The following is a 144,179-nucleotide window of genomic DNA, read 5'->3' on the forward strand; positions in this document are numbered from 1 at the left end:
AGGCAAAAATCCCTATCCCCTTTTACCTTTATTCTTTCATGAATAAGAATATTAATGAGTATCAAGAAAAGAAAACTAGGAACCCAATGCTCCATGAGGGGTTGTTGTTGTTAATCTATCAATACTTCAAAAAGAGGGCAAGAAAATCAAAGGGGACTCTAATGAGTCAAAGGAGATGTACTCACCTTTGAATATAGAGGAAAGTTTGGATATGTATTCAGACTCAGAGGACTTGGAGATTCTGCTAAGGGGCTTAGGAAGAAAAACTCTCATTGATAGTAAGAAGAAAAATGTGCTCCCCAAACCCACTTAGGATATTGACACCTCTTCAAATAGGGGCTACAATGAATGGGATAAAGGGATGGATATGGGAGGTGAAAGTGTTGAGGCAAAGGAGAAGAACAGGGAGGGGAAAGGTAAGGAATGAAGAAAAAGCAAGAGAACCATAACCATTAAAGTGTTTGCTAGCAAATAGAAGGAGGCCACAGGGACTAGAAAGTGCAAAAGGAATACCTCAGAGGACAACAAGGAGAAATAGGGGGAGGAAAGTGAGAACGTGGAGGAAGACCCAATTGATAGGGTGGAATTAGAACAAGGCTATGAAGAGGTGGGTACTACCACTTATAGATGTTTAGTTACTGGGAAGGATAGGCAAGTGGTGTGGAGGAACTTTGACCATGGCTAATTTGGGTATCAAAAGGGAACTCATCAAAACCCCGATAAGAGAAAATGAGGAGGGTAGAATACGGGTGGAGGAGTTAATCAATCTGGCTCTGGTTATCCTTAGTGACATTACCAAGGAGAAACTAGAAATCGATGTTCTTAACAATGAAAAAAATAGTGTAGTGGATAGTTACTGGACCACTAAATGGCTTTTCCATGAAATCCTTGACCTTAAACATAGATTGAACACTCTAGAAAGGGAGACCTATAGCCTAAAGAATAGGGTCAGTGAAGATGAAAAAAGTATGGACAGAAGAGTGGATGAGATGCGTACCAGAATCCTTGAGATGGACAGGAAAATGCAAGACATAGTTGAGTAGAGTACTAACATCCTCAAGGACAATGAGAACATCAAAAAGTTCATTCACTTTGTGGATGACCAGAACATCTATAGGAAGCAAGATCCTAACACCAGCCTTAGGGATAGGACTCTTGATGAAGGAGCAAGGAAATGCACCAGATCAAGCACTAGGAAAAAAGATACCTTGACCCCTAATCAGGAGCTTGCTGAGATGAAGGAGGCGGCAAGCAAGTTGACTGAGCTTGAGATCAACGCAACTGAGGTTATGACAGACATTGTCAGAGCACCCTGGCCTTTTGTGGGCTACACTGGTTTTTTGGTGTCTCTCTTTGGCTTTTTCCTAATTATGTCTTTTTTAGGGAGTTGTTTGTTCTTTTGTGCTCAGGCTCTCTGTAGCCTTCTTCATTGTACTGTTTGACTGTACTTTCTATGATTGGGTTTCAAGGCCCTTTTAAAGCTTGTTTTACATACTCAAAATCATAAATGTATATTATTAGATTTAATACCAATATCAATTTCATTTCTAAAATATTAAATTGACTTGTATTTAAGTTCACTATTAACATTTACTTTTTCTTTAATTCATAATGCAACTAGAGATAAAATTATTAATTTAATTTAATTACTTATAATTTCTCTCATAAAGTCAAATAGTTATTAACTAAATAATTAAAATGTGAACTCTACCACAACTTCTCTTAAAATATAATAAAATACTAAATATTTATTTATTAAGCTCCCTCTTGCATTAATAAATATAAAATCATTTATACGCAACTAAGAGTTCAATTAGACTTAAATAATCACTAATACTAATATTCACTTTATAAATAAATGGATAATATTTATTTAATCTTACAAATTAATAAATTATTATTTTTATTATTTTTAAATAAATAAATCTAAAAATAAAAATAATTATGCAATTAGTATTTTCACATGTCTTTGATCTCTCAAATCATGCAAACATTCTATACTTAGTTTTCTATTTTTAGCATATTTGTTTTCACATGCATGTAACCATACTATACTTAGCTTTCTATTTTTAGCATAGTTAGTTTCACATGCATGTAACTATACTATACCTAGCTTTCTATTTTTAGCATATTTGTTTTCACATGCATGCATAAGTTCAATTACAACATACTTTCCTCTCAATTAATCTTTTTTTCTTTTTCTAATAAATTTTGCAATTAAATTATTTTAGACATAAGAATAATATTTATCTATATTTAAAAAATTCATGATAATCACATAGTTCTAATGACAAATTTAAAGTTGAAACCCTAACTATTCAATTTATTATTTTCTTCCAATTTTCAATAATCAAATTTTCATGATATTAGAAAGGGGTTTATAAGAATACAATTATAATAATTTTCTATAGTTTTTCTATAATTTTCCTCAGTCAAGTTATCTTGATTAATAAGTTTTAATTTTTTAAAATCTACAACATAATTCTTTATTCAGCAATCAATATAGTAAATTAATAAGAAATATGCAAACACCGAGGAAGACACAAAGTAGACAGATCTTTCAATAAAATTCTACAATGTGTTTTCAAACCCTACCTCAAAACCACAGCTAAAATCTAAGACAATTTGTGAATGCATGCAAATCCAAACCCTTTAAAACTTTCAACAATTCTTTGGATCCAATTATGAATTTTCACTCCTAAAACCTCAAAACCACAACTAAAATCTGAGACAATCTACGAATGCATGCAAATCCCAAACCCTCTGAAACTCTCAATAATTCTTTTGATCTGATTCTAAATTTTGCTCCCCAAAACCTGTGTAATTGTAAAATGAGCTATTGGTCTCTAATAAAGAGTTATTCCCTAAATTGGGGTTCTAATTGTGGAATCACGAGAGGGAACGTACTGATCAATTACTATTTATTACTTTATTATCTTTTAAATTTTCATGCACAACTCTTTTAGATATTTAATTACAAAATATGTTAATTTAAATAATTAGCTTTCTCTCTTTAATTAATTTTTGAAGCATTTTTAATAATATATTTATTAATTTAACTAATAACATTATTTAGAGTTTATTTTAAAATAAAACTCCTAAATAATTATCATTAAATTAAATAAATATAACTATGCCACAATTAGAACTATAACTTTATCTTTAAATTTTATTCTTTTATATTTTATTTTTCTTGAGTTTATTAATTAGTGCAAGCACTAATTAAAGCATAGTTAATTATTTAAATTAATAATAATAATCAAAGCTCATTTTTTTAATGCAACCATAATTTAATTATTATTAAATAAATAATTATAATAAAGCAATATTAAATATTAAATATTTTAATATTTTAATTCTCTTTTTGTCCAACTTCTTAAATTAAACGTTTAAATTAAATCTTTTAAATTGAAGTACATATTTAATTAATTTATAATTAATTAAATATCATCATATTATACTTTCTCTTTAACCAATTTTCTAAATTTAGACTTTTAAATTTAGACTTTTAAATTAAAGCACATATTTAATTAGTTTTTAATTAATTAAACATTCTCATACTTTAATATTGTCTTTTTAATCAAATAATACTTAAATATATGATTAACCCAAATATTACAATTAAATCATTTACCAAATAAATCGAATAGCGAAATTCACATAAAAGCAACTTTACCAAAATAAACCAAAACTCAAAATCAAACAACACAAACAAAGATAAACTCATGGGTTTAAAAAGGGTGGAATCTCAAATACATGTCCTCCTTCTCAGGACAAGTAATTAGGCTATGGCTAGGATTGGACCTTATTATTATCTCCCCATTCTTACCATTGAGTTACTGTGATAGGGCACGCTCATCCTGGCAATTCAGGGAAGCCAATGCTTGGTACCTACATTTTGCATAAAAGATGAGCATGTACATGTATATAAATATATCTAAACTAAACAAGCAATGGCAGGGAGTGGTACATTATGTGGATCTCGACTAGCAGGTGACTATGACTCACTCTCTTAACCACATCAAACATGACAAATAGAAAAGTAAAACAAACACACACACCATACACATGCAAGTATGGGGTAAGTACTATAATAAATCTTGGGTATAAATCATCACATATTCAACCATGAAAACTCATCATTTGACATCATCCTAAAAGCAACCACATTTATTAACTAAGAACCATTAAAGCATTATTAATGCACTAGTAATCATAATCAACAATCAACATGTGAAATATAATAAACTAAGTAATTCTTTGTTGCTATACATGTAATCCATGTCACGAAATAATGTCATAATTATAAATTCAATCTCCTTGAAACTAACACATGTAGGCATAAATGAGTTTGGTAAATATAACAGAAAAGAAAACTATGGGTGGGCATTACTCTCTCTCTCTCTCTCTCTCTCTCTCTCTCACACACACACACACACACACACACACACATCAATACCAATTTTTTTTACCTCTTTCTCTCTCTTCTCTCTTCATCTTATATTATCTTTCCAATTATTTCTTCTTCCTCTTCTTCCCCACCAATATTCCATCTTCCCTAGACTTATATGTGTAGAGTTGTCTATAAGCTATCTATTACTGTATCTCTATTTATCCTTACTACCTCTTCCATATACTTATGCAGTTCTTGAACAACTTAAGAGGTATAGAGGAACTTTCTTAGTATAAGTAGAAATCCTTACTGTATAATGAAATAATATTATAAGGAAAAGTGGAAGAACATTGGTAAGATATTGACTATTCCAAATCATTGTGCTATTGAAGCTTTAAATTGTTTTTAGAAAGTATGTGATATTATAGAATAAATTTTCAATAAAAAAAATATGTTTTATCTTTTTATCAATGACTTAATTAAAATAATTTATTTGATTGGGTTTTAAATTTATTTTGAAAGAGTTGAGTAATTAGATAGTGATGGAATTATGTAATTTTAGAAATGATATTAGCAAGTAGAAGAGGTGTAGGTGAAATTAGTTCAAGTTTCTTTTTAAAAATGATTTGGTGAAAGATAACATTGTTTGATTAAATTAATATATTTAATTGTATGTTAAATGTTACATTCAATTTATATTTATTTAATCTACATTTAAAAATCCTTTCATTTAATGAAATATTTGGATTATATAAATAAATGACATAATAAATGGATGTTGTGGTTAAATTTTTATCATCTACACAATTTTTTTTAGACTTTTAGGCTTGTTCCCTAATTTTTCATGGATTTCAACTATTTATTTGGTCATTGCTCTCTTATATTGACTTCCAGGATCTATAAGTGCATATCTATTTGTGTATCTATCTTTATTTATGTTATGTGAACTTCAAATATTTTTTCAAAAATAGTTCAATAGTCCAAAAATGAGTGGATGAAGGAACCTTAATGAAAGATAAGATTTTGCATCTTAATAAAATAAATTCACAATAATGTTTTTCTTACTTTTAGTTTTGATTACTAAGTTTACTTTTAATATTATTATTAAATTATAGCATATAGTTCAAATAAAAAGAGTGAAATTATGATTAAGAGTGCTAAAACTACATCTATTATATTATTTTTATTTTAGAATCAAAACTTAACAAATAAGAAAGAAAATATTTAATAATAAAGTATAAATATTACTTTAAAAATTACAATCTAAGTTAACTAAAATAATAATAAAATTAATAATAAAAAAATTTCATATAATCAAATGAAAATTATTAAAATTCTAATACATTAATCTCATACCTAAAAATTTGCAACCACTTTCATCTACTTTTTCTTAGAATGTAAAATAATTTTTATATGTTATCTAGTTTCATTTAAATTGATCTCAAATATTAAAAAAAACATAATTTACTAATTTTACCAAAAGTTATAAAAATGAATAGTTTTACATCTAAACTACCTTGAGAAATTGAAATAGGTATAATAATGTGTAATTAATAATTCTCTATGTTGGAAATGTGCTTGAAAGATTTTAATAATAAAATATATTTTCCTAGTTAAGAAGAAACATTTGCATATGATATTATGAATTCATTTACCCAATTGGTTGAAATTGAATTTTTCCCTATTGGTTGAAAATGAATTTATATAAATTCTCTTAGCTATTCATAACTTGGATTTCTCAATCTCTTCCATGACAAGCTTCATCTCATTTGTTGTTGTGTTGAAGCATAGATAAAGAACAAATGTCTTGGCACCTCTACTTTTCCTTATGTCTTAATTGTAAAATGTCTTGAAGCAGATGTTAAAGTCATAGAGACCAATGAAAATGAGCAATAATTAAAAATTGTTTCCTATCTCGGTTTCTAAGCACTTTCTTTAGGATCACGCAAGTTAAATTTTTAACAAAACTACTCTTGCATTAATTTTTGCATTTTATTTTCTAAACCTGAATCACTCTTGTTTTGATTATTAACAAGGAAGAACTAAAATTCCCTATCTCATAGCTTTGATGGATCTAATACATATTGCAAGGTTGTCATTTCTTTTTCCTAGATGTGTAATATATAAATAAATAAGTAAAAAAAATGTATCTTGAGTTTTAATTTTTGGATTTGATTGTGTGTACTTTTTTACCATCAACATTTCATATCATACTACATGATCCATCATCAGGATGCCAGAGCACAAGAAGAACAAAAAAAAAATTGTTCTTCTTGTTCTCTGGCATCTTGATGATGGATCATGTAGTATGATCTGAAATGTTGATGATAAAAAACTACACACAATCAAATCTAGAAACTAAAACCCATATTCATGGATTGTGGAAATCTCATAGATCTAATATGTATCTCTCACTTTAGAAGGTTTTTATTAAAGCAATGAACAATTGGCAAGCTACAAACAACGTGGCATACAATTTTGTAAAAAAAATAAATGTCAAATGATTCATTTTCAAGATTCCTTTTATAGGGATGTATTTTCCATGGAAAAAGAAATTTGATCATTTTCCTTTCAATGACATCTGACAATGCTGAATTGTTGTAACAATCTGGTGGCAAATCCCATAGAAATAAGCTTATCGTCTTAAATATTAAATATTAAATAAGTAAAAGTATTGTCTATAGTTATATAAGATTAATTATGTTTATCTTATTATTTTATTTATGTTTGATATTGGAAGGATTTTTCTAACAAATTAGTAATTTATAGTTTGATATTATTTATATAATATATATTTCTATTTTATTTTCTTATTTCTATATTCCAATATGTTTTGTGTAAATGTTGTTTATTTGTTTTCAGTATTTAATTTTACCTTTTTAGATTACTTAATGACTTAAAGTTCTTAGATTGTAAATATACAAATATAAATGAAAGGATAGTATATTAGATATCTCTTGGCTCTATAACAATTAGTCTTCGATTTGTATATGTTTAATCTTCATCTTTCTCAACCAAAAAATTGCATTCTTAACTGGTTACATATAACTTTGAACTTATTTTAATCAGTCAACATTTTAAATTTAGATTTTAACAATTAGGCCTTTAAAGTAGGTGAAGAAGATATTATGATTTAAACAAAATAGTTAAATATGGAATGTATTAATTTTCTTCATAAAGCTAAAGTATATCTCAAGCTTCAAAACAACATTAAAATTAGGATAAGAAAGATTATGTTTTGTTTTTTTTTCAATCTCCCTATTTTATTTCTAGCTTCTCGTGTGTTTATCTTTGTCTACTATCAATGTTGGCCTAGTAGGTTCTTTATAAGAATTTGATTCTTGAGTCCAAGTTTTTTTCATTTCAAATTATTGTGTTAATAAGTTACTAATATTGATTAGACTTTCTCGCAATGGGAGACAGCTTGTTGAAAAATTAATATAAGGTTTATTCAATATTATATCCAAAATTCTATTAGAATAAAAAATGAATAGAAAGATAACAAAAAAAATACAAAAGATTTGGATACTTTAAAATAGGAGTTGCTCCCCTCAATCTTCAAAATATTCAAAATTTGAATTCAATGGGCTATATATCCCATGTGGCATAAATACATAATGGATGGTAGAAATTAAATTCAATCATCATGATTGTCTCTAATCATTTCAAAGGCAAATCAAAACTTTTTCAAATAAGCCAACTCAGTAACTTGAGAATATATCCTAAACACAAAGAACAATTGAAATATGAGTTGAATTAAATACCAAGAAAAAGAGAACAAGTAAACAAAAATTGGAACTTTACAATAGTTAACTATGCAACAAGAAAAAAATACTCTTGAAAGATACAAAGAGTAAAAATAAAGATAATATACACTATAGCGAACTTAGATATAAATGAAGAATCATAATATTTTGAAATCTGTTCTTTTGAAACAACTTAACTAATAATTAAAATGAAGGAATATTTGATGTTTCTTTGATCATTTAAATAAATTAAGATTTTCTCACAAAATAGTGTTTCATTAGATTTAGTCATTAACATATTGAATTATAAGTGGACTAACATCGATCTTGGCCAAGTGGTCGAGTTATGTAGGAAAAGAACAAATGAAATGAAGATATTATAGAATGAGGTGTCTATATAAGGATAGAAGCTCCAATTCAAGAAAGGATAATTACTTAATGAAAAAAAACATAAAAGAAGGAATGGATAATAGAAAATTTATTAAAGAAAAAGAATTATTATCAAAACAAGAATCTATATCAGCAAAAGAAGAAATCTTCTGGAAAAAAAATTGAGTGAAACATGGTTAACAAATATCCTTAAAATTTGTCATTCCTCATATTACATTGAGGTAATATTTGTTCATGTTCTTATCCTCCCTAACTAAGAGGGTGTGTTAATTTTTTTATAATTGTACTTGGCTAAAGGACACTATATATATATATATATATATATATATATATATATATATATATATCACCCAGTCTATTAATATTTCCATGTTTATTAACCATGCATTGCCACCTACACAAGTAGCCACGGTTCCGATAAAGGCATCTCCATCTTCTTTCTCAAACTTTCAATCAAAATTTTGCTTCCTTTTCTTTTTCTTCTTCTTCTTCGCCTTCTCTTTCTTCTTTTCTTCTTTTATTCTTTTTAGTCATTTTGAAAGTTATTGGGTTTTCAACAATTCCATCAAATCACCTTGGACTTACTAAGGGATTTTGATCTCCCCTTAATCTTGAACTTATAATGGACATGTTTCCTATTTTTCTTGCCCCTTTCTCCTAATCTTCCTCAATCATTCAAATAATCTTTGGAATTCAACGAGACCTTCCTTCTCATATCCTTAGAAAGTAGAGAATTGACAACATCCCTTGTCTTCAAGATAATTGTAGTATTCTCTATGACCATGACAAGGTTATCTCACATGTCTAGCAGTAGACAGAAATATTTGGTAGCTTTCTCCTTCATCCATTGGAACCCCTACTAAGGTGAAGTAAGTCACCAAAATATAATCAAAGCTTTTCAAATGCTCCAGTATTCATCAACCTTCTTGCATTCTCAAGGAATACAATTTCTTTCTCAATAAAATCTTATTCAAAAAATATGATTTTTCTTCATATATCACTCTTAGCTTCTTTCACATCTTCTTTGAAGTATATTATTCATGGACATTTAATAGAAGTAAATTTGTGAGATACAATCTTATGAGATGATTATTGTTTCTATCTATTATGTCATATAGCGCAACTAAAGTATGATTTTGTGGGTCTTGGGACATTTTCATCCTCCACTTCCCATAGATCTTGATCAATCAAAAAATGTTCCTTCTTCAACTTCTACATTTTATTTATGCAAAAATAATTCTACACATCAATCCTCCCTAACATACTGGCCATCTTTACTATCCTACAATATATAAAAAGAAATACTTTGCATAAACTCAAACTCAAACCTTAATTAGCTCATAAAACCCTGAACCCAAAAAATAGAACAAAAACTTGCCAGGCTCTAATATCACTTGTAAGGAAAAAAAAGATATGTGGAATCACTTCCTATGCTAATCTTGAGAGGATTATTATGAAATTTTCAACTTAAGTATTGTTAAGATTTTAAGACACAAACAAGATCATTAATGAAACAATGATGAGCACAAAGCACAATGATTATTGTGGGGAAACCCTTATGGGAGAAAAAACCTACATTGTAAGATGTGAGTAATGTATTATTGAGTCTATAGAGATCACAAAATACTTCAAATACAAGTTATTACAAGAGTATCACCTCAACCCTACAATGTAAGATGTGCATAATGTATTATCGAGTCAATGGATATTAAAAACACTTCAAATGCAAGTTCTTACAAGAGTATCACCTCAACACAAACTTGGAGAAACTTCACAAGCACTCTTCTAGCACATGATCTTGGAAACAAAAATGTTCAAACTCCTCCCCAAGTCCTCCTTTTATATTTTTCTCACAACCTAGAAACCACATGGGGTTTTATAATACCATGTGCAATAACCTCATTGACACATGTTACACATCCTTGACTTGTATTTCCTAAGATAGCCATGAACCAAGTTAAAAATAGTGTCTCACATTCAAATTATTTTTCCCTATTTTTTTTCTCACAATTGTCACACCATGTGTCATATAGCTCGTAAAAATAACCACCTATATTTTACTATGGAAAGGGCATCTTTTTAAAACTAAATTTACCTTTTCCAAGGAACCAACATCTAAAAAACTTCCTAACTACTTTGTGTAGACACCTAAAATCCTTTAGAAAATAAAGTATTTTTATTTTTTGAAAAAATCTCTGATGACATCATCATTTATTAATTAATTAATTATTTAATTTATTTATTTATTTTTATGCCATTAAATCCCTTTATCTTAATTAAAAATATTTAACTAAACAATCCCTCCCAAAAAATGTTTAACTCTTATTTAAACATTATTTCCTTATTTATTAATTATTTAATTAATAAATTGACCAAAAATCTCAAAAAAAATAATTTATTTATTTTTTGCCCAAAACTTGGCCAATTTCCTTAAGACCACTAACCTCTTCCAAAATCTTCTAATCCTTCTTTAATTTCGATTAAAGGCTAATCTCATCATTTCCTACCCCTAATCCCAACTCAAAATATTTAATTAAAATTAAATATTAATCCTCATGTTTATTAAAAATATTTTAATAAATATCTCCTCAACCCAAACCCTTGAAATAAATAAAACTTTATTTATTTCATAAAAACCTTATTTATCCTCATCCAAAGCCTAGACTCTTCTAGAAGATGTCAATCCTTATCTTTGACCCTAATCCTAATCCCCCCCCTAACCTTGTCACATTCCCTAAACATGGGTTAAGACTTGCTAACCCAAGCCAAAGTCAACAAATATCTCCTCCTTCACCCACCCTCATTAAATGCCATCCACTTGCCCATCTCTAACAAGCCTAATCTAATCTTAACCCAAGCCTAATCCAAGCTTTAATAATTTGCACATTCCTAAGTCAAGCTTAAGACTTTTTTAATCCAACCCAAGTCAAAATATCTCAACTCACTCACAAATATCCCAACTATAAAACTTTATGACTCTTACAAAGCCATAAATGACTCTTACAATCCATTATGAGGGTTTTTATGAGCTTTGAGCCTCCTTTATTGACCCCTCAACCCCTCTTGCTCTAACCAATGACCCTATGACATGTGTCACTCCTTGATTGGCTATAAGGAAGCCCAATCCATGTGCTCTCCTCTCATTTAATCTAAACCTTCCATAAGCTTTCTCCCATCCTTGCATCCTAGCCCTTGATCCCTCAAGGCCTTTGCCTATTTAAGGAATCCTCTTCCAAACCATTTTAACACAATCACCTATAGTAACAAAGTAATGTCATTTTGATCATGAAGTAAAGCCATAATGCCATTTTTGAGAAGCCATTTTTACATAAAATCCATTCACCCAAGCCAAAATCCATCAAGAACACCATTGAAGCCTTTGGAGAATCAAGCATACATCCTATCTAATTAGACAAAGCTACTCAACAAGAGAGCTTCTCATTGAGAGAGCCCATTAATGGCTCATATTCTCAATTGAAAGCTCATCTTAGTCTATCTTGAAGTTACATTTATTTAGTTTTGTGAATACTTTTTGATTTGATATTTAGTGTTCTTTGCATTACTAATCTTCATATACATTTTGGCACGCCCAATGGGACCCCGCATGGGTCATCTTCATTAGCTTTTTTAGTCAAATTTTGTATGTCATTTGCTGATTTTGGCTAATTTTGCTTGTTTTTGTGATTGGTAGGATTGTATAAATTGGTTTTGTAAGTCTACATGAGCATGAAGAAGACAAAGGAACTCATAGTCTATCTCATAGTGTTTGCAGATTTTTCAAGCTTATAGGTGGACGAAGCACTTGGAATTCTTCTTCTATTCCGTCTACTACTTCTTCTTCTTCTTAAGGGATCTTGGCCGTTTTTTTTTTAAGGAAACAAAATCATACATACTTTTTTTTAAGTGCTTAAAATGAACCCCCAAATCATATTTAAATCCATTAAAAACTAAAAATTTGCAAAAAAAAAAAAAATCTTTTAACAAGTGAAATTAAACCAATCAAATCATTTGCATCCTTGCAACATCAAGGTTTTAAATGCATTCATGCAAAGTTAGGAACACTTCATTTTTGGAAATTTAAAAAGAACTTTAAGTTTCCATTTCAAAAGCTTCAAAATCAACACTAAGTGCACACCAAAATCTAAATCAAACGCAAAGCATCAATCAAGGATAAAATGAACCTCATTTGTAAATATTTTAAAGTTCTTTTAAAAATCTCATGAAAACTAAGAGTCCTAAATAGTTGCCAAAATTTTCCTAAAAGCTTTGTTATTTTTTCCAAAAAAATGTCTTGTTGCAAAATCTTTAATGTTTCTTAAGTTTTTCATGCATCAAAACAATCTAGGAATATCATTTTTGGCCTTAAAACATGCAAACTAGAACACAAAATATTGAATGAAAACCAAAGTCCAAAGAGTCATTTTCACTTTTGAGTCCAAAACAATCTTGAATGGTCTAAGGTTAAAACAAAGCACTTCAAAGTTTTTAAAACAGCACGCAAAATCTCAATCTTGAATGCTCAAAGGAAAAAACTTGAATGTTTAATCACTTGTCTTTGAATGCATGTTGCTAAAATCACTCTTGAGTGCCATGGATTAAAATCAAGTTTTTTTTTTTTTATGAATGCATGATTAAAACAAAAAATCCAATCTTGAATACCATAGATCAAATAATCATCTTTTGGGGCATAAAAAGAATCCACATTGTAGAAATTTTCTAAGTTATAAAAACAAATAAAGACACTTTGATTGAATTTGTTGTTGGACTCACCCTCTTTAATCACCCATCATTCTAACCATTGGTTTCAATATCAGCACCATATATGGGGATGGGTCTACCTAAGAAGGTGTTAAGTGCTCCACAAAAATCAAATTCCACTCACTTGAGTTTTTATTGATTTTTCTAAGGTAGAAAATTTCTTGAATGCACATTACTCTCGCTAACACTTCATTTGGGCATAAAAATTGAACAAATCTTGACGTGGAGGGCCTCCAAGCACGCACTTGAAATCGAGATTTACACACATCTTTGTTTTGGGCTTAAAACAAAATCACACTCAATCTTGAATGCCTTAAAGAAAATCAATCGATACTTGACGTGGAGGGCCTCCAGGCACGCGAGTTTACTTTTTGTTGACCCTAAATCTTCTTGGTGTATTCATTCTTTGATCACTTCTCTTTTGTTGGTGCATTTCAAATTGGAATTGAACCTTTGCATCTTAAATCATGTGTGTTTTCAAAAGGTCTAGATCAGAAAACTTAAAGTGTCAGTTGGAAAAGAACTCTATCTTTTAGCCCAAGATCATCCAAGTCTTCTCTCCCCTTGTCGTCTTTCGAGGCCATCTTGGGTGCATAAGATTAGGATCCAAAATCTTGTCTTAGTTTTTAGGAGGCCTGCTCGGGGATTTCATCACCCCTTGGGATGACCTCAACTCCAGCATTCTGGCAAAGTATAAAGATCGGGAGGTGAATCCAAAGACACCTCTCTTGGGATCAAAATTCTGTCACTCGGGCTAAACCTCAAGGAACTTTGTACCCTTGAGAAGTGAAAGAGGAGAAGTGGGTTACCGCTCCTCTCGGCTGTGTGACATTTTTTTGGTTTCATCTACAGATTTTGGCCTCACGTACTTTGCATATATCGAGGACTCCCTAGCTAAACCAAATTCCATCCTTGTAGAAAGCTTCCTAGGATGTTGGTGTGTTTGACGTGCTTGCTCCAAACTTTTCTCTGCTTGTTTGTTCATATCTTTTGAATGAATGTTTGCCAACTTTGGTCAAAATCCCAGAAAAGCAGAAATCTCCTAGCTCAAGGCATACTTAGTGTAGTCACTGCCTCATCAGAAAATCATCCAAGCTCCCCCGCCATAACTGAATCTATCTAGTTCTTTGCTTTAGAACAATCCCAAATCCAAAGTCCATCCAAATCATCCCCCCAACTAGCTAGCAACCCAATCCAAAATCACCCAAGCCTTTAAGGAATTTTTGTTACTCTACCAAAGTTTGCTATCCAATCAATCTATCCAAATCCCTCAATCTCCCCAAAGTTATCCCTTTGACAGAGCTTTGTCTAGGGTAATCTGGCCTTGTCACTTGTCATCCCTCATCACCTTAAGCTAAAGGTTGGGATCCACAAGTGGTCAATCTCATGTCATGCCTATAGGATCATTTGTCTATCCTCAAGTTTACACCAAAAGCCACTAATCCTACACATAGGAAAGCAAAACTCTCACTTTTTGATAGCATACCCTTGAAGTCTTCCATCCACAGGAAAGCCAAAAATCTCCAGCCAATCCTCCTTAGGTCTATCATGCAGCTTTGACTCTCCCTAGGAAATCTTTCATTAGCTAATCCAAAATCTATGCTTAATCCAAATCTAACCATGAGCTTTCATGTTCATCCATATTCAAGACTCCATCCCCATCCAACTCATCATCAAAACATGAAATCCCAACCCTATCATGATGAGTTTGGTCGCATTGTCCTTTCTCCCACTACATCCTATTCCAATGATGATGAAAATCTTGTTGACTATGACAGGTATCTTAAGAGCCTTAGATACCTTTCACCAACCATCCCCCAAAATCCAAGCATTCCTCCAAACTATCTAGTCATTCCGTCTCATATCCCAGATTCTCCTCCATCACCCAATCAACCAAGCTTCCAATCTTCCACCCCCATCACACCAACTATTCCTGTCAATCCACCATCTCCACCTGTGACACACGAGTCTCCCAAGAATCTCCTACAGGAAATACAAGAAAAGCCACCTCCAATGGTTGATAAGCCATGTCATCTAATGCAAACATGTGAAGCAGTCAGTGATGAAGCTTCCCCATCTATAATATCACCTCCATCTCCCATAGCTATCATCCACATACCATCCATCAAATTTTTTAAAATCCCACCACCTATCAAATCCCTCCAAATCCTATCCACATCACCTCCAAGCATTTCCCAAATCTCTTGTAATGACCCTTATGCATCCATATTCTACTCACCCATCTCCACTACCGAATCTCCCATCTATCCATCCACTGCCTTTGAAGAATCCATCCCTTCACCTCCTATTTCACCATCTACTCCAATCCAATCCTATCAAGATCATGCTCAAAAGCATGTTGACATCCCCCAAAACATAAAAGAAGATATCATCATACCATTTCTTCCATCCATAGTGCAGTCACCATCCCCTCCATCTCCAAAACCTCAAGCCATACCTCCTCTACTGCAGGATATCTTTTCATCCCATCAGCTAAATCAAGATCCTATCCTACCATCTCCTCCGCTCCATGCTTCCATCTTACCACCTATCCAAGATATTCCACCATCTATAATCTACCCTCTTGGTTCACTTACATTCATCCATGGTGGCCCCCTCTTAGCAGAAGAATTAAGAATGGTATCTCCCTGTTGCAGTACATCTAATAAAGCACTTCTACCATTTTCTACAAGAAAAAAGTTTCCTCAGCTCATTCAAATGCTTAATCGATGGCATTATCAAGGTCAAGGTTTAGGACCACAAGAGCAAGGAATCAGAAAGCCTATTATTGCACAAAAGAATTTAGGATTTCATGGTCTTGGATATGTATCCAAAGGCTCACCATCTAAAAGTGTTGGTACACACCATCCCCAAACCAAGCCTATCTCCAGGGCCACCATGCCAGCCTCCCATCACTCCTTCAAGAAATCTTATGTCATCCCCACTCCACCATCTTTGCAACCCAAAACAACCTACCATATCCGTCCTTCATTCGCTAAATCCATTTTGGGTCCCTATGTCCCAAAATCTACCATCCTCCATCCTCCTATCATTCATCATAAAAATCCTATTCCATCCATTCCTACGCAAGGTCAACAAAGGCACATATCAAGGCACATCATCCATCATCATCCCCCTACACACTCTTCCATATCCTCTCCATCTCATAAATCTTCTCCTAACTATCTTCCCAAAGCTTAGCGCAGCAATGTGAATCCCAGCTTCAAAATGCATAAAGCTAACAATCCACATCCTAGGAAATCATATGTCTATTCTAAAAGACATACTCCAAAAAGGAAAAATCCAATCAAAGAATGCAAAACAATACAAAAGCCTATGAAAAGAAAATCCAAAACCATGTGGATCCCAAAGAAAAAAGTTGAAACCCAATGCATAATGGCATCCACCATTGCTAATCCCCGATCCAGTGACTCATGTCCCCCATCTCCTAAGTCCATCTTGGGTGCCTATATCCCCAAGCGCGCTTTCACAAATCCTCCATCAAGCTCGCATCTACCATCTATCCCCCATATGCTCTTTTCACACCTGTCCCAACATGTGCCAATGTTGATCCTACAAGCATCCCCATCTCATGCTCCTTTCCAGCCTTTTCATCCCTCCACCTCCTACCATCAATCCCATCTAATCTGATCTATTGCATAAATCACACATCTAGTGTACCAATAGCTAGCAACAAAATTGAACATTCCAACAGACAGTGAAAAATCCCAAAAAAGCCAAAAATAGCTGAAGAAAGCCAAAATCATTCTAGCTAAATCCAAAGTCAAAAAGTCAAAAAATAAAAAATAAAAAAATTAAGCATCCACTAGTGAAAACTTAGCAATTCAAGTGCCTTGGACAAGTACCATGATGAAAAACAAGCGTCATGCGTAATCTAGCCATCCCCAGCTTAGCCTATCATCCTCATGCTTTTGGTCACATCTTGCCATCCAGCTCCATCTTCCAATTTATCCACCTATCTTTCATCCTCTAGCTTTTATCTATCACCATCCACTTATCTTCTGCAACCTCACCCCATCATCCCAGCTATCATCCATCTCCCTAGCGCCTTCAGCTTTTCCATCCTAGCTTCAATCCTATCACATCCATCGTAAGACCTCCTTCTGCATGTCATCTTCTGACTGGGGGCACTGTATTCCTTGGAGATCTTGTCTTGTCCATTCGCCCTTGTCATTGGTATCTCGCTTTAGGCTATCCTCGTGCAAATCCAATGTCATCCTCTCATTAGCCATTCACTCTAGTGCCATCTATCAGCTCAGCTACCACCAACCTTAGCATTGTCCCCATCCTTGGTCGCGCATCTATCATCATCATTGGATGCATCCTGCCAAATCCATATCTTCCACTATCACCTCATCCTTAACTTCTGCATCTTGCACCAACTTGAGCCATCCCACTATTTTATCATTCGGAGCTCCTGTACAGCTTGTAAATAATCTTGTATCAGACCTTGTATCATAGCTTGTATATCCAATGTTGTCCAAAACAACTTGTACATTTGTATCATATCTTCGTCAGTCTGCTTGTACATCCTCTTTAGCTTAGTACCATTGTATCTATCTAGCTTTTGTGTCAGTTCATCCTTGATCAACATCTTGCACACATCGCAAAAATCTTGGTTAGTTATTCCAATGCATCCTTTAGCTAGATCTCATGTCATCAAAGTGTTATCCTTCTTAGTTCAGCTTTCCAGATGCATCACTCATCCAAATCCACTAGCTTAGGTGCTCTCTGATAGATCCTTGCAAGATATAGCTTTCCTCATGTCTGATCTTAGTCCGTTAGTACCTTTTCCTACCCATCTCATTGGCAAACGGTTCTCTTTTGGATTTCTGCTTTCTTTTGATTTGGAATCTTCCCTTTTGGGTCTTGAAGTATCTTTTCCAAGCAATCTTTTTGTTCCCTCCTCAAGGTTACCACGATCTTCCATATCATGGTATGCTGCGAATGGGGCAATCTGAGCATAAGGTATTGATCAGGTCTTTCATTTTTTTTTCTTTTCTTCTTGTGGGTTACCCAATGTTGGTTCCATGATGTTTCCTCCAGAGTTTCATGTGTGATGCTAGAGCAATCCTTGTGTGTTTATTTCGAGTTAGTCTTTTAGTCCTTTGGATGGTTGGTGACACGGTCTTGATGTTCTTGGTAACCATGGCAATTAACCAATAGTCCTATAGCAAATCTAGTGCTCAACTACATGGTGGTACTTCTCTTTGAAGTATCCTCCTACTCAAAAAGCTTCAATGGATTCCCTTCATCTCCATTATCCCCCATCCATATCTAGCATCTGTCTCTCCTACCCTAGCTTATGCATCAGTATCTCTTTGAATCAATCTTCACTTTTAGCTTTAGGGATCCACAATCCTAGTCTTAGGGATCCACCAATCCAATCAATCCACCAAGCCTCATCTTTCGAGATCCACAATCCTAGTCCTAGGGATCTCTGAAACCCATCTTCCGCCAATCTAGCTCTTTGAAATCTTGTTGCATCAGCTTTATCATCCCCTCATCCTTCTCCCTATCCTAGATTTCTTTTTATAGTGCTCTGCTCCTTCATCCTCCACCTTCCCTAAAGTCTTAAGCTTGCTTCCTCTTGTGCATCTGATTCTCCTTTATCATTCTCCCATAGTGAGAGTTTGAGCTAATTCAACCCCTTCTCTTTTCCAATCTGAGTCTCCTTGCTCATCCCGAATTCTTGTATTTTTCAAGAAACTGTCGAGCCTCATTTTCTCTCCCCACCACCTTCTTGAGGGAGCATGGTGCACTCCATTCTCTCTCTTCTACCCGAGACTGGGGCAATTGTGTTGCTCCATAAAGTCATCTCCATGTCGTTTATATCTGAACTTCTTTGAAATAGTGTTGTTTCAACACTATGTCAAAGAGTGGCAAAATGTAGACACCTAAAACCCTTTAAAAAATAAAGTATTTTTATTTTTTGAAAAAATTCCTGATGACATTATCATTTATTAATTAATTAATTATTTAATTAATTTATTTATTTTTATGCGATTAAATCATTTTATCTTAATTAAAATTATTTAATTAAAGAATCCCTCCCAAAAATGTTTAAATCTTATTTAAACATTATTTCCTTATTTATTAATTATTTAATTAATAAATTGACCAAAAATCCCAAAAAAAAATTTATTTATTTATTTTTTGCCCAAAACTTGGCCAATTTCCTTAAGACCACTAACCTCTTCCAAAATCTTATAATCCTTCTTTAATTTTGATTAAAGTCTAATATCATCATTTCCTACCCCTAATCCCAACTCAAAAGATTTAATTAAAATTAAATATTAATCCTCACGTTTATTAAAAATATTTTAATAAATATCTCCTCAACCCAAACCTTTGAAATAAATAAAACTTTATTTATTTCCTAAAAATCTTATTTATCCTCATCCAAAGCCTAGACTCTTCTAAAAGATGTCAATCCTTATCTTTGACCCTAATCCTAATCCCCTCCCTAACCTTGTCACATTCCCTAAACATGGGTTAAGACTTGCTAATCCAAGCCAAAGACAAAAAATATCTCCTCCTTCACCCACCCTCATTAAATGCCATCCACTTGACCATCTCTAACAAGCCTAATCTAATCTTAACCCAAGCCTAATCCAAGCCTTAATCATTTGCACATTCCTAAGTCAAGCTTAAGACCTTTTTAATCCAACCCAAGTCAAAATATCTGGACTCTCACAAATATCCCAACCATAAAACTTTATGACTCTTACAAAGCCATAAATTACTCTTACAAGCCCATTCATTGCTCGTACAAGCCATTATGAGGGTTTTTATGAGCTTTGAGCCTCTTTTATTGACCCCTCAACCCCTCTTGCTCTAACCAATGACCCCGTGACATGTGTCACTCCTTGATTGGCTGTAAGGAAGCACAATCCATGTGCTCTCCTCTCATTCAATCTAAACCTTCCATAAGCTTTCTCTCATCCTTGCATCCTAGCCCTTGATCCCTCAAGCCCTTTGCCTATTTAAGGAATCCTCTCCTAAGCCATTTTAACACAATCACCCATAGTAACAAAGTAATGCCATTTTGATCATGAAGTAAAGCCATAATGCCATTTTTGAGAAGCCATTTTTACATCAAATCCATTCAGCCAAGCCAAAATCCATCAATAACACCATTGAAGCCTTTGGAGAATCAAGCATACATCCTATCTAATTAGACAAAGCTACTCGACAAGAGAGCTTCTCATTGAGAGAGCCCATTAATGGCTCATATTCTCAATTGAGAGCTCATCTTAGTCTATCTTGAAGTTGTGTTTATTTAGTTTTGTGAATACTTTTTTATTTGATATTTAGTGTTCTTTGCATTACTAATCCTCATATATACTTTGTAAAATTATCTAGAAAATATTGCAAGGTTGAGACACATATTTTCTCAATACTATACATTTGACAAACACATCTATCAACCCATTAGAAATAACATCTAACCTAAAATACTAAATACTCTTTAAATTTTAAAATGATGGATACAATACCCTATTTCAAAGCTCGTAGTTTGCAGTTGATTAGGGCGATGTTGGAAAAGGTGAGTTGATTGGCTTATATGAAACATTTTTTAATCCTTCATGAGGAAAACTATGTCTTTTGTAGGTAGCATTGATAGAAATCCATGATATCATGGATCTCAAGATGTTTGTATTTTTTATGATACAATTATTTACATCGTATTGATTCTCACCATCAATAAGGAGGTCTCATACAAGCTCATAATGCATTAGATGGTAAAAAATAGAAGACTCTTAATTTAATTTTATTATTTTAGACTCCAAATACACATCATTTGACATAGGAAGTGCTATAATTCCATGCATATATTATATACACATTGCCACAACTAATGCGAATGAAATCACAATTCTAAAGCAATCCTAATAGACTTGGGAGGAATGCCTATCCCATCTCTCATACCAATATAGTTCTTCAAATAGTGATGCATTTAAATAAAATGTAACAATTATGTGGTTTATTCAAATTGACTTTTAGAACTTTATAGATCAGCTCATATCTTAAGTCTTTGTCAATATTTCTTTTGAGCATGCAAGGAAGCTTGGCAAAGAAAATATTACTAGCAATTGCACCTTTGGTGCAATGGGTACACCAAAGAAGTGTGGAAGATCAACTAATCCAAAAGTTGGTTTTATTTCTTGATAAATTTGTGTAGTGCATTTAGACAATTAATAGACATAACAAATAATATTGTTTATGTAGGCAATGTCTTAATAGAGCATTACACAAATTTTGGTTGAAAAATGTTGAAGATTCATAACCATTGTGATGCACCAAAAAGCAATTTTATGGCACATATAAAAAAACACACTTAGTGACACTTTTCCAAACCAAATGCGTTTGAGAACCACTTGAGTTGGGTATATATAAGTGGAAATGAGAAAATAATGAAAAAAACTTTGAAGAGTATTGACTAATTAAATTATAATGATAGTGACAAACTAAATATGATAAAATAATTTTATTTTGTTTAGCGTGTGTCACAAACATATCAAACATATCAAGTAAAATACTACTAGTTTTTAGTATTGATATTTTTATATCCATTCTATAAGTGTATTATAATTTTATTTGTAGTGTAATATTGTAATTATATATTTCATATTTATATATGTATAATAACTACTGATCTTATGTTATATATAATATAATTTTAAACAATTCTTAGATGCAATGAATAAGTGTTTCATTCACAATTTAAATTATAGTAATAATATCACAATTTAACTTGTAGTAAAATATCTCTACCTAAACTTTTTTAAAAGACTGACCTATGTCTACAACTAAATTTGTTGTGATGAAGCATGAGCTGAAGTAGAAAAATTAGAAAAGCTAGACCAGGCTAAAATATTCGAAATCTCATTATGGATATCAAGCAAGTCTTGAACAGAATGGAAAGTGTCCACCTGTAGCACATTTATAGTGAAGGCAATAAGGTGGCAGATGTGGCGGCAACCATGGGGTTCAATGCAATGGCACTCACGTGCTGGAGGAATTAGGTTGATCTCAATGAAGATATTAAGTCATTGATAATCAAGGAAAGAGGCAAGAATATTATATGATGTCGACTATAAATTCTAAAAGTAGGGCCAAATTTGGCAACATGTTAATCATGTTCACTAAATTTAACAATGGCATTTTGGAAATAATGGAAAGATGTGGCCGTACAAACAATAATAGCAGTGATTATGAATCAAGAAAGATGTCATTTCATAATTATGGTAACCCATGATGAGTTTTAAATTACTTTCCAATTGGAAGTACGAAAGATATCATTAATCAAGTTGTCAGAAAATGTTGGGGGTGAAAATTATGATTTTATACATTCACGAATCTCATCATAATCTCGCATGGGATTTGGAAGTGCATCAAGCACGAGTTTGAAAATTATATTTTGTTGTTAAAGGATTTAAGGCGGAGAGTAGTTGCAAAAAAATTGCAATTGAGAAAGTTCATATGCGTATTACTGCAGAAGGGGAATCGAAAATTGGTGAAATTGTGATGGGGGGGGACTTGAATATATAGGCTGAAACCCACGAAAATTGAGAATTTTAAAGATAGGATGGACACCTGGTTTCTTCTAAAGGAAGGGGGTTTTTTTCCCTACATGCAGTCGATGGCAGGGTACGACGAGAACTATGCACTCTAGTTTGTTTATGGTTGGAATGATAGAGAGGTCACCATTAATGGAATCACATTCCAAGTCACTGAGAAAGTGATTGCCATGGTGACTAGCCTCTCAATGAAGGGGGAAAAATGGAGAAAGGTAACCAAAGTCACTGATGAGGCCGGTATGAATAGCTTCTTTGTCGATGATGAGGAGTTCATTCGTTACAGAGGAGGGTTTAAAAGAGACAAGCTACCTGCCCCATGGGATGATGTGTGTCTGGTCCTTATGAGGTATCTGACGCTGGAGGGTAGGAGGATTTCCAAGAGCAGAATCCTAAGGAGGAAGCTATAAAGGTGGAAGTGAAGACTAAAGAAGGGACTGAGAGGTTGTAGGAATGATATACCAAATTGGAAAGGAGGGTTTAAACTTTTGAGGAAGGGCTTTTTACCTTCTCCAAATTCAACCTCAAAGTTACACATGCTGCTGCCCCCACTCTCCAGTTGCTGGCACAGGAAAAGGAGGACACGGGTATGGACATGGAAGACCACAAGTTGCTCTTCAAGTTCCTTGCAGATGATTGGGCATGAATCCTGTTGGATGCGAAGAGTAAGGGGAAAAAAGAAAATTAAGTTGTTTAAGTTTATTAGGATCCTTGGATCCAAGACATTTTATGTTTTACTGTTGGCTAAGGTTTTGCTAGTTTACAGCTGTTATTAGGACTCAAGTTGGCCGATGTTGCCAATTTTGGTTATGATAAATTTTCATAGTTTTCTAGCTTTCTCTGGTTGGTGTTAGCTTAGTTGTTCTATTTCGCTGTTGGTTCTTGCAGACTACTGGTTCTTGATATTTAGTTAATTTTTCTGCTGGTGGTTCTACTGGAAATGTGTTGGTTACCAGCTTTTTGCTTGTATGAGCCAACCCCTTGTTTTGGTTGCTTTTAATTTTAAAAACAATAGCTTTTATTAGAACACCCTCTTAGTGTTTCTGCTTGAATAAAGCCGACTTCTATAAAAACTGGATAATGTAATCCATTCAAGACAACCTGGATAATGTAATTGGTGTTTCAACATCAAAAAAAACTTTAAAAATTTAAAATAAAAATTTGTGCATGCTCTGTTTTCTGAGTTTTCTTTCCTCCCCTTTTCAAATCATCGTATGGTATGAGAGCTTCAAGGAAAGATTGAGGACATGAGTGTCAGATCGGGGCAATGGTGTTTGCTCGGGGTTGTAAATAGCAATAGTGAAGCATAGAGATGTCAATAAAATACTTTTTGATCAGAGATGGTCTAAGTTTTAAAGCTACAGTATTACAAATTGAAGAAAGAAAGTAGTTGCATAAAGTCTAGCCCTGTTTTAGAGTTCCACCGAATATTACTTGTAGCCCAGATCAACATATGGTATGATATTAGGCTATGCTAAAGTTATCAATTGACAGAAAGGGATGAAGATTTAAAGTTATCTGGGTGCAATCTTGCAGATTATCTTTTCTACGGAGCCCATGTTCAGGCGATCTGTGACTATGAGTTTGGAAGACGGCATGGGATTGGACGGTTAGCTTAAGACCTTCCAATGTAGAATAAAAATGCTTTGAAATATAAGTGCTTTGAGGGATGATCAATTCATTCAAATTATATATTTACAGTTATAGATATGTCAAGATGACAATTGGCATAAAAAGTGAATGTGACTAAAAACAGAAAATGTTGAGAATGTAGCTATCAGTAAATCAAAAAATAAACAAATGAATGAGATAAACCCCCTTTTACACTGGGAACGGTTGATTAGAAAAGTCAGGGTAACCTTTTCATATATAAAACACCTTTGCTATAAAAATGAAAATAAATATAGAATAATCTTTGCAAAATATAAAGTGGATTACTTAGATATACATTAAGATATAAACTTGGTATCAAATTTATTAGCTGAGACAACTTTCGAGAATAAGATGTAACATGTTAAAAATCATTTAATTCTTTACAGTCTAATTCTTTACGAATTAATAAAACTATTTGAAACACCTAGTGATGTCGGTTAGACATATTGCCTACTTGTGTTGATATGATTTAATTCCATTCCTACCCTTCATAAGTCCCCAACAGATAGGAAATGTTTTCCTGGCTCTTCTATAGGCAATTAATAATAGAGTACCAAATGTTGAATGTCTAGTGTTTAAGGACAATTAGGATCCCCGCTATGAACAACATGACAAAAACTGAGTAGAAAAGTAATGCAAATAGCCATCTTATACTAATCCCACAACTAGAAAGTGGAGGAGGCTGGGACTACCCTATCAACAATGTAGTCATCAAGCAATTGCAAGGCAAGATATGAGATTATTTATTATATCTTCGATACCTCTCTTCCCCACTTTGATAAGGGCTAAATTTTTGTAGTGCCCACTCACACCAAATATCATCATTTGATCCTACACAACAGAGCCTAAATTTCTAACAATAAAAATAGTTGTAAAGATGTTAATTGATCAATTAAGATTTGGATTTTATATCATTTTAAATGATATTATAATAAAATCTAGTAAATAAACCTTTTAATAACTCTTGCAAATCTAGATTTTAACGTCCATCTAAAATGATATATCTAATCACAATAAACTTAATGATGAGTTTAGAATGTTTCAAAGAAATTTAAAATATTTACAATAGACAATTTTATATTTTAAAAAAAAAGTCATCTAAAAACTTAGAGAAACAACAGACTTTGATTCTTTTCCCGAGATCATTCAGAAACTGTTTTAAAAGATATATTTAAAATGTAGGAAAAAATCTAGACTTTCAAATTTCTTATATAATATTAACCTTCATTAACTTTTCAAATAAGATAGAGGAAATTCAGAACAAAAAAAATAGAGTTACAAGAATAAACTATACTATACATATAATGTAAAATAAAAAGCATATCAAAATTATATATTCTTACGGAACATTAGCAGATGGCTTAAATGTCACTTAATCCATTAATGAGATGAATATTAAGAACAAGAAGTTAAAAGATCATTAATCCTTTAGATTCTACTATTAATAATTTAAGCATAATAATATTTAAAACACTAGAACTATTGGTCTAATTATTGGAAAAATAAAACAGTAGAAACAAAACAGAGAAAGAAGGAACTTCTAGTTTAATTTTATTGAATAATAGATGAAAATTTATACAATAGCATGGCCCAACAACATTTATAAATAACTATTAATTAGATTGACAACAAACTACTTCATGATTGACAACACACAAACTTGACAGCGAACTCAAACACATCTACAATAAGAACTTGATTCAAGTTAGAACTCTTTGACTCACAGCTAGACTAATCTTGTGTTGTGAGCAACTCAACAAGACTTGCCACATTTGCAACAATTATTATTGACTATTGTTGGAACATTAACTCCAACACTAATAGCATTAGAAGATGGAAATGTCTAGATAAAGATGGCTTAAAAATCACACACTAAGACTTTCATTCCTACACTAAAAATGTTAAATAGTCAAAATTGATCTATTTTCTTCTAATCTCTCTTCTAATCTCCGTCTAGATGTAGATGTCTAATTGTGCTGGCAAGATTTAAAAAGGCAAAAAACTTGTAGAGCTGTTAACACTAAAATTACAAGTCCGATCAAAGCAGAGAAGAACCACCATGGCCTGTAACCATAAGTCGTGATAAACTCTAGCAACAGCCCAATAAAATCACCCCATAGACGACGATGTCTAACAAAAGCCAGACGTTTCTGCCACTTCTTATGGTAGCCATTAATGGATTTAGCAGCAATATCTATAGATTCGTACCTGGGAATTTCTGTGGGCGTCACCATAGAATTCCAAAGCTCAGCGATCTCTCCATCATTTCCAAGCTTGCCGGTGATGATGTCGTCACTTCTCAACAGACCCACATCTCTAGCGCTGTCAACCAGGTCGTTCATTAGAATGGCATACCTCGTAATGGGTTTCTCTTTTCCTCCGGAGCATATTTCCAGGGCAACCAAGTTTCTGAGTATCACTTCTGATCTGTCATCTACTTTGAACTCGGGCAAATACAGTGTGGAATTATTCTTGTCAAACTTAATTTCTTTGATTCCACCGTCCAGTTTCTTGAATTTCATTCCTCCCCTTCTTAGCTCCCCTATAGATGGAACATGTTCTTCTGTCTCATCTTTGGTCTGGGATATGAAGTTCATAATACAGTACAAAACGTCAAAGATGAAGTTCTTAATGTAGTGCAAAATGACAAATATAATCCCCAATATGAACAACATGAGAAAAACTGGAAAGAAAATTATTGCAAATAGCCATTTCATACGAAAGCTCAATAATTTAGTCCAACGGGAAGATAATTTAGTCCAACGGGAAGGTCGCTTTTGATCAGGGACCGGGCTGTCAACAATGTAGTCATGAAGCAGTTGCAAGAGATGAGTATCTCCGTTGTATTTCAGATTCCCCGCACATGGTATTTTGATGGGAGATAACATTTTAAGTGCCGACTCAAGCCAGACATAATCAGTTAATCCCTCACTATCATTTCTGATGATTTTCTTCAAAGCCCAGAACGGTACTTGATTTTCCATCTTGAGCATGTCTTTCACAATTTCTGTCAACAGAGGATGATGTCGGTTCCTGCTAAGAATACTATCCATGAAAGTCGACTTCTTTGCATCTTCACTCTCTTTCGCTTTATGATCTGCATCTTCTCCGAATCTGTGGAGGACTTCGAGAACAAAACAGGCATCCCTCACCATCATCCACGCCAGTACTTCACTGCTCAGTTTAATTTCTTTAGCATAGCTTTTCTTTACTCTGTCCTGTTTATCTTTTCCCTTAAACTTGTCAACTACTGACTTTAAACCTTCACTAGTGCTTCCATTCTCGATGATTTTACGATGCATCTTCGTTGCCACTTCTGACTTGAGCAATTCAATGTCATCATGCCATACATCTCTTTTTCGGAAATGGTAAGGCCCGAAGGAGATTACATGGGAATGATAGAAAACCCTATCAGTCGGTTTATGGAAGAGAGATTTCGGAACGGTATGAATGAGACCACGGTGCGATATATCTGGTCTGCTATTCTCATCTAAACTCTTTTCAACCTCAACAATCCAGGTGGGGTCTGTTATCTCCTTTTTCCCCATCTTCGAAGAGAACATGAGAGAAAGGTTCAGCTGCCTATGCAAATTGAAGATGTCCTCGCTTCATTAAAGCGAATGCTTCCTTAACCCAGCGGATGCTCGTGGAGGTGGAATCTTGACGCTGGATCACACATTGCCGAGCTAGGTACGAACGCGCATTAAAGAAAACAGACCAGAGCAAATTTATTTTTCTTCTTTAAATACCGCACGTGGGCCAGGTCCGAGTTCTGCAGAAACGACCTGCGGTCTACATCAATCTTAATTTCACTGCTCATCTGAGATGCGACGCTTAGAAGTGGCCATGCCTACATGTATCTTGTTTTTCTAAGGCCATGCCTACCTCCCTATATGTCATATCCGATTTACCCCCTTTTTTCAGTGCACAAACATACATTGCCGTATTGATGTGAGATACCAACAACTACACTGAATGCAAATTTCCAACCATGTAAGGCGTAGATTCGATCCATTGAATTTGGAGTGCATGGACACCGTCCCGTCCAACGTTTTTGGACAGGAGGTTTTGCAGCTTTAGTCTGTCTTCTTTAAAGAGCAGCCGTGCAAGAGACAGAATATGTGATCCAGCGAGCCCACGAGCATCTTGCACAAACAAGGAAAGCCAAAGGCAAGGAAGCGCTGATTATTAAGAGTGTAGGCAGAGAAAACATCTTCTTAAACATTGCTGTCGGAGGTGGAATGTAGTGCTGCCTTTGTTCACATTTTTTTGGACATTGTTGTTATTATTGTCAGATTATGTTAGACTAGTTTTATATTGTTGTTATTATTGTCAGATTATGTTACATTAGTTTTATGTTGATGGTTAGTGACATTGTTTTGATACTATTAGAGATTGTGCTATGGATTCAATTGATGTCAGATGAGATTACTTAGACTCTACATTTCATATATGCATGATGATTATTATATTGTTTTCAGTTATTGAAGATGATTAATTAGATGGTTTATCATCACATGTGTTTTCTTATGGATACTTACCCCATACTTGCATGTGTATGGTGTGCGTGTTTGTTTCTTATATATGGCGTTTCTGATATGGTTAAGGAAGGGAGTCGTAGTCACCTGCTAGTTGACATTTACACGATGTACCACTTCCTTTCATTGCTTATTTAACTTAGTATATATATATATTGTATGTACATGCATGGTTTTTATGCAAGTCGCAGGTATCGGGTATCGACTTCCTTGAATTGTCAGAATGAGTGTACCCTATTGCACTGTCTCAATGGTAAGAGAGAGGAGATAAATTCTCAAGTCCAAATCCTAAATCCTTAAACCATTTTTCCTAGAGAGGTAGGACAAGTATCTGAGATATTTTACCTTTCGAATGTGTCGGATGACATAATTCGTGATTTTAACCATTTAGACTAATTTTGTATAGATTGTTCTATGATGGGTTTTCATATTTTATCTTGGAGGTCTATGGTGAATTTTCTATTAATTAAGTCTTAAATAAATAGATTTAATTAATAAATTAATTATTTGAAAAAAATTAATATAATATCATGATCTTTTGATATTTTGATTATAATTAATTAAATGAGAATTAATTGAGAAAAAGAATTAAATAAAAGAAATTAAAATTAATAATAATAAAAATAATAATAAAGTAATAAATAAATAATAATAATAAAAGTAATTAAAGAATTAAAATAAAAGTTATAAGTCTACCTTGGAGTAAACACACCTCTTGATTTCACATATGTCAACAACACATGAGTTAGTGCACAAATTAAGCACACGGTGTCTACAACCTTATAACTCATCTAGAAGATTGGAAAAGACTCATGCTTAGTTATCAACACCTTCTAGTTGTTTCTAAAAACATTCTAGGTGCTCCCTGAGAGTTCTTTATATTCAGGCACTCCTAGAAGCTTAGGGAGAGCGCAGTTGGAGGACCTGGGAACATTGAAGAAGGAAGGAGTTTGCTCTGCAGAATTCTGAGAAGTGATTTAGCATCAGTGTCCAGGTAGACACTCGTGATTTTTGCACATATCATTTTCACTTCTCGCACTTCCTGTCTTCTTCGTGTCTTCTGAATGCTTTCTAAGGATTTCCATACTTTGGTTGTATGCATTTTGTCATGGATAGTTAAATTCTATATAAGAAATTTCATATGCATAGATCTGATGAAATTATAGGGCTAGAGTTAAAATTTATAATCAAACCTATTAAAAGAATTATTAGGTAAATTTAGAGAACAAATATTTTATAGGAAATTATTAAAATTGGAAGCCCTTTAAAAAAATTATGTATATGTTCTCTGTAGAAATATACATGTTTATATTTTTTCAAATTTGCATATATATATATATATATATATATATATATTTTTTTTTTTTTTTTTTTTTTTAAATGAGTTGCAGTGGAAAATTTTTATTAAATCCAAATCCGTATTATATATGGTAAAAGCTTTTTTTTTTTTAAACATTATAAAAAAAATTGCAAATTTTAATGGGCAGGGAGGGATGAACCCGTACCCCCACCCCTCTTTACATATGGCAAAGGTCGGCAGTACTGTTGTCGCAGGCTCTACGACAGTGTACTGTAATGACGCAGGCCCGCACGACACTCCATACTGCGGTGACGTGACACAACTTTTTTTTATTATAACACCAATAGTGATGTGAATTGGACAGTAACGTGAATCAGATTTTATGATTCGATTTCATATATTTTTTATTATATTTTATATATTATATAAATGTGTGTGTGTGTGTGTGTGTGTGTGTGTGTGTGTGTGTGTGTGTGTGTGTGTGTGTGTGTGTGTGTGTTATATTAATAGAATTTTTTATATTCAAGTTAATTTAAATTATAAATAAATAATATAGTTTTAAATTAATCAATTTACTTAATTAGAATTTAATCTAATTTAAGTTAATTAAAAATTATAATATTTAAGTCCTTCTCAAAATCGTAAATTGAGTTATTGCAAAACGATAACTCATTATCAAAACAAGTATAACGTATATTCCTAGAACATTTAGAAAGTTGAATTCTAAGAGCTAGAGGGAAAAACTTTTTCAAACAACACATGGGTTAGGAAAATGTACAAAATATTTCTCCATTCAATATCTAAACTTGAAACGAAAACTGAGACCTCCACACTTAGTTCAATTATAAGATTTTAGTAAACCAAAACATGTGCTTGCATTTTGTTTTCTATATACTTCTTGTTTTGCGTTTTTGGGTTGACTAGTGTTGACTAGTTATAGGACATCTACCAGAGGCTCAAGGGTTATGATTGTGATGTCATGATAATGTCTTTTGATTCTGATATTTATAAACCCAACCATGGTTATGTGATGGTATGCTCTATGAAATGTTGTATTCTTATTGCTTTCTAGTCTTCTTGTGTGAAGCTGAGATTCATATGTATGAGACACTTGACTTAACCATTTTGAGTCATCGATTAATTATACTTGGGTTACTCTCCAGTCATTTGATGGAATTGAAATCATTTATCTGATCTTGATGATGTCATGTTGTGACATGTTTTGACTCAACCATTTTGGAGTCTTTGATCAGTATTACTTTGAGATACTTTTTGGTTGCTTATTAGAACCAATGATTATTTTGATTACCAAGGATAACTTCAGTTGCCAATAGAGAACTATTGTGGTCATGATTATCTATGGATGCTTTTAAGTTGACTCATAGAGATTTGATGTTTATATTGTGGATTATCTTTTGGTATTTTGTGATTTATGATTCCATGAGCTTAGGGTAGGTTATCTACTTGTAGTGTCGGAAAGTGACTTGCAATGGGGGTCGAGGCCCTGAGTGGTTGCCAAGGTAACTCATTGTAAGTTGTCTTAATAAGTGAAAACATTCACACCTAATACTGACTTAAATGAACCTAAAAAGATAATTGTTTATTCTCACCCATGCCTCGAGTGCTAGTACAAACTAGGATTGGAGTAGAGAGAATGCTTGATTGCAACCTTGCATTTCATAGTATGCCTTGTTTGCATGAGAGGATACTAGTGGCCACACAGGGATCACTAGGGGGCCGAGATCTATTGGGAGACTACCAAGGCAACTCTAGCATGATCTATGTGATGGCACTTTCCTGCTTGCATAGTAGGTTTCCTACATGTCTATGTTGTGCCTCTAGGATTAGATGTCAGTTTTGTGATTGGAACCTTTGAGTTAGTATACTTTTAGGATTCCTAGACTTAGAGAGTATTTATGCTATGTGATATTGATAACTTGTTTGGGACTTGAGACTATCTCCTCAATGTGGTGGGAGTGGACCATTTAAGTTCCACGCAATCGGGTGGTAGTGCTTTTCCACTCTTATCATTTGAGATCTATATGAGACACCATGGCTGATATATTCTTTGTGGCATCTATCTTCATTTTGATCATGGACATGTATCTTTACATTGATGATTTGCATATGTTAAATGATGTTATCTTGTGCTTTACTTTGCATGTTAGATTTCTTTTCTACATATGATGTAGTATGATTTAAGAGTGGCATTCCTACTATGTCGATACTGATGATCTCTTTGGTGATTTGGAATGTTACGCACGGAGGGATGACTAGGGCCCACGATGGTCTAATGATGCTATATACGGTTGGGAGGAATTGTGCACTTAGTTAATTATGTTTGATGATTTATGGTTATCTCTTGTGAGGATGTATCATGTATGATATATGGTTTCATTTATGTTATTGCATCATGGATTAGAATTAGGATGATGATGTATTTTATTTCACATATGTATATTCTTTTAATCCTTTCATACCCTGCGACATGTATAGTGGATGATTGAGCAATCTGAAATGTAATTACTTAAAAGACACATATATTGTTTAAGTACATTGGATGTATCATTATTATTCCATGAGGATGTGATGTTAGATGAATAGTTAATTTAGATGTAATTCAATGTTAAGGGATCCATAAAGAATGAAACCTATTATATGTGTATGTTTATGTTTACTTTCAATTGGACATTGTTATTGCTTTCGCTACTATGTTATGAATGGTTTTAACTTTCATAAAAAAAATGCTACCAAATTTAGTGAAACTTTAGGTTAATTCTTTGGATCCCTTGGCGAGGCATTACATGGAAAATATGGAAGAATTAACAAAGCCTGAGAAGTTTACTAAGCACCATTGGGTTGTTCAAGTTGAATCAGAATTAGACAAGGAAGAGCGATCAGATGAATCCCATGGTGGTCTTATTCATATCGTTCCAAAGTCTCTCATGACTGAAAAGACAAAGGTGTTCTATCTTCCCCAAGTCATCTCCCTGGGTCCTTACCATTTCGAAATAAAAGATCCAAGGAAAAATGACATGGAACGTCTCAAGTTAGAAGTAGCAAGAAAGATGCACGGTAAAATAAAGGAAGGTGGCTTAAAATTGGTGATGGAAGAGTTCAAGGAAAAAGAGATGCAAGATAAAATAAAGGAAAGTTATGCTAATAATTTTTAACTTAGCAGTGAAGCATGTGCGTGGATGATAGTGAGGGATGCTTGTTTTGTTCTAGAAGTCCTTGATAGATTTGGAAAAGATGAAGATCAAGAGAAAAGCATGAAGGGCTCCATTGATAGTACCTAGCATCATCCTCTTTTGATAGAAATTGTGAAAGATAAGCTCAAGATGGAAAATCAGCTACCATTTTGGGTATTGAAGAAAATCAGACACTGTTTTGAGCCAGCATCAGATGATTATGTCTGGGTTGAGTTTGCACTAAAAAATTTATCACCCATCGAATTGGCAAAAAGAAGGGATCCGATTGACGAGGAGATTCTCATATCTTGCAGTTGCTTCATGACTACATTATTGACAAGCCACGCACCCCCTCCCCCAATAAACAGCTAGGTAGACATTGGATGACCGTCACAACATTTTTGGAAATGGTTAAAGAATTTATTATTTACATGCTTCTATCCCCATGTTTACACAGTCCTAAAAAATGTGTGAAGTGGCTATTTACACTTTTATATGCCATAGTCCTATTATTTCTGTTCCCACTCTTTGTTATGTTTTTCATTTGGCATTGTGTTAGGATCTACATATCCCCTTCTAAGAAGGAGATAGGGAAACATGTTCCAACTATAGAGGAGCTAAAAATAATGGGAGTTAGATTCAAGAAATTAGAGGGTGATAAATTAGGAATTAGTCACATTAAGTTTGAAAAGAGTGATTCCATACTATATTTACCAAAGTTCAAAGTAGATAAGAGATCAAAAGTTATACTCAGAAACCTAGTTGCTCTAGAGATTTGCTCTCAAGATGAAGAGAAACCCATTACAAGATACACCATTCTAATGAAAAATTTGATTAACACTAGTGGGGATGTGGGTATCTTGAGATGAGAGGAAATCATCACTAGCAAGCTTGGGAGTGACGATTAGATTGCACAGCTTTGAAATTCTATGATAACAGCCACATAAATGCCTAGGTACAATCCTATTGATGAGGTTGCTGAATCCATAAATGCTTACTGCAAAAAGTGGTGGAAAGTTTTGTGGGCTCAATTTATCATGGTTCATTGTTCAAAGCCATGGTTTTTTTTATCTCTTATGGGAGGACTTGTTCTTTTAGGGTTAACAGGAGTTGAAGTATTTTGCCTCTTTGAATCATGCCAAGTCAAATAGACATTTTGTCTTCTATTCTATTATTTTTGGTCACCCTTAACACCTTTAACATTTCTTTTGTATTAATGAAGTTGAAGCGTGAGGTGGGTGGATATTGTTAAAATCTAAAAAGATTAATAACCCATAAAACTAGTGCAAAGGATAAATATCTAAACTATGAATGTAAATGATACAAAATCAAAATAGCAACATAGAGTTAGTCTCCAAGAGATTAATGCAAATGCTAGAAGCAAAATAGCATTAAGAGGATACAAAAAATAAGAGATAAAAATACAAGCCAGGTAGCATGCTTCTATAGGCTAGGAAGAGGGAGGAGGTGGCAACACCAACCAATGAGGAGCAACCATCTATCGAACTAAAGATAGCAAAGTATCTTCCCAAGATAGCTAATGCATGCTCACATGTAGGAAGGTGACACCTCACAACCATTCATCTAATAAGACATGCTTTATTAACCTAAGCGAGATTATTAAAAGTGTAAGAAAAACCTAGCAAAATATGAAAAATAAAAAACTACACTAACACCCCCCCATAAGCGAAGCTTAGGTGGATGTAGAGATGGGTCCCGACAAGTCAAGCCTAATGAGGTACCCATGTACATAAGATTTCTCAAAAAAGAGAGAAAAGAGACCCCCCAAAAAAAAGTCAGGACTCCGAGTGAGAGAAAGAGGCCCCTGCAAAAGATGAAGCATCCCGCACCCCCAAAAAAGCTCGCAAATGAAGGAACTTGCTCTCAGTGAAGGGTTTGGTGAAGATATTAGCAACTTGCTCAGAAGTCAGACAATAGCCAAGGTCAATGACATGACCATGGATGAGCTCCTGGATGTAGTGCATGTGGACCTCTATGTGTTTGGTCCACTGATGATGAATCAAATTTTGTGAGATCTAAATGGCACTCTGGTTGTCACAAAATATGACTAATGGCCATCTAATCTGGATACCAAACTCAGTGAGAAGATGTTGAAGCCAAATGGCCTTAGTGGCAGCATTTATAGCCCCCTGATACTTAGCCTCAGTAGAAGATAGAGCAATAGCAGATTGCTTTTTGCTCGACCAACAAACAGGACTTGACCCAAGTGAGAAGCTATACCCTGAAGTAGACTTGCGATCCTCAGAATCACTTGCCCAATTAAAATCCGTGTAGCCCACCAAATCAAGCTCAATACCTATTGTGTATTGAATCCCACAACTATGAGAACCCTAAATGTAGTGAAGGATCTACTTGGCTGCTTTCCAATGCAACTCATGGGGCTCCTCCATGAATCGAGAGACCATGCCTATAGCATAGGAGATGTCAGGTCTCGTATAAGTTAGATAAATGAGACTCCCAACAAGTTGGTGGTACAAAGTACCATCAACAAGTGGAGAAGAACATTGAGCCTCAAGTTTGACTCCAAAAAGGAAGGGAGTCAGAGCAGGCTTACAATCACCCATATGAAACCTCGAGAGTAAATCTAGAGCATACTTGGATTGTGTGATGGTGATCCTAGAAGGAGACTGAAGGATCTCAATCTCAGGAAAGTAATGCAACAGGCCCAAGTTAGTCATCAAAAAACTATCCTGAAGGGCCACTTTGACAGCCTTAATGGTGGGTGAAGAACTTTCTATGATCAGTAGGTCATCAACATACAAAACCAAAAATAGAAGTGAATCACCCTGTTGCAAAATGTAGACATTATGATCAAAATGGCACCAAGTGAACCCAATTGATTGAAGGAAGGAGTCCATCTTGGCATACCAGGCCTGAGGAGCCTGTTTGAGGCCATAGAGAGACTTCTGAAGATGGCACACAAGTGAAGAATCATGAAGGAAGCCCTATGGCTACTCCATGTAGATCTCCTCATGAAGGTCACCATGAAGAAACACACTCTTCACATCCATCTAATGTACTTCCCAACAATTAGCTATAGCAATGGCAAGAACAATTCAAATGGAATTCATTCAGGCAACTAGCGCAAAAGTCTCACAGTAGTCAATCCCAGGAACCTGGGAGAATCCTTTGGCGACCAAGCGAGCCTTGTGTTTGTCAACTAACCCATCTGCTACAAATTTTGTCCTATAGATCCACTTACATTGAAAAAATTTTCTTCCTTTAGGAAGAGGGACAAGATCCCAAGTGGACAGGAAGATGGAGAATCTGGAGGGGAATCATTAACCTCTGAATGATGACTAGGAGAGGAAGGAGATGAGTTCTCTGAATCACTTTCTGCATCAGAAGTAGAGGTAGAAGACTATTCAGGTGAATCTGAATCATTAGAAGATCTGTCATGTATTCCAAGTGACTCTAATGTCAAGGTAGAAGGAGTTGGAGAAGTGATAGAAAGTGAGCTTGAAGATCCCTCCTCAAACTAAATACTCCTCTCAATGAATAACTCATGTGTAGTACAGTGGAGCAACCGATAACCCTTCACACCATCAAGATAACCTACAAATATGCAAGGTCTACTTTGTGGATCCAAGGCCTTATGCTTCTCTGTAGGAATGTGGGCCCATGCAAGGGAGCCAAAAACTCAAAAGTGCTTAATTGATGGTTTTCGACCACTCCAAGCTTCAAAAGGAGTAACTCCCTTCAAGGCTCGATGAGGAACACAGTTTTGGATATAACAAGCACAGTTAATGGCTTCTGCCCAATACTGTGGTGCAAGAGATCTAGAGTGAATCATACAATTTGTCATTTCTTTCAAGGATCTATTCTTCTATTCTGCAACACCATTTTGCTAAGGATTTTATGGAACTAAATATTGTAAATCAATCCCCTCTAAAGTGTAAAATATTTCAAACCGATGGTTGACATACTCACCACCATTGTCTGTGCGCAAAACCTTGATGGCTTTCCCAAATTGCTTTTATAAAAAAAATTTGAAGTCTTGAAAATGATCAAATACCTTTGACTTTTGTTTGAGAAGTACACCCATGTATATCGAGAAAGGTCATCAATGAATGTGAGGACATATCAGGCCCTGCTGAAAGAAGGATATTGAAATGGACCAGCCAAATCACTGTGAACTCACTCTAGTATCTGTGAAGCTCTCCCAGCCTTACTTTTGTCAAAATTTTCCTTAGGATGCTTACCAAGAATGCAACCTTGGCAAACACCTCCTGAGAATTGAACCGAAGGCAACCCTGTGACCATGCTCTGCTGGTTGAGCTAATGCAAATAGTGAAAGTTAAGATGGCCAAACCGTTCATGCCATAATTTACTCACATCATTAGAGTGAGTGAGCAAAACAGATGAAGGAGTATTAGGAACAAAGTGAGGAAACAAATAGAGTAGTGACTGATGATCTGCTCTCCCAACTACAACTACAGAATCACTATGCATCTCACGTATCTCCACTGAATCAGGAGTGAACTCAACCCACTTGTCTAAACCTATTCGAGTGATCTGGTATATTGATAGGAGATTAGTTGATAATGAGGGTACACAAAGAACATCATGGAATGTGCCATCCCCCACATCAACATACCCTCTTTCACACACCTTAATAGGAGTGTCATCACTCATCAAAATAGAAGGCATAGTACATGGCTCCAAGGATACAAGTTCTTCCTTAGATGAAGCCATGTGGTGCGAAGCACCCGAATCAAGAACCCAAGTGGATGGTGAGGAAGCAACTACAACAAGAGCCTTGCCCTTTCCTTTCCCCTTGTTGTTTTCTTTTTCCTTGTTAGACTCTTCATTAGAACTTTGTTTGATAGATTCAAGAACACTAATATTATTCTTCTCAAGAATGTATGTCAAGTGATCAATTTGTTTCTTCAAACATTTATGTTCATCATGACCGAGTCTTTTACAATAGGCACATTTAACCTTTTCTTTCTTAGGCTTATCACCCTTAGAGGATGAGGTGTCAATAGTTTCTTTTGAAGCAATTGGTATCTTACCCTTCCTTTCCTCACTATTATTTTATTTTTCATCCTTACTATTGTTGTTACTACTTTGTCCTTTTTGTTCTTTTGTGCCTTGGTTGGTTGCTAAGGCATGTGACTTAGAGGACTTAAGAGTGCCCATCTTGATTAGCTTGTCTTGTTCTTGAGTGAGATTGACAGAAAAATCATCTAGAGATGGCATGGTGAATTGAGTACTAAGTGCACCCTTAGTAGCATAGAAGGTAGAGACAAACACAGAATATTCTATTAGATTAGCTTAGAGAGAATACTAAGAATCAGTTGTTCATCTTTCTTTTCAATTCCACATTGTTTTAACTGTAGCCTTACTAATTTCAATTTCGTGAAGAAATCTTAGATTGTGTTGAAATTGCCTGGACTTAAACTAATGAATTCATTTTCCAACATACAACCCCTCATTGAATCTTGTGTGCCAAATAGTGTTTCTAGCTTTGTCCATACTTCATTTGGTGTATCCAAAGACTCAATGTGAAATAGCAAGTCAGGAGAAATAGACAAATACAATGTTCCATATGCCTCATCACATTTGTTAAACCACTTAGGCTTATCTTCATCTTTATCAGGTTTAGTTTCAAGTCTCATAGTTATCCTACTTAATCCCACTTTCCTTAAGTGAATTTTCATGTGTGATTTCGACTCAAAGTAATTGTATGGAGTTAGGATGGGCATATTTGTTTGATCCATGATGAAGAAATGCAGAGAAGAAATGCTAAAAAGATGAGAACCCAATCATGACAATGCCCCCCCTTTCTACTCAATCAAAGAACCCCCCCAAAAGAAATATGATTTGGCACTTTATTTTAGTGCGTTTACAACTATCACTAGAAAGAAATGATTAGTGGTCTTGATGTTAATGCATTACAAACCCTCATGAAGAGAATATGTTGAAAGTGAAACTTAGGCACAATAATTAAGGAAACAAATAGCACCACTGTGATCTACTCGAAAAATCATGCACTTTCAAAAAAGAATCACCTTGATACGAGGTCGTATGAGAAAGTTATGATCTTCTGAAGTTTCCAAAATGAGAACTGTGCATAGTTACGGCCAAGAATTTGCAATTTCTAAAAAATTTATGCATGAAAATAAAAAAACAACTCCACTAGTGGATATATTAGAAAAAAATAGCCAAGGTCATAAAAGGAATCGTTAAAATTGGAGTCTGTATGAGCAAGAATGAGACATTTGAAAATTGCGTTCAAATTTGCGATTGTCAACGGAGAGGGGTACGGCTGTAGCTTTTCACGCTTGATCTTGCAAAATATATAGATTGCATGCAAAATCTAAAAGATACCTAGATGGTTTTTCGGGGCTATGAACAAAACCCAGAAAGAATTTTTCTTGTTGATGTATAGAAGATGTTGTTGTAGTGTAAATCAGACGCCTTTAATAGTAAAAAATGGCTCCAAAAATCAAGAAACGACCCCAGCAACCAAAATATGACATGCAAATGCTGGATTAGCTTCCTAATTCCATCAATGGCATGTTAGAACTTGCAATACTGATTGAAAACTCCAAATATGCAAGTTGGTTGTCAGATTTGAGATTGAAACCCTAGAGAAAAATCGTTTTTGTCAAAACTTTTTTGATTCTCAAGATCATCCAAAGAAGCAAGAGAAGAGCATACTTCATTTTTCAAAAAACTACAATAAAATTTATTAGCCCTGCACCCCCCCCCCCCCCCCCGAATCTCTCAAATAAGGAAACTAAAATCTACTCTTCCACATAGAAAAACTTTGATATCATGTTAAAATCTGAGAAGATTAATAACCCAAAAAACTAGTGCAAAGAATAAATATCTAAACTATGAATGCAATGATACAAAATGAAAATAGCAACACAGAGTTAGTCTCCAAGAGAGTAATGCAAATTCTGGAAACAAAATAGCATTAAGAGGATGCATAAAACAAGAGATACAAATACAAGCCAAGTAGCATGCTTATATAGGCTAGGAAGAGGGAGGAGGTGGCAACACCAACCAATGAGGAGTCACCATCTATCAGACTAAAGATAGCAAAGTATCTTCCCAAGATAGCTAATGGATGCTCACATGTAGGAAGGTGACACCTCACAACCATTCACCTAATAAGACATGCTTTATTAACCTAAGCGAGATTATTAAAAGTTTAAGAAAAACCTAGCAAAATAGGAAAAATAAAAAACTACACTAACAAATATTAAGTGATCTGACTTTGTATGAAGCATTATTATCACCAAGTTTTTTATTAGAAATCGTGTGTGTAATTTATGTGGAATTTGAATCAAACAAAAAACAAAACTTTAAGAATATTTTATGAAATTAGATATTAACAATTAAATATGTAAATAAAAATTAGTTCAAATAAAATAATTTTTATTTAAATTATTGTGAGACATTTTTTATTCACAAAGATTTGATCAATCTTTGTTATTGTTAATGTTTATATGTTAAGTAGTTGAATATTTATATTTATATTTTATGATTCTCCTTCTTATCTAATATTAAAGGACTTTTGTAAGTGTTCTAATAATCTATAGTTGTAGAATCTAACATAGAATCTAAAGCAATACCATTTATTTTTTGTCTCCTTAATTTTTCAGTTATTTTGTATGGGTGTTTGTGTATATGATTCTTGCATACAATTATATGTATGACTTTTGTAAGTGTTCTGATAATCTATAGTTGTAGAATCTAACGTAGAAGAAAGCAATACATTTATTTTTAATTTTCTTATGTTTGAGTTATTTTGTATGGGTGTTTGTATACATGATTCTTGCATACAATTATATATATTTTTGAGTTATTATGTATGGGTGTTTGTATATAGGATCTTTTGAAATGGCAATGATGGATTAAGGTTGTTTAGGTCCATGTATGACTTGGTGAGATCAGACTATAAATTATTATTCTATGATCAAAAATAATTTTATGATATTAAATCTAGTTTGGTCGTAGTAAAATAGTTGATAAATCAGACTTTGCTTTAATTAAGATTAAAATTGTGGTTCAAAAATACTTTATGTCAAAAGTGCAGCACAAAACTAATATAACTACATGACATAAATTGTCTTTTGATATAAATGGTCTAAGGGACATTATAATTGTGAAAAATTAGTTCTCCATGTTCTCTAAAACTAAATTTTCAAGGAAACTAGTGGACTTAGACATTGCTTAAGATTTTACTCATAAAATTTATTCCCTTTGGTTGAGCCCTTAATTGGATTGATTTAATCTTTTGAACAAAAACTAAAAAGAACACAAAAACATGAAAAACATTTCTCCGCACCTATTTTCATATTTACGGATGTGATACTAAATGCTTGTAAGTAATAGTTGAAAGTTATAACAAGAAGAATGAGAATTAGGTCACTTTTTTATTATATGATGTTGAAATGAATTATTGCTTTGTCATTTTCTATAGCATCCTTGAATAGAATTTTAAAAAAAATCCATTTGAAGTTATAATGTAAGAATATAACCCAATTTAAAGTTTGACTTTAAAAAATGCAATGATCAATTTTTCATAGTTAAATTGAACCAAGTTGCATTTTGTGATGCATCGTAGATCCATATAAACATAGAGAAATTAAATATTGAAACCAAATCCTATAAATATAGAAAGATAAGATCAAACTGAGCTTAATAAGTATATTAATTTTAGAAATATAAATACACTAGCCATACATTAACTACAATTTAAAGTCAATGTAATTGAAATGAAGCCAAAATAAAATATAATTTTTTAATTATTTAACACTTCAACTTAATACTAATAGCTCAAATAATCTAAAAGAAAAAAATTAAAAGTTAAAAATTAAAAATGCATAAACATGGATAAGTAAATAAAAATATCGTAGAATTCAATATATTCAACCTATCAAAGTGACAAAGGGGGAAACAAAATAATCAACATGTGTGAGACCAAAAGTAATTTTCCTCCTATCAAAATAGATTTTGATTTGGCTCTTTTGTTGATAGTATAGAATAAATCTTTAACGAATTTGCATAGGAACTTTCACCAAAATGTTGAGAGTCTACACCATAGCTATTATCAAGTTTAACTATTAAATTTCAAAAATTGAAAAGAAATGGTATATTTTTTTCTATGATTTTGAGGATCAAAAAACCTTTTTACCTAAGTAAACAATAATAAATAGAAATCTTTTTGAAAATATAAACAATGTCTCTAATGAAGAAGGTTTATATTTTGAATACAATCTACAAGAAATTGAGCCAAATTGGTAAAAGAGAAACACTAGACTAAAAGATAAAAAACTAATAGGCTCTTCATATACTTCAATACCATGTTTAGCTCATTTCTTAGACTTTTAGAATTGTTTCCTATTAATGTTTGATACAATCATTAGACTCGTACAACAATTTTAAGTGAAAGTGTTAAATATTAGTTCAACAAATAGATCTTGAATGACCATCACTGCAATTTTCAAAATGCTTTAACAGTTATTATTTACACAATTCTATCCCCATATTTATGAAATCCTAAAAAATATGTAAAGTGGCTATTTACACTACAAATAAAGCACCAACAACAGCTAGAAGAGGGCAACCATACCCAATAGTTGTGCAAATAAACTAGTTGGCCCAACATCATAGACCCAAAAAAGGTGATAAACACCACACTAAGGAGGAGAAAGATACCTTCCTATCAAAACCCTAGACAGCCCACCAGAATTTAAATTATTGTTAAACACTTATATATAATGTAAAAGCATATACAATGGGGATTTTTTTTTTATAAAGGCAATTTCTATTTTCTTTTTGAAGAAAATTGGGCATGTTAATGAAATAATGAATTTTGGAGGTTGATGTATGGATGAAGAGTTTTTATTTTGTAATCCCTTAAGTGTAATTTGGATTGAAAGGAATGTTAAGCATGTATCTTGGATTCACATAAAGGAAAATGTAAAAGAGTCTTTGGTATTGAGAGACTATGAGAGGAATCATAATGCAGGTTTGATGACTGGATGATGTAAAAAGTAACGTCAAAAATCTTGGTGTCATTAAAAGGGTGGTTTAACATTGAGAAGCAGACCAAGAGGCATAGCTCATGTTGACCAAACTTTATTATTAAGCTAGTGACTTCTCTCCTTATTATTCTTATAATTCTCTTTCATTCTTTTTAATATTTTATTTCTTTTGAGTTTTTATTATGATATTTATGTCATTATTGAAAGTCACTAAATTGTGTTAAGGATTTAGTGAGCTTGACTTTGTAATTTTAATTGTGAATGAACATAACCATACCCTATTGTAATTGGGAAAAAGCTATCATTTGGGTTAAGTACAATTTATTTTTGTGAGCCTCTTAATTATAGATCATGAGAAGAAGTAGGTTTCTTATATAACCCTCACAAAAAAATTGAATACAAAAACTTGAAGAGGGAAAGTAAGAATTTTGATTCCTACAAAATCATTAAGACTATTCTCTAGTTCACATTTTAGAGGTGACATTGTTGAATATGTTGACTAGGTACCGTAAATAATTTTGAGAGCCCATACATGCTCAAATGGGGCCTGAATGGGCATCTAGTTATAGGTTCTTAGATAAATAGGAGGGTACATTTGGTAATAAAAATGAGGTTGAAGTAAACTATAGAGGCTACAAGGATCCCTAATTAATCCAATAACATTTATTATAGACATTAATTTTTTTAAACAAGGCAACCTCAACAATAAAAATTAATAGAAACAATATTATAGAGGAAAATCATCCTTAAACTCTTAACAATATCCGCCAAAACCAAATAGAGCTATATGTGATGACACTTTAAAGTATATAGATGCATATGTAGACATGTAATAACTCTACAAAATATTTGAATCAACTAGAAAATTTATGTTGTGGGATATATTATGCATTAAGGGTTAAAAAATTGCCATTTCAAAACAATGCTTGATATTTGCTTAAACATGTCTAAGTATTTGTGCAGTACAACCACCTCAAGAATAAGTATGCAAATTTATGTTATGGCTAGTAATGCTACATGTTGTGAAATACATTATGTGCTCAAGTGTCAAATAGTGGTCATTTCAGAGTAGTGTGTGGCATCTATTGAAACATGTCACAATTATTATGCAATACAACTACCTCAAGAATTACCATTACTTATGTACAAATGTTGCAATACTTATGCACTATGGGTACTGATAGAATTGTTCAACTCTTCCAATTAATCTCTACAAATGTTAGCTCTACTAAGGGTATGTAAGTGGGCAATTATTGGTATATGTAAAATTTAGTAATAAGCTTTTAGTTATGATCTTTTTAATTTCTTTAGCTTTAGTGATTGGGAGGTTGAGAGAGCAACGAGTAAACAATCATTAGAATATGGTCAGGTACTAAGCCCTTCCACCATTGAACATTCATAGTCCTATTTTTCTTCATTTAGAGATCCGTAAATTGAAGTATCAAAGAAATTTTTTATTAAAGATCTTGGTGACAATTCTTTGTTGGGAACTTATGTTGGATGCGACTATTCTCTACAAAAAATTGTAACTTTGTACACATCCTACAAAAAATCATTTTTACTTATCATAATAGATTTTTATGGATGCTTTACTAATTTGATCTTCATATTTAGTGTCCACAATGATATAAAGATGCAAAAAATTATACAAAAGCATATTAAATTATGTTATTTTATGTTTATCAAGTAATATCATTTTATATGAAGAATAACTAGAAGTACAAGTGATATCATTTTATGTGAAAAATAACCAAAACTACTAATGAGAAACTTTTAACACCCTTTTAAAATAAAAAAAGGCAAAAAAGAGCTTGAACACTAGGATATACTAAAAATCAAATAAAAATTTGATTGCCTCTTATTATATTATTATTTCATTACTATATTAATAAATAAATACATACATCGTCATATTTATGTGAGATACACCATCGATGCAAATTTCCAACCACGTAGGGTATAGATTCATTTCATTGAGCTCGGAGTGCGTCGACATCGTCCCATCCAACATTATTGGACAAGAAATTTTGCAGCTTTAGTCTATCTTCTTTTAAAGAGCATCCATACCAAAGACAAATATTATGTAATCCAGCAAGCCCACGAGTACCTTGCACGAACAAGGAAATCCAACAGTAGGAAGCGCTGATTATTAAGGGCTTGTTTGGCAATAGGAATAAAAATAGAATAGGCATATGTATATTCTTAAAATGTTGAATTATTTGTTTAGATGCACCAAATCAGAATTGGATTAGGAATAAAATTGGAATACATATTCCAATTTTGGCTTAAAAATGAGGATTTTCTATTCTACCTAAATAGGTGGAATAGGAATACATATTCATATTCCAATTTTTTTATTTTAGAAAACATAATTTTTTGAGTATGTGAATTGTACATCAAATTCTGCGTGAACCAAACAAGAATAGAAATATGTAACCCCATTTTCTATTCGAGAATAGGTATTCCTATTCCCATTTTTATAGAGATTAGATGAATCCCATGATGGTCTTATTCTGAGAAGGATATAGGGAAACATGTTCCAATAGTAGAGTAACTAAATAAAATGGGAGTTAGATTCAAGAAATTGCAGGGTGATAAATTAGGGATTAGTCACATTAAGTTTGAAAAGAGTGATTCCATACTATATTTACTAAAGTTGAAAGTAGATAAGAGATTTGAAGTTATACTCAGAAACCTGGTTTCTCTAGAGATCTGCTCCCAAGATGAAGTGAATCCCATTACAAGATACACCATTCTAATGAACAATTTGATTAACACTAGTGGGGATGTGGGTATCTTGAGATGAGAGGAGATCATCACTAGCAAGCTTGGGAGTGACGATGAGATTGCATAGCTTTGGAATTCTATGATAAAATCCATATAAATGCCTAGGTATGATTGTATTGATGCTTACCACAAAAAGTGGTGGAAAGTTCTATGGTCTCAATTTATCATGGTTCATTATTCAAATCCGTGGTTGTTTCTATCCCATATGGGAGGACTTATTCTTTTAGACCCCGTTTGGTTGTTGGAATTGGGTCAGAATAGTAATTGTTGTATATTTGCATTGACGAATTTAGCATTTATTTGAAAAAAAATAAAATTAGAATTAGAATCTTTTTCTATTCATTTTGACCCAAAATGGACAAAGCAAACTTCCTAGAAAAAGGTGGAATAAGAATAAGCTATTCTTATTGCAACTTTTGAGAAACCCAATTTTATTTCTAGTCGGGTCCATGTGTTTCCTTGAGTTTGGTGCCCATTTCTCATTTTCATTTTCTTTTGCCACTCGATTCATAGAGAATTTTATTTGGGAGCTCAATTGGCAAAGAATTTCCTCCATTCAGAGAGTCAAGCATCATTTTTAGATAGCATTTAATCTAGCAGGAAACTTCATTATGGATTGTGTTGGAGTTCTTTCTAGGTAAGAAACATATCAGGTGGGTTTAAACCTAATAATAGGAAGTGTAAGATAGGGACAAGCCTAAGGATGAGCTAAGGGTGAAAGCATAAACTTGTGTGACCGTTTTGTAAAGGAAAAGGCTAACAAAAATATAGCTATTCACCTTCAATGACATAAAATTGGTATTATTATTTTGAATTTGAAAATGAAGTAAACTAATGAAATGTGTAGAAATGGATAAAGTTTAGGATTATAATCCTTAATAATTATTTGGAATAAGAATTTATATGTTTTCCTAATTTTTAAAGATAATTTTTTAGCTACTAAAAAATGTTGAGAATTGGGGATCTAGTTCCCACCACAAAACTATAAGGAAATAAATTTATTTCCTTTTGATCTTAAACTATGTTATAGATAACATATATAGCTAGAAAAACCAAAAATAAAAATCAACTTTAGACCTATATTATCTCTTTTATAATGATTCAAAATTCAACTCGCCTGAAATCGATAATGTTCATCTCCCACCACATTTTTCAAAACAAATTTATTCTAACCAAGAGAAAAATTATACATTCTAGAAGAGGACTCTCTCCTCTAGAATTTCATGTAATTTTTATATTTTTTTTGATATGATTTAATATTATTTTCTTTCTCAAAACTGACATATTTTCGAGTGTTAAAATACATTCTTGTAGAGTTTTTAAATTATAATATACTATATCTAATTAAAACACTATAAACTCTATATGAGAATATTCTTGACTCTGAGCTCTGTAAAATGGTGTTAATGTGTTATTAAAAAAAAAAATAGTAAGAGTTATTGAAATAACACTATTTTTGAAATAATTTTATTTATTTAGTAATTGGATACAAACTAGAATAAAACTTGCATTTCATAGCCATCTCCAATTGGAAAAGAGTGAGACTATATATAACTTACATATAATAAATTTATCTAGATCATATGTTTTAAAAAAATTGATTTTTAGATAGAAATACTCAAATTTACTCATTCTAATAAGTCAGCCTAAAAGGTGACACAACTTTGTACTTTTACCCCTAAATCCTATATTTAGCAGGGCTAAATCTTAGTTCTGGTCCAACATTAACAAAGTCATCAGGACTCACTTCATGTTAGGCTGTGTAAGGCCAAGGCGAGCAAACCTAAGGGACTAATCTTATTAACTTGATACTCTTCTCTACAAGACTATCCTCTATAGTAGAAATGGTCAATATGCTTCTATGATTTTGGTCAATGGACTACATATTAGGTGAAAAGAAATCTACCATCTCTTGCAAACTTAGAACTCACCAAAATAACTTTCAAAATTTATAGCTTGCAGTAGATATAAAAACTCATCTACCAACTTAATCTCTAACATACTCCAAGATGTGAATACATTTGTGAAACTATCTTTCATAAAATATGTTGAGATGCATTAAAACTTCTCCCACTTAGTGCTAAAAATATCACTTGATGGAGAAACCTTTTGTATAACTTACTTTCCTGAAAAAGAAATCTCAAGAAAATGGAACATGCCTTAAATGCGATGCCTACAAACCACTTTAATATTGTGAACAATAACAGATTCAAATCTTGTCTTGATTTAGTAACTCTTGCATAGCATTGCATATTTTCTTTACAACTATTGCCAAGGGCCTGAGATGACCTCTTCAAATCTACATTCCAACTGTTGCAACCTTCAAAATACCCTCAACATTACAATTGCACTAGTACAGAGATATAACTTCAAGTCACCACTCACTAAGTGAAAAAACATTTCCTAGCTTGCACAAGACAACAAGTTAGTCCAAAATTTACAATAGGTATTTAAAAACTTACACACAACCTTAAAATTTTACACCCTTAAAAAATTGAAAGAAACATATATTCTTGACCATTAGATTCACAGTAGTACTTTGTGTTCACTTATGTGTTACTAATCTTCAAAGTTACTATTATCAAGAATAAGGTATAATTGAGAGAATCAAATCTAGTAGGGAGATGAAAAGCAACTTACAATTCCTTTCTACTATAGTATTTTCATTATGTCTCTCCCCAGTAGAGTTTCCATTTTGTTGGAGTTCTTGTTGGGTAAGGAACATATCAAGTGGGTTTAAACCTAATACCAAGAAGCATAATACAGGGACAAGCCTAAGTAAATCCTATATTCAGTAGTTCTAAGTCTTAGTTCTGGGCCAACATTAACAGAGTCATCAAGACTCACTTCACTTTAGGCTTTACATGGCCAAGGTAAGAAAACCTAAGGGATTAATCTTATTAACTTGGTAATCTTCTTTGCAAGACTATCCCCTATTGTAGAAATGGTCAATATGCTTCTATAATTTGCTAATATAATTCTTGGATATTGTAGCTAATTATAACCAAAAACGAGATGCAAATAAGTAATGACTGACACTTCTATTTCTTTAATACATAATAAGGTAAATTGATATTCAATTAAAGATTTGGATCTCAGCATAACACAGGTATGCAACAACAAGAACATGTAACCTCTAAGCTAACCAATCCCTTATCCATTGGGTATCAACTAAAGCTGAACACACACATGGACACCTAAAGTATACTCATATATCTAGACATCTGATCTATCTATTTGGCTTGCAAATAGACATCTATTTTCATAAAAACTCTCATACTTATTGTAAAATCCTCTTGATGAAACTTGCAACCCTATCAATGTAAATAAGCATTTACTTGACGCTTTGTTCCAATAGCAAACCTATCCAAACATACAAACTTAAGGGATTACAAATGAGTTTAAGCTCTTAGTTCTTAAACACAAAATATTGCAGATAATAGAGGAAGGAGATGTGAATCAGAATGAAACTAAGAAAAATGAAGCTTTTGTATTAATCTCATTCAAACCAATACATCATTTGTATGTCAAAACTTAGAAAAACATACCAAAGAATGACTGTGTAGTATAAAATGCTTCAAAAGAAATACACTATTGTTGTTCATAGTAAAGGAACTGAGAATGGTATCACAACTCTAGAACTGGAGCCAACCTTATGGTCTCACTAGTCATAAAAATTGGAGCCTTTACAAAAAGTAGAGAAGATATTTCAGGATCTAGAGTCTAAAATTGATAGGTGTCCTACTGAAATTGTCTTTATCCTGATGTTTGTTGAAAGTAATCTTCTTCATCTACCAACAATAAAAAATCATTAATTACTGTAGCAAAATATTTGATATATCTTTTTAAAGTAATCATCACAATATCTACTGAAGAAATTTCATATACACATCATAACATGTGCTACAAATTCAAATCTGATCTTGGTTTGTCACTTTTGCTTTTGCCGTAAAATTCAACTATACTGTCAACAAACACTGTCACTTGTAATTGCTTACTTTAACACATTCAATTCAACCTTAAAGTGGTTAGTGAAAGAAAATCTTATGCAAATATAATCATATCTAATTTTATTTCAAACTAGAAACATCAAATCTACACTTGCACTGAGGACGCCCCAAAATTACAAATCCTCCTATAGCTTCTTTTAGAGAATACCTATGTAAAAACAAATTATAGACATGGAAAATTAATTTCTTCCTAGTTCCATCAGTATATTACACTGCATGTTTCAGATGAAAATTGTGCCTCTCAGGTCCATTCAAAATTTTAGGCTCCAGGCCATGAATAGAGCATTAAAAAATGAAAATTTTAAAATATTACATAGTTAAAACTATATAAAATCTTAAAATCAATAAATTTTTCATTCTTTGAAATTCTATGCATTGAAAAATCTCTAGACTTTATTATTATTTTATTCATTTTCTATTCCCCTTCCAATGGATGCTAAGTGTCAATTTTTGATTTGTGGAAATGTACCTAGGTGAGCCCCACATCTTCATCACCATTTGAAATACATGAGACTTTTGAAATTTATGCAACTATGATACTACGATCAGAACAAATCATATTATCTTAACATTTTAATTATTTTACCCTAAACTCATGACAACTCATCATTTTCATTTTTGTAATATCTTATGACTTCATCCTTCCTCTTCTAATCCTACAAAAACCTAACTTGGCATAATATCTTAAGGATTTAACCTTTATCTTATGATCACATGACGACCACCTTAGCGTAGGATCATAGGCCTTCAATTTTCATCTCCCAACACTTTGTGTTTTTGAGCTACAAATAGAAAGTTATGACTTCTACAAGTAGACATATCTTTTATATAGATTTTTGTAGTTTTATATAGTTTTTTGGATTTATTTTATAATTAATTATCTTGTGGAATCTTCATTTTCATTTCCAAGGGATAGTGATGACCCTTGGGATGCCTCAGACTTGTTTAAACTCTATTTTTTAATGGAATGGATGACTTTTGGCTTGCAAATCATCTATTGTGGCATTTTAATGGTTTTTCAATTAATTCACAATACCACAGGTTCTACACCAAGTATTGTAATTTGAATTCTCAATATAGATCAAGTATTGACCAATTTGCATTTTATGACACCAGTAAAAAATTATAAATTGCATTCAGAACCAAGTTTGAAAACTAATCAAATGGATTCATCACAAGCTCAAATCTAGAATGTATTAAGTATATGACCTCTAGGATATAGGGCAAAAGGAAATTTCTCAATATGGTCAACTGGGTCAAAATTATAATAGGTCAAATAGGGCTTCTTAGATTTCTAAGAAATATGCATCAGCTATTAGAATTGCTTTAGAATAACTGGGGGGGGTGAATTAGTTATTCAAGGTTTAGATGTCCCTTTCAAATCTTTATCTAAGTGTGGTAAATCCTTTCAATCATTCATTCATTCAAACTTTAACTTTTTTAATTAGCAAGTTACTGTAAATCATCATGCAAGTATAACACATAGGAAATTAAACATGACATAGTGATTTACATGGAAACCCAATTTGGGAAAAACCACCAGTAACATGCTACTCAATTCTCACCCTTCTGAAGTGATGCCTTGTGAAAGGCTTGCCCTGTTAAAGGCTTACAACACACACTATTAAATGTGACCTCGTTAGAGGATTTAACCACCCTATTAGAAGTGGGCCTGGTAAAAGGACTTTAGAACATTCACTTGCAATGTCACCCTATTAAAGGGTTTACAAATGGCTGTTAGGCCAACCTAAGTCCATAGGATTTTTGGATCTAATACAATTGCTAGAGAGTATTAGAAAATCTTGACCTGACTACAACATACAACTTATCTTGCAAATTTTAGATCACTTCTCTACTCATACCCTTGCCTAGCCTTCTATCTCTACAACTCTTAACTGCTTGCCTTATCTTTCAAGCTTTTCCTTCTTGAGTCTCCCATACTCAATGTACTAGTGCAATCATCTCTTCATGACCACTTGTATAAGTAGAACATCTATGCTCTTCCTTCTACTTCCTGACACTCTTTCAATCACTTCACAAATTTGACACTTCTGTAGCAATAGTATTAGTAACTCCCTTCTTCTTGGTTATGACTTCTTAAATAGAAGTCTTGGAGTTTCTTTTCTCACTCAATTCATCTTTTTCTTGAATTTCAATTCGCATGGATTAGGTAGGATTCATTGCATCTAACTCATATTTTGTTTCCTCTAGAAGCTTCTTGAATAATCCATTAGAATTCGGCCAAAAATGGTTTACATAGGATTTTGCCAACAATTCATCATCCTTATCCTCCAACTTGTTCACAAAATTTAGCGTAACTACTAAGCCGTCTTGGATTTGGTGAATCTTCATTATTTGAAATAATGCAGCAGCTTAGCACTATTGAAATAATTGTGCTCGACATATACTGTGTTACTCAGCATCAACTATGTTTTTCCTAATGCTTGTAATCTAAAGATTACTTGGCACTAACTAAACTAAATGTGACCATCCTCTGTATCTTTGAGTATGTTATCAATACACTACTTAACCATTGTCTTAGCTAATCCTTGCACTTCATTACAACATCATAACTCAACCTTTCCCTTAGGTGCTCTTGTTACATCTTGTTGATCAAATCCTCTTCATCAATCAACTAAGTGATAGTGCTTGAATCTTATAAGAAAATATCATTCCTACAAATAGCAGGTTTGACATCAATGGCAAAAAAATGATTGAAACATTCTTTTACAACAATCTCCCTCTTTGATCTTCAACAACAATGAGCTTTTCAATTAGATTTCCAAAAATCTCCCTCTTTGGCATTGATGGCAAACCAAGTTGATCAACCATCAGACTTAAAGTATTCAACCACAAACTAACTAGGTTAAAATAGTAAATCAAAAGCCAAAATTAAATTGTAACATTACATCTCCTTCTACTATTCTGATTGCTTCATTTCAGCTTCTCCCTCTTTGCTATTGTAGCCTTGTTCTTTGTCTTTCTCCCTTTCTATTGTTCATCTTCTACTATTTTGATCAACCTTTGAAATCTCCATCTGTCTTTATTTGTTCAATTGTCTATATTCAATCTTTATCTAAATATTTTATCTTCAATTGTTGTTGATCAATTGTTCACTTCTCCCTCTTTGACAACAATGCCAAAGACATATTAGCATCCTTAATATGCAGATGTAGCTCTTACAGATTTAGTCAATCTCTCCCTCTGTCACCTTGCTTGTGACTAATTTGAATTTTTTAGCACTTCTATTACTTTAGGCATGGATCCCAAAGTAAACATCCTCTGCATCAATGTATAAAATCTTCAACATTCGGCTTATTTGATGCAAGGCATTCTTTATTTTTTTTTAAGTAGCCTTAGCTAGGAGTATCACCCCTAACTTACCTCTAAGATACTAGAAAGCATCTTTAGGTAGTTCTTTTGTGAAGATATCAAAAATCTGTTCCTTTGAGCTAATATATTCAATCTTCACTTGTTTATCTTCCACTAGGTCTCTTACATGGTGATACTTAATTGCAATATGCTTGGTTTTAGCATGCATTACTGGATTCTTTGATATATTGATAGCACTTGTATTATCACAATAAAGTGTCATAGGCTCAATTACCTCTTCCTTCATACCTTGCAACAAATGTTTGATCCACACAATATTAGTGCAGTTTATAGCAGTTGGCACATGTTTAGCTTCAGCAGTAGACTATGAGGTGCAACTTTGTTTTTTTCTTGTCCATGTAATCAACCTCTTTCCTTAAAAAAAGTGCTTCTCCGCTGGTTCTTTTTCTATCATCAATGTTACCTCCCCAATCTAGATCAGTGTAAGCTCCCGGTTCAAATTTCTCATTCATTTTGTAGTACAAACCAAAGTCATCAGTTCCTTTTAGGTATCTCAATATTCTCTTTATTGCCATTAAGTGGTTCTCTCTTGGATTGGTAGAAAATCTAGCCACTATTCCAATAGCTAATGCAATGTTTGGTCTACTATGTACAACATATTGTACCTTTCCAATCATTGACCTATACAATGTTTGATTTACTTCAGCAGACTCATCATTCTTGGATAGCTTATGTCCAGTTGCCATTGCTATGCTAACTGGTTTTGAGTCTTCTAGCCCAAATTTTTTGAGTACTTCCTTGACGTATTTGGATTGAGTCACAGATATACCATGCTTCAACTGATGTACTTGTAATCCAATAAAAATTTTGATTTCTCCAAACATTGACATCTCAAACTCATGCTTCATTTGATTTGCAAAATATTTGCATAAAACATCTTTTCCTCCAAATATTATGTCATCAACAAAGATTTTTGAAATCAAAATGTGTTTACTTTCCTCAGATTTGATGTACAAATTGCTATTGTCATCTATTCTTTCAAATCCTATTTTTACAAGATATTTGTGCAACCTTTCAGACCATGCTCTTGGCACTTGCTTTAGTCCATAAAGTGCTTTGTGTATTTTGCAGACCATGTTCTTGTTCTTCTCATCAACAAACCCCTCTGGTTGTTCTATGTAGACTTCCTCTTCTAGTATACCATTTAGAAAAGATGACTTCACATCCATCTAATAGACTTTGAAACCTTTATATGTAGCATATGCAAGTAATGTTCTTACTCCTTCCATTCTTGCAATAGGAGAAAATGTCTCTCCATAATCTAGTCCTTCTTCTTGCGCATAGCCTTTGCAAACTAGTCTAGCTTTGTTTCTTGCTATTTCACCATTCTCATCAAGTTTGTTTCTAAACACCCACTTGGTACTAATCACATTCTTATCAACTGGTTTGGGAACTAGAGACCAAGTTTACACCCACTTGGTACCAATCACATTCTTATCAGCTGGTTTGGGAACTAGAGACTGAGTTTTGTTTTTCTCAATCTGATCTGTCTCTTCTTTCATGGCCTGATCCTAGTCATCATCTTGCAATGCATCTTTGGCTATTTTGGGTTCAACCTTGCTCAGTAGACATGATTCATTTCCAAGTCTATTCCTTGTCATTGGTCTAGCATCCTTATCACCAATGATTTGATCTATAGGGTGATGTCTTCTTACATACTTAGCTAATCCAGGTTCAGTCCTTCTTTCCACATTTGATCCTTTAGCTTTAGAGTTGTTTGATTCTTCTTCATTAGGTAATTCATCATTCCTTTCATGTATACTATTTTCAGAACCAGTTTGTTCATTTTCTACATTCTGTATCTTGGCTTCTAAATGTAACTGGCATTCATAGGCTGAGACTCAGTAGATACTAAAGTTTGTTGCTGGTTCCCAACTTGGTTTGTAGCATTGTCTTCAATTGTCATTCCTTCATAGAAGTATACAAAGGATCTATCATTCTCTATTTTCTTTCACTCATCATCCTAAACTTCTACATGCTCATCAAAATTTACATTTGCACTCTCCACAACTCTGTCAGTGTTAGTATTCAAACACTAATATGCCTTACTTTTAGTGGAGTACCCAAGAAATATTCCTTCATCAATTTTTGCATCAAACTTGTCATTTCTAGTGTCTTTTAGAATATAGCATTTACAACCAAACACTTTGAAATGTTTAACATTAGGTGAATGACCATACCACAATTAAAAGGTGTTGCATTTGTACCTTTCTTGACTTGAACTCTATTCAATGTGTAGACTGCAGTACTTATAGCTTCCCTCCAGTACTTAAGTGCAAAATTTTTCTCCATCATCAAGGTTCTAGCACAGTCAATCACTGACCTATTTCTCCTTTCAGCAATACCATTCTATGGTGGAGTTCTAGCTGCTAACATTTTCCTTTTGGTACCTCTATCATAGCAAAATACTTCAAATTCTCTTGATGTGAACTCACCTCCTCTGTCTGACCTTAGGCATTTCAGGTTCTTTCCTATTTCCTTCTTAACTCTAGCCAAATACCATTTGAACATTTGAAATGCATCAAAAAAATTTTTTAAGAACATAGCAGTCATCATGATCGAATAATCATCTACAAATAGCATTATGTATCTATCTTCTAGGTAGCTTTGTACTTCCATTGGTCCACATAAATCTATATAAACTAACTCTAGAACTTCATTAGAAGTGTATGCTTTTCTTTTGAAACTAAATTTAGTCATCTTCCCTAGTTGACATTGTTTACACATCATGTTTTTAGGTTTCTTTAACTTGGGCAATCCTCTGACTTTGTTCTTCCTACTAGTGTCGATCAGATTATCAAAATTAACATGACACAACCTTTTATGCCACAACCACACATCATCAAGTCTAACAATAAGACATGTTGCTTCTTCCATATCTAGGTAAAATAGATTACTCCTAGTTTGTTCACCTTTCCCTATTAGATTTTCATCAATATCATAGATCTTGGCAGTTTTGTTTCCAAATTCCACTTTGCAACCTACATTGCCCAACTGAGATACACTCAACAAGTTGCAATTCAATCCTTCAACATAGTATGCATTAGCACATGAAATTTATCACATGATAGAGCATTTTCTTTTGATTTGACATGGGGCATCATTACCAAATCTAATGCTATTTCCATTATTTTGAGTAAAGGTAATGAACTTACTTTTATCTCATGTCATGTGATGTGAGCATCCACTTTCTATGATCCACTTGTCATTCTTGTTCACATAGGTAACCAATGTTGTTGCTTCATCTTCATCTTTGTCTAATTCATCCTTCATGGCTACATAGACTACTTCATCATCATTTTCATCAGAATCTTCTTCAACAATGTAGCATCTCTTGCCTTTCTCCTTGTAATCTTTGCTATCATCTTCTCTTTTGTTCCTAAACTTGCTTCCTTCTTTAAAGTTTTTCTTCTGTGGACATCTTATAGCTATATGACCTACTTCATTACAATTGAAACATATGATAGGAAGCTTAACTTTGAATTTTCCTTTACCTCTATGAAATCTCCTAACCAGTAGTGCTTCTAACTATTCCACATCTTCCTCATATGTGTTGCTATCACTGGATGCATGTTTTCCTTTTCTTCGTCTTTTTCTTGATGTTTCCTCCTTAGTATCTTTTATTGTCATTTTGGCCTTGAAAGAAGATTCAAGGTTCTTAGGTCTATAATTATCAAAATTGGATAGCTCAAATGAAATTAGTCTTCCAACTATTCCTTCAAAAGTAAGTGTGTTTCCTTGTACACACCTCAGCTCTTGAATGGATGAAACTATTATAGCATAGATAGGGAGCAGAGTTCTCAAGTATTTGCTAATGGATGTTTCTTCTTCCAATTGACCACCTAGACTTCTTATTGCACTCACCACTTCTTTTATTCTTGTAGCAGACTGAGTAGCATTTTCACCTTCCTCCATCTTCATGTCATCAAACTTCCCTCTTAGGCTTTCTCTCTTTGATCTTTGGACATTCCGATCTCCTCCATAGATTTCTAATAGGGTTTTCCACATCTTAAATGTAGTGTCACAGTCTTTGACATCATCATATTCGGCATAGCTAAGTGCAGAGGCAATCTCCAACATTGCTTGGTTGTGCTCTTTTTTGTTCAAATCATTTGCAATAAGAGGTCCTGCTAGAGTTACATGTTCCATTCCAATTGATGTTTGTGCATAGTCACCTATTGATCCAAGGTGAAATTTCATCAAACTCTACCATGTAGCAAAGTTGTCTTTGTTAAGCTTGGGAACTTCTTTCTTGGACATCTTGATCTTCCTACTTCTAGTACCTTGAAACTAAATCAGCAAAAGGCTCTAATACCAATTATTATAATTTCTTTAGAATAAATGAGAGGGGGCGGGGTGAATCAATTATTCAAGGTCCATATGTCCCTTTCAAATCTTTATGTAAGTGTGGTAAATCCATTCAATCATTCATTCATTCAAACTTTAACTTGTCTAATTAGCAAGTTACTATAAATCATCATTCAAGTATAACACACAGGAAATCAACACATGACATAGTGATTTACATGGAAACCCAACTTGGGAAAAACCACCAGTAACATGCTACTCAATTCTCACCCTTCTAAAGTGATGCCCTATGAAAGGCCTGCCCTATTAAAGGCTTACAACATACACTGTTAAATGTGACCTCGTTAGAGGATTTAACCACCCTATTAGAAGTGGGCCTGGTAAAAGGACTTTAGAATATTCATTTGGAATGTCACCTTATTAAAGGATTTACAAATGGCTATTAGGCCAACCTAAGTCCATAGGATTTTCAGATCTAATACAATTGCTAGAGAGTATTAGAAAATCTTGACCTGACTACAACATATAACTTATCTTACAAATTTCAAATCACTTCTCTACTCATACCCTTGTCTGGCCTTCTATCTCTGCAACTCTTAACTTCTTGCCTTATCTTTCAAGCTTTGTCTTCTTGAGTCTCCATACTCAATGTACCAGTGCAATCATCTCTTCATGACCACTTGTAGAATCAGAATCTCTATGCTCTTCCTTCTCCTTCTTAACACTCTTTCAATCACTTCACAGATTTGACACTTTTGTGGCAACAATATCAATAGCTCCCTTCTTCTTGGTTATGACTTCTTAAATAGAAGTCTTGGAGTTCCTTTTGCTGCTCAATTCATCTTTTTCTTCAATTTTAATTTGCATGGATTAGGTAGGATTCATTGCATCTAACCCATATTCTATTTCCTCTAGAAGCTTCTTGAATAATCCATTAGGATTCACCCAAAAATAGTTTACATAGGATTCTGTACCAACAACTCATCATCCTTATCCTCCAACTTGTTCAAAAAATTCAATGTAACTACTAAGTCAGCTTGGATTTGGTGAATCTTCATTATTTGAAATAATGTAGAAATACGGGTGCTTAATGCATACTATGTTACTCAGCATCAACTATTTTTTTCCTGATGCTTGGCATCTAAAGATTTCTTGGCACTAACTATAAAAAATTCCTGATGCTTGGCACCTAATCTTTTTCTTAGAACTTGATGATCACTTGGCACTAACTAAAAATGTCTGTTACTAGGCATCTACTAAGAATTTTCTCGGCTTCAACTGATTTGCTCGACTTCTTCTAATGATCATTTTTAAAGCTTTGCAGACAACTTTGTTACAACTTTTTTTAATATGTCTAAATGTGACCATCCTCTATATCTTTGAGTATGTTATAAATACACTACTTAACTATTGTCTTAGATAATCCTTGTACTTCATTACAACATCATAACTCAACCTTTCCCTTAGGTGCTCTTGTTACATCTTGTTGATCAAATCCTCTCCATCAATCAACTAAGTGATAGTGCTTGAATCTTATAAGAACATATCATTCCTACAAATAGCAAGTTTGACATCAATGGAAAAAAAATGATTGAAACATTATTTTACAAAAATCTCCCTCTGTGATCTTCAAGAACAATGAGCTTTTCAATCACATTTCCAACATCGGCATGATAGAGATAAGTAAACAACTTTGATGGATTCAAAACCTAGTCAAAACATACTAAAATGACTCAAAAATTGAAAAATAGGTTCAATGATATGCATACTAAACAATCACAGAGCAGAAATTCATGAAACATTACCAAGTATAAGACATTTGAATGCAAACTAGGCCTCTTGTTGCTATTTGACACTTATGCAAACAATGTAGAAATGAACACTGCTCAAAATAGAACTTCACAGAATGATTTGGAATGTCAATTTATCATCATAGAATGCATAGGCATGTTGAATGCAAGGTGTTAGAAACATAAAAAACCTCTTAGGCCTTAATATAATAGTCGGGTACACAAGTAAGAAAATGTGTTTATAGGGCTCAAAGTGACTCAAAAGTTTGGAACGGTACTCAAAATGGGGAGTGTAAATTTGAGTCCCATCAGATTGCAGAGCAGTATGCTTTTTAAGAAGTAGATAACTTTTCTAATTTTGTAGCTTTCACCAAATGGATTTGTGGTGTTATTTTTTTCAAGACTTCTCTCGTGGTGTTATATCTACAATTTTTTAGACATTTCAACTTATCGCCCTCTTTTAATACACAATGCAGGTATGTCCTCACTGCTTTCCCCACACATTTTACCAAAGTTGGGGAGAGTTTTCTACATTTTTTTAGGGTGAGTGGTTCAGATGAAAATTTATTGTAGCATTGTAACTCCATTGATGTTCTTTAATTCGATCCATATGGTTTTATGTTTGAAAATAATCTTGGCATCATGATCACGAAGTCTATCAACTGTAACTATTGACTTTATATATTGTTACATGTTTCTTACTGAGTTTTATTACATGCATGTTTATGACAATCTGATTAATGCAAGTCTAAAATGACCAAAGTCTAATAATATGTTACTATGATTTTCTTTTAGTCTAAAATAGGAAGCTAAACAATAATAAATTCTAAATAGTGACATTCCCAATTGACAAGGAATTGTGTACCAACTGTTTGACAAAATGCCTCTTATATGAAGTGACTATATTTAGAAAGTTATATAAGTGGTTGGTGGAATAACCTTTGTGGATAAATGTTGATTCTAAATGTTTGGATTTTTCTCTATCTCGTCCAAGTAATTTTATCATTTTCTTCTTACATATAAATGTTTGACAAAATGCCAATGTTAAAAGACTACAAGAACTAGTTGTATTCCATTGTGTACAATTTTTCCTTTCAGGTCATATACATTTTTTCTCAATATGTTTTCCCTTAGTGACTCTTATCTCACACCCTTGAGCATTAAAGATCACAAAGTACCTAGAGTCACATAATTGGCCAATACTTAGTAAATTGTATCTTACCATACCACATTTTATTTTCTTCTAGTATACCACTAATTTTTATAGTTTCTTTACCTTGTATCTGTACTAAAGGCTCAACCCCAAAACTCACAAACCACCATTCGAATCTGTAAACCTGAAGAACTTTCTCTTCTTAGCTTTCATGTGGTTAGAACAACTTTGATTCTCCTTTGTAGCATGTAAAGTTGTAACAAAAAGAGCATTCTTTTCTTTCTTTTTCCACACTGTTATCTCCTTTTTATTAGACAACCTATTTCCTAAACCAACAAAATATGATTGAGAATTCCTTGCAGTATGCCCAATATTCTGATGCTTGTAACAGATAATATAAAAATTTTGTAGTGTATTAAATGGATTTGGACTTACAAAATTTATTCTTCTTCTTGGAAGAACCCTGCAATTTAATGTCTTATGACTAAAATAATTGCAAACTATACAATAACCAATGAATGTATTAAATCTTCTAGGCAACCATCTCTTGCTTTCAAATTCATTCTTCATATTGTATTATTTGAACTTTCATCCTTTTCAAGTCCTACCCCTATTTTGATACAACTGGCATGTTGTTGAACCACCAAATCATTTAACATTTGTGAGCTTTTCACAAACTTACTTCATTATCTAGTACTAAAGTAAGTTTCTTGATTTTGTTTCATCAGACAACAATCATGCTTTCTGACTTAGAGTAGTTTTTAGTCTTAGTAGAAAAAATTACCACATCTAATTTTCTTTTAGTTTCTTAAAGTTTAGTTTTTAGATCTATAATAATCTAAATTTTAGTTTCAAACTCTTAGGAAATATCATTAATTGATATCACTAAATCTTCAAACGATTGATTTCTTTAAAATTGTACATTTTCATTTAATTGAATGCCTCAATCTAGCATTGTCTACTCCAGTTTGCAAAATTATGCTCTATTTTGTTTCTCTTATTTTGTGTTTTTCTCATGTTAGAATTATGCTCTAAATTATGTGTTTAATGAAGATCAATTCCAAATGCATATGCTACTCTATGATGATAAATATTGCATAACAATATTTCAATAATATATGATGGTTGTGTCTGATATGAAGATAAATATATGCTCAAATAACATGGTAACGCTAACTCTAATATACTGTGGATTACATGCAAATATGCAAGCCATCTTGGTACAATAATAATATCTATTAAATATGGTACAAGATATGTCTAGTATGCCAATATTAATATGCTCTGAACAATAGAATCCATCTTTCATTCAATTTATGTGAGTATTCTTTAGTAGGATACCATCTTTGACTACTCTTTATAGCACTTGCACTGATGATTGCCAAAGGTAATGCAATGCAATGCTCTATGATGATGATGATTGCACAACAATTTTCAAAAATATATGATGGTTGTGTCCAATATGAAGATAAATATATGCTTAGATAATGTGGTAATGCTAACTCTAATGTACTATGGATTACATGTAAATATGCAGGCCATCTTGGTACAATAATAATGTATGTTGAATATTGTACAAGTTGTGTCTAGTATACCAATATTAATATGATTTGAACAATAGAATCCATCTTTCATACAATTTATGTGAGTATGCTTTAGTAGGATACCATCTTTAACTACTCTTTATAACACTTGCACTGATGATTGCCAAGGGCAATGCAATGCAATGCTCTATGATGATGATAATTGCATAACAATATTTCAACAATATATGATGGTTGTGTCTGATACGAAGATAAATATATTCTCAAATAACATGGTAATGCTAACTTTGATATATTATGGATTACATGCAAATATGTAGGCAATCTTGGTAAAATAATGATGTATGTTGAATATTGTACAGGCTATGTCTGGTATGCCAATATTAATATGATCTAAGTAATAGAAGCCATCTTTATATGCCCTTTGAAGTTCTAGTCTTTGTTGGGTGAGCATTAATAAGATATTTCTATAAAATGTTGAAAACCCCTTGTAGTTTTTTGTTATAAACTGAGCTGAACAAAATAGAAATAGTTTTTTTTCCATCATTTGTGAAATTTACAACTGCTCCATTGGTTAAAACTTAAAGTTTAATAGATATTATTATCCATTGTTAATTAATATGTACATTGTATAGTTTTAGCTAGTGGATCATAAAGATTAATGAATATGAATTTTATTGCTAACTAATATGTACATAACATACTTTCAAGTCATTGTTGCTATCTAATACATACATGAATGGGAATGCATATTTAAAATATATCATCATAGATATTGTGAAAAATATCACAACTTCTAAAAATGCAAAGTGATCCAACAATATTGGATCAAACTTAACTCCTACAAGTAGCCCTTGTCAATCTTCAATACAATATTCACATGAATTTGTATTGAACTTCACAAAATATGATTCTTCCAAAAATTAAATTGTTTATCTATACAAGTATTTTTTTTGTGTATTCCCTTACTGTCTATTGTGTCTATAGAAAAATGAGTCACTTGGTCCACTATAGATGTAGACTGATGTTGAAGCTTAGTGCCCTACCTAGTAGAGAATTATTGTTGGTAGCATTTGAGTAGCTTTAAATGTGATTTCTTCCTTTATCATTTTCTTCAAACTCACTATTTGATATGGTAGTTGTACTTAGTAAGACTTGGCCATTCCTATGCTCAATTGATAAAAATGTAGTTTGAGTTCTTAAATTTTATGTCAAATGAGTGATTTTTGACTTAAACTGATTTTTGTTTCAAATTCTACTATCTTCATCTTTGCTTCTTATTTGTATATAGGTCACTAATTGATCTTGCTAAAGATCCAAGGATTCATAGTCTCATTGCTAGGGGAGCTAGAATCATGCTTTATATTGTAGTTTCTCTTTTCACCCTTGCAATATCCACTGCAACATCTATATAAGAAGTTAGAAGAGAGAGGCGTAAGTGTAAAATAGATGAAACCCCATTTTATAGTACTAATATTCATTCAAATGACACTGATTGCTATGACCAACTTCATATGACTAGAAAAACTTTTTTTTGTCTATCCAGTAATCTTAGATAGAAAGGAAGCATTGGAGATTCTTGCAACATTAGGTTAGAAAAACAACTAGTGATGTTCACATTGACAATTGGCTAATGAAGATATGTAATTATTGTCATTTATGACAACACATGATGTACATGCTTATAGGAAACCTTGTAAATAAAGATACTTATCGTTTAGTACTCAAAAAATTATCTAAGTATGAATTTGGATCACAACAGTGTATTATTTTGTATGTAACTTTTTATTGATGTCATATTAAGACTAGTGAAGTTAGATGGAGATTGTATACATGTTGATGATGACATGTATAACCTTGAAAGTCAGTATGGACTATACAAAAAAGAGATATTCATGTGTTACCAATGAAACATGACAATGGAAAAAAGGAAAGGAATTATTTTGTTTACAAAATAATTACTTGACCAAATAGGGTTGACATCCTAGATGTCTACTCTAAGTTTGAAAAGTATATTATGATCTTAGCCAACCTAGCAACAATTTGTGTAAAGGCATGATATTTATGCAAAGGAAATTTTGTGAATTCAAGTGTGTTATCTTGAAGAAGTTGTTATATGTTGTGTTGAGAAATTGTATGTGAACTTTTGTGAAAGCAATATATATGCAATGTTTTATAAAACTATTTTGTGATCCAAGATTGTGCTAAAGATCAAAGATCAGTTAAGAAAGAAGTTAAAGAACCTATATTCCAAAAGTCTAATTACTTGTTTGGGGAGTGAGCTCTTCTTGTAATTGGAAGTACATGTTTGGGCAATGGGCTCATCTTGCATCTACTATACTACAACTCCTAACATGGTTGGCACAAATCCTAATAGAGATTCAAAGTCTCCTAATAGGGACTCTCTATATTGAATTTTCTCATTGACTCCTAATAGGGTCCATCCTCTAACAAGGAACTTATATATCAGTATATTATTTAGTGGGTATCATCTGCACTATGGCTTTCCCTTGCCCAAGGTTTCCCTAGTTTAAAAAAATATGGTGCTATGAGTTATCTTTGTGCATGGTTACTATTATTTTTCAACATTACTTTATTACTTTGTTATGTATGGTTAAAAGTAAAAAATAATATCTAGTTGGAGACTAAAGTTTATAGATTACTGGTTCACCCCCCCCCCCCCCACACCCTCCCCTTCAATAATCTTATTTCTAACAGTTCCTTTGGATACACTTGGACAAAATTTGAGGAATCATAACATTGCTCATAATTTTGGTCACTTAGAAGAGATAGTTAGCAAATACTTCCACAAGGTCTTGATTGGTATCTTAGCTCTCCATGCTAACTATATGTTGTTCACTGCCCCAAACACTCCTCCTGGATTCTTGGGAAGGATCATTTTGATGCTTACTTCAAGGTAACTATCTTATTAGAATACATTTTATGTTGACTATAAATTTTAGTAATAGAATTTGACTACAAATTCACAATGTATAGGATTATATTGGAGCTAGAGATGGAACCCATATACCAGTTACTATTGATGTGGATGTACAAGCTAAATATTGCAATAGAAAAGGAAACTTTTCATAAAATGTTATGGGTGTTTGTTCCTTTGATTATAAGTTCCAATAAATTCTTATGGGTTGGGAAGGGTCTGTAACAAATAGGCATGTTCTTGCTTTTTCTTTGTCGAGATCAGATCCACTGGTTATTCCTCTCAATATGTGGAATCATCTTGTAAATGTTTATGTTGTCAAATTGATGAGGGATGTGTCAAGTTTATAAAAAAAAAAAATTGTGTATTTATGTAGGTAGGTTTTATTTGGTTAATGTGGGATATCCAAATGTACCTAGATTTCTTACCCCTTATCGATGTAAACGTTACCATCCAAAGGAGTTTTGTAGAGAAAATCCATTTAACTCTTCAGGAGAATTATTTAATCACTGACACTCATCTATTTGAAATACAATAAAGTGTACATTTTGCATTTTGAAGTAATGTTTCCCTATCTTGAGGCATGCAACATCTTATCAAATCATGACACAAACTAAGCTTATCTTAGCATGTTGTATCTTGCACATTTTCATTATGATAGAGGATAGCATTCCTTTAGGGGTTGAAAAATGAAGAGGATGAGCATTAGGGGATAAATGTACCAATACTTGAGACATATGGGATGACTTGGCAAGATAGAGATGATTAGGGAAACTTTTGAGATGAAATAGCTAAGAGGATGTCGGATGACTATAGATCTCAAGCTTAGTTCTAGATGGAACATTACATTTTGTTCTAGAATATAAATTGGCAAATATTTTCAATATATCTCTTGATACTTGTATGGGATTTGAAAAAATGAATGATGTGTGGCTTTTTAATCATTGTTACGGTTGCTAAAGATGAATGCAAATATGAGTTTTTTTTATCAGTATGTTTGGTGATTGTTATGGTTTTCTATGTGGGTTCAACTATCATGAAAGACCTATTTATCCAAGTGTTATTTCTTTCATCTATTTGTATTACGTTTTTCTTGAAAGTTCCACAATTTTTTGCTTTCATTTTTCTTTGTACCTTTAAGTACCAATTGGAGCTAACTTTACTATTACAACATGCCAATATTGGCCATAATAAGTGAGATCATTTTTATTAGTGTAATACAATAGATATCATCCTATCAAACTAAGAACATAGCATATCTAATCATACTCCACAATCAGCAAGTAAGAGTTTAGCAAAAATTTGGGTTTATACTTCATATGTCAACCAAACAAAAGGAATAGACTGGGGCACATGTCTCGCTACAATATGTTGTGGATGTATATGTAGTAATGTGGTAATCATGTGGTAATGAGATTGATGCAATTATATCTACATGTGGATGTCATATGTATGTAAGTATGCATGTGTGATGGCATGTCATATCATGATGGTGATTACATCATGATGGTTGAAAATCGATCATCAATTCTTTGAAACCAAACAACACATCCATTTATGCATAAACATGTTTATCACATCCTTTTGGTAGAGTTGAAAATACACTCGTAGAAGCTACTTTTTCTAGTAAATTTTGTTGACTAGGTGAAATGCAAATAATCATCATCCTTGAGCATATAATCATCATTTTTTGTGTGTCATTGATTGCAATGAAAGTCTCATGCTCTATATCACAATTTCCAAAGCCTTTGGTGTTTTATGAAACCGAACAACACATCCATTTATGCATAAACATGTTTATAACATCCTTTTAGTAGAGGTGAAAATACACTCATAGAAGCTACTTTTTCCAGTAAATTTTTTGCAGCAAATAATCATCAGCCTTGAGCATATAGTCATCATTTTTTATCTGACACTGATTGTAATGCAAGTCTTCATGCTCTATATCACAATTTTCTAAGCCTTTGGTATTCTTTGAAACTAAATGACACATCCATTTATGCATAAACATGTTTATCCATTTCTAATATGCTTATCGTATGCATGGTTTTATGTTCTATTATAAGAACCTATGATATTTCAGATACTATTTTATGTTTATAGGGCCTAGTTACACATGCAACTAGTTATTCCTAATATGCTTATTGTGTGCATGGTTTTTTATTTTATTATAAAACCTAGTTGTATGCTTGTTATTTTTGATATTGTATACTTGTTAGTAATGAAATCAAAAATATATTCTTCACTGTATTTGACCCTTTTTTGTTATGTTCATTAGCATGGCTCAAGAAATGCAAGTCAGCAATACACCATGTCCTATGAACAGGGTACTATGGACTAGAGATATGGAGCACAAATTCCTTGAGTTGCTTCAAGAGAAAGTCCATCTTGATCAAAGAGGTGAAGGCAGTTTCAAAAAAGAATATTGGATATGCATTGAAAGTTAGTTCAATGATGAACTAAAGCAAAATCTAACCAAGGATAATTTGAAGAATAAATTGAAAACTTGGAAGGTAAGATTTAGAGTAATGAAAGAATTAAGAAATACAAGCAGATTCGCTTGGAATGAAGGTACACAATGTGTGAATGCTGAAGATAGTGCTTGGAATGAGCTTCTGAAGGTAAAATAGTATTTAATATTCATTTGATTTAAGTATTTTATTGGTCTTCAAGTTAGTATTAAAAGACAAGTAACATTTAAAATGATTTCCAAATTGTAGAGGAAATAATTCAAGAATGCAAAGGTGTACAATAGGCAATCATTCCAATACTATAATTAGTTAGCCTTCATTGTGGGAAATGACACGTTAGAAGGTACTACTACAACCAAAGTGGAAGAGACTAAAGAAGGCCACATCATGGATAAGGCCCTTGATCTTGATGATGATGGAGATTTTAATATACCAGCTAATCTTGATAGTCATTTGGATGATGAAGTAGTTCAATTCAACCAATCAAATACTACTAGAAAATAGAGAATATCACCATCCTCATTGAAGAAGGGAAAGAGGAAGAAGGTGAGCATAGTTGGTTCGATGGTTACCATTTGTGAAGCCATGAATAAGATCTACAAAGGCATGTCAATGTCATGCCCAAAACCTACAAGGCAAAAACATAGCTAATTTATTTATTTATTTATCTATCTATTATTAATAACAACTAAGAATCTCTCACTAGCACTATACATCATCAACAAGGTTAGTGATTGGCCAAGAGTACATGATACCTAACAGTCATATTTATTAGGTTACTACATACTCTCTCTCTCTCTCTTCTTTTTTTAACCAAAGTGGTCTTAGGACTTGAACATTATGTTACATGAATTAGATAGATAATTATTCCTTCCCACAACTCACTATTTAATTTTTCTAATTACTAGTTTTTCCATATCCTAATGATTATATTTACTCAAGGCATCTCACCACTCACACCTATGTTTACATTTCCATAGTAATGCTTGTATAAGCTTCTTGTCCCTACTTACCCTTGCCTATAATACATTATACACAAACTTTCATAATGAGTACTATAACAATTTACTTCCCGAATTACATGTTATTCACCACTAATAATCTACCAACTAGACAGTTCTCCCTTTTAGTCCTTAACAACATATCTCATTTGAATATTTATTCTAATTTCAAAAATAAGGGACTAACGAATATTAAAAGTAATATATAGTATGTATCAAAATACATTAAATGACATATGTAGATTCCATAACATTATCTATATTAGTGTGTTGAGTTAAATGGATTAATTATATAAAGCTTGGGTGTTCATATATCACTATATGGCATATGTCTATAATCTACTCCTTTAAATCTGAAATATATAACTATCTATCTCTTTAAGTAACTAACATAATGTAATATATATACATCAAAAAAACTATTAACACTATATATAATGTTTTTCAATACCCATTTATAAACTATCACTATTTTCTAACCTAAACTATTAATATCATATATTAACCAAACACACCTAATTGTTGACTAGCCACTACTACTTATCACTCTTAAGATTTATACTCAAAGCAATAATAATACTACTATATCGCATGACAAGACACAAATATATATACAATTATATTTTACAATTAACTATTCTAACTTCTAACCACTAACCACTTCCATTTACAACTTTTACCCATTCCCTAGTACTCAAACACAATATAAATTGGTAAAATGACATTCCACCTACCTAAAAAATGTGGCCGCATCCCATCCTAGGCTCACATGAATGGAGGAGAAGCCCTTGATTTCCTTTACCTCATTTTTTTCACTTTAACCTAGGTGGAGATTTTGGTAAGTGCAGATTTGAATTTTTTTGACTTGTTTCCATCATTCACCTTTTCAATGCACCTTCTTAGTTGTAGGTTGGGTTCTCTACATATGGGGGAAGGAATTTGCAAGGTAGGCATCCCATGTGGTCAGCCTTGGGTAGAATCCCAAGGATGCATGCATATGGTCATTCAAAATTTGATGTGAGGTGATATATATGTATATATATATAATAAAGGAAATATGTATTGATTAAAACTTGATGAAGTACATGTTTAATTTACCAAGACATTCCTAGGCTAAATGTTAAGTTAGGTTATCATATTTGTAGGTAATAGTATGAATTATTATATATATACATTGCCTCATATGTGTTATTTGTGACTATATATACACAAATTGATTTATTTTTGATGTGGATTGTGACATGTAGTCACATGCTCTACAACCTTATTTGGTGGATCTCTTTAGTTGATAGGACATGGTACTTGTTTTAAGCTTGGGATTATTTTATTATCTGTAACTAGGGAGAGGAATTATTTCCTTCTCCCATACATTTTCCAAAGAGATAAATGTAGCTATAGGAGGAATCTCACTATAATTTTAATGCATTTCTCTATTTCTTATTTTAGGAGGCCATGTTTATGAGTTTTCAATGATTTGATTTGACTTCCTTACTAATTTTCAATTTGCAAGTTTGATATTACTATAGCATATATTTTATATGAGGATCTATTAGAACTTGAAACACAAATGAACCAATTTGCATGCATATACAAGGAATTATCGAACTAGAATAACTTTCTTTTCATTGCATCAATGCATAACATATTGATTTACAAGACAACTAATTATGTTTGAAATGAGTCAACTATATCAATAAGGATCTTCCACACAAAAAAGCTATGAAATTTTTCTACTAATTGGTTTATAGATCAACATAAGAAGGAGTGTCTCAATTACATAGCTTCAATATGATTCTCCACTGTATTAGATATTCTTAAACATGGAATAATTGTTATCCTTCCTTACACAATTTCAACAAGATACAATTATCATAATATCTCTTTTTACATCACAATAAAATGGTCATGGAGACTTAACATCCTAACACATTTACAATGACTTGGAATATTTGTATCTCTACACACACTTGGGTTCCAACATTGCCAAGAATAAACCCTAGTCTCTTCATAGGAATCACCTCTTCCAAGAAACATGCAATAGAACAAAAAACTTGGAACCATGGATGCTCACCTCCCATCCTAGGCTTCCATGATGCCACCCACCAAGTAGGGGAAATAAGCCTCAAACGGTTTACACTCAGGAAAGTCACAATGCATGCAAAACTCAATCTCATAATATATTTACAAAACTCTCCAAGGTTTAACACAATGATTCACCATTGGAATCATGAAATAATTGGTGAAGGTGGGTTCTCCAAAGAGGAGAATGCCATATCCATAAACACATATGCATTTGCAATTGCATAATGTCTCTTCAAGGCTATCAAATACATCCTTCTCATCACATCAATAGACTTATACCCCCATAATACAAATGTGTTTTCAAGGCTATCAAACAAGGTATATGGCTTCAATGGAGCCCATACTCCAAGTTCAATGTTGAGCCCAACTAACCCCTTCACCCAACACTTCTCTTCCCTCCCAAGGGTGACTGAAGCCTTCACACCCATGAACAAATTCAACATTCAAAGAAACAAAGATAACAAGGAAGGAAACCCAAAAAAATACATGAAATTCATTGCACATTTACAACACAACACAAAGATTACAATAACAATCCTTGACTCCATAACAACATTCCATCCTTTCAAATTCATTATGCAATACTAAAATAAAATGGTCATGATTGAGTACCAACCTTGGTCCAAGCTAAAGGCAATGATAGTTGATGAAGAGCTCCATTAGTCTTCCTCCAAATCCTAACTATCTCTAAACTTAGAGAGTGGGTGAACACTCCACTAGTTTTTCCCAAACTCTCTAATAATGCCTTCCCACTAACTATTTTAGCAAAGACAGGAAGCCATTTCCTCTTACAAACTTGTCTCCCTCTAAATTTACTATATTTGACTTAGTGAAAACATGGGAGAGAACACATGTAACAAGTCCATTTTCGAATTGGTGGAAGAATGCATGGGCAAAGGGGCCCCCAGGATGTCTAGTCACTATCATGGTCAAAATTAGATCCCTAACATGTTATATTATCACACGGGCAGCTCATTTTCACATAAAAGACACTTTGGGACCACCTAATGACCCCTCAAAACCCTACTAAAGTCAAATTTCGAATTTCCTTTGATTGTGACCCGTCCTATCCCTTTTTAAGTGGGTTTACTTATTCATTAGCAAGGTAATTAGTTTTAGGGTAAAATGTCACCATGACCAAAACCTTAGATGACATGTCATACACACAAAATCAACAAGTCTCAAGTGACACCCAAAAAAAAACACATTCCACATCTCCAAGACATGTCCCTAATGCATCTTTATGATTACAAATTTTCCACATACAAGAAAACTTACATTTATGAAGAAAATACTTTTACAACAAAGCTTTTGAATCTTCCAAAGATTTTCCTTGGTTAAACCATGTTCATATAGGTTTGGAACTTGTTCCCCCCAAGATTTCCATGGTTCCACTTCATGCACATTAAACTCGAGCATCAATAGTCCAAGGAGGTCATATAAAATACATATGCAATTGAATTTAAATGTTAAGTAATACATATTAACATAATTCAATGGAATTCCTTTACTTAATCATTTCAAATAAGACCTTCAAAACATTAGGAAATCATCAAAAATCAATTTTAACATTCTCAATTTTCATAATCAACTTTTATTTCTCAATCATTTTCATATAAAGTTTTTGAAACATTAAAATGTCAGAATATGCATATCACCATTAATTTCTAATCAAATGATCCAACTAACATTCTGAACCACATCCTAATCTATTTCCTATCCAAATGATGAAAGGTTGGATCTATATTGCTTAATCAGCCATCATGAAAATTAGTTCCGATTACATACCTTAGTTCAAAACCACCAAAATGTAACCATCACAACTTAGTATACTTGATTCAATTAAATATAGTTTGATTACTAACACTAGCTCATTATCATTATGAGATATTACATGAAAGGGCTTATGTCTCAAAAATCACTAATGTCAAGAAATTGGGATGTTTTCATAATCATGTATGCATAGGTTCAAAATCAATCATTGGGTAAACCCATTATATCTGTTATTCAATATATTATATCTTCATCTTAATCATCATTCATTGTGACCAACTGACTTATTATATATTTACATCATGTTGAGCTCTACCGAGTAAGCCTTATCTAAATTGATAACAATTTCTATCTATAATTTTTATTAGTACCCATAAGGATGGTGTTAATTCATCTTTCCATACTATCCATCCAATTTAATTGTCCTAATAAGCCATCGAATATCAGGAACCCATCGACATAGTTTTCTAAGTTATGGAACCTCAAGTCTTAATTCTATATAGTCTTAATTTTTCAACCTAATGTAATTCGAACATGATACTAAGCACAATAATGGCTAAAATATACATCATTCTTAATAATATTTTAGGTTCATTATAAATCAAGGCATACTTAGATTCCAAGACCTTACCATCGTTCTATCATAAGATGTGTGGTAACAGTCTAACATTCACAAGAGACAAAGCACAACATCTGATCTCCTTTATTTCTCATAGGCCTAATCTTATTCATGTTATTAAGATTTATAATAAGGTCCTAGGGAAGGGGCCTTATAGTTAAAGCCCTACATTATTAAAGTAGATGAAGAGGATTCTAAAGCTATTGGAGATAAAATATATGATGCCCTGAAATCTATTCTTGGGATTACTGAAGATTCAATGATAAAGGCCTATGATACTTTTTTAGTTGAAACTAAAAGAACAAAAGGCTTCTTGAGAATGACTGAGGGGGAGAGAGTGAAATACATACAACTTAAGTATGGAGGGCTCTAGAGTGCTTGTTAAAACTATTTTGATTTACAATTAAATTTATATTTAGCTGCTTCATAGATGTCTTATGGCAATCTGCATAATTTTTATCAACTTAAAATATATTTTTCTTTCTTACTCTATGATTGTATATATTTTTAATTAGCTTTAAATTTGATTGATTTAATTTTTTTGTACAAGTAGATAACATGTTGGCAAGGATTGTGGTTATTCAACTTATATTGATCTGTTGCACATAAACAATTACTATAGTGTATGCACCCTAAAATGGTCACCTAGACTATGGGCCCCCATTTTTCAATTTATCAATTTCTTTAATCATCTTATCCATTTCCTAAATCAATGCATTGCAATATTTTATTGAATCAATTCAAATCATTTTCCTTGATCAAATTGCAATTAATTTAATTATTTCAATATTTCCTAAGGTTTGATCATCTAATGAAAAATCTTATTTAATTAAAAAAAAATATCCTTTTAAATAAATTAAATAATCTTATTTAATTAAAATAAAATCTCTCTCTTTTTTTTTGATTGGTAAGAGGCCGAAGCCAAGATTCATTATTATTATGTGATGTGATTAATTATTAGTATTATTATTTATTAAGCTTTTGTAGAGTGGAACCCAAGACCTTTTAGATAAGAGGCTCACAATTTACCGATGTATTGTAGGCTCTTTCCTAAAGAAAATCTCTCTTTTAATTAAATAGTGTTATTTTATTTAATTAAAATCTTTCTTTTTATTAAATAATCTTATGTTATTTGATTAAAAGAAAATATCCTTTTAAATAAATAAAATAATCTTATATAATTAAAAGAAAATCTCTCTAATCCAAGGTAAATCAACATCACCACTGTCTCTAAGTATTCATGAGCACCTGTAGCCAATCAATCCATGCCAACTCAAAATGCAATATGGCAATATCATGCAGTATCCAACTTATGATCAATGTACTCAATATCAAGAAACTAAACCAAGATCAATGTCAAAGTTACAACCATGGCCTCAAGAACATAAACATAAAAACATGATCTAACCATCTCAATCAAAGAGATAACATGCTCCATATGAACATACTATAACATGTAAAAACTCTAAATGTGTATCAAGAGTATACCATGACATAAAAAAGAAACCATCCTCACACCAAGGATAACATGTCAAATGAAATCATAAACCACACCTTACCAAGAACCTCATTAGTCCTCAAGATACAACCATCTCCACACACCATGAAGATAAAAAAGAACCCCATGAGTCCTCATGATCTAACCATCCTCACATACCATGAAGATAACAAGTGCATTATGCAAATGACAAAGATGTTTTTGTAGCAACAGGATCTAAGAAAAATCTCCAACATCTACAAACACTCAATAAGTATATCACTACCAATAACTCTCACTCAAATGTGGTACCAAGTCACCTATGGTATCATAAAATCCATCTCCTACATGAATATTCTCTAGGTCTACACACACACACAACCAAAGTATTAGTACCAAGTGAAACCAAGATCTCCAAATCCAAGAAGATACAAACCAAAATAGGAACTAATCTTGCATTGTCACCCCATAAATGTCACAAGCTCTCACTAAACCATGCATCCAAGCTATCCATGACATCATGATAAAAAAAAGCCATCCTCTAACCATGAGAATCAACCAAGGAATCAAACCATTCAAGGACTCAAAGTGCACATCATGAGCTCCTCAAAAGGAAACCAAATAACCATGATCCTCAACCAAGAAGATATACCACCATAACCAAATTAGGAATCCAAACCAATGAACAATAAGGATGTACCTACATATCTAATCATGTCATACCAAAATCCATGGGACCATGATTACATCCATGAACCATGCATATGAGTCTCAATATTTCCAACCTATCAGCATAAAATAGTCAACCACAATCCTCCACTATGACTATACTTGGTAACAACATCTCATTCCTTCTACATGAAGAAAAATCACAAAATCATGTGACTTAGGGCATAGACAACCCAAATCCAAGCCACCAATCTAAATATGCATCAATAATGAAAGATCAATGGGCAAAGACAACCCATATCCAAGCCATAAATGCAACATTTAAGTATAGACTATTTACAACACTGCACAACTTGTAGACCCAACAAGTTATCATACATATCCAAACCAAATACTAATAATGATATCATCATAACCAATCTGAAATATGAACTAAGTATACAATGACATCAAATCTAAATCTCCAAAATATACAATGTCATAAACTCACAATGTTACCATAGTCAATATATACCATAAACTATTCATATTAATATATCACTAAACAAACCATTCCAAACCTACACCAAATCTAAACCAATGTATAGAGCTCTCCAAGAGCTTTTCTTTCATTGCTCAAAGTCCAAAATCTGAGTTTATATGCCCAAGCTATGCCTTAATATGTGCTTAAAATAAAAATACTTCTAACTTTTGGGCTCTTAAAACTTAACAAAATTTCAAAATCACATAACCAAACCTACATCAAGTTGTAGTGCTCTAAATTAGCTTTCCACTGCCTATAAGAAGTCTAAAATTTGATATCATGAGACAAAGTTATGGTTGTTTTACTAAGATAGTCTTTTTTACCATTTTCACTATGATTGTTGTGATGAAAATTCTAATGGGATTAAATTTGAGTACCAACATGAGCTAAAACTAGAAAACTCTTTCATTTCTTCTGAACATGGCCCAACTAGGGCATATTATATATCAAAATTTATGAAAACATCAACCAGGATCTAATGATGAGGTATGTTTTTACCTAGGAAGTCATTTTTGTAAGCTCCCCCCAAAACCCTCATTTAAATGAAATATCCAAAAAACTTTTTGACCAAAAATTTCACATGTCCAAAATCTACCAATCTCCCATCATAAAAACAAATCCAAAACCTTTAAATCTGTAATAAAAACTCATATATCTTGCCTTTTTTTATCCTCTCATGCATTCCCATGGATTCAATCTAGGGTTACAATAATAAAATCATAGCTCTGATACCACTTGTAAGGAAACTTACAAGAAAGAATATATTTTTCACATAACCCATAACATATCTAAAATAAATATGCAATTGAAATCCACATGCAAGAGAATAGACAACATACTTACAAAAATGTGACACAAGATATACCCTAGGAAGCCCTCATTGAGGGAAAAACCTAGGCTCCAAAAGCATCCATCACCATGTATTATTTAGTGAAAAATACCATTTTAATACAAACATAGAAGCTTTCAAAGCCATTGCCACTATCGAGTCATCTATGTGAACAAGCATGAATCCACACATCCCATGCCATGCTTCCAACCTTCACAAATGCTCCCTTTGGCTAACCTATCAAGCCTTGTCTTGCTTGACTCTTACCATTTTTCCTTTTGTCATGTTTGTACTATAACAAGTACCCTCATGGATGTTTATATAGTAGCAAGTCTCACAAAACCACCAAGTGGTATTACATAAACCATTGACCCCCACATTTAATATTAAAAATTTTAGTTCTTTTCTCCGATATTAAATAATTACATGAAATATTATCACACTGTTACAATACAACTAATCAAGTACATCATGTGGAAATCTTTACATGTTGCACATCCATGTAGGTGCAAGATTACATCATAAAATAAAATAATACAATATAACAATATTATGCAATGTGTGCAACACCCATTATCTCAACAGTTTAATCCTAACATAGATGACATATGAAAGAGGATTTGGTTGCCTGATTGTTTGAGCTACAAAGAAAAGGTTTTTATGTATAGTGTGGATATTTTTGTGTTATCCATGTTATAGTGAAAATGAATTAGATGAGTTGGTGTTTTTTATCACTAGTGGATTTATTTTATTTTATCTTTCTTCTCATACAATGAGTTATCTCAATTTAGACATTGAGTCCTTTGGTTGTGCTCATATATTTAAGAATAATCTCTATTGAAGTTGATGAAAGATCAACCCCACAATTCCCATGAATCACCTGCATACAAGCACCTATCACAGAAAGAGAGAAGCAAAAACTATGGAGGCTAAAATTGTCAGATCTATAGATAAGACATTCTTGATGAGAAAAAAAAGAAAATACTATTATCAACACCGAATTAATCTTAAGTAATGTTTACAATGAGAGATCATCCTTCTAAAGGAGATTAAAACTCTAAAAAGTTCTAACCTTAGTTGCATCAAAATAATTAATAAAAGAATTACTTATTAGATGTCTAAAGTTTAGCTTAAGAAAACTAGACTTAATTAGGAAATATCTAATTACTCTAACATCCCCTATTAAGATAAACTTAGGCAGTAGCTAAAACCCTAGAAACTACTACTGAAAGTAGATTTGGGTCTCAGTAAACAAGGCCTGATGAGGTATACCCAAGCACAATCAAATATTTGAAAAGAGGAGAAATAGAGAAAACCACATGGGAAAATGCCTACTCCAAAAAGAGATGGAAATAATGCTAAAAGAAACTAGTGAAGGACTGAAGAAGCCTCCAAACTAGAGAATTTCCTAGAAGATGGGAACAAAAGATGATCATAAAGAACACCACTAAAGTATGTAAAGTTGCAAAGCTCTGTCAAAAGTAACTACTAAGTAGAAGAACCTTGACTGAAATAGAACTTGGTCAGGTTGAGAAGATTGTAATCTACATGAAATCATGAGGCAAACAAAAGCAAACAAATACACTTGAAGATACATATGGCATGAAACACCAAAGCTTGAATAGTTAATCAATCAACCAAGGAAGCATGAGAAATAATATAAGAATCCCCATAATCAAAACAAGGGTGAGGTGACTGGCAACTAGGAAAGTGGGCCAAAATAACTACATGTCAAGGAACCACAATCAAGATGCACAAAATAGTATTGTATATGTGTGTACTAAGGTGATTATTATCAAACTTAACATGAGGATAATGTCATGGAAGGGACACTCACTAGACAAAGGAAGATGGAAAATAAAGGAAAAACATCAACCCCCTTTGGCACTTTTATCTTGAGTAGTGCATGTACAATAAGGCACAAGATATGGTGAATCCCAAGAATACAATAATCTGTATGAGTGTCCTCAAATGACACTGCTTGAATTAGAAGGCAAAACAAGGCAAAACAACTGAAATGAAAATACTGATGTAGTATGACACTTATCTTAGTGTGTTTGTAAGAATGCATACAAATGATGTCTAAATAGACCTGAAGAGATGTAATACTAATAGAATAGATGGCTAAAAGTACAAAGTTGTGTCACCTTTCAAGTTGACTTATCACAATGACTAAATTTGATTATTTCTACCCAAATATCAATTTTATACAAATATATGATCCAAGATATATTCATTATAGCTAAGTTACATATGGTCTCACACTTTTCCAATTGGAAATGTTTATTAAATGCATGTTTTATACTAGTTTGTATCCAATTACTTAAGAAATAAAATTATTTTAGAAAACTGACATTTCAATAACTCTTACTATTTTTTATGATATTTTTTTACTAACATATAAACATCATTTTATAGAGATGAATGTCAAGAATATTCTCATATAGTGTTTATAATATTTTAATTAGATATAGTATATTATAATTAAAAAAATTCTACAAGCCTATATTTTAACACACACAAAGATATCCATTTGGAGACAGAAGAAAAATATTAAATCATATCAAAAATAAAATAAAATTATATGGCATTCTAGAGGAGAGAGTTCTCTTCCAAAATGTATAAATTTTCCTTCAGGTTAGAATATATTTGTTTTTAAAAATGTGATGGGAGATGAAAACAATTGATTTTAGTTGAGTTAAAATTTAAGTCTAAAGCCAATTTTCATTTTTTATCGTTCTAGCTATATATGTTATATATAACATAGATCGAGTTCAAATGGAAATAAGCTTATTTCCATATAGTTTTTTGGTGGGAACTAAACCCCTATTTTTTAGAATTTTTTAGCAATTAAGAAATTATCTATAAAAATTAGGATTCTATATCAATTCTTATTCTAAATAATTATGATTGATCAATCTGATCCCTTGATCAAGCCTAACAATGCTCGGCCTTCTCATCTATTACCTATTCTCATGGGTCCCATCTTGGTTTAAAATTATCTATAAAAATTAAGAAAATATATCAATTATTATTCTAAATTATTATTAAAAATTATAATCCTAAACTTTATCCATTTCTACACGTTTCATTATTTTACTTCATTTTCAAATTCTAAATGATAATACCAATTTTATGTCATTGAAGGTGAAAAGTTATACTTTTGTTAGCCTTTTCCTTTACAAAAGGGTGATAGGTTTGTACTTTTACCTAGATAATACAAGTCATGACAAATCATCTAAAGCAATGCAATTGTTCCCTGAACCTAAAACAACCAAGATATCCACCAGAATGTAAAAATGTAAAAGATTTAATAGAATATGCCTAGAATAGAATTTGGAAAAATAACCAACATCATTGAAAAGAGGTCGAGAAAACCTTTCTAATGATATAATTTTTTTCCAAATCAAAGATTGGATGCTCAAGATATGTCTTCCAGAGTGCAAAACTATTCCCCTAACTTTGATAGAAGAAAAATCCACCAAAAAACATTAAAACTGAAAAACACCTATACCATTGTGACGGTCTCGAAACTAGCTCTTTTGCAATGTCTTTTTTTTGGAAAATGGAGTTTTTATGCCCAAGATATGAGAAAACACGTGAAGGTAGGTCCAAAAAAAGCTTGAAGAGGTGACTGGGCATGCTAATGTAGTGCTGACATGAAGCTAACGTCAACAAGTGATGAGCCCAAATTTGATGGTCAAATGGTCATCGAGGCAAAAAAAAGCCTAAAAAATGGCTCCTACTAGATTAAAATATTAGATCACCAGATAGAAGACAATGTATCAAAGAACTAGTGTTGTTGGTAAAAGAGTTGATGTCAAAGAAAAAATCTAGTGACCAATAAAAACTTGTGCCAAAGAGTTTTGCCAACTGCCCATGCATGTCAAATGCTAAAAAAGGGATGGAAATCAACAAAACCACTATGCAATAGCCAAATACACTTAAAGCTTTGGAAAAGTAAATTCCAAAACACTTATACCATGGGTGGAATATGAAATATGATTAATTCATAAACAAGTAGATGAAACCACTATGATCTATGGTATACCTCCTGTCAAACACCATTCCACAAAAGCATGTGGGAAAAAAAACACATGGGGAGAGGAAGCATTTTTAGTGGACCTTATACACCATTGTGGACCCAAAGAGCACCCAAAAAACCAAACTAAAAATCTCTAGGAAATCATAGCCAACAATAATTAAACATGGGTTGTAAAATGATTCCATTGACAAGCACAAGAAGCATGAACCACACCAAAAAAACATGGAAGATCCTTGGGCTTTGAGTTAAAAGAACACCAAAGTAAGTAGTGCCACTCCATAATAAATACACTCTCATCATGTGTGCAAGAACTGGACCTACGAGAAACTCCACCCTTCTCAATAATCACCATAGCAGTAGTTGAATGTGCTCCATTGAGGACTGGTCCCAATCTTCCTATAGGATCACCTCCTACACTCTCATTGTCCTTTAGAATTTGTAATATTATCCCTTGGAAATACAAAATTCATAGTTGTCTTAAGCATGCTTGGATTTTAAAATAAAAGGTTGTTCTATCCAAGAAAAAAAAATATTGCAAATCACCACAAATAATGGTGTGGAGGCTAAGAGAAAGGCAGGCATGTTGAACGGTGGTAATAGGGTTCTCTTCAAATTGCATACCTTCCATCAAGTACATGACCCAAGACCACTAGTTTTCTAAATAATACAAAAAATAGCCAAGTCAAAGATGAAAGTGCTAAAAATATTGTCTCCAAACATGAAACCTTTGAGCTTGAGCAAATTAATTGGGGTCTTAAAAAACATGTGCAAGGGTGATAAAAGAAGTCGACTTCCAAAGGGCCCAATCATGTGGTAGGTTGCATTGGAAATCCCACTAATCAAGGCATGAAATGCATCATTTACATTGAGTAAAAATCAAAGAGAGATGAGGAGTTGATGGCAAAAACCATCAGTCATGTCAATAGGTCGCCTTGAACACAACCAATGATGATACCATCCCACGAAAATTTGTCGAGCTTCAAAGTCCAAAAGGAGACATGTGCTCAATAATGAAGCACATGACCTCAAAAAGAACAATTTCAAAGGGTGTGACCTTTGGTACACATGGAGACCGAAGATCCATCAGAATGCTAAGAAGAGCCACAAGACCAAATAGGGATGCTTCATAAACTAGGAGGCACTTTTGGAAAGGCCAAAAATATTGATAAAACCCCAAACATTTCCAAAACAATTATTGAAATGAATGTTGGTGATTGGGCATGGACCCCAAGTCATTGGCATAAGCACAAGCCAATGGCCCTAGACATAAAAAAAATGCATGGTATAGGCTCAAAGGTGTTGTTAGACCTCGAGGCACAAACATGCCCAATTAGAGGTAAGGATCAAACTTTAAAACTTGCATGAGTTGCCTTATAACCCCACAATACAAGGCACAATGAGAGAAAAAAAATGCAAGTTCTCTCCCAAAAAAGAATTTTGCACCACTCGAGGGTCAACTCGGAGCCCATTTATATGCACTAACAAGAGCAAGAAACTATTCCTTCATTAAAATTATTTTTAGAAATAAAATAATCACCACCTTGATTTATGTGCCCAAGGTCAATACATCTTAGGTGCCAAAAAAATTGTCTCAGAATTCAACAATGTCCAAACTAGATGTATTTTATATGGAAATAAGGATTTTTGAGTGCTTTGAACTCAATGGTGATGTCTATTTTTTCTCAAAGTGTCTCAAAAATCAATGACCTCCAAGATCCAATAAAAAAACACTAAAAGTTCAGATCTGAAAATCGATGCCAAATCTCTCAAGAATAGAATAGGGGCATGAAGTTCTTGAGCTTGGATACCATTTTTAAGTTGATGAAAGATCAACCCTATAACTCCCATGAATCACTTGCATGCAAACAAATATCACAAAAAGAGAGAAGCAAAAGCTATGGAGGTTGAAATTACCAGATCCATAGATGAGACATTCTTGATGAGCAAACAAAGAAAATGCTATTATCAATAATGAATTAATCTCAATTAATATTTACAATGAGATATCATCCTTACAAAGGAGACTGAAACCCTAAAAATGTCTAACCTAGGTTGGGTCAAAATAATTAACAAAAGAATTAATTATTAGATGCCTAAAATTTAGCTTAAACAAACTAGGGTTAATTAGAAAATGTCTAATTACTCTAACAATCTCCTCTGTGGTTTTTCCCTTAACAAGGTTTTCCATGAAAATATAGTGTTTTATATGTCTGGTGACTTTTTGTGCTTTCATATTCTTAACTTTATGCTATTAAGGATTACTATATGTTTCATCCAGAACTAGAAAGGTTATGTTGAGGATTAAAAATTTGTGGACTATTTAGGGTAGAAGCAATAAGTTGGCTCTCAAAAACCATAGAAGTTAGTGGATTAACATCACACTCTTTTAGAAATGGGTGCTCCTTTATAAAAAAAATAGGCACCCATATTAGGTTCATTTGCCTGATGCAAATTTCTAAAAATGGTTGCTCATTTTTAAAAAAATTAAGCGCTCGTATTTAATTTTCCAAAAATAGATGTCTATTTTTCAAAATATAAAAAATTTAAATTTTGAAAAATGGGCACCTTTTTAAAAAAAATTAAAATAGGCACCAATTTTTCAAAAATTGGGTGCCTAATTTTATATTTAAACAATGGGTGCCCATTTTCAATTCTTTTTAAAATTAATTTTAAATTTAAAATGTGTTTTTAAACTTTGATTTTACTTTTTCAATACGAGTGCCTATTTTTTGAATTTTGAATAATGGGAGCTCATTTCTTACAACATGGAGTGGGAGTTTTTTCTACCCCCTAGGATTTGGGTTCAAGATAGGCTTGATGGGACCAAGCCTATGCCTTGACTTCTCAAGATTTGGCTAAGGCATTGAACTAACAAATTCAGGCCTTGCCATAATTTTTAGAGGGTCTTCCCAATCAAATTTTTTGACCAAACAAAAATTCATTACAATCCTTATTGTCATAATTTCATAATTGTAAATTTTATAGTATTATGATTTTATTTACTATTTTTGCACTATTTTCAATCAAAGATGGTACCTAAATGTAAAATAGCAAGGTTCACTAAAACTTTTATAAATTTTTTTATTTATGGTTTTTCTTAAATTAAATTATGTCATCAATCTTCATACAATTATTTTGAAGTTGAAAATTTTGATAAAGGTGAAATTTTGATCAAATTATGATGTCCGTACATGAGAGGTTTTAAAATTTATCTTTATAATCAATTAAAAATTCATAAAACAATAATTATTTAACAATAATATTAATTGAAAATATTCTCATCAATCTTTGGATTGTTAGGTAATTTATTTTTAAAGGGTTTACAAATATTCATTTATTAGTGTCAAACTGTGGTGTACATACACGAGTGTGGTATGGTTCCTAAAGACCCATACCAAAAAATATATTTATCTTATATGTATACAAATAAACTACATATTCAAAAAGTATAATTCAACCACCACAATTTTTATTACTGATTTTTTTTGTATTCAATTTGTAAATGCCTCAAATTTTGACATCTATTGACAAGAAATTCCAAAAATGGGTTCAAAACACTTCTACTTTTTGCCCAAAAGTAAGACCCAACTTTTTACACTTACCCTTCAGTCATCCCATATTATTTGCATTTCATGTTCAGTAAATCCATATTATTTGGCATGAGAATGAATTGAAAAATGATTTAGGAGAACTTTCATATTTTTTGAAAAAAAATCTTCCACCTTTGTAAAAAAATTAAATAATACTTGAAGGAGGTGATTTATGACCCCTTATATAAAGGTTATTTTATTGAACTCTATAAGTTGACCCATACATGTGCTCTTAGACACACACACACATAGAGATGGAAATGGAGGGAAACAATTTTATATAGGTAGGGAGTGAATGAGAGAACTAGAGGCCCCCTACCTATATAAAATTAGCTCTCTCTCTCTCTCTCTCTCTCTCTCTCTCTCTCTCTCTCTCACAGACACACACACACACACACACACACACACACACACACACACACACACATCTATTAGAGAGAGAGAGAGAGGGGTAAGGAGGGAATATGAGAGAGAGGGGGTTGGAGAGATCTAGAGAGAATAGAGAGTAGGGAGGTTAGATATCTCTAAAGTTTGGGGAAATAAAGAGAGAAAGAGGGTACTAATAGAAGTAAGTTGATTAATAAATGTAAATTTGCCTTAGGGAAAAATCACCCAAGATCAAGGAACTCAAGCACAAGCATAGAATAGACCAAAGTATGATCAGAATAACAATATCAAAATGAATTGATATAATGTCATGTCATGGACATACACGCTAGGAGTGCTTGAATGAAAAGGCCTCTGGAATGCTTCTAGAATGTCTAGGATTCAACACACTGATAAGTCTTACAAAAAGGCACACGTCTACTAGGAGTAGATTATCCTCCATTAAGCACATGAGTAAGTGTGATGATGAGAGGATAATCTTACAAAAGTGTAGCACATAAAATTATGTTGTAGACACCATGTGCTAAAATGAGAGTGCGAATAACTATGTTGTCAACATGACAACTCGGTTAATTATGCAAACTCCAGTGTTGTAGACACCATGTGTTTAATTAGACTTTGTTACTCCAGTGTTGTCGAAATGACAACTCATATGAGTACACAAACTCCTAAGTGTCAACCTAATAAATAATAAAATAATGCATTGACCTAAGTAAACTTAAGTAAAGTGTATTAAGTAAATACTTATTTACACCAACACCCCCCCTTAAGTGCTACTTAGGGGAATGCATTTAAGCTTACGAAAACTAGGATGAAAATGCATAATGGGTCCTAGCTACTAGGCCATGTTAGGTAACCATGTACAAAATGCAATGAAATCTCTCATAAAGTGGAGAAAGAGGGAAAACTTCAAGGGAAAAAAATCCTCCCTCAAAAAGAGAGATGAAAAAACAAAATGCATGGATGGATGGAGTAATCAAGACACACACACCCCCCCCCCCCCCCCAATTACAACATACATCAAGTATATACAATAGAGAAGTATAAGAAGAACACTATCCCAGAAGAGGAAAAGGTCCCCCCAATAGAGAGAAGAAGAAAGCAGACAAGATAGTCCCCCCAAAATGTAGAATATCGATCAGTGATGGCTGCTCCAATGTAGAAGTTGATCCATGATTACTAAATAATGTTTGTCCCCTTTAGAAGAAACAATATCATAGGCACAAATGAGATGTTTCTCATATGTGTAGAAAGAATCCTAATGATGAATGGTGTCTTTGAAACCTGCTCAACTATCCCTATGTCGATTTTGAATGTCACCCCTTCCAATGTTGCTGAAAAGAATAATGTCAGATCTAACAAGGATGGATGTAGAACATATCTCAAAGAACGGTGTGTCTCCTCGAATGATAAAGAGACCTCCTACAACTAATATACATAAGGATCCATAATCATATCAACCTGGAAAGACCGATCACATAGAGAATGGGAAGGAGGGGTAGAGTGAGCCCTCGCAAAAACTAAGGATCTTTTTCATCAAAGAGAATATGTATATCATCAAGAATGTCTCACAAATTTTCTACATATGACTCCACAAAAAAACTTGAAATATCTTCTAAGTAGTCATCCTCTAATGCTGGAGCTAGAAGACAAGGTGTACCCAACTGTTTTGAATGACATGGACCTATCACTATAGCAATGTATGCATGTGGAATGTGTTGATGTTGTGACCTCTTATTGCAACTATCAATAGGACCCCACATATTTGAATCTATTGAATCACTATTGCTGGTGTCACTATCAATTTCCACAATGCATGAAGTATTCTCCTCAACAAAGAGAAGACAAATGGCATCGATGATGTCTCCCACATCTTCAATGTGAAACTCCATGAACAACCCTACAATGTTTGGAAGGAAGTCATCCCATGAAGCTAAAGTAGGAAGACATGGTGTTTCCCACTACACTGAATCAAAAACGTATGTGGTTGAAACTAGATTAGTAATAGCAACAAGAGCATCTAGAGGTGTGGTCTCATCTGGAGGTGTAGGGACCATGACTAGAGTGATTGGTGATAGAATGTTCTCTAGAAATGGAGGGGCGTGTGGATCTCCATATGCATCCCAAAGAGCCATCCAAACATCATGAGGAAAACTTGTCATCCTAAGAGCAGAAAAACATTCTTTACTCATATTGTTATATAGAAAGTGTAGAAGTTTAGAAAGATATGCCCAATTAGGATTAGGTGGAAATATCTTTGAATAGAGATATGGTAGGATTCCCTGATGTTCTCTTAGATGATCAAGTATCAAAGCACTCCATTTTTAATAGTTCCTTGTTGTCAACTTTGGTCTAACACCAAACTGGCATGTGTGACAAGACTCCATAAGATCAATCAATGAACCCCCCAAAATGCAAAAAATCAATCAACCCCCCCTTAATGTATGATTTGGCACTTTATAGGTACTGCGTGTACAATAGGCCATTTGTCAAAAAGTACAAAGTGGACTTCTAATTTTCTTGTTTACAATTTCCTTTTGAGGTTCAAATCTAAAACTAAGCATTGTAGCTCAGATGTACAACAATTTTGAAGAATAATCAAAATAATAAAATGCAAAAAAGGACCTAATTCTAAAAGTGATATTTTTGTCCACACACCCTATAATCTAATTTTAGATCTAGAAAGTAGACAAAAAATTAAGCACTTTCAAAATAAATGGAACCTGAAAATGTGTCCAGATGAGCTTGTATTGAGCATTTGGAGTTGTAAAATGCAGGATTAGATAGGTATAGTCACCAAAAAATACATTTTTTGACAAATCCATACACCAAAACCAGAAAATAACTACACCACTAAAAAGCTCAAGAAATTCGATCCAAAATTTAAAAAATTGCACTTGATTTGGAATCTAGATGATTGAGTTACGGCCTCCCAAAGTTAAAACATCAAATCAAAATTGCATCTAGAGAGGTCTAAGTAGAAAATTGTGAGATTAAATTTGATGATCAAATGATTGTCATAGTAGTTCAATTTTTCCTAAAAATGATGGTCAGATGACAATCAAATTTAGCATAGTAAAATGCTAATGTTAGCAAAAAAAGTCCCCCTAGGTGTCATGGCAGGTGATGCCAAGATGATGTCAACAATTATACAGCATTGTACAACAACTGATGTTCTAATGTACAACAGTTACAATCACTGAGTTTGCTTAAAGCTAGCATGTCACACAGCTAATGTGGCAATGCCACGTGGGGTCTGAGTTGTCCCTACTGATTGGGCTATCACAAATCAAGAATGTATATGTGGTAGATTATGTGGAGGTCAACGAGTTGTTGTCATGGTGTTGCAATGAATGCCTAACTTGTGTGTTGATTGTTCTATAGTGGAGGTCCTAATGGCTTTTCTTAGTTGGCAGATGTACTTGCTACTAATGGCATGGCTTGAGTTCACTGCAGAGTGCATTGTTGAGGTTAACAAAGACTGAAAACCAATAGTTGGGCTAGAATGAGAAATGTTAGAAAATTGTGTTACTGGTAATCAAGTAGTAGTGGGAAGTTGAAAAGGCCAGTTTTAGTGTTTAAGTCTTGACAAGAACTTTAAGAACACCAACAGGGACTTTTGAAGCATTAGCAGGGATTATATTTAATCCCATATGCATGTAGAGTGCATGTGAATGTTTTTTTAAAAAAAATAGCCAATAGTTAACAAAATAACAAGCAAGGTTGTGAGTAGTTTGTGCTTGTCACTTGTTGAGTGTCGTGGTCACCAAAATTTGAATGTCTGGCTAATTTCCCTTGTGTGGCTAGGAAATTTGGAATATTCACCGATGATAAATGGAATTTTTCACTATGTAGTCTACCTGCTAAGGAACATTTTGAATTTCACAGTGAATATCCCTTGTGGGGGCTGGGGTTTCACCACCTAGTTCCTACAAAAATAATTTCTCTGTAAGCCCAGTAAGCCTATAAAAATTTCAAAAAAATTCTTTGAAAAAGCTAAAAAAATTTATAGAGAAATAAATTTAGATATGAAGAATAAATTGTAGTTCTAAAAAATGATCATACCAGAATTGTAAATCGAGCCTTCATGTGCCAGTTTACAAAAAAAAAATTCCTCAAATTTGACTATGGCCTAGGGTACGCAAATTTATGGTTAAATTTCACCAAATTGATGCTTCAGATGTAATGACAAGGTCCACTTTGGCTCTAGACACTTCCAATAACTGTGATACTCTAGATCTAGGTTGAGGTCCTTCAAGAGTTGAGGCAAGAAAATGGTCTTGAATAGCTATGTGAAGAGAAATTCCCTCAGCTTTCATACCATTTAAGAATTTTCCTTAGGGAAAAATCACCCAAGATCAATGAACTCAAGCACAAGCATAGAATAGACCAAAGTATGATCAGAATAACAATATCAAAATGAATTGATGCAATGTCATGTCTTGTACATACACACTAAGAGTTCTTGAATATAAAGGCCTCTGGAATGCTTCTATAATGTCTAGGAGTCAGCACACTAATAAGTCTTACAACAAGGTACATGTCCACCAGGAGTGGATTATCCTCCATTAAGCACAAGAGTAAGTGTGATGATGAGAGGTTAAACCTACAAAGGTGTAGCACATAAAATTATGTTGTAGACATCATTTGCTAAAATGAGAGTGTGAATAACTATGTTGTCAACATGATAACTCAGTTAATTATGCAAACTCCAGTGTTGTAGACACCATGTGTTCAATTAGAGTCGCTTACTCCAGTGTTGTCAACATAACAACTCATATGAGTATGCAAACTCCTAAGTGTCAACCTAATAAATAATAAAATAATGCATTGACCTAAGTAAACTTAAGTAAAGTGTAATAAGAAAATACTTATTTACACCAGCACTAAAAAAACTCTATCTATTTTTTTTAATGATATTAAAAAATCTATAATCTAAATTATAACTACTAGAGATCTAAAAATACATTTAAAAATATTGACAATATATACATGAAATATGACTTAAAATGTAAGAAAGAAAAAATATTTAAGTTACATTTCATGTATATATTATTTCTCTGATATTGTATTTGACTTGAGTTTGAAGAGCTTGATCAAAGTGAAAGAAAAAGATAAAAAGGAAATACATGTTATCAATAAACAATTTAGTATATGTCATATATGATTATCGGTCTCAATCCTATTACTTAACATACCAAACCATATGGTGTGAGCTATATAGGGTCCACTTCATATAGGCATGGTGTGCACAAACATAATGATCGACATACCAAATCATATGTTGTATACCATAAAGGGCACACAACACATTCTTTTTGGGGGACCAAAATAATGATTGGAATTTTTGTAGTCCCCAAAAAATATTTTAATTTGATGATATTATTCAAAATAATGGTTCTTCACTATAACATCATTTGAATTGAATTTGAAGTTTTTTCCTTTCTCTATTATGTTGAGTAAACGTAAAGCCTTTTGGTGCAATATTTATAGAATGGTTTGTCATGGCATTTTGATTATTTCTAATGTTTCATCTCCTCTCTTTTTCTAAATTTTTCTATTAACATGGGTGGAGAAAGCAATATGATTTAACCTACCTCGTTTTAAAAATGGTAGAAAAGTTTCCCTATTTGAGGCAAGTTATCAATGTGTAGCTCAATTAATTTCATGGAGAAGTTCCATGGGCATGATAAACATGTTACTAGAGCATTTCATAAAGGGTTAAAGGATTCTATCTTAAAATTTTAAGGGGTTGTAATTTCTATCACAAAACACCTTATTCTATAAGTGTTTAGTATGATGGTCTAGGGAATTTCTTTTGTAGTAACCGAAATCCTTTGATGAAGCTATGAAAAAAATTCAAGGACAATTAATGAGAGAAATTGAAGAGAACCCTGCTATTATGAGATATGACCAACCTACCATCAAATGTTTTTCCCTGCTAAAATATTGAAGGTGATAATCACTTGTGTCTAACTCTTGATGAACATTTTACTAGTCTACATATGGTTACCATTACATGATTTTAAACCACTTTTTCCATGGAAAATGTATTTAGCTTCCCTTTTACCTATTTTTTTTGCTTAATCATAGTGATTTATCCCCTATTTAATAAGATTCTTGCACTTAATTTACATTTCCCTCTTTTTTCCTATCTCTCTTTATTCCTCCTAGATGGAATCAAGGTAAGATTTAATGATCCTCCTTTGTATTCCTATTTTACAATGCAAATTTCAAGGTAGGATCTATCCATTTGGGTCTTCCCTTTTCTCTATGCTATCACTCAAAATCTCATTTCCACACTAAAACTAAGTTTTCTCATAATCTACACCTAATTTCCAAAATCAAGTACCTATTTTGGAGCCCCAAGGAATTCCTAGGGATTTATAGACATGCTTAGTAGGGAAAAAGTTTGTCCCTACTCAATCAAGGATATAGTTCTTCCCTATATGGCTAATCAAGAATGTAGTATGTCCCTTCTTGGGCCACATTTTGGGTCCCCTTCTCAGGTCATGTTTTGGGGTTGATCTAGGGTGTTAATTTTGATACCCAATTGGTCGATGGGAGAAAGTTTAATCTAATTTCTATATAATCTCGTCCATTTTTTATTTTTTTTTGGCATCATCTCATATCTTTCCATCATCACACACTAGCACTCTAGCACTCAAGCACTCAATTTTTCAAGCATTCAAGTATTCAAGAATTCAAGCAATTCTCAAGTACATTCAAGGAGATGCTTTTGTAGGCCATTGGAGAGTAAATCTCTTCCATTCAAAGTGCATTCAAGGAGATCCAAGGAGTTCATTTGGGTGCCTCATCATCTATTCTACATTCAACATTCTTCTACTTGATCTTTTCAATTGATAAAATGAGCTCATCTCATCAATTTGAGAAATATTGTTTTTGTAAGGTGAATTCATTTATTTGGTTTGTCTTTCTAGCACTTTAATTATTTAAATTTCAAGGTTAATTCCTAAAATGATTTTTGACTCACACAAACCCTTGTCAGCCAAACAAGACCATTTTATTTTTTTAGGTTGTAGATCCTAGAGGAAAAAATAGATTGCAAATTCAAATATCCTTTTCATAGAACTTTTGAAATTCCAAAAATCATTTTGTGATAGGACACTACTAAGTAGGGGTGCATTATGGCACTGCCAAGTCAACCTTGTTGCCTTAGGTTTACCTTTCTTCCTTAGGTTGACTCTGCTAGACAACCATAAGATTTATAGGTTTTGGAGATCTCACTATTTCAGGTTTAGAACTAGATTTTCCTACTCATCAAAGTTGTACAAACATGAAAAAATTAGATCCAATATTCCTCCTCATTTTCAAGGTAATTCATTAATTGTTTCTTTATTTTAGAACATCTAGTTTCTATATCAATAATCTTAATTTCACTTCATAGTTCTTTCTACACTAGGGTTTTAAGGGTCTCACATTCTTTCTCTAAGTCTATAAGCATTAGATCACTATTTTTATTAGTGTGCCTTCATCATTTAGATTGTACTTATCTTCCTAGGTCTAATTACCTTAGATTTTGAATTGAAATTATCCATCTCCTTAACTTACATTTGATGTGCAAGGCTAATTGAAATATGGGGTAGTTGAAGTTTTTTATGACTGCTTCACATTTTACCTTTCACACTATGAAATCTTTATAATTGTAACTTGATAAAAAAAAAGCCTTTGATGGTTGATTATCTTAGCTTTCACTATTAATGATAACCTTGCAATATTTTATTAAAACTTTACATCTAGTTTTAAAAAATATAATTCCTCATTACATAATGCCCTTTTAATAACTGGGGCATCTCCATCTTCCTATTGATTCAAAAATCTTGCTTGAAAATAAATGTGTGTGCTCAAAGGCTCTATGTCATTCTCCATATTTGAAACAAGTATATTTCAAAAAACTAATATATACCACCTCTTCCTCCTTTTCTATGTTCCTATCTTTTGTTTAATTTAAATCTTCAAACTTTAGGAAAATTTGATAAAATTTCTCAATAGGTTACATCTTTAAAAAGGTAATATCATCTTGAATAGATGTTTTGAAGTCATAAAGATACCTTGAAATTATCTCCACCTCATCATCAATATGTCCAAATACTTATAGAATTATTTTATATAACCCTTAACAAAAAAAAAACTTTATAATTTTCATCTTCTTCAATAGACTAACTTTATAATCACCAAGTAAGAATATATCCTTCTACTTATTCACCTTATTATTGAGCAAGATTTTCTTTATTTTTCTCTCCTTTTCCTATAAATTGGAAAATGCTCCCATCATAATGATGCATATCCTTCAATTCAGTAGTAGAAACTTTCACCTTTTTGTATATATTCATACTTTCATATTCAAAATACTTTTCCATCTTAGCAATCCAATCATGCAATTTATTTGAATTGACATTTCACCATTATAATATGGTAAATTTAAATGTGATCTTGCATTACCTATAATTAGACCTCTTTGAGATCTTCAATTCCATTATTATATTATAGGTTCATTTCTTCTAGCAACTTCTTCAGTTTCCTCGTCATTTACATCATCAATAGGTCTTCATGTTCTTTGGGTAATTTTACTACTTCAAGTCTAACCAATATTTATGCCAACATATCCGTTACTATTGGATATACATCCTGCCTTCCTTGAATCATCCTAGAGAGCATCTCTAATTATAGTTCATATCTCAACCCTTCCATCCTACAACCAAACTCAATTATGGCTTCACAACTTTAGATTCTCAACATAAGTTCACTAGCAACACAACTTTTTCTCTAATACCACATAGCAAGGTCCCTAATTGGAGAAACCTTAATGAAATAAGTCTAAACATGTGGAAAAATTAAATACAATGGAGAAAATAAGTATTCATAGAGAACCAAGGAAGATCAATATTTATTAATAAAAAATAAGATGTAACAGGTTCAAAAATAGGCCTTCTAACATGTCTTTTTTGCTTACAATATTTGGCCAAAAACATTAGATCCAATATAGGTAACTTAATCTTGACACTAAGAGCACAATATATAGGCGTCGTGAAACATAAGTTGGCCTCAAGATGCAAAACACTTTCTAGTTTAGAAAAAGTATTACACCAAATAGATTCCTTCTAAAATCATAAGGAATGAGTGATATAACATGTTTGTAAGCTTGCAGTTCCAAGTTCAAATCATGACATAATCTAATAACATAGATAATGTGCCACCAAAAATCCATTATTGTATATTTCTATCACAAGATTGAAATCCACTAATGATCATGAAAATTGGCAAGAATACACTACCTGTGAAGGTACAAATCACAACTCAAGCAATAAAGAGCCAAACAGACTACACTCCCACAAATAATAACTAGACAATATCTAGATCATACTTTGAATGTCATAAGTTCTAACTCAAATAAAAAAAGGGTCTCTAAAATGATCAATAAACTAAAATTTTGAAAAAATATATTTTTTGGTTGATGCAAGATTTATTTCACTCCAAGGTGCTCCTGCATCAAAATTATTTAAAATAAAGGTGTATCATAAATTCTACAACAATGAAAAATTAAAAATGCACTTGTTTTGGGGTTCACATGTCTTTATTACTTGAAGAATAAGGTTGTGAACATCAATCATTCTTTTTATATAACATGTAATGCCTACCCCTACTTGACTTTTATGTTGTATCTTTTGCAACTTTAACACTCGGAAACTTCAAACTTGAACACTTGAAACTTAAAAACTTTAGACTTGATACTTGAAACATAGAAAAAGGAAAAACTTGTGAGTTAGATTTCATACACATTTTCTCATGATTGTATTTTAAGGAGGTATGCCTTTGATTGATTTTGTGAGTGTTTTTCTTGTTCTTGACTTTCAATTTGTGTCTATACATTATATAACTTTTATGTTTTCCAATGGATTTAGAGATGTTGATCTTTTTTTGGAGTGTTTTACAAAATATATTTCAGTATTTGTTAAAAAGATGAATGTTGGATCAATAGGGTTTTCAATTTATTATCAAACCAAAATCATATTTCTCTAAGTAACTAAAAGTGTATACATAGTTAACCTTTTTGTATTATTTTCTTAAATGAGCTTTTTTGACATTGTAGATAGTACTCTTTGACTTTTAGTTACCCTAGTCATTGTAGTAGGCTTCCAAGAGTAAGCCGAAGTCTAGGGGGAGTGGATGTGATGCCTACCCCTAGTTTAGTTTCATCTTTCATGTAGGCTTCCCAGAGTAATCCTAAGTCTAGGGGAAGTGGATGTAATGCCTACCCCTACTTGACTTTTCTGTTGTTTTGCCAAATTCTTTTATGCCAGTTTTTTGATTTTGTTTTATGATTATCAATACTTGGTTGCTAGATTAGATTAGATGTATTTCATACTTAGTTTATTTATGTGATGAGTTGTTCAGTTATTTCATGTGTTTATGTTTATCCTTTCAATGATGATATATGTATGCTCATTCAATGACTTTCAGTTATTTCATGTTTTAGTTAGAGGAATGATTTATATGTAGCTTCTATGGTTACTTACCCCATACTTGCATGTGTATGGTGTACTTGTCTATTTTACTTTATGTTTGATGTTTCTGATGTGGTTGAGGGAGGGATTCATAGTCAAATGCTAGTCAAGATCTACACGATATACCACTCTCCACCATTTTCTATTTAGTTTAGAATATATAAGTATGTACATGCATAGATTTTATGCAAATTGCAAGTACCAAGTATTGACTTCCCTAAATTGCCACGATGAGTGTACCCTATTTTAGAATTTCAATGGAATAAGTGGGGAGATAACTCTAGAGTCCAAACCCTAACTTAAGCCAATTGTCCTAGAAAATAGGACAAGTGTCTGAGTTAGTTTCACCTTTTTGAATTCATCAAGTGACGTGAATTTGTGATTCTGACCCTTGAGTTTGACTTTGTTTTCTCTTCAGTTGAGTTGTCGTATTTGGATTTTTGGGTCTGTGATGATTTTATGTTATAATTAAATCAAATTAAAAGATAATTTAATGATTTAATTAAATGAAAATTTTATAAAGAAATTTGATATTTAATTATATTTAATTAATTGAAAAATTAATTAAATAAAGGAATTAAATTTAAATATTTTATTAAAATTCTAATTTATGCATATTTATATTTACTTTATTTAATAATTATTATTTAGGATTTTTATTTTTAATAATAAACTCTAAATAATATTATTAGTTGAATTAATAAGTATATTATTAAAATGTCTCATAATTAACTAGAGAGAGAAAACATAAATTTAATAAAGTTTATTTTAATTAAATTGCATAAAGCTTATGCATGAAATTAAAATATAATAAATTAATTAAAGAGAAAGAAAATTATTTCATAAATATGTTTTAAATTGCCAAAAAGTGTGCATGAATATTTAAAATATAATAAAATAATAAAAGATAAAGATCAATGAGTCTTCTTGCACGATTGCACAATTGAAGCCCTAAATTTAGGGGAGAACTCTTTATCAGAGATCTAGAGTTCATTGTGTAGGAACAGAGGTTTGGAGGAGCCAATTTCTGCGAAGAGGATTTTCAAAAGGAAGGAAATCCTAGTGTGTTTTGTGAGTTTGTTATTTTAGCATTAGATCTAGTTAGGATCTTGTGGGTTTGTGCAGTAGTTGCTCGTTCTTGACTTCTTCATCTTCTCTATGTTTGCGAATATGTTTTCATAATTGAATTGAATTTGAAACCCTTGTATGTAATTTTATCATTCTTCATTTGAGAAACCTTTGTATATGAATTGAATCTAAAACCCTCGCTCATAATATTATTATTCTTTTCTTGGAGATAATCTATATTGAGTTTGAAATATGAAACTCTCATTGGATTTAAATTAGGTGATTTGTAATGGATTTGTTAAAATTGGGATGTGGGCCTTAAAAATGAAAATGAAGTTTGTTTTATAAATTTTGACTGGTATCAAAGCTCGAGTTTCTACATTGGGATCTCTGGGTATATTGGAACACCACTAGTTGATAACTAGTTAAACTGAAACAAAACTTGAACTATTATGTGTATCTATTACAAACTTTAACACTTGAACTAGTTGAGCTAAATAAAATGTAAATAGTGTTATGTATCTTTTGCAACTTTAACACTTGGAAACTTCAAACTTGAACACTTGAAACTTGAAAAATTTAGACTTGATACTTGAGACATAGAAAAATGTTTGGCAAACTTAATGAAACTTTAGGCTAATTTCTTTTGGGTCACTTGGCAAGGCATTGCATAACATTTTTTTTTTAAATGCATCTTATGAACCACATGATGTAAACTTGTAAAAGCTAAAAATGTAACATTGATGTTTATACTAGAATCTCATATTTAGAATGAAATCTTATCACAACCCTAGAACAACATAAAATTACAAGTACTATTTTTTGTGGTGTACAAGTGCCTTAGTTATTGAAGACAAAGACTATAAAATTTCCAATATTTCTTTTGAGATAACCTCAAATTTGTGGAAAGAACATTCTCAACTAAACTTGTTTAAGTTAATAAACACATTGTGTAGTTCAAGCAAAAAAATTCTATAAACAATGAAGTCATATCACAACCCTACAACAACTTATAACTAAGAAAATAATTTTTTCTTTGTCCCTTGAAAAGAAAAGTGTGAAATCCAACCATTTCATTGAGGCAACCTCAAATGAGTAGTAAAAAATGTTACGCATCATGAATATTATTAGAAATGTGTGTGTGTGTGTGTGTGTGTGTGTGTGTGTGTGTGTGTGTGTGTGTGTGTGTGTGTGTGTGTGTGTGTGTGTGTGTGTGTGTGTTCGCGCGCGCGGGGGTGTGTGTGTGTGTGTCTGTGTGTGCATGCATGTGTATGCATGTGTGCACATGTGTGCATATATACCTACATATACATATACATATATACAACACATATACACACATACATATATACATGCATATACATATATACATATATATGCATATACACACACACACACATATGTATATGTATATAAATATACATATACCTATAACTCTAACTCAAATCAACACGAAATTACATGAATTTGATAAATATATTTTCTAAATTTAAACTATTTTAAATTATTCAAATGTATTATATGATAGTTCTATTTTATTTATGAATTTTACTCAAGAAATGTTATCTTCTTTTTTATTGGTAAGAAGCCTAAGCCAAGATAATTATTATTATATGTTATGATTAATAATTATTATATTTTATTAAGCTCAAGTAGCCTCAACCCCAAGACCTCCCAAATGAGAGACTCACAGTTTACCTTTGTGTTGTAGGATCTTGCCTAAGAATTATTATATTTTATTTTTTATCATTGGATTTTATTTTATTTTATTTATAGAACTATAGATGTTGTGTTCATTAATTTAATCATTAATCGTAATATTAATAATAAATAATCTTTATTTATAGTGATGTAATTATAGTTTGTAACTTTTTTTTAATACATAAATGACCTAAACCTTGGTATATCATAAAGTACATAGATACATAGATGGATAATCAACTTTTAGTCTGAGGTTATATTTTTCTACTTTCCTTCTAGGTTGTTTCTTGTCCTTGCTTTCTTCTTTTGCCTCTAACGAGGATTTGTATATAATCTAAGCACTACATCTTACACTTATATTAAGGATAAAGCTCTGAGAATTCATAAAATAGTAATACATAAATGTCATAGAAATGAAATATAAAGTGATAAATGTATTATCTTAAATAGAAATAAAATATATACATCTCATCATCGGAAAATATATCTAAATAGAGATAATTAGTCTTTTCTTGGTTGACAAAACATACCTTAAGCAGTGAGATTATCACTTTGTTACTTTGAAGGGTGTATTTTCATCTTAGTTACATAAAAATACAATAGTAATAAACTTGTGTTACTCTACTAGCATAAAATGAGGGGAGAGAAGCTCCCTATCTTTCTGAATTCCCATCAAGTCTAAAGTGGATGATTCCATAACCTCTAAATTCACCTCAAACTAAATTTCTCATACTCCAACACTATCTTCCATAATGCATCTATCTATCCACTCATATGGTCTTCGAATGCAAGATGTAGGCAATGGGTAAATGATAAAGAAAGACCTCAAAATCTTAGTTGGGATAATGAGATGTAAACTATGGTTAAAATTCTATAAATCTAAACCATCCCTAATTCAAATGGAGTCCCTATATTTATATTTTAGCTTCTTATGTCTAACCTTCCTCTATACCTATATTAACTTATTCATTCACTCTTTGATTTCCATCTCAATAAATATGATTGTGATCTTTTCAAAGGTCTAACATAGTGAGAGGACTCTAGATAAAATTGAATCTAGTCTCTAATTAATGAGAGATCCTTTCCTTATAACATTTATTATAATTCTAGAATCTCTTTCGATATCTATAATCTTGTAACCAAGAGTTTTACACAATTCTAGTCCTTCAACTTAAGCTGTTAAGTTTTTCCAATTATTAGTTTCTATTCCTATTTATCTTGGTAAATTTAATATCTCCATGCCTTTTGAGTTATTGATACTACATCCAATGCACTCTTTACCCAAACTGCCTCTTGAAGCTCCATTAAAATTAATTTTAAACCATCCCTCCTTGGGTGGTTACCATTGGAACGTCTCTCATTTTCTTCTTGAAGTTTTCACCATGCTCCTATAAAGGGGGTTAATTCTAGACCTATCCACTTGCTTCTCATTTCCTTATCTCAATGAGACATTATAGCCTCTTTCTTTTGTTTAGTCAAAACCTAATTGTTATTACTTTCAACCAAGGGGAGTTCACTATATGTCAAGGTTAACTTGGATGGTGTCTCCACTCATAGAAAAGTAGATCTCAATACCCATGATGGTTATGAGAGTCTTGATTTAGCATTGGTGGACATGTTCAAATGACCTACAAATGGTAAAATCTAGTATATATCTATTTCATTTAGTGTAGTTTTCAGCATATTTTACTTGTGTTTCTTGGGCTTACATCCTAATATCCTAAGCTTTATTCATGTTTTCATGTTATAGATTGTATAGAATAATGATTTCTATATTTTTGTCTATGAATACCCAAAATGTGCATGGTTCCCTCCATTGTAACGGTGTATTGCTATTCATATCTAGTATACCTATATTCAATTTGAATTTAGTAGTTTCAATATTTTTATCTATTTTATGTTTGAGTTTGTTGTGCATTTTGGTTTTTATTTCTCATTTTTAGTTTAAAATTTTGGCATTTTTCCTATACAAAAAGCACAGAATTTGACCATTGAATCTAATCATCCAAGCTTCTTGGATGGTTCTTATATTGACTTATGAAGATAAGGGGTATGTGTAGGATCATGGTCAACCAAACTATGCTCTTAAGTGGCAATAAAAAATCCAAAAATCAAGGCTATATCAACTTGACATGTAGTTTTCTACTTGTTATAAAATTTATATCAAAAAGTTGAGAGAAAAGAATCTCTAGGAAATTGAATTTAGTTTCTAAACTACCAGGCCTTATTCTAATATATATATATATATATATATATATATATATATATATATATATATATATATATATATATATATATATATATATATATATATATATATATATATATATATATATATATATATATATATATTAGTCAAAATTTTGAATTTTAATGCAATAGTAGTAAAATTTTAAGACAAAAATAAGAAGTAGATGTATGTCTAACCAGCTTGGTCAAAATCAAATGATAATATTTTTAAATAATATTCTAGATAGAAGAAATAAAATCATGTCTAGATGTGACACATATTTTTGTGTATTTTTATTCTAAATACAATTATAAATTTTCTGCTTTAGTATTTTTAGAGTTAAAAAACTCTTTTGTCTAACCATCGTAACTAATTCAAAACTCTATAAAATTTATTTATTTATTTTCATTATAGTATAAGAAGAATAGAATGTTATGCATCTTTTGCATTTCAAAAATGTTGTACCATTTGAAAGTTATAGTTGTTTTTCAAGTAGTGTGTGAATCAACACTTTGTATGTAACTCCACTAGAAAATAAGTAATAATTACTTACTAAACTTGTAATTTGAAAAACCTTGCATTTATGAAAAGCTAAGAACATTCTTCATAAACCCTTTTCATTCCACACAATTTTGGTGAAAAAAAAAAGTTGCCAGCTACATGTTTGAAAAAAAAAACACACAAGAACAGGCCAAAAACACATTGTTGGGACATTTTTTAAGTTGATCATATAGGGTTGGTATCAAAAGATATAGTAGGCCTTATAAAGGTATTAATTTTTTTCATTTAGTATTAGGATGAGTGGGAAAGAAAGTTAGAATAAATTTTGAAATGCTTTGAGGCATTTCAAGACTACATATTTTTTAGATCGCCACTTTTTGGCACACCATAATCCTACCATACCCCAAGGAAAGAGATTGGATGCTTGCTAGTGATGTGCCATGGAGGTAAGTTGTGAATTATTGAACTCTAACCTCCTTTAAAACTTATTCTAGTGAATATACTTCTTAGAGTCAACTAAGAAATTAATTTACTCTAGATTTTCTTGTCCATTCACTCATGATGTTGTCATGTTTCGTCAATATTTTTCTCATTGTCTTTTGAAACAAAAATAAATTAAAGAATGGTTTTCATAAATATTTATTTATATGTGATGGCATTTATGCATGTACAACTATGGATAGGACATTCTAAGAACTAATGATTTATTTTCTATATATTCTCAAGATGTTTGAAAAGGATGCTAATAATTTAGTGTTTATGGTTGAGAATGATTTTCTAATACCTAGAATCTCTATTATATTTTTGATGTTTGTTAACACCATCAAAAGGCTAAGGATCAGAAGACATCTAATGCAAAGGGTCTAAGCAAGTTAAAGTACCTATTACTTAATTTTGGCTACTTGAAATCCATTATATTTTGAGCATGCTCTCATAATTGATAATTTTTCTTTTGAGTATAGATCCCAGATATTCATAAAAGATAAATAGGAAGAAAAGAAAGCCCATTTGAGACTAGACCAAAAAGAAGACAAGAAAAATATTATACATGTTTTAAATTTTCTATACTATGGTGGACGGTTTGGAGCCTTCATATCTTTGGTCTCTTATAGGGATTTTTTTAGGAGAAAATCTATCCTTAAGAAAAGACCTAGCAACATAATGTATAATCTTGTTCATGTAATATGATGCATATTACCAACACATACTTGTATCAAATTTTGTATTTTGAACTGGATGAGGAATACCTCTTAGTCAATTTAAGGTTTTCAGTTGTACGGTGATTCGGCCCTCAAAGATGCCCATCAGCCTCAAACTATGTGTACATCGATATGGGAAAAGTACAAGGTGCACTACAAAGCTTAAGTTATCAATATTGATTTCCATGTTAGTGCCTTTCTCTTCATCTACAATGTATTTCTATATAAGATGCAAACTTGATATATGTTTATGTTAGAAATATCAAACTATTTTGTACATTAAAATTTTGATTTATAGAGATTTATTGAAATAAGTGGGCTTGTTTGATATGCACCACATAGATCTATAAATTGAAATTTATTGATATTAAGGACAAGGTATGACAAATTTTCTATTGTAATTTATTGTTTTATTTTTTTGACTAAAATAAATTTCAAACCATCTTATTTTCTCGACTAAAAAAATTTCATCTAACAAAATGACAAATCAATATAGTGACCAATCTAAAATTAGTTTCATGTAATAAATGGATTGCAATGACGAAAATTTTGAAGAACCCACACTTTCTAAATAGGAGAAAAATTGGGAGGAGTTGACACCAATGTCTATGCCGACATCAAATTGACATTTTACTATTTTTAAAAATCAAATTAAAAAATTAAGAAATTACATCTCTGAAGTTGGAAGTTGCTCTGGAAGAATGAAGGGAGGATAGGAACTAGAAGCGGCTGTGTGTGAGGGTTTTAGAAGCTTGTTTTCCTGCCACTGGGTTGTGCATGCATAGGGAGAGCACTCCATTTCTCTTCTATCTAGTGAGACCTTTTGTAGCTTTAATATTGAATGATTATTGTTGTGTAGGGTTTGCATTTATTGTGGAAAACAAATTTTGGTTTCCACAAGTCTCATTCTTGCTAGAGCCTCTGGTTTTGATGGATCTTCTCCTAGGGTGCAATTATAGGAGAAGGAGCCATTTTATGTTAGCAAGTGCCAAAAGTTAAATAAAGTTAATGGTTGTTTTCTGCATAGCCAGGATCGGCCTGTGCTATTTATTCTTCTAGAAGTGGTAATGGAGGATGTGGACTATTTGGCCACACATGCATTGATATGCAAGTTTCTTAGTATTCAAATTTCCCTGGTAACTCTGGAAACTTGGATTCACTGTTCATGGTAGGTGGAAGGTGATATGGACATTATGTTGGCTGGGAATAGCTACTTTTTGGTGAATTTCTCTTGCATGTTAGATCAAAATCGAGTCTTTTATGGAGGCCCATATTTTTATGACAGAGTAGGTCTTTTTATCAAACCCTGGCATCCAAGGTTCAATTTCGCTAAAGATCTTCCTTCGAGAGTTCCTATTTGGTTCTGCCTCCCGCGACTTCCTTTGGATTTTTGGCATGAGGATATCTTGCGACAAATTGACGTTGTGCTCGGAAAGTCGATTGCTATAGCCCACCAATCTTTGGACAAAAAGGTTATTTCCTATGCTCGTATTTGTGTTGAAATTGATTTAAATAATCCTTTGCCAGATTCTCTAGAAATTTGTCTTGGCTCTTCTTCTTGGATCTAATAGCTAGAGAATGAATCTATTCCCTTTCGTTGCCACCTTTTTCATGTGTATGGTCATTTACAGCATCAATGTCCTCAAGCCTCTAAAGGCAATGGTACCCCTATTGGGTTTTCTAGCCTAAGGATGGCTAATGATGGAAAGGGGAATGGCCCAAATGTTAGTGGAAAAGGAAATGCTCAATTTGATAGTGCAGGTATAGGGAAAGCTCATATGAACACTTCAAGTCAGGGGCCATGGCCATCCAGTTCTACTGGTCCTGATAAGGATGGTTTTATCCTGGCTCGAAACTATGCTAAGGTGTGGGGTCAAAAATGATCTCAGCTAGATCAGCAAGTGGACTCAGGGTTTAATCATTTTGAGGTTCTTGACAATATGGTTATAGAAGAAGGTATTCCTATAGAGGCTCAGGGTGCAACTACTGATTTAGAGGGGAGGAATTCTACTCTTAGTGGCAACCAGGATGTTGCAGTTCAACATATGTCGGAGACTTCTATTAGCCCTGAGTCTGGTTCCCTTTTGGTTTCTCCTACTCCACAGGAAAAGGATGATGTTCTTCTAGCATATTTGGTTAAAGATGTGTTTGCCTCTAGTAAAGGAAAGGGATCTTCTCTTGCTTTGGGCCTGATGCAAAGACCATTTAAGAAAGTCTCTTTTACTACTCCCTCAAGAGTTGGGTGAAAGTAGGATCAAGAAAAAATTAAACTTATAGATGATTTATTGGTAGAGTCTGGGGTTGTCAAGACCTTGGATGCACATTTTCCCCACTCTACTCAATGATTATTCTCTCATGGAATGTGAGGGGGTTGAATAGCGTCCCTAGACAAAAAGCTATTCATGATCTTGTGGTTGAGCATTCTCTGGATATCCTTTGTATCTAGGAGACCAAGCTTTCAGTGGACTCCATGTTTAGATGTGCTCCTAACATTTGGTTTCTAGGCCAATGTTAGTGTATTCATGCTTTGGGGAGCCCTAGTGGTCTTGCCATCAGCTGGGATCCTAGGAAAATTATGCCACTTTATTGGGTTTCTTGCCTCTCGGCTCTTTTAATGGTTGTGTCCTCTCTAGAGACTGGTGAGATGATTCTTGTTACTAATGTGTATGCTCCTATTGATCTCCCTGGAAAGTCTAAGCTTTGGGATCATATTAAGCATGTCAGAAGCTATCATCCTTTCTTGCCTTAGATTGTGGCTAGAGACTTCAACTCTGGTGTCAGTTTAGAGGAGAAGAGGGGTGGGCTAGCTCGCTTGGGTCCTTCTTATGAGCTTCTTTGACCAAATATTGATCTTTTACATCTCTCTGATGTCAAACCTCTCAATGGGCTCTTTACTTGGAACAATTGAAGAGTTGGAAATGATGCTATCTCAGAACGCTTGGACAGGTTCCTTGTTTCCTACTTTTGGAATTTTGGTTCTCTTTTGCTCTCTTCTAAAATTCTTGATTGGAGAGGTTTTGACCACTGGCCTATTAAGCTCACACCTAGTTATGTTGTTGTCTCCAAGAACCCTCCCTTTAAGTTCCAACTGATGTGGCTTCGAGACTCTTTTTTTCATGACTTAATGGCTCACTGGTGGAGATAGGAAGGGCCTACTTATGGCACTAGTATGTTCTCCTTCTTTAAAAAATGTCAATTTGTTAAAAGGAAGTTGAAGCATTGGAACATGAATTGTTTTGGTAATCTCCATATTATGAAGAAGAGGGCTCAGGATCATCTTGATGTTATTACCAGGTAGATTTAGGATCTAGGTTTTTTAGAAGCTCTTGGCATTGCAAAATCCCAAGCTTCTGCTGATTTAGCTGAGTGGGATCTTAGAGAAGAAATTTATTGGAAACAGAAGGCTTGAGTTGACTAGCTTCAAGAAGGGGACAAGAACACTGCATTTTTCCATAAATCTGTGCAGGCTCAACGTAATAGGAGTTACATTTTTTCTCTTGTTACTTTTGATGGGATGCATCTGACTTCTTGTCAAGCTATTTCCAAGGAATCTATTCAATTTTACTCAGATCTTTTTTCAGTTGATTCACCTCCAACAGAGATTGAGGAGAATACTATCTTGTCTTGTATTCCCTCTATTGTGACTAGGGAGATGAATGATTCTCTTCTGAGGCCAATTAGTATGTCTGAAATGGAGGGGGTGGTCTTTAGCTTGAGAAAGGGCGAAGCTCCGGGGCCAGATGGTTTCCCTATTGAATTCTTTGAAGAATTTTGGGATATTATCAATCATGACCTTTTGGATGTGGTTCAGGAGTCCTTTTCCAACAAAGAAATGCTTCGAGCCTTAAATCCTACTTTCTTAGTCCTTATTTCGAAAAAGGAAGAGGCTAATCAGCTGGACTTTTTTAGGCCCATTGCTCTTTGTAATGTGGTCTATAAAATCATCACTAAGCTCCTAGCAAAGAGGCTTAAATTTTTCCTTCCTATGGTTATCTCTGAGGAACAAGTGGGTTTTGTGGTAGGAAAACAAATTTTGGATGGGTTGGTTATTGCTTCTGAAGCTATTCACTCTATGTGTACTTCTAGGGAATGTGCTATGTTTATTAAGCTTGATATGGCTAAGGCTTATGATAGAGTCAATTGGGATTTCTTGCAGAAAGTTCTTCTTGCTTTTGGCTTCAGTCAAGATTGGGTTAGATGGGTTCTTAGCTGTGTTACTACTCCTTCCTTCTTGGTCCTTCTTAATGGTGAACTGACAGAGCTTTTTGGGGCTTCTAGAGGTCTTCATCAGGGAGATCCCATATTGCCTTATTTGTTTATCATTATGACTGAGGGACTTAGTTGACTTATCAAGTTTCATGTTTCCCAAAATTTGATTCAAGGATGGAAATGGGGAAATGGTTTGCCTACTCTTTCTCAACTTCAGTTTGTTGATGATACTACCCTTGCTGGGAGAGCTTAGATTTCGAAAGCTAAAGCCTTTTTGCTTACCTTGGATTCTTATTTGGCTGTCTCTAGGCAGAAAACTAATGACCACAAGTCCTCTATTTTTTTCTTCAACACTCCTAAGCTGATCCAGCGGAGGATTGCTAATATCTTGAGATTTCAGATTGTGTCTCTCCCTCTAACTTACTTGGGGGTCGCTATTGTGGTGGGTAGATAGCCTAGGCTTTTTTGGCAAAGTTTACTTGAAAAAATTCGACAAAGGGTCAATAATTGGACTCGCAGGTGCCTCTTTACTGCTAGTAGGGTGACACTCCTTCAATCTGTAATTCAAGCTCTTCCCATATATAGAAGCATGGTTCAGGCTGCCCCAGTGTATTTTCTTAAAGAATTTGATGCCCTCTCTCACCAATTTATTTGAAGTGGCAATCTGCAACATACCAAATGGAGCCTCATCAATTGGGATACTATTTGTAGGCCAAAAAAGGAAGGAGGCCTTGGCCTTCGGTCTACTATCTTGTGAAGTCAAGCTCTTGCTGCCAAGCTCTATTGGTGTAGGTGTACTAGTCAGTCTCAGCTTTGGGCCCATATCCTATCACACAAGTATTTACCTAGTGTTGAACCTTCAAAAGTTTCCAGGTTTTCTCTTGAGGGAAGAGGCTCTATAGTGTGGCATACCCTCAAGATTGGTGCTTACCTGGTGAAGTGAAGTTTATTTTGGATTTGCAGTAGAGGCACTGAGGCTCTTTTTTGGAGTGATTCTTGGAATGGGCATCCTCCTCTCCTTTCCTCCAATCCTCACTTGTAGGGTCTTTGTGATTCTTTCCTTTCTGTTGGATGGAATAAAGTGGCTCATTATAAGAAGGCTTTTAACCTGGGCCTTACTGTGGGTTATAGATGGAAGAATTCTTTTGATTGGCCTCTGGGTGGCTCACTGGGAGATCGACTAAAACTATCTTAGATATTGGCTTCTAAGGAGTGCAGCTCATTGTGGGAACCTAATGTTTTGGCTTGGGGAGGTGCTTCTTCTGGCAAGTATTCTATTTCTTCTGGGTACCTTGTTCTGACAAAGCAACTTTTTGGTGAGGTGGAGGTCTCTTGGTGGAAGAAATTTTGGAATAGTTTTTCATGGCCTAAGTGTAACTTTTCCTCTAGATTTTGGTTTACAATCATTGTCTCACTTGGGATAATCTCTGCAAGTGAGGCTTCTAGGGGCCTTCCATCTATGTTCTCTGCCACAATAGTGAAGAGACTGTATCTAACCTTTTTTACCAAAGTCCCTTTGCCAAATAGATTTGGAAACTCTGGTGGAGTGTGTGGGGATGCACGTGCTGGCATGTGTCCTCTTTGTCTGAATTCTGGGACCGTTTGGGCCATTCCCTTTCCAAGACTTCTTTTCTTCAAGTTGCTTGGAGTATCGGCCCTTCCCTTATTTTATGACATGTTTGGCTTGAGAGGAATAGAAGGATCTTTCATGATTTGCAGTTTGAGATCAGGCACCTGTGGGGGAGAATTGTTAATTCTCTTCAGGAAACACTCCTTGCTAAATGCGACATCGATGGGGGTTTGGATCCTATTGATGTTGGTATTTCTCTCACCTCTCTTTTCCTCTTCAGGGTTGCTCTCCCTTGATCCCCCACACCCACTCTTGGAATAGAGCTAAGCAACACCCTCAATGAGTTAATCGTCAGGGACATTGGTCTCCTCTTGAGGTGGGCACTCTTAAAATCAACACTAATGGTTCTTCTTGGGGAAATCCTAATCTGACTAGTATTGGGGGAGTTGGGTGTGATAGTTCTAGTGATATCCAGTTTCTATTTTCTATATACAAGGGTTACCATACTAATAACCTTATGGAAGCCCTGGCTATCTTGGTTGTAGTGGAACAGTGTTGTCTACGTGGCTAGAAAAGACTCATCTGTGAGACTGACTCATAGGTGGTTGTGAACTTATTGCATAATAGGAACTTTGTGCATGTGGATTGGCATTTGGCTCTAGTTATTTAGTAGATCATTCAGTTATGCAATTCTCTAGATTCTATGTCCTTTATGCATATCCCTCATGAGTGGAATGGTTTGGCTGATTGTTTGGCTAAATGGGCCTCTGAGTAGGGGCCGGCTTGGAACATTCTTGATCCTAGGATGCTTCCCCTTGATTTATCTCAGATGTTGGATCAACTTGTGGACTAGGATAAAGCTATGTAGTTCTCTTTGTTTCTTGTGTTGTTCAGCTCTCTTTGGTATTCAATAAAAATTTTACCCCTCTTTTAGTTTAAAACTAAATTAAAAATTATTTTAAAATTGTATCTTAAATTAAAATTTATTTTAAAAATTTCATTTTGATACTGGCATAGACATGGCCTTTGACAATGTGGAAGATACATGATTAAGATAATGGGTTAAATAACTCAGAAGATCTATGATTATGACAATTGGTTAAATAAATCAAATACTTAACATAAAAAATGATGTATACTTTCTAATTGCTTTCAACACCTGAGTTTTAAAAATTTTAACTCTAGATCTTATAGAGAAATTGCCTCAACATCTTATATCGATAATATTAACAATGTATTTTAAAGTCTTTTATAGTTTATGTTTTGTGAAGAAAATATTTGAGGTAAGCTTCAAACTTGAACCTCGAATGGACAATTTCAAGGTTCAAGGTTCAAAGTGCACAAAGTCTAGAAGTACAGATCCAAATCCAGGTTCGAGGTTCAATGTTTGAGTGTTCAAAATCTAAAATCAAGGGCTAAGAAGTATAGTATAGTTCAAAACAATAGGTTCAATATAGAAGTACCAAGTACAACTTCTCAGATCCAAGGTTCAGATTTAATGATTAAAAATGTAGGTCAGTACAGATTCAAATTTAAACATCAGAGATTATTTAGATTGGAAATAGGAACAAATGTATAGGAAATAGATTGGAAAAACCATAATATAAGCTACTCCAATAATGTCAAGTGTCTTCATTAATGATTGGTACTTTGGAATATGGTTTGAAGTAGAATCTCCATACATAGATTGTACTTGGCTTGTTTTATCATCAGTCGCATATGGATGGACATTTAAAGGAACATTAGCAAAATGATCTTATGACTATTTCGACAATGGTCAAGGGATTTAATCATGGGCTTTTCTCCCAAATTGTGCCTGAGCGCAATGCACACATGAGAGTGAGTTGTAATTCTTAAGGAGCTATTCAAGAATCGTGGATGAGCCACCTTGGAAAACTCCAGGTTATCTCAGAATAATTCAATCATCATGGTCATGTTTTTGACCTGCATAATAAAGATACAATATTGTTAGACTATGTCACTGCCCAAAGAATTTTGATCAATTGATGCTTCCCTAATATGAAAAGAAAGGAAAATCCTTTAAGAGGATGAAAACTGAAGGCATGCACCATTTTGCACCATTATATGTGCATGTATTGGTGATGCATTTCAATACTTTCACAATACATTAATTTTACCATAGGTTTCAGTTCTACTCCATGTCATTTTAATTTAGATTGTTTTATTTATTTCATGCTTAGTAAAACTATATGTTGCAAATTTTGTAGGCATCATTTTTAATTAGTTTGCATAATATGGAAAATTTTTATTATCATGCAATCTCTTTGCATGTTATTGTTTAGGATTTTACTGTAGAACTAACTCTTATTTGTTTCATCAAACTACAAGGTTGAGACTTTTAGTTTTTCTTTATAATGTATTCTTTAATTTCAAAAACACATATTCAATAAAAATAAAGTTTTTATTCTGATATCAGTTGTTCATTGTTTATGCTTTGTTTTTTATTTCTTTGATTAATAGTATCACATAAGAGCTTTTATTTTAAATCTTCAATTGGTATCTGAGAAGGTTGTAGAATTTTTTCTTTTGGAAGTAGGGCAACGATTCTCTCTAAGATCTTTTAGAATGGCAAATGGTGGCAACTTTCCATTTCAACTTCTGCTATTTTCTAGAGACAACTATGAATATTGGAGTATCAAGATGAAGACCCTACTATAATTTCAAGATCCTTGGAAATTAGTAGGAGGATACACTAAGCCTATACACAAGAATGCATTAAATGTATTAATACAAGTTCAATGAAATTAGTTGAAAGAAGACAAGAAGAAGGATAATCAAGCTCTTTTCACCATTCAAATTGAATTGGATATATCTATTTTCCCCTGTATAGCTGGTATGACAAAGTCAAAGGATGCAAGGGAGGCCCTTCAAATTGCATACCAAGGATCTAACAAGCTAATATTGGTGAGGCTTCAAACTATTATCAATCATTTTAAAACTCAAGGGGAAACTATCATAAAGCAAAAAGTTGTAGAGAAGATTTTGAGATCTCTTCCTCCAAAGTTTGAGCTAGTGATCATAGTCATTAAACAACATAAAGACACATCTACCTTCAAAATTGAAGATTTGATAGGTTATTTGAAATCATAGGAAGAGTGCATGCAATGTTCAACAGAGAATCTAGTACAAATCTTCCAATCTACAAACAAAATTTGAGCAAAATTGATGCAGGAGCATCCAGAGGTATGAGGGCAATCCTGTGTCACCCAAAAAAATGTACTTAGACTTAGTTTTTGTTTCATGTGTTTTCATTTCTGGATACCCATTTGGGTCAAATAAAGGTTCCAACTCTCACAGTTCACTATCAGTGTTCTAGGTTAGAGTATTTGAACACCTTGGGATGCATGTAAATGCTGAAAAAATAGGAGTATGTAATTGAGCCATCATTTTGGTGAACTAGAAGGTGTAATTTGGCTAGATGAATTTAATTTTAATTTAGAGAATTCCAAACAAAGAATCAGGTCAAAAGGCCCCATGGTTTGAAAGTTATCGTAGTTTTTTAGTTTCTGGAGACCTCCTAAGAATGCTTCAAAGTCAAGTTAGGGGCATTAAATGACCTCAAACAGGGCCAAAAAATGGGAGACAAGCAAAGCTAGTCAATAGGGCTATAGAGTGCTTTGAGAGCTTTCTGGAAATGTAAATAGTTTGTCAATCGGAGCTATAGTTCAAAAGTTATACCTCCTGGAAGTTCGATTAACATTTCTAGATTCTTCTAATTTTGTGCCAACTTCTAATGCGACTTCTAGAGCCCTCTATTTGGTCGGTGGATGACAACTAGCACTTTCTAGAATGTATTCTTAATCCTTAACCCTCTAGGGTCTATTTAAGAACATTTTTGGCATTGTAAAAGGCAGTTCGGAGTGGAGTTTGAGAGAAGGTACTGGGAGAAGAATTTATCCCCAATTTTATGCTATTGTAAGCCTATAGGGCTTGTTTTGGAGTTTGTTTCTCTGTACTAAGTGTACTATCATATTTTCATAGTTAATAAAATTTTCCCCTTTCCTATTGTGTCCATTCTATGCTTGGGTTGTGTCCCCATCAAAAACCTATAGCCTCTTTTCAATCAAACAAAACTCAAGGGGAGTGTTTTAAATCAAGAGGACATGGTAGAGGATGAGAAGAGGAAGGAGTTATGAGGATCAAAGAAGTATACAATGAAACTATTCTGAAAGGTATGGACACTATGAATCTAAATATAGAAAGAAAAAATCTGATTTAAATAAGTCGAGAGCCAACTATACTAAAGAATCTCTTGAAGATGCAAAGCACTCCATGTTCTTTACATGCAATTTGGCAAAAAAAACTCAAAAGGACCTATAGTTTCTTGATAGTGCATGCTCAAATCATATGATAGGTAAATATAATCTATTTGTCAAATTAGATGAATCTATGATAAGTCAATTCAAATTTTGTGATGTTATATAAAGAGGTTGATGTTATGGGAAAAGGTACCCTTGCAATGAAAACTAAGCAATGAGAAATTATTTATATCCATGACAGCTTGCATGTGCCCATGTAATAGCATAATCTTTTGAGTATTGGGCAACTTGTAGGAAAAAAATTATAAGTTTTTTTTAGGAAAACTACTACAAAGATTTTGATAACCACTATCTTGTAGCAAAGACATGTATGACAGAGAATAGATTGTTTCCTCTCACTTTGGTTTCCACTAATATCCATGCTCTTAAGGTAACCATAGATGATTCGTGGTTATGGCATCAAAAGTATGGTCATTTACATTTTTAGGGCTTAAGTTTTCTTCATAAAAAGGACATGGTGAGAGGACTTCTTGCAATTTAGGAAAAATGAGAAATTTGTTCAGGGTGTGCTCTTGGTAAGCAATGTTGAGAAAATTTCCTAGTGAACAAGTCATGGAAGGAAAAATCTCCTCTAGAGCTAGTGTATTTTGACATTTGTGGTGCTATGCAAGAGGAATCATTGGGTAAGAATATCTAGTTTTTGACTTTTATTTATGATTTCTCACGTAGCACATGGGTTTATTTTCTTAAGAAGAAAGCTAAAGCACTTGGATGGTTCAAGCATTTTACAACTATGGAAGGAAAAAAAAAGTGGTTATTCCATTAAAATACTTAGAATAGATATAGGGGGGAAATTCATCTCCAAATAGTTTTATGATTTTTGTGATGTGCATGGCATTTAAAGATGGCTTACCATACCATTATGGAGATGGCATGAAGTATGTTAAAATCTAAGAACCTTCCAAATTCCTTTTGGAGAGTTGTAGTGACAACTACTATTTTTTTTTTAATTGAAAAAACAACAAAAGTGCTTCAGAATATCATTCCAAAGGAAGCCTAGAGTGGATACAAGCCTTGAGAAGCTCACTTTGTGTATTTGGTTGCCCTGCATATGTTCATGTTCCTATTCAAAAGAGGAAAAAGTTGGATGTCAAATCCCAACTTTGTATCCTTGTGAGATATTATGATTCCACCAAATGATATAAATTTTATGAACCTAACACAAAGAAATGGATAATTAGTTGAGATGGGTGTGTGCACCAAGTTGGTGTACAAAAAAGTGGACACTCCCCCCCCCCCAAAAAAAAAAAAAAATTTTTAATAACCCAATTGGGTTATTTAAAAGTGAAATGTCGTTCCGGCTTGGTATCCAAGCCTGGCCATTGTACTTTTTAAAACTTGATCAGGTTTTTTGAAATATATTATTTAATAACCCAATCAAGTTTTACAAAAATCGATCAAATTTTGTAAATTATATAATTTGACTATTGCCCATGTTTGAGGGTATTTTTATACCCTTAAACAACAACAACAGTGTCAATTATGGAGGAGAGCACCAAAACTCGATCAAGTTTAGCATTAAAAATAGAATTTGATTGAATCTCCATTCATGGCACCCTACAAATGAGGTAAGTCTTCATTGTATTCATCATTTATGTATTTTTTATCAAATATTTTAATGTGATTTTGTAATTTATATGTTTTGTAATTTTTAAAAAAAAAATTAATATAGATGCATCAAAGAATCTAAGAAAATGAGGGAGAGAAGAAAGACCACCTCCTACATAATCAAACCCTCCACTCATCATGACACAACCACAAAATGCTCCACCCTTACAACCACAAAACCCTCCACCCATACAACCATAAAATCCTCCACTCAATATTCTCTCCACCCATACAACCACAAAACCCTCCACTCAATGTTCCTGTTCAACAACCACCACCTCTTATAAACCCTTTGTGCATACAATTACATCATTTAAGTACTACAAAGAGAACATCATGAATTTACTCTCACAAAATAGTGATAACATTACTCAAATGGTCAATAGGTTATGGTCATCTTCACTTTCTCACCACTCAACCCTAGTGAATACACTTGATCAAATGGCCCAAAATGCACATGAGGTGTCTAGGGAGCTTACAAAATGGGGTACATGGAGGGATAGGTGTCATTTATTCTATGTTGATGGGTTATCATATTAGTAAGTGAAAGATAAAGAGATAAAGCAAGGTACTATGTGTTCTCTTTTTACTGATCCTAAATCCTACAACTCCCTATTAAACAACCAAAAAATTTCCTATTCATTGGTGCACTCGTGCTAGGATTAGATCATGTTTTTGAGATAGATGGTATATGATATTTGACCTACCACCATGTAATAATTATAAGGTGCCTCTATATTTTTTGAGAAATCTATATTGTGATTTCATCCTTGGTGAGAAGACAAATTACTTTGACATCTATCAGTTCTAGGGTAGAGGGAGGGGCTCTGTGCAGGATAGAGCTAGAGCTCATACGATGGTACCACAAAATGAGAAGAGGCATAAAACATGAAAAACCATGACTCATGTTGCACTCCCATCAATTTTAAAGGAGTCTATTGATTTATAGACTCTTCATGTGGTTGCATTATTGATAGATTTTATCATTCAACATGGCTCATAGTTAGGTAGTTTTCCTTCATCTGTGGCACCCCAACAATCATCAAATGTACCTTTAGGGTCATCAATGCATGTGACAGCTCCATCATCATCACCTATAGCACTAGGGTCATCATAACATGCAACAACTCCATATTATCACCTATTATATACATTGTGCATTATATATTTCATCCTATATGCATTATCTATCCATGTATCTCATCCATGTATACATTATGGGCATACTTGTTATTCATATGAAGGTGGGGATTTCACACTCACAAATGATTTTATGATGGTGGTCTTTGGTGGATAGGATACACAAGTTTTTGTTTTTATTTTGATATGTTATTATTTAATCACCTAAATATTGTAAAATTTAAAATATACATACATATATATATATATATATATATATATATATATATATATATATATATATATATATATATATATATATATATATATATATATATATATATATATATATATATATATATATATTCTATAGATCAATCTAGATTGATATGTGAGTTCAATATGCAATGCAAGGTGCAGCAAGCAGTTCAAAAACACCATAGTGTACTCATTTTGCTAGAGCTGTGAGGCTACAAGAAAGAATGCCTGAGGTAAAGTTTTTCAAATATTCTTAAAAGTATAATAATACATCAGCTTTAAACTATTGTTTCTTAATTGGTATGACACTAAAACCCCACTTATAGATCCTCTTCCATCTCCTACAGATGTTGAAACTCTCCCATTCATCAAATCCATCCAATTCCCATCTAAATCTGTTGCTCCTAGCATTACCTAAACCCCACCTAATGAACTTCATCAGTTTTGACATGATATTATTTAATCACCTAAATATTTTAAAATTAAATATATTTTTTATTTTATAGAGCACTTTAGATTGATATGTTCAAACAATATGCAATGTTGGATGCAACAAGTGGTATGAGAACAACACATAGTACTCATTCTAGTAGAGGTGAGAGGCTAAGAGCAAGAACACATGAGGTAAAAAAAAATTAATATTTTTAAAAGTACAATAATACATTAGCTTTGAAATATTGTTTCTTAATTGGTATTCTTAAAAGTACAATAATACCTTTCCAATACCATCCTTCAAGTCCTCCATGTGTCTTCTTTCCCTCCTATGATCTTCTTGTTGTTATTGTGCCTTCTTTCCATTTACAACATTATTTCATATGATCTTCTTCTGAGGAGATTATGTCTCCAGATACTATTGGTGTGAAGTGTCTAAGAGGACCAAGTAAGGGAACTAGGTAGATTATGAGGAAAAATATTATTGAGGTGCTTGAGATTCTTGACTCTGCCATGGTTGATATTATCTAGAGTACTATAGAGGTGGGTGAGGAGGTCAAGAAGATCATAAAAGAGCTATTGTAGGTGTTGGTCATGGTCACTGGTGTTCTAGTTGTTGGTCCATGTTGTTTTACTAGTTCTATTTTTATTTATAACTTTTTGTTTAAACTTTAGGTTCCAAGTCCTTGTAAAACCTAGGTATTTTTCCTTCTTGGATTACTCTTGTGGTTTCACATCCTTGTAAAACCTAGTTTTCTTGTGTTGCTTTTTTTTTTGGTAAACTTTAGGTTTGAGGTCCTTGTAAAACTTGGTGCTGTTTAATGTTGATCTTTAGCTTTTGTTAAAGGGTTTTGGGTCCCTTCAAAACCTATTTTTTCCTTAATCTAAAACAATACTCTTTACTATTTTATAGGGCTAGTCGGAGGCTGAAATTTCTCATATTGATGATGCCACACTTTTTGCCATTAACTTTGGCCTTAAGAGCTATGTGGTATCATTGTTTGCACACCTATCAAGTTTACGATTTGAGTTGAACTCATAATGTGTCTTGTTGATTCATCTTATGTTATATTTGTTTCTTCTTTAGGGTACTCCACATAGCTTGAGGTCTAGAGGAAAGGGAAGGAAATCAACAAGAAGACCAAGAAAAAAAAAAAAAAAAAGGTATTAAATACATGTCAAGTTTATATTTTGAAATTTTTTATGAATGAATATAAATACATGTACTCAATATTGATGAATACATGTTGACTTGCTTATTGTATATACGTAGAAACAATTTAGTTTTGTAGAGTTGATGAATACACCTAAGACTACCAATGTTGAGGCAATGGAAGAGGTAAATTTTCATATTTTCCTTCTCATAAATTTTAGGTTATAGTATGCATTTGTTCTATATACATATTAAACAATTGTATTTACAAATGAGTACGTGTTTTTTTTTAGTTTTATAGTGATTATCAATAATTTGTCTTATTAACATCTATTATTTATCTTTTACCTATAACAATACTCTTTCAGACTTCGGGCAAATCCTTTCCATTTCATTTTGTTAGGAGTCTCAAAGACAGGATCAAAAACAACAAATGCCAAAGGTATGTACATAGAGTCTTAGTTGAAGCCCTCATGTGATCTGAATTTGGATTGCTTGTGTGTGTGATAGAAATCCCTAAAGCCTACTCTACAATTCTAATATTTTATCACTTACCATACAAGTTTTGCCTCATACTAGCATTGATTCATTGGTAGTTGTGCTTCTTGCTAGCATGGGATATCCAACTATAGATGCAATATGTTTTTTTTCTTTTTTACTCTATTTGGAATCATTAATGCCACTCTATAATGCTAACATTTTATCACTTACCATACAGGTCATGCCTTATACTAGCACTACCTCATCAGTGGTTGTGCCATTTTATCGCTTACCATATGGGTTGTGCCTCATACTAGCACTACTTCATCAACAGTTGTACCTCCTTCTAGCATGAGAGATCTAGCTCAGACTACAATACATTTTTTTTTTCTCTATTTGGAATCCCTAATGCCACTCTATAATGCTAGCATTTTATCACTCACCATACAGGTTGTACCTCCTATCAGCATTGATTCATCGATAGTTGTGTCTCCCATCACCACTCTACCTCATCACTTTATTAGGACTCCCACTCATCAACAAATGAGTCAATTACCGTTATCATTCAGTCCAACTATGGGACAAAGAGATGAGGTAATGAACAACTCAACTGTCCACAATTTAGAACCCAATTTCTAGTTATTTTCATATTACTTATAGATAAGATATTTGATAGTGTATTTTATTTTTCTTTTGTAGAAACTTGGCAAGCCACAAACTGTATGAAAGAGACTCAATTTTGATGATCCTACATAGTCATAGATATTGATAGTGATATACATATGTAGTTGTGGTCATCACATGACATTGAGATATATTTCACTTTTGTATTGTATATATTCAAGATTTGTATTGTGGACATTTGAAATTTCTATTGTACACATTTGACATTTATTGGGTATTCGACTTTTGTATTGTATATATTCTAAATTTGTATTGTGGACATTCGACATTTATATCATACACATGCGGCATTTGTCAAGTATTTAACTTTTGTATTGTACTGATGAGACATAAATATATTTCTATAACTATATGATTGATATGATATAATATATAGTTCATTTTGATAGACATTAAACTTGGATTTCCATCCAACTTGTTCAATGTGCACATACAAACTTGTATTTTAGCTTACTTTCTTGCAATTAATCAAACACATGAACATTCACTATTTTATATAGAAAATGTAATGTTTTTATCAAATTTATTATAACATGTAATCATATGTCACTTATTTTGATGTAATAAGAAATGAAAAGTAAAAATATGTCATGACTTTTGTATTCATGTCAAAAATTGCAGCCTAATAGTGCTTAGAGACCCTTAGGGACACTTCCAAAGGGACATTATGGCTAAAATGAGGTTGGTCCTAGGTTAAACCTAACCAACTAGAGCTAATGGAGTAGATGATTTGATCCTAGGACCATTGGTTTGAAATAAACACAACCTTGCTCATTTTAACTAATGAACATTGCAACTTTTGGCAATAGGCAAGATACAGATGCCAAATCCAAACAAAGTTGAATCTCTAAAAATTGAGATAGCCTATTGTGGGTCTAGATAATGTGATCCTATAGCACCTAATAGATTGTCAATACCTCGTACAAGGTCAAAGAAATGTCTTATCAAATATCGCAACCTATTGGTGCTTAGATACCCTTAGGGACACTTCCATTCAGTGTGGTTGACACCATTGGAGGGACATTATAGCTAAAACAAGGTTGATCTTAAGCTAAACCCAACCAACTAGATCTAATGGAGCAGATGATTTGATCCTAGGACCAATGGTTTAAAATGTGCACAACCTTGCTCATTTTAACTCAGCAACATTGCAACTTTTGGCAATAGGCAAGATATGGATGCCAAGTCCAAACAAAGTCAAATCTCTAAAAACTAAGATAGGTTTTTTGTAGGTCTAGATAACATGATCTTGTAGCACCTGACAATTTGTCAATACCTTGCACAAGGTTAGAGAAACACATGATTGAATATCGCAACCTAATGGTGCTTAGAGACTCTTAGGGATGCTTCCATTCAATGTGGTTGATACCATTGGAGGGATGTTGTGGCTAAAATGAGGTTGTTCCTAGGCTAAACTTGACCAACCAGAGCTAATAGAGAAGACATTTTGATCCTAGGACCAATGGTTTGAAATATACACAACCTTGCTCATTTTAACTAAGTAACATTGCAACTTTTGGCAATAGGCAAGATACGAATGCCAAATCCAAACAAACTTGAATCTCTAAAAACTTAGATGCATTTTTGTAGGCCTATATAATGTGATCTTGTAGCACTTGATAGTTCATTAATACATCGTATGACCTTATAGAAATGTACGATCAAATATTGCATCTCGATGGTGTTTAGAGACCCTTAGGAACACTTCCATTCAGTGTGGTTGATACCTTTGGAGGGATGTTGTGGCTGAAAAGAGGTTTGTTTTAGGCTAAACCTGACCAACTAGAGCTAACAAAGTAGACAATTTGATCCTTGGACCAATAGTTTGAAATATACACATCCTTGCTCATTTTAACTAAGTAACATTGCAACTTTTGGCAATAGGTGAGATACAGATGCCAAGTCCAAAAAATTTCAAATATCTAAAAACTAAGATAGGTTTTTGCAGGCCTGGATAATGCAATCTTGTAGCATCTGATAGTTTATCAATACCTCGCATGAGCTCAAAGAAATGCATGATCAAATATTGAAGCCTAATGGTGCGTAGAGACCCTTAGGTGCTCTTTCATTCGATGTGGTTGATACCATCTAAGGGATGTTGTGGCTGAAATGAGGTTGGTCCTAGCCTAAACCTAACTAACCAAAGCTAACAAAGCAGCTGTCGATTGCTAGGAAAAGCCAAAATTGCTCATTAGGTCCTAAGTTCGTCAAAAGTTTCTCAATAGGTTTTATTTTTTTAGAGATGAGAAAGTAAGGTATTAGGTTACTTAATAGGTCCTAGGAATCTTAACCAGGGTCCTAGAATATTCTTAGATGGACCCATTTGACCAAAAGATGTCAAGAACAAAAAATGCTCAAAAGTTGCAAAGTTGCTTAAGAAACTTTTATAATTTTTGCAAAAAGTTGCAAATAGATATTTAGGAAGTTTTAATTACCCATGATCGAGTATATGAGCATGAGGAACATATTTTTGAAGTTTAGAAGGTTTCTAGTTAGATTCCACACCTACTGGAGAGATTGAGGGGTGTTGGGTTGGTTGGTTTAAAGGCAACCACAGAGCATGGGGCATGGTTGAATGCATGGATATGGAAATGAGGAAGAGGATTTAGGTTTTGCAGTCTAGTAAAGGTCATTTTTTCATTACCCAACCAACTTTTGCACTCGGTTGTGAATTCTTGACAACTTTTGTAAGAAATTGCAAAAATTGCACTTTCGCAACATTTGCACTTTGTAACCTTTTAACTTCTTTTTGCACTATTATGCAATTTTTCTCTTCTCATGCTTTATATAGGGTGGTTGGATGGTTAGTCACCCTTTAGGACTCTTCATCAATGCTTTTTAACTTTCTTGCCAAAATTTGCTCAAGCAACTTTTGAAAGTTGCAAAGTTTCACAATGCAACGTTTACATTTTTTTGTAACTTTTCACCAATTTGGTCAAATCAGTTGAAGATAATTGATTATTTTGAAGATAATCCATATTCAAGAGAAAAATCCATATAATTTGAAGATAATTGAATATTTTGTTAAGGGTATCATCAAACCCACAAAAAGGAGTTCAAGAGACAAATATATGACAAATTTATAAGAATAGTGCACAATATTTACATCTCTTGTCAGTTTTATACCAAATCTAACATCTAAATATGCACATGTTTGACATCTCTTATCATATTTTTATACAAAATATGACAACTAAATATGCACATGTTACATGTCTTCTCTTTTTTGTATACAAAATTTGGCATCTAAATATGCACATGTGACATCTCTTATCAGATTTTTATACAAAATATGGCATCTAAATATGCACATGTTACATCTCTTATCGAATTTTTATATAGAATTTGGCATCTATATATGCACATCACTATCAAGTTGCAACATTTCACATAACATATATACAAAAAATTTAAAAATATTCTACCATATGTAGAATGATTCAACTATATAGCACAAAATCAATCAAGGGAACCTTCTGGATCAGCTCTAACCCTTAATGAATTAAGTATTGTCTTGTGATCAGATTCACATACTTTCCACAACTTCTTGTTAAGAGGCCTACCATTATACATTATCAATTGAATATTTGTTCCAACAATAAGGTTAGAGTAATGAAGAATATGTCTATGTGTCTGAAAATCCTTAAATAACCATGTGATAGAATTCTTGATAGGGTACCTACATTTAATTGTAAAGACAATTTAAAGTCAAAATTGATACATTGTACATGACAAGTTGACATAAAGAGATATTCATGGGAAGGGACAATAATATACTACCTTCTAAGCCATGTGTCTATCACAATGATGGATCCTATTGGCTACTCAATATCCTCACCATCAATGATTGTAGCTATCAATTTCTTTTTGGGCTCAATATACCAACATAGAAAGTAATATTTTCCTTCATCATTATTCTCATATGCAATAATTGCATATAAATGACCTGACTTATATAAAAGAATAAGTTAATGGTAAAATAAAAATTAATCTATTTTAACCAAGTATTAAATTGATAACTTAGTACCAAGTTCAACTAGGTTAGATACATGCTCAAAATCTTTTGATACTTCAACCTAATTGAGTTGTAGTGTTGTAGGAAGTTGATATGAATCAATTAGATACAAAGATCTACAAGACCATTGGTCAATCCGCTCTTTTGATTCACATTCATCCCATAAATGATGCGTACACAAAGAGAAAAAGCATGCAAGCTTTCTAGTATGAATAGATAGTGACGTTGCATTTGAACTTTGAAATGATCCTGTAAGTGTACAATAATCTTGTAAATTTTCAATGCTAGGTTCATTTATCAACCAAAAATATCTAGAAACCATAGAATTACCTATATTACCTAGTCCCATCATAGAATTGCACCATTGGGAAATTATTTCATTATTTTGTAATAGTGCACCACCTTCATACTTTAATTCCTCTCTACTAAGGGCTCTTTTTACACATGCTCCAACACCATCATGCTCTCTCTTTCCATGTCTTATCTCAGTTAAATTCCAAAAATGTTGTACTCCACTTGTCACATGCATCCTACTCAACCAATAGAACATCCTTGCATTCTTGAATTGTGTAGTGCAATTGTCTAACCATATAATATAATATGTTGATTGTATCTTTCATCTCTTTCCCTCAAATTGTCACAGAAAACTCTAAAACATCCTTGCACAAACTCTAATGAATGAGTTTATTCATTTCCAATATAGAAGTGATACTCTCTTAATACTTTTTTGTCTTTCTCTGTGCTATCATGAGCATTAATAAATGCTATGTGTACAAAAATTGACACTTGTATAAAGTTGTAATACATTGGTTGTACTTCATTTTGAGCTTTTAGTGTATAGTTTTTAGAGAAGTGAACAACTGACACAATCATACCCAAGGGAAAGTTTCCTTACACAACTTTAATTACTCATCTAACCATCTAGCTCTATGTGTATGACCTATGTAGTCATAAACTATTTTCTCTTGAAACTATTTCATAAAATTAGCTAACATACATCACTTTTCACTAATTTACACCTCTTTAATTATTTTTCCATCTTTAACACTATATATAACTAACTTGTAGTTTCCAAGAGAAACTAGTACCAATTTCATGTGTGCTATCTAGATGTAGGCATTTTTGCAATTTTTGCAAACCACCACATTGAGTACAAAAACCATTCAAACACATGGTCTTATAATAAATGCAACCATCATCTCATTTACATTGTACACTTGCAATAAATTCTCTCAGTGACATAGGAGGTAATTGTAGACCAGATTCTTGCAATATTTTGTTAGTATGCAAAGTACAACATATATAACGATAGACATCATAATGCATAGAAAACTAAACATGAACCCTACAACAACATGTAGTACGTGTATGATTTATCTTAACATAGAATGGTTTTTCCATCTCAAAAAACCTTTTTCTGATTTTAATTTGAGGAAATCTTTGAAGAAAAATTTAATAAAATTGTGTTTGAGTCATATCCAAAAAATGTTTTGCATGTGGCTCACTATTTTTTTTTCTAATTCGTCTTTTGATAACATCTTTTTGGTTTGGTGAAGCCCAATTGTGTTGTCATGCAAAAAAATTTCTATTAATGTTCTTAGTGCATCAACAATAACTTTATCCTTACGTGGGTGTCTACCTTGGAATGACCAAAAAGTAGTCTCATTAGAATTCTGAATTTTATCTCGCCTCACTAAGGCTTTGAGTAACGTTGTTCTACTTATCCTTAATGATTTACGTGTTTTTCTTACCACATGAGTTTTTGCCATTTCCTTTCCCATTATGGTTGATGTGAGGACCCATCAACTTGTATTATCATCTTTAGTACATTCTTTTGAACCAATGGATTGGTATGCATCAAAGAGATTTCTAACAATGCTTCTTTGACTACTATTTTTAGATGTTCCTAACCCTGAAATTCTCATTGTCTCTCCAAATTTCAAATTTATAACCATTTCAACAACAATTTCGCTTCTTCCACTTTGATTTAAATCTTTGAAATACTTATTCCAAATCTTTTGAACAATTCTTTTTGACATTTTATTATGCAATGGCTTCAAAATATTTTCATCAATGTTAATTAGAAACTTTGGTTTTCTACGAATTATTCTAGGAGATGTTCATATATACACATGCTCTATATTTTTGTTACTTACATCATATGCATTCATCATTTTAACTTGAGATGTTGCATTAGGGGCATCAAGTGGCATAATTGTATTTGTCATAATCATTTCAGTTGGTGTTTGTTGAACATTTTCGTTTGTCAAATTAGGTGCATTTATGACATCAATATCAAGAGGTATATTTTCATTACTTACATTGGAGGCATTTGATGATCTACCTTCATGTAATCTCCTCATATGCTCCCTTGCTTTTACCTTTATTGCCTCTCATTTTTTAATCATTTGTCTCTTGTTCATTCCAATGATTGTATATGCAAATTACCCTACAAACAATAACATGAATAAAATAAACAAAAAATACAAAACTAAACAAATTTGGATGATTATTTTATGCTCAATCATAAGATACTAACATAAAATAAGATGTTGGCACATGAAAAATATAAAATTTAGTATTTCCAAGCACAAATAATCTTACACTTGCATACCTGGTATAAAAATACATGTGAAATAGTAGTAGAATCTGGTGGACCACACTAAAAAAAATATGATAATCATTGATATTTTTTAAAAAATTAAATTAAATTACACTATTGGGTTTTGTATAACCCAATCGAGTTATTGAGCTCTACCTGCATTGTCCATATGGACAAATAACTCAATTAGGTTATACAAAATCCGATCAGGTTTTGTATTACTACTGCATAAAGGTAGATTGAATGAGGGAGGGAGCAATGGAGAGAATGAGAGAGAGGGTGGGGCTAGGATAAAGAGATAGAAGGGGATAGGGAGAGAGAGAGGAAATAAAAGAGAGGGAGAGTGAATGGGAGAGAGAGAGAGAGAGAGAGAGAGAGAGGATTAGGGGATAGGATGAAGAGAAAGGATTAGGGGATAGGAGAAAGAGAGAAGTATAGGATGGAGAAAGGATTAGGGGATAGGAGAAAGGAAGAGAGGAGATATGAGAAAGATAGAGAGGGCATATGAGAGAGAGAGAGAGATTAGGAGATATGATAGAAAGAGTAAGTGTATTTGAGAGAGAGAGAAGGGGATAGGATAGAGAGATAATGAGAGAGAGAGAGAGAGAGGATGGGATGGAAAGAATATTAGAGGATATGATAGAACAAGTGGGAGAGAAGATGGGATGGAGAGAGAGATTGGCGATATGATAGAAAGAGTGAGAGAGAGATGGAGAGAATGAGAGAGAGAGGAAGAGATTATGGGATAGGAGAGAGGGAGAGAGAGAGAGAGAGAGAGAGATTAGGGGATATGATAGAAAGAGTCAAAGAGAAGGGGATAGGAGAAAGAGAGAGGAGATATGAGAGAGAGAAGGGGGAAGAGAGAGAGAGAGAGAGAGATTATGGGATAGGAGAGAGAGATTATCGTAGATTAGGGGATATGATAGAAAGATTTAGAGAGAAAAGGATGGGGGAGAGAGAGAGAGAGAGAGAGAGAGAGAGAGGAGAAATAACAAGGGGATAGGATAAAGAGAGAATGAGAGAGAGAGGGGGGGGGGGGGGGGATGGGATGGAGAGAATAATTAGAGGAAATGATAGAAAGAGTGAGAGAGAGAAGGGGATAGAAGAAAAAGAGAGGGGTGTGTGTGTGTGTGTGTGTGTGTGTGTGTGTGTGTGAGAGAGAGAGAGAGAGAGAGAGATTTGGGCAAAGGATAGAATGAGTGTGAGAGAGAGAGAGGGGGATAGGAGAAAGAGGGAGGTAGGTTATGAGAGAGAGAGAGAGATTTGGGCAAAGGATAGAATGAGTGTGAGAGAGAGAGAGGGGGATAGGAGAAAGAGGGAGGTAGGTTATGAGAGAGAGAGAGAGGACAAAGATAAAGATTAGTAGATATGATATAAAGAGTGAGAGAGAAGGGGATAGGAGAAAGAGAGATGGGGATAGGATAAAGAGCAATGGGGATAGGATAAAGAGTGAGAATGAGAGAGAGGATGGGATGGAGACAAGGATTGCGGACATGATAGACACTTGTTTAGTATAATACATAACCTGATCTCTCTCTCTCTCCCTCTCTCTCACTATAACCTTGTGAAGTAGTAATATAAAACCCGATCAGGTTTTATAGAACTTGATCAAATTTTTTAGAACCCAATCAAGTTTTGTAGAACCTGATTGGGTTTTGAATATAATTTTTATTTTCATAATCCGGTCGTGTTATTTGAATCTACAAAAATTGATCAAGTTATGGCTTGGTGATAGCCTAGGAAAATGGCCCAAAGGTTTGGGAGAATCTTTTCCCTCCATTTTTTTCCTTTAAACATTTTTTCATCTTCTAAGATGAATTATTATCTTTGTCTTCATCAGGTATGCTAATGGTGAAGTGGGTATCTCTAAAATCACCACCATAATCTTACATGTCTTCTTAGCTTTCTAACCATATTTTTTTTCTTTTTTTTGGACAACATTAACATTGTAAAATTTAATTACTTTTACCAATGCCTTGACATTCCTCATAGACATATGTCTACCATTTTTAAAATAACTTTTGATAGACTTAATCAAATTTAAAATAATGAATTATTGTTTTTGTCTTCATCAGGTATGTAAATGGTGAAGTGGGTATCTCTAAAATCACCACCATAATCTTACACGTCTTCTTAGCTTTCTAACCATTTCTTTTTTTCTTTTTTGGACAACATTAAGATTGTAAACTTATTAATTTTACCAATGCCTTGACATTCCTCACAAACATGTGTCTACCATTTTTTTAATAACTTTTGATATACTTAACCAAATTCAAAATAATGAATTATTGTCTTTGTCTTCATAAGGTATGCTAATGGTGAAGTGGGTCTAAAATCACCACCATAATCTTACACATCTTCTTAGTTTTCTAACTATATATTTTTTCCTTTTTTTGGACAACATTCACATTGTAAACTTTAATTACTCTTACCAATGCCTTGACATTCCTCACAAATAGATGTTTACCACTTTTTTAATAACTTTTCATATACTTAAAAAAATTCAAAATAAATTAAATATTACTTTTCTACACTTGATTATATACACATTTTTTTTAAAAATTTTAATTTTCAATTATTTTGATGCAAATTATTCTTAACACATGAAAATTTACCAAAATCTTAGGATGTAGTCTATTCAATAATTCATAACAAAAAAAATACTCATCATAAAATTGCAAAAAAAATACGTAGCTTCTAGATATGACTCTTAACTATCATCCTACCAAAGGGATATGAAAAATACTAAATATAACAATGTCTTTTGTGTTGCACATGAAAAAAGCTATGTTATATTTTCTAAAAACATCAGGAACTATTTTTCGTGTGCACAGGGTTTGACACACCTAATCTTATCCATTTTGTAAAAAAACTAGTAGTTTAGTAAGTAGATCCATAGTACTACAATTTATATGTTTTACTCATCTTGTAATTTTTAGTGTATGACCCTCAAATATCACAACCAAGTTCAAGTTCACCCGATTTCAGTAAAATGGTATCCACTTATAACCCCCTTTTTGTACACCATCTTGATGCACTTACCTAGATATGGTTTTTGATGAAGCGGGAGTATGGAAATGGAAGAAATAATTTCAACAATATACACCATTCATAATGGGTAATGAAGATTTTCAAGCCCCTCCTCTCCCCACAAGCTCAAGTGCAACCTCAAGCCCAAGTCCACCAAGTTCACCAAGTTCATCTTCAGGTAAAAGTTCAAACTCACTATCTAGTCCAAGTTCCTCACAAAAGGTATGAAGTTTAAATAAAATATATCAAAGGATTTCTAATGAGTATTTGGTTGCTAACTTTGCATTGTTAAGCTCCATTCAAGTTGAACCTTTTGTGTATGAAGAAGTTTTGACGAAACTAATGTGGATTGATGCTATGAATGAAGAGATGCATGCTATTGAGAAAAATGATACATGAGAATCAGTTCCACTTCCAAAAGACAAACAAGTGATTGGTGTCAAACGGATTTACAAGGTGAAATATCATGTTGATTATTGTTAGTGTAAATAAGTATTTACTATTTACACTTTACTTAAGTTTACTTAGAATAATGCATTTTTATTAGTTGTCATGGAGACACCTAGGAGGTTGCATATTCATATGATTTGTCATGTAGACAACACTATATTTTGCACTCCAATTGAGCACATGTTGTCTACTACATCTCTTTATGAGATACATCTTTGCATTCTTATCTACTCATTGTTGCATGTACATTCATGCACAATGGGGGATAATCCACTCTTGGTGGACATGTGCTTAGTTGGTATTCTTATCTCTTTGCATGACTCCTAGTCATCTTGATTGCCTTTATATGCAAGGCTCTTCTATAATATATTTATCTAATCATTTGATATCCACTATCATTTTGACCATTATTAAGATTTTCATTTGATTGTCATTTGTCTCTCTTTTCCTATCTACTAAGCCTCTTGATATTGGTGTTGAATTATTTCCTTAGAAAAATTCTTACATGGTATCAGAGCCATAGGAGTTTCAAGATTGGAGCTTGCTGGTGCAAATCAGATGTTGGTATCACATTTAGAAGATCAAAAAAACCCCAAATCGACTTTTGTTTCATCAAAATTGGACATTTGAGGTGAAATCTAAATTCATTTAATTTTTGGAGGTGTGACGGCGATGATTTAGGAAAAATAATTATAGAGGTGACTTTCAAACAGCAATATCTCCCTCATACGGACTCCTTTCGAGCAATTCTTTTTGTTTTGGGGTAGAATTTTGTGATCTATACATTGGTGCAAGTTGTTTGTAATCTTTGTTCCTAAATTTTTTCTAAAAATTGTCAATTCTAATTTTTACAACTTTAGAGGCTTCGTTCAAGCTCATATGGACACATATTCAGGTGCTATTTTTTTTTAAAGTGCATAATTTTTTGTCTACTTTCTAGATCTAGTATCAATTTGGAGTAATTTTGAGTAGACATATTACTTTTAGTATTTAGTCATTTTTGGCCTATTTTGGCACTTTGTAGTGCCTACCCTCATTCACATCTTTTCTAGACATATTGTCACTATTATTATCAGACTATGTTAGACTAGCTTATGTTGATGGATTAGTGGTATTGTTTTGAGACTATCAAACATTATGTTATGGATTCAGTGGATATTTGATGAGATCATTTAGACTTTACATTTCATGTATGCATGATGATCATTACATTGCTTTTAGTTATTGTTGATGATTGGTTAGATGGTTTATTATCTCATGTGTTTTATTATGGATACTTACCCCATACTTGCATGTGTATGGTGTGCATTTTTTTTATTATATGGCATTTCTGATATGGTTAAGGAAGGGAGTTGTAGTCACCTGCTTAGTCGGGATCTACACGATGCACCACTTCCTACCATTGTCTATTTAGCTTAGCATTATATATATTGTATGTACATGCATGGTTTTTTTCTACAGGTTGTAGGTACCAAGTATCGACTTCCCTGAATTTCCAGGATGAGCGTACCCTATTACATTATCTCAATGATAAGAGAAGGGAGATAAATTCTCAAGTCCAAATCCCAAACCCTTAAACCAATTGTCCTAGTGAGGTAGGACAAGTATCTAGATATTTTACCCACCGAATTTGTTGGATGACATAATTCATGATTTTTAACCCTTTAGACGTATTTTGTGTGAATTGCTCTATGATGGGTTTTCATATTTTATCTTGGAGGTCTATGGTGAATTTTCTATTAATTAAGTCTTAATAAATATATTTAATTAATTAATTAATTATTTGAAAAAATTAATATAAAATATCATGATCTTTGATATTTTGATTATAATTAATTAAACGAGGATTAATTGAGAATTAAATAAAAGAAAATTAGAAATTAAAATTAATGATAATTATAAATAATAATAAAAGTAATAAATAAATAATAATAATAAAAGTTATAAAAATTAAAATGAAAGTTATAAAAATTTAAATAGAAATTATATAAAAAGTAAATTGGAGTTATAAGCTTGCCTAGGAGTTAACGCACCTTTCTATTTCTCATATGTCAACAACACGGGGGTTAGTGCATCAATTAAACACATGGTGTCTACAACCTTATGACTCATCTAGAAGGTTGGAAAAGACACATGCTTAGTTGGTGACACCTTCTAGTTGTTTCTAGAGACATTCTAGGTGTCTCCTGAGAGCTCTTTATATTCAGGCATTCTTAGAAGCTTAGACATGGCGTTTGGAGAGCATTTTGGACCATTAGAGGACTCACGAACTCTGAAGAAGGGAGGAGCTTGCTCTGCAGGTTTTCTAAGGAAGAGAAAATTAGCATCAGAATCCGGGTAGATTCTTGTGATTTTATTTATGCTATTTCTGCATCTTGCATTTCCTGTCTTCTTCGTGTCTTCCATATGTCTTCTAAAGATTTTTCCTACTTTGGTTGTATATATTCTCAACACGGGGCTAGGGTTTAATTATAGCCAAATCCATTAGATGATTTATTGAATAAATTTGGAGATCAAAAGTTTACAGGAAAATTTTAAAAATTGGAATCTTTAAATAGATTGTGTATATGCTCATTGTAAAATGTACATGCTTATATTTTTGTATTTGCATACATATATAAATATATAAATATATATATATATATATTCATAGAATTTAATTATCACAACATATATATATATATATATATATATATATATATATATATATATATATATGTTGTGATAATTAAATTCTATGAATATATATATATATATATATATATATATATATATATGTTGTGATAATTAAATTCTACGAATATATATATATATATATTGAATAATCGTATTTTATAAATCACAGTGATGAAACTTTATTTCAATTTTGAATTGCAAATCGCATCAATGGGGAAATATTTTATTAAAACGTTATTTAAAAATTTATATACACTGCGAATTGGGTACGTAGTACCATACCCCACAGGTCGCAAAGGTTTGCCATCGCAAGACTGCGATGATAGGGGTACACTGTACCCACTGTCGGCGTAATGCCTATGGCCGCAGGTACTACGTACCGCAATGGGGGGGATTATTGTTATGTATGTTTGTGTCATATGGGATGGAAATCAATATTGTTAATTTGATTTCTCTTATATTTCATTTTTATAAAATGTTATAATTATATATTATAATATATGTATATATATGTAAATATGTATATATATATATGTAAATATGTATATATATGTAAATATGTATATATATATATATATACATATTTACATATATATATATATACATATATATACATATATATATATACATATATATATAGATATACATACATACATATATATATATATATATGTATATGTATATGTATATGTATATGTATATGTATATGTATATGTATATGTATATGTATATATGTATATTAGTTATTAATAATTATTGTATTTAAAAATATTGGTATAGATGGATCATTCTGTAAAAGATAAATGATTCAAAATATGAATAATAATTTATCAATTAAAATGTAGAGATATTAATAATTAACTTAATTAAATTTAGTTTAATTAAGGTTAATTACTAGGACGTGTTATAAGTTAAGGTTATATATATATATATATATATATATATATATATATATATATATATATATATATATATATATATATATATATATATATATATATATATATATATATATATATATATATATATATATATATATATATATATATATATATATATATAAGTATATGTATATTAGTTATTAATAATTATTGTATTTAAAAAGATTGGTATAGATGGATCATTCTGTAAAAGATAAATGATTCAAAATATGAATAATAATTTATCAATTAAAATGTAGAGATATTAATAATTAACTTAATTAAATTTAGTTTAATTAAGGTTAATTATTAGGACATGTTATAAGTTAAAGTTTTGAAATATGCAAATTGTTCATTCATTGGGAATGTCATTTTCAGCAGAGTTTATATAAACAAAATATTAGATCATTGAGTCTAATGGTTTTGGGGAAGAAACTTTTATCTATCAAACAAATACATGGGTTAGGTAAAACGTGAAATTTCTCCACTTGATATCTAAAATTGGAAAACATAAACTGAAAACTTCCACATTTAACTCAAGTATGTAAATTTAGCAAAATCAAAACATGTGTTTGCATTGTGTATTCTTTATGCTATTGTTTTGGGTTTTGTGTTGACTAGTGTTGACCAGTTATAGGATGTCTACCAGAGGCTTGGGGGTTATGTGATTGTGATGTCATGATGATGTTTTAATCTCAATCTTTATAAACCCAACCATGGTTATGTGATGGAATGTTGTATGTATTGGTTGTAATTACTAATTGTTATAGTTGAGATTCTTATGTATGAGACACTTGACTTAACCATTTTTGGTCATCGATCAGTTATCCTTGGTTAATTTCTAGTCCCCATGATGGGACTGAAATGTGAATTTATTCTTGATGATGTCATGTTGTGACATGTTTGACTCAACCATTTTGGATTCTTCGATCAGTATGATTGAGATATATTTTGGTTATTGAGAACTAATGGATACTTTTGATTATCAGTGATACTTCAGTTGCCAATAGAGAGCTATTGTGATCATGATTTTCTATGGATGCTTGCTCATGGAGATTTGATGCTTTTATGCATATTTGATGATTTTATTATGGATTATCTTTTGTGATTTTGAGATTTATGATTCCATGAGCTTAGGGTAGGATATCTGCATGTAGTGTCAGGAAGTGGCTTGCAATGGGGGCCGGGGCCCTAAGAGGCTGCCAGGGTAACTCATTGTAAGTTGGATTAATAAGTGAAAATATTCACACCTAATACTAACTGAATGAACCTAAAAAGATAAGTTTTTTTTTCTCACCCATGCCTTGAGTGCTTGTATAGACTAGGATGGGAGTAGAGAGAACGCACGGTTGCGACCTTGCATTCCATAGTATGCCTTGATAGTATGAGAGGATACTAGTGGCCGCATGAGATCAGTATGGACTCATGGAGTTTAGCTAACTGCCAGGGTAACTTGTATGTGTTAAATGCAATGACACTTTCCCACTTGCATAGTAGGTTCCTACATGTCATTGTGTGCCTCTGAGATTAGATGTCAGTTTTTGTGCTTGGAATCTTTGAGTTAGTATACTTTCAAGATTCTTGGACTTATGGAGATTTGTGCTATGTGTTTTGGATAGCCTGTTTGGGACTTGATATTATCTCCTCAGCACAGTGGGAGTGGACCACTTAGGTACCACACAGTCGGGTGGTAGTGTTTTTCCACTCTTATAATTTGAGATTTATTGAGACATCGTGGCTGATGCGTCCTTCATGATGGTGGATATGTATCCTTTCATTGATGATTAGCATATGTTAGATGATGTTATCTTATGCTTATATTTTCATGTTAGATTACTTTCTGCATATGATATAGTATATGTTAGGAGTGACATTCCTACTATGTTAATACCGATGATCTCTTCGGTGATTTGGAATGTTATGCATGGAGGGATGGCTAGGACCCACGATGGTCTAATGATGCTATTAACGGTTGGGAGGAATCGTGCACTTAGTTTATTATGTTTGATCTTTATGATGGATGTATATGTCTTCTATGATGATGTATCATGTGATTATCTTTACTTTTATGTATCATGGATTAGAATAGGATGATGTACTCACATATGTATATTCTTTTAAGCTTTTCATACCCTGTGATGTGTATAGTGGATGATTGAGAATTTTGAAATGTAATGTATAAACATTGGACTTATCATTATTATTTCATGTGGATGTTGTACTAGATGGATTCAATAATGTTAGTTGACTTAGATGTAATTCAACATTAAGGGATCTTTAAAGAATGTAACCAGTTGTCTATGTTATGTTTACTTTCAGATGGACATTGCTATTGCTTCCGTTATGGTGCATAAGTTATATGTGGTATTTACTTTCATGTTAAAAAAAAAATGTTACCAAACTTAGTGAAATTCTAAGTTAATTCTTTGGATCCCTTGGCGAGGCATTACACACTTGTAATTAATTAGATCCTTGAGAGGTCATGTGTCTTATCTTGTTGAGTCATATATAGCTTCATAGTTTTAATTGTAAAAATCAAAAATCAAAGTCCCACTTTGGCCCAAAATTGGCAATTGGCTATTGTATTCACACTAAATATAAAGTGCCAAATCATCTTTTTTTTGGGGTGGGGATTCTTTGATTGAGTGAAAAGGGGGGTGTTTCTTATGTTCTTCCATCTCCTTGATATTGTGTTCTTTCTTTTGCATTATGAGTTTTTTTCTAAATTAACACCACATAATTATGCTACGTAGAAAGAAAAGATAAAGGAACCATTATTTGAGAAAGGTTTACTATATTATGTAATTGGTGTAGCAAAGAAACTTGATGGTGATGCTGATGAGTCTCATAAAGAAGATTGGGAATCAAAACAAGAGATGGCCTTAGGAACCTTGCTAAAGAATATCTCAGATCCTGTCAAATATCACTTCAATAATATTACCAATCCAATAGAAGTTTAGGATAAACTTGAAGCATTGTATGGGATAGTAGATGAAGATATGGCCTACACCATTGAGGATAATCTTCTCAAATTGGATCATAGGAATTTTGACACCATCAAAGATTATCATACCTAAGTAGACATGTATAGGTCACAACTTAAGGATTGTGGTGACCCCATCAAGGATGGAAATTTGATCAAACATGTGATGACTCATCTTCCTCCTGGATATGTAGCTTTTGTTTCAAGTTATAATACTCACAAGTTAACAATGGGAAGTGCTTTCACTAAGCCTTCATTCAAGCCATTTTTAGGAATTTTGGTCTTAGAACATGAAACGTTAGTGAGTATAGGAATTCTCTAGTCTTCCAAGTCCAAATCCTTGGTGGCTAATAAGGGGAATCAAGGGAATCAAGGTGGTAAAAATCCCAACAAGAAGAAAAATTAGTGGAAAGTTGAGCCACAAGATGAAACACAACAATCTTCCTCTACAAATCAATCTACCTCCTCACATAAATATTCCTCCACACAACAATCTTCCTCACAACAAGGCAAGTCTTTTTCAAAAAATAAATAAGAAAGTGAACAACTTCAACAAAAGGGAGAAGAAAACTTGTGCCTATTGTAAGAAGAATGGTCATGATGAACATGAGTGCAAGGATAAGAAAATTGATTAGTTGCTAAAGATAATGAGGAGCATAAAATTGATGTGCCAAATTCCTATAAGGATAAGGGATCTTTATCCACTTCAAAAGGTAAGGGACAAGCTTTGTTAGCAAGTGCAAATAATTTTGAGGAATGGGTTCTTGATTCAAGAGCTACACATCATATGGGTGCTTCAAGGGAGCATTTTTCCTCTTTGAAACCATCACATATATCTTACATCTACGTGGGAAATGACACACAAGTGGAAGTTAAAGGAAAAGGGAATGTTAAGTTGGACGGTGGAGTTTTATGGATTGTTCTTCATGTTCCCAACCTTAGCACCAACCTCCTTTCAATCTACCAAATAACTCATTATGGATGTGGCAACAAAGTGGACTTCCTTCCTAATTTAGTTGTGGTGAAAAATCTAAAGGGTGATTCTATGGTGGTAATTGAAAAGGCTAATCATGATATAAGACTTTATTCTTTTTCTCATTTTGTACCTAAGTCCACTTCCCTTGCCTTGTTGACCCACTCAAATTCACAAAGTAAACTATGACATGAGAGTTTGGACATCTCAATTACCACTACCTTCAACAACTTAGAAACAAGGATATTGTCATAGGTCTACCTTAAGTCAAGTATTTAGAGGATGAATGTATAGGTTGTGAAGCAAGAAAGCATCCCAAAGAGAAGTTTGACAAGGGGAAGTCTTGGAGAGCTACTATTGTTCTTGAATTGGTTCATAGTGATGTAGCTGGCCCATTTCTAGTGCCATCATTTGGAAAGGCTTTCTATGTTCTCACCTTCATTGATTATTTTTCACACTACACTTGGGTCTTCTTTCTTTCTCATAGAGTGAAGTGTTTGATAATTTTATCACCTTCAAAGCTCAAGTTGAGAAGCAATCAGGGAAAGCCATCAAGATTCTTTGAACAGATAATGAAAGGGAATATGTGAACTCAAGGCTTATAGACTTTTGTACTCATAAGGGTATTGATCTTCAACATTCAGTTGTATACACTCCACACAAAAATGGTGTTGCTAAAAGGAAGAATAGAAACCTTAAGGAAATGACTACTTGTATGCTACAACATAAGTCTCTAGATCAAGTTTTTTGGTCAGAAGCTATGTGTTGTGCCAATTACATCCAAAACAAAAGTCCTCATAAGGCCTTGGATGGAATTACACCTTTTTAGGCTTCGTGTGGAAGAAAACCAAGTGTAAAACACTTTAAAGTTTTTGGGTGTCTAGCATGGGCAAGGATACCTCCACAAAAAAGGTAGGCATTGGAACCTCAAAGTAAACTTTGTATATTTGTTGGATATCCTAACCATCTTAACCATCTTAAGGCATACAAACTCATGGATCCAAAGACACATAAAAAATTCTTTGAGAGGAGTGTTCACTTTGAAGATACTTGTCCAAGTTTGGCTCCTTCAACTCCTCCTTCCTCCTTCATGGAAAGTGATGATAGTGATGATAGTGGATTGGAAGATGATATTTCTTCAACTTTGACTCGTAAGACACCACCTTCACAGGATCCCCAAACAATTTTGGATATTCCTTATTCTTATTCTAGTAGACCTTGTTGGGCACAACAAACACTTGATTTAGTAGGTTCATTGGTGGGGAATCCTTCAAATACTAGGAGGACAAGGACACAAAAATCATTTCCACATGCATATATTGCCATTGCTTTTGATCTATAGCCATTTAAGGAAGCATTAGGGGTTCATGAAAGGGATAAGGCCATGGAAGAAGAATATAACTCTATAATGAAAAAAAACACTTGGGACTTCTAAAGTTCCTCTTCCTAAGGGAAGAAATTTGGTTTGGTGTAATTGGATCTATTGGACCAAGTTTGCAATGGATGGAAGTATGGATAAGTATAAGGCTAGACTTATTGCCAAAGGTTTTCCACATGTTCTTGGTATTAACTATACTAAGACCTTTGCAATAGTAGCTAAGATGAACTCCATTCATTTCACATGAACTATTGCTATAGCTCATGGTTGGGTTGTACATCAGATTGATGTGAAGAGTGCTTTCCTCAATGGGGATCTTCATTAAGAAATCTATATGGAGAAAATTTAGAGATTCATACAAGATTCTACCATGGTTTGAAGGTTGATGAAATCTATCTATGGCCTTAAGTAGGCTCCTAGGGCTTGGTATGCCAAGATGGATTCCTTCCTACTCTTAGCAAGATTCACCGGCTATCATTCAGATTTGAATGTCTACATTCTTTGGAGGGATGACTCACACTTTATACTTGTGCTTTATGTAGATGACTTGATCATTACAAAAAGTACTTCATCCATCATTTCCAGTGTTAGAACTTCTTTGCAGGATAGATTTGCTATGTCAGACTTGGGTTTACTTCATTATTTCCTTGGTATTGAGATCACACATTCTTCACTTGGGATCACACTTTCTCAACCCAAGTATGCTCTTGATTTACTTTCTCTCTTTCACATGATTAGTTGTAAGCCTACACCTACTCCCTTTCTTTCAAGTGTTAAGTTAGAGGCCAAGTGCTCCACTCCACTTGTTGATGCTACATTGTACAAATAGTTGGTTGGGAGTCTCATTTACTTGACACATACATGGCCTGGCATAGCTTTTACAGTTGGCATGGTTTCTCGCTTCATGCAAGAGCCACATGAACTTCATTAGATGGCTGCCAAACACATATTGCACTACATACAGGGTACACATACACATGGGATACACTATGAAACAAGTACTAGACTTCAATTGGTTGGATGCACAAACTTAGATTATGTAGGAGATCTTAATTCCCACAAGTCTACTTCAGGTTACATGTTTCATCTTGGTTCTAGCCCCATTTGTTGGTAGAGTAAGAAACAAAATAATATTTATCCTTCTTTGACTGAGGCTAAGTATCAAGGGATTGTTACTACATCTATAGAGGCTATATGGTTACGACATATCTTAAAGGAGTTTGGGTTCAACTTTCCATAGTCTACAGTCATTCATTGTGATAATCAAAGTGTTATTGAGATCTCAAAACATCTAGTTCAACATTAGTGGTCCAAACATATAGAGGTTCATATGTACTACATCAGAGAGTTGATACATGAGCAGGTCATTGAGTTGAGGCGTTGTCCTACAATAGAATAGGTTGCAAACATCTTCACCAAACCCTTCACTGAGTTCAAGTATATCTATTTGCAAGATCTCTTGGGGGTGTGTGACATTTCAGTAAGGGAAGTCACTTGACTTCTCTCTTCTTTCTTATGGAAGGGATCTTTTCCTAACATAAGGTCTTCGTCTCTCTCATTTTATTTTATTGTAATTATCTCTCTTTTTGGAGGGAGTAATTTCCCATGTGGTTTTTCCTCTTTCTCCACTTTATGAGAGATTGCATTGCATATCATTTGTACTTGCATATTTTACATGGGTACCTAACATGGCCTATTAGTTGGGACTCATTTTGCATTATTATCTAGCTTTTGTGAACTTAAGTACATTTCTTTAAGTTGCACTTAAGGGGGGTGTTGATGTAAATAAATATTTTCTATTTACATTTTAGTTAAGTTTACTTAGGATAATGCATTTTTATTAGTTGTCATGTAGACAACACTGTATTTTGCACTCCAATTGAGCACATGTTGTCTACTACATCTCTATATGAGATACACCTTTTCATTCTTATCCTCTCATTGTTGCATGTACATTCATGCACAATGGAGGATAATCCACTCTTGATGGACATGTACTTAGTTGGTATGCTTATCTCTTTGCATGACTCCTAGTCATCTTGATTGCCTTTATATACAAGGCTTTTCTATGATGTATTTATCCAATCATCTGATATCCATTATCATTTTGACCATTATTGAGATTCTCATTTGATTCTCATTTTTCTCTCTTGTGCTATCTACTAAGCTTCTTGATCTTGGCATTGAATTATTACCTTAGAAAAATTCTTACAATGGTTCCATGAAAAGAGACAAAGCTAGACTAGTTGCCAAGGGATTTGAACAAACACCTAGAGTAGATTATTAAGAGACTTTTACACCAGTTGCTAGATTTGATATAATTAAAATTATATTGTCTATTACTACTCAAAACAAGTGGTCAATCTATCAAGTGGATGTAAACTCAGCTTTCCTAAATGGTAATATTTATGAAGAGGCTTATGTGGATCAAACTATTGTTTATGAAATTTTAGGCAAAGAACACTTGGTTTACAAGCTGAAAAATCACTCTATAGGTTAAAGCTAGTACCACATGCTTGGTATGCACAAATTCATAGTTATTTCTTGAAGAAGGGAAAATTCATTCAAAGTCCTTCAAAGCCAACCATATATATCCAACATGTTGGTAATGATATTCTAATTAGTTAGCTTTATGTTGATGATCTCATTTTTATAGGTAATAGCCCATCTCTCATGGAGAAATTTAAAGAAAAAATAAAACAAGATTTTGAGATGTCAGCTTTGGGACTTATGAATTATTTTCTTGGGGTAGTGGTGTACCAATAACTTGACAATATATCTATTTCTCAAACCAAGTATGTTGTTGATTTATTGAAGCGGTTTAGGAGTAAAAGCACAAACTTGTGTCACCTTTTATGAAGAAATGTGATATTAGAATGCGATAGTTCAATATTAATGACAAAAAAAATGGTATTTGTGTTTAGAATTTGAAAATGATGTAAACTGATGAAATGTGTAGAATTGGATGAACTTTATGCGACAAAAAATATAGAGTGTAGTTCTCGTCAAAAAAATATGTGCAAATCATCTTTTTTTGTTTTGATTTGAAAATATCTTATAGGCGACATGTATATCTAGTGAACAAAAAAAGAAATAATTATTTTTTGATCTATATTTTCTTTGTTATAAGTACTCAAGCTCGACCTTCTCAGAAGCCAACCATTTTTTTCTCCTATCAAAACTTTCCAATCAAATCTACACCTTCTTGAGAAAAAATTACATATTCATGAAGAGGAATCTCTCCTCTAGAGATAAATATAATTTTTTTGTTTTTTTGGTATGATTTACTATTTTTTTTCCTTTTTTAAGTGAGCATCTTCTGAAATGTTGAAATATCAACTTATAATATTTTGAAATTCTAACATATTATAACTAATCAAAAAACTCAAAAATTTATATAATGATGATATTGAATCTAAGATCTATAAAAAGGTATTTTTAGTTTTTGAATAAAATTGAGTTTTGATAGAGAAATGAAATTTGACCAAAACAAGTTTTGATATCACAAACAGTGACACAAATCTGTGCTTTTACCCTTAGAATGATATCATGCACAACAATTGCTACTCCTATATCCCTTGGTAAAAAGTTAACCAAGGATGATCCAAATCCCCATATTGATCTTATAGAAGTTTTGTTGGGAGCCTCATGTACCTTTCTACAATGATACCTGATATGATGTATGTAGTAAGCCTCATCTCTCAGTTCATGATGTTGATCCTATGGTAAGACATATTGTCAATATGTTCCAAAACTCTTAAGTCATCATGGAAGTTAGTATAGCCTAAGATACTAGAAAAAAGAGTGTTAACCAAGCTCATTTATGAACTAAGCTAACAATGGAAACTAAGCTCTAGTGTTAATTGAGTCATTCAGCATTCTAGTTTCAAAATAAGAACTAAGTAGGCAGAGCAGTGTGAACTGAGCCAACTGAGTTTATTGAGTGATCAATGTGAACCAAGCATCTAGAGTAAACTTAGTGCTAGAGTTAGCCAAGTTGACAGTCTTTCCCAAGTATCTTCATATCACCTAAGTAAGCTATTGGACTTGAGTATTAGCACTGAGCTAACTTGGTAATTATTTTTGAAACTACTGAACTTTTTCTTTAGCTAACCTAATGTAGAGTTACTATTTGAATTAGTATATAAGGAAGACACTTCGTTTCATCCAATTAATAATTTTGGAGTTAAATTTATTATCATAAGAAAATAGAAGAGAAGATAGATTAGGAGGCTGTCAAGAAGTACAAAGGAAAAGTAGAGACTCGTCTATCATAGCCAAGTGATCAATATATTATTTAAAGGATCTTCATCAGCAAACAAAGTTGCATAGCAGATATAACCCTATTGATAGATTTTAATAGGTGTATCAATCTCAAATCCTCTAACCAAGTGGACCTAACAATCCTTGTAGAATCTCTTAACTGAGTGCATACTTCATTGTACTATACAAATCCTTTCACAAGGTGGACCTAGTAGTCCAACTTACTCTTAATCAGGTAGATCACTAGAAGTGATCAATTATAAGCACTAGTAGACCAAATTTACTACTATAGTAGTGAAGCATTGTGGGTTTCATTCCCACCCTATTTTTACCTTTTACTTGGAGGGTTTCTAAGTTACCAAATATTGTGTCAATGTGTTATGGTGACGTTACTTTATTATTTTGTGCTTCATGCTTGAAAGTAGATTAGATAATCTAATAACATGGGATTAAGTGAAATAATTTTTAAGTGGTTCCTGATTCACCCCCCGCCTCTTAGTCACTCGATCATGATTACATTTTCAACAATTGGTATCAAAGAAAGGTTCTCTTATCAAAAGTTTAGCATCTTGAGAGAAAAGATTAGAGACAATAGAAGTGTACAAGTTAGAGAAAGCCTTTGAAAATGAAAACTTGGATCTACATGTGGACATGGAAAAATCAAGAAACTAAAGAATCAACTCTCTCAATCCTTGAAAAGAAGGATAGAGTTAGCAGTACAGATGAATGACAATCTACATACAGAAGAAAGAATTGAAGATATTTGTAGAGAGAAAATTTTAGATGAAATAGATATAGCTATAGAAGATCTACTTAGAAGGAACCTCATTCTACAAAAAGAAGTTAGAAATTTGAAAAGAGAGTAGGAGATCCGTTCAGTTAGGATATGTGAAGTTATGGAATGAAAGAAAAAAGCTGAAAATGAAAAAGAGATGGCAAATGAAGACAAAATATTACTCAACACTAGACTAGAAGAAAAGGACAATAAAATCCACTAGCTTTCACTGCATCAGGCATATATGATAAATTAGCTTAATAGTGCAAATCAAAAAGTCATCAAATTAAAGGATCAAAAATGATAAACATAAGAATGATATTAGAGTAGAAAAAGAAACCAATTAAAGAATGATGAGATCTCAAGAAAGCATGAATCAGTTGGCTGAAATATCTCAAAAAAGACATGTAGGGAAAACAGGATTGGATTACACTGCACGAGGAGAATCATCACAACAAGGACCTTGGAAGAACAAAAAGCCTACTTGCAATCATTATGGAAAAATATAACACTCATCAAACAAATGTTGGAGTAGTGGAAAGTCAAAATTCAATGGAAATTGCTATAGTTGCAATAAGCTTGGTCATAAAGCAAGTGAATGTAAAGACAAACCAAAGTTTGAAGGGAAGTTCTTTCCATGTAACAAGAAATGTCATAAATCCTTAGAGTGAAAAACAAAAAAATGGAACATTGGAACAAGACTAGGGGAAATTATCAATTGGGATTACAACACTTGGTACAAATGTTATCTATTTGGAGAATATAGACACATTGAAGCTAGCTATATGAGGACTTACTTCAAAAAAATAAATCCTACCAAAAGATGCTATGTATGTAAAGAACTTGGTCACTTGGAAAAGAACTACATGAACAGAGCTATTGTGAATAATAATGAAGAAAAAAAAAACAAGACCAAGATTGATGAGATCAAGACTCAAAGGAATCAACAATGGGTAAGGAAATCTTTTGATAGCTTAAGTCAAAACTTTGAAGTTATTGACACCCAAGCCAATGAGTTGGGTGATTCAATCACCTCTGAATAAGCTTACAAGGAGATCACTGGAGTTGTGATCAAAATAAGATCCTACATTAGTTACAGTCAAGCAAGAAAGAAATTCCAAATCAGCATATCAGATGCACTGGGACAATATGCAAGAATTCTGTTTTAATAGATTCAAGTCTCAATTCTAACCAATCTATTAGACCTTACTGAGTTACTCAAGCATAAGCAAGCAAGGTTAGGTTCTATGACTCAACCAAGTCATGTGACTTAACCAAGTGAAGTTAGGTTTGTAGCTAGTTCTAATCAAGCTTCATGATGTATTCAAGTTTGGAGACTTAATCGAGCTTATTTCACCTAGGTCATGGTATGAAGCATTAATGAGGCCCTAAAAGTTGAAATTCTGATAATAGGAGAAATTGAAGGTCTGATAATAGGAGAAATTTATTGATGAACTAAGTTTTAGGAAAGTCTACTATATAAATTTCTTCACCAATTGAGCATTATGGCAGCTTCATCAAGCACAAAGGTCAAAAAGGATTCTAAAATGTTAGTCAAGAACGTAGATTGCAAAGCACCTAACTTCAAACTATACCCTACAACCATTGAAGAAAAGATCCCAAGGGAGAACAATTGGCCATCCCTACAAAGGTACTCTTAATTCATGTTATAAGGACTTTTTATTGTTGTTCAATTCAAGAATTAGGTAATTTCAAGCTAGAACAGGAATATAGTGCATCTTGTGAGAATGGAGCATTGAAATCAAAACATACACATTTAGAAGTTAAGGGATTGACCCACATCCTTCATATGCCAAGGAAATTTCAAGTGCAGTGGATTAGGTTTGTATTGAGCTAAGTCCACAACATGACCTTTTGGCTCAAGAAACTAGTAACAATCACCAAGAAGATGATACATCAAATCAAAGGCTACCCAATGATGGAAAAGTTGAAAGAAACCAAAACCCTAGCATGAGGAAAACTGTTGAAGCTAAACCTAGCTAAATGGGATGAAAAAAGCATGAAGCTAAATAATGTTACTAATATGC

The 144,179-nt window shown here is 32.9% G+C and overlaps 1 protein-coding gene and 1 pseudogene across 1 annotated transcript; one reads left to right on the forward strand and one right to left on the reverse strand.

Annotated features, from left to right (window-relative positions):
• Window positions 1–26,509: 26,509 nt before the first annotated feature.
• Window positions 26,510–28,090, reverse strand: LOC149549873 (putative UPF0481 protein At3g02645). Its single transcript, XM_089794390.1, has one exon. The coding sequence runs from the start codon at window positions 28,088–28,090 to the stop codon at window positions 26,510–26,512; it is 1,581 nt and encodes a 526-aa protein (XP_089650516.1).
• Window positions 28,091–33,193: 5,103 nt separating this feature from the next.
• LOC149549874 (uncharacterized) lies at window positions 33,194–104,096 on the forward strand (annotated as a pseudogene).
• The last annotated feature ends 40,083 nt before the right edge of the window (window positions 104,097–144,179 follow it).

This window comes from Cupressus sempervirens, chromosome 7 (genome assembly GCF_028749045.1).
Source record: "Cupressus sempervirens isolate cs-2001-9-10 chromosome 7, ASM2874904v1, whole genome shotgun sequence".
In the NCBI taxonomy this organism is placed as follows: Eukaryota; Viridiplantae; Streptophyta; class Pinopsida; order Cupressales; family Cupressaceae; genus Cupressus; species Cupressus sempervirens.

Coding starts and splice junctions, on each gene's coding strand:
- LOC149549873 (XM_089794390.1), bottom strand. CDS start 28,090: ATGGGGAAAAAGGAGATAACAGACCCCACCTGGATTGTTGAGGTTGAA.